Source organism: Lichenostomus cassidix, chromosome 9 (genome assembly GCF_008360975.1).
Source record: "Lichenostomus cassidix isolate B80296 chromosome 9, HeHo_3.0, whole genome shotgun sequence".
Taxonomy (NCBI): Eukaryota; Metazoa; Chordata; class Aves; order Passeriformes; family Meliphagidae; genus Lichenostomus; species Lichenostomus cassidix.
Window position 1 is genome coordinate 22,646,757 of NC_139490.1, and position 112,292 is coordinate 22,759,048.

At 52.7% G+C, this 112,292-nt stretch overlaps 5 protein-coding genes across 5 annotated transcripts; 3 read left to right on the top strand and 2 right to left on the bottom strand.

Annotated features, from left to right (window-relative positions):
- The first annotated feature begins 614 nt into the window (after positions 1-614).
- LOC146433501 (aquaporin-12-like) lies at positions 615-2,870 on the top strand. Its single transcript, XM_085069912.1, has 3 exons — positions 615-1,240; positions 1,676-1,792; positions 2,689-2,870. The coding sequence occupies exons 1-3, from the start codon at positions 634-636 to the stop codon at positions 2,868-2,870; spliced, it is 906 nt and encodes a 301-aa protein (XP_084926038.1). The 5' UTR covers positions 615-633.
- A 1,956-nt stretch (positions 2,871-4,826) lies between these two features.
- LOC146433502 (galactose-3-O-sulfotransferase 2-like) lies at positions 4,827-12,502 on the bottom strand. Its single transcript, XM_085069914.1, has 4 exons — positions 12,433-12,502; positions 8,295-8,405; positions 6,731-7,646; positions 4,827-6,100 (listed from the first exon to the last, which is right to left on the bottom strand). The coding sequence occupies exons 1-4, from the start codon at positions 12,459-12,461 to the stop codon at positions 5,258-5,260; spliced, it is 1,899 nt and encodes a 632-aa protein (XP_084926040.1). The 5' UTR covers positions 12,462-12,502; the 3' UTR covers positions 4,827-5,257.
- A 22,750-nt stretch (positions 12,503-35,252) lies between these two features.
- On the top strand, positions 35,253-47,560 carry TF (transferrin). Its single transcript, XM_085069915.1, has 17 exons — positions 35,253-35,407; positions 37,444-37,607; positions 37,789-37,897; positions 39,032-39,223; positions 39,418-39,553; positions 39,826-39,881; positions 40,892-41,061; positions 41,182-41,368; positions 42,314-42,468; positions 42,593-42,686; positions 43,410-43,439; positions 44,093-44,251; positions 45,443-45,587; positions 45,680-45,744; positions 45,856-46,040; positions 46,734-46,920; positions 47,321-47,560. Exons 1-17 carry the CDS (start codon positions 35,365-35,367, stop codon positions 47,356-47,358), a joined length of 2,115 nt encoding a protein of 704 aa, XP_084926041.1. The 5' UTR covers positions 35,253-35,364; the 3' UTR covers positions 47,359-47,560.
- A 2,125-nt stretch (positions 47,561-49,685) lies between these two features.
- On the top strand, positions 49,686-55,917 carry SRPRB (SRP receptor subunit beta). Its single transcript, XM_085069917.1, has 7 exons — positions 49,686-49,840; positions 49,954-50,048; positions 50,920-50,997; positions 51,796-51,878; positions 52,400-52,536; positions 53,380-53,434; positions 54,067-55,917. Exons 1-7 carry the CDS (start codon positions 49,735-49,737, stop codon positions 54,281-54,283), a joined length of 771 nt encoding a protein of 256 aa, XP_084926043.1. The 5' UTR covers positions 49,686-49,734; the 3' UTR covers positions 54,284-55,917.
- Positions 55,918-57,885: 1,968 nt separating this feature from the next.
- On the bottom strand, positions 57,886-80,375 carry SLCO2A1 (solute carrier organic anion transporter family member 2A1). The gene is made up of 14 exons (XM_085069916.1): positions 79,872-80,375; positions 70,185-70,322; positions 68,305-68,467; positions 66,152-66,367; positions 64,961-65,065; positions 63,307-63,434; positions 62,197-62,278; positions 61,147-61,311; positions 60,661-60,850; positions 59,544-59,703; positions 59,043-59,206; positions 58,822-58,886; positions 58,610-58,730; positions 57,886-58,496 (listed from the first exon to the last, which is right to left on the bottom strand). The coding sequence occupies exons 1-14, from the start codon at positions 79,959-79,961 to the stop codon at positions 58,376-58,378; spliced, it is 1,908 nt and encodes a 635-aa protein (XP_084926042.1). The 5' UTR covers positions 79,962-80,375; the 3' UTR covers positions 57,886-58,375.
- Positions 80,376-112,292: the final 31,917 nt, after the last annotated feature.

Below are 112,292 nucleotides of genomic sequence, written 5' to 3' on the forward strand. Positions count from 1 at the left end.
ATCTGTTGGCTCTTTGTGTGTGTGAGAGGAGCTGGGTTACCCACGAGCACTGCCTGCCCTGGGCATGCAGGAGAGCCTGGAGGGATGGGAAATGTGGGCTCAGCATGGTGGCACTTCTGCCGCAGAGCAGGGAAATGACCTGGAAATCACATCAGGTGTTGTTTACCACAGAATCCCAGAGTGGTTTGGGTTGGAAGGGGCCAAACACCCATCTTCCCACCTTCCACTGTCCCAGGTTGCTCCCAGCCCTGTCCAACCCAGTCTTGGACACTTCCAGCGATGGGGCAGCCACAGGCATTGGAGCCAAGCAGGAAGAAAATGAAGTTTGTTGTTCCTGCAGGAGGAGCTGTCAGCTGCTGTGGGCTCTCAGGTGTGACTGCTGGGGCTGGGGGCTCAGTGCCTGCCGGGGATAACACCTGGATTTGCTGGCACAAAGCACTTGGTGGCTGCTCCAGCTGCTGAGAGCCTGGCAGCTCCTGGTGACACCAGCATTTCCCACACGTGTGGCCTTTCCCAGGCCTGTTGGGCTGTGCCACGTTTGCTTTCACCTGCCTTTATAAAGAGGAGGTGCAGGAGCTTCCTCTGCTCCTTCCCCGCTCTGGCCCAGACTCTGCCCACAGCACAGCCCTCACTATGGATGGCCTGAACGTCTCCATGGCTTTTTTCCTCCTGGCTGTTGGGCTGTGCCAGGCGCTCAGGTGGTTTTCCAAGAGGCTTCTGTCTCCTGGAACACCTGGCTACCTCGCCAGGGAATTTGCTGGCTCCTTACAGTTGTGCATGAGCTGCCTGGAGCTGAGGATGCTGATGGACCTTGGCCCCTGGGCTGGTGGCTTTGGCCTGGACGTGGTCCTGACGCTGCTCTTCCTCCTCTCCGCTGTCCACAGCGCCTCTTTGGCCGGAGCATCCGCCAACCCCACCGTGTCTCTGCAGGACTTCCTGCTCCTCCAGTCCAGCCTGGCAGTGACAGTGGCCGAGCTGCTGGCCCAGGCTGTGGGCACAGGGACAGGCTGGGCTGTCACCCGGCTCTACTGGTCCTGGGAGCTCTCACAGCTCCACTTCTTCCAGAACCTGATGGCTCCCGAGTGCAGCTCCTCCATCCGCTCCTCCCTGCCCCTCGCTGCCTTTGTGGAAGGTTCCTGCTCCTTCCTCTTCCACCTCATCTTCCTCAAGGTGCGGCAGAGCCACCCCCTGTACAGAGTCCCTGCGCTGGCAGCCACTGTCACCTTCCTGACCTACACAGGTGAGCAGCACTGGCGGTTCTTTCTCTGAGTTATTCAGAAAAGTGCCTCATTCCTGGGGGAGGAAGAGCCCCTTTTCCAGCTTCCAGGGCTGGAGAGGTAGGAATTAATGAGGTAACCATTACTGAGGTGTTTGTTTTCTATTATTTTGGGGAATATTCGTTTTGGGATGAAGGTGGCAGTTTAGGGTGTTTGGGCTGCAGGTGGATGTTGGCTCACAGCCGTAGCTCAAGCTGGGATCACTTCCCTGGAATGTCCCCTAATGTAATCCCTCAGTGCTGCACTGAGCTTTTCTGCTTTCCACCAAGCTCAGGGCAGTGAGGGTGGGATTTCCCCAGTCCAAGGGATGCCCCAGGCAGGCAGGAGGGGTCACAGCCTCTTGTCAGTGTTCCAAAGGATGCAATGGGATTCTCGGGCACATTTCTCTTCCCACACAGCTGGACCGTTCACAGGGGCTTTCTTCAACCCTGCCCTGGCCACAGCCACCACCTTCCACTGCTCGGGGAACAGCTTCTGGGACTACATCCAGGTTTACTGGCTGGGGCCCCTCGCAGGTGAGATCTTCCCAGGGGGCAGGAGCTAGGCTGGGGGGCAAGGCAGAAATGCTGGGTGTAGCACAGGCTGTTCTGGCACAGGGTTGAGCTTGGGGCCTGCCAGTTGCAAGTGTCATTTTTCATCCTGCTTGTTGTCTCTGGAGTCATCTCCTTGCTATCCATTTTTAAAATCCAACTTCTGCACCATACAAGGGCAGAAATCTCCCTGATGCCAAAGTCTGGGGGAGGTGTAGCAAAGGGATTTTAGGGCAATGAACTCGGCTTTGAGGTTCTCCTCAGCTTCAGGATGATCACGGGGAGCTGGATACGTGCTGACAGCAGAGACAATTCCCTGACTGGAGGGTGGAGCCAGGTGGGAGTTGGGCCCTACTCCCAGATAGCAAGTGATGGGACAAGTGGAGATGGCCTCAAGTTGCCCCAGGGGAAGTTTAGGTTGGATACTGGGAAAATTTCTACCCTGAAGGGTGGACAGGCACTGGCAGAGTCTGCCTGAGGCAGTGGTGGAGTCCCCATCCCCATCCCTGATTTAAAAGCCACGTGGATGTGGCACTTGGTGACATGATTAATGGTGACCTTGGCAGCACTGAGGGAATGGTTGGATTTGATGGGCTCAGAAGGCTTTTCCAGCCTTAGTGATTCTGTGCCAGAAAACCCCTGGGGTGGTTTGTGGCCCTTTTGGGTCAGAACAAGCCTTGTTTATTACATTGAGGACACAATGGTTAAATTCTCCTTAAAGCAGTACAGCGAGTACAGTCCCCCTCAGCTCTTGATGGAGACATCAGTGGTGCTGAGCTGCTTTCTGCTCATGGTGAAGATCCCAAAAACTGCTGCTGAGCCGTGGGGAGGGTGGAGATGCTCGACAGAGCACACAGAAAGGCTCTGTGCTCTCATTCCAGGGATGCTCGCTGCCCTCCTGCTGTTCCAGGGCAACATCCCACGTCTCTTCCAGAAAAACCTCCTCTACAGCCAGAAGAGCAAATACAAGGTGCCCAAGGCAAAGGTGACAACACAGGTGGAAGGTGACAAAGCACAGTGGAAGAGGAAAGGAGGGAAGAGCAGCTCAGAGCCCCATGCCTGAGCCGGGGGTGCTGGCAGCTCCTTTCCTGGGAAAAGGTTTCCCGCTGTGGAGGATTTTGCTGCTTGTTCAGTCCTGAAAGCATCACAAAGGAAACCTTGCAGGACACTGAGCCCCTGAGCTCCTTTGGGAATAGCTCTGAAATGTTTCAAGCCCACATTGCTACTTCAGAGAGAAAACAAGGAACACTTTGGCATAAATTGCTGGTTGTCTTGCACTGCCAGGAGTCTTACAGAAAGTTGGGACCATTCCATGGGCAGGCTTGAGCAACTCGGGGTTATTGCATCGTGCAACGCCTGAAATAACCCCACTGGGTCTCTTGCAGCCCCAAAAACAAAGTGTAAACGAGTAACTGCCTTGGAGACTTGGGATGGGGAGGAAACAGGCTTTGATCTTTCGAGTTATTAATGGATACTTGTCAAAAATTGGTGTTTTTTGAGTCCTTGAATTGCACAGACTGACCCTGGCAAGTCTTGGAGAGGAATTTAAAATGCTCCAAGGCAAGAGAGTTCCTTGGCCACGGGAGATCCTGCTCCTCTGGGGATGTGCTTAGCCTGGGTTTTGGTGCTGTGAAGCATCAAGAAATGGTGTACAAAGAATCTGTGGTTAAAAAAAAAGAAAGAGATCTGGGCAGCTGCTGTGGTTGAGCAAGTGCATCCCTGGGCTCTGCTCCACATCTATGTGAAATACCCCTAACTACAAAATTACAGTTTGTGGGGAAAATATTAAAAAATAAATGCTGTGGTTGGCGTTTGGGTGAGTGATGTCATCCCTGTGGGCCCTGCTGGGAGACATTCCTGAAAATGGGGCTCACTGTGATGCCCAAACCACCTGTGCCCTGCCTGCTGCCTGCTCTGGAAAAGGGGGGAATGTGGTGGGAAACACCTGATGGGAAATGGGGATCCCCCTGGCTGGGCTGAGGCCAGGGCACCACACGGGAGCTGCACCCCGAGCTCTCTCCTCAGGGAAGAGCACAGGGAGGTTGTGATGTTCTGGCTGTTCCAGTGTCCCTGCCCTGGGTCACCACGGCAGGAGCTCGAGCAGGAATGAGCTGCTCCTATTTCCTGAGGTGCAAACAGGGAATAAGGAAGTGGCACCCAATTCAAATGAGGAGTGGAGGTGTCAGAGGCAACTTTGGTACTCAGTGTCCAGCCCTGCTCCTCCCTGTGCCCTGCTGTGTCCAGGGGGGACAACCCCAGGGTGCTGCACGGCCTCTGGGCTGCCCATCCCAGTTGATTTCCTCTGGGATTGCCCTCTGGAGGGACCTGCAGGCCCCAGGAACCCCAGACCTCTGAAACCATGAGCTCACCCCATAACCCAACAGGAGAAATCAGGGAAGGGAGCAACACAGCAACACACAGATGTGCCTCAGAGATGAAACTTTATGGAACACACAACACCCCAGAACCATGGAGCAAAATCCCCAAAAGATGGCCCCAAACTTGTGCCTGGCTGGATGCTCAGCACTGCCCCAGGAAGGACTCTTCCTGGTTAAACTGAGCAGGAGACCCTTGGGTGGAAACTGAAACCTTTGAGGCTCTTCATGCTTGCCCCAGGGAGAGCCTGGGATGCTCAGATCCCCCCGGCCAATTTTTTCAGAACCTCTTTTTGTCTGGAAATTGTACTGAAAAAACACAGATGGACCTCTGTTTATCGCAGCTGATTTGCTGGCTCTGCTTTTGATTCAAGGAGAAGTACAGTAAGAAAAAGTAAGGCTGAGTTGCCCTCCACAAGTCATTCCTGTGGGAGTCTTTGCCTGGACAGTGTAAGATATTTCTGCAGCAGCTCGAAGGGGTGGGTTGGGATTTGATAGGCTCGTGAGGTATCTCCTGGTCTCACTGGTGTGGAATTTTTTTTTTCCTTTTCAGGACATTTTCAGATGTTTGGGATGTGATTCTGGGGCTGCTGGGGAGGTCATCTACTGGGCCAGAGGGATGTAATTAAGAGGAATTTAAGGAGTAACAGTGAATGTTGTTATTTTTAATTAAGAGGCTGCTTTTCCAGCACGGCAACGTTAACGGAGCAGAGGAGAGCTGCAGCTGCACAGACAGACAGACTTGTTCCTAAGCTATAAATCAAACTCCCCAGCTCTGATTTACAGCTCTGCTGCAATCTCTGATGAGGATTTGGGCTGCCCTCCCGGCTCTGCCCCTCGCTACCGGAGCCGGTGCTGTGCTGAGGCTCCAGCTGCTGCCTGCGGGGTTTGCCCTCTGGAAAAGTCCTGTCGATGCCCGGGATGTCCCTTGCAGCCTGTCCCGGCAGCCTGTGCTCAGTCCTGCAGGGACAGAGGTGCCCGTGGCTGGCGTGGGCAGCTCCCCCGGCCCGGGAGGGCTGTGCCTCGCTGCGCTCAGCAAGGGCGGATGGAGAAGGAAGGATGCCCGCAGGGATGCTCAGTTTCGGGTGGCCTCCAGAGCATCCTGCCGGGAGGGAGCGGGCCGGGCGGTCTCGGGGGGCTGCGGGGGGAACTGCTTCTTGTAGAGCATGCTGCTGTACTGCAGCTCCGGCGTCACCAGCCGCCGGCAGGTTTGCTCCAGCTCCCGAGCCAAGCCCTGCTTCAGGTTGTAGCCCAGGATCCTGGCCCCGCCGTGCTGCAGCGGCCGCAGCGAGGAGTCCTTGATGTCCTTGGGGGCCACACTGCCCGTGCCCTGCAGGCAGGTCCTGGCCAGCTCGGCCCGCCGCTCCCGCAGCGCCCGCACCTCCTGCCGCAGGCGCTCCCGCCCGACGGCGCGCTCGATCCTTTCCCAGAAGGTCCTGTTAAAGTAGGTATAGATCTCCCAGTCCAGCCTGTTCCACTCCTTCAGCTTCTCCACGACGCTGTCGGGCAGCGGGGACTTGGTGCTGCTGTCCCTGGTGTTGAGCGGGAAGGACACGACGCTGTCCAGGTCCCAGCACAGCATCTCCTTCAGCAGCACCATGGACTCGTCGAAGTACTCGGAGATGAGCAGGAAGTCGAAGGACGCCTCGATGGCCTTCAGCATGAGCTGCACCCGCTCAGGGGACACGTCCCCGTCGGGGTTGAAGCCGAAATCGAAGGTGATGAGGTTCCTGGCGTAGTGGCGGTCGCCGCTGGCGGGGTTGTAGTAGCGCTGGGGGTGGCGCAGGAACTCCTCCAGGCTGCGGACCCGCGAGAAGGCTGAGGCGCCCTTGTAGTACACGAAGGAGGATTCCATCAGCTGCACGGGGTTCCTCAGGATGGAGAAGTACACGGCAGAGCTGGGCACCACCTTCTGCACCTGCAGTGGGGAAAAGGAGGGTGTAAAGGTGGGTGGGGAAAGGGACCCTGTCACCCACCATGCTGATGAGCAGAGCACTCGCTGGGGCTGGAGATGGGGGTGCTGGGGAGGGTTTCGGGGTGCTGCTCATCAAAGGAGCTGTGGGGAGCCCCAGAAGAGTCACTGCAGAACTCCTCACAGTGAGCTGCCACAGCTGCATGGCCTGGCTGGGATGGAGACAGTGCCACCTCCTTCCCTTTCCCCACGCCTGCCTGTCCCCAAGTGGTATCCAGAGGGGTGGGTGCTGGGCACAGCTGACCTGAGATGATGCACTTTGGATGTTCCCCTCGTGCAGCTGGTCCCTTCTGGGCCTGTCCAGGGAGCAGGACATGTCCCAGGGCCCACCAGGCAAGAGCAAGATGAGAGTTGCTGACTGCTACAGACGCTCTCTCCCATCTTGCCATGGCTCACAGCACAGGGATTCATCAAACCAGCTCACAGGGGCTCTCAGGAGATACCAACAACATGCCAGGTACCTGTGGGCAATCCTGGCTCTCTTTAGCTCATCCCCAAAGAGTTTATGTGCTCAAAATGTGCCCCATGAGCCCCTCTGCCCTGCCCTGCTCATCGCTCAGAAGGCTCTGCCCGTACCTCAGGCTGCAGGAACCGCATGTGATGACACAGGATGTTGAAGCGCTGGGGGCTCTGCCGGGAGAAGCCCTGCACAAACCTGGCCAAGAAGTGGTGTGGGTAGTAGAGCTGGTAGCCCCCGCCCAGGGGGAAGGCAAAGGTCAGGTTGTGCATCTCCCCAAAGCGGAACAGGATGTTCATGACGGTGCTGCTGGCGCTCTTGTGGACTTTCAGGAAAACAATGTCAGTCTTGGGCTTGCACGTCTTCCCTGGAGAGGTGACCCCTCCAGCCTGCTGACCTCCAGCTGTCACCTCCTGGACCTTAAAGGCTTCTGTCCAGCTTGGGGAAAATCCTGTCTGCAGGTCTGTTTTGTAAGAATCCTCTGCCTGCAGAGGCTGAGCTGAGTTTGGCACGAGCTTTGTAAATGAGGTGCCCCACTGAGGGTGGGGAGAACCCACAGCTCGAGGCTGAGTCTGGCTCTGTGCCTCCACCTGCACCCTTCCAGGAGGGGACATTCCCCTCTGCTCCTCCGTGCTCAGCCTGTTTGCCATGATGATGAACTTGCTGGTGACAGCTTCTGCCAAATCTGCAGTGATCCTCCCAGGAAGGCTTGGAGAAGGAATATCTCTGTCTGCTTTTCCCAGGTCAAGAAATCGAGGTTTCAGTCCAGTGGGTGACAGATGGGCTTTCGCCTTCTCGCTACTCTCCTCAGGCTGCTGCACCCACTGCTCCTCCTGGCTGCTTTCCAGAGGGGTGTACTGCCTGGAGTACAGGTGCATCCTGAAAACATCCTCAGTCAGAGCAGGCTCTGGCACGGCTTGCCTCTGCCACTGCGGGGAGTCATCCTGCCACAGCAGGTCAGGGCTGTGCAGGGCAGAGCCCAGCCCGTGGCCCATGGTCTGCTGCAGGCCACGCTCCAGCTCACACTGGCAGCTCCTGTGACAGGGAGGACACAATGCTCAGCTGCAGGAGATGGAAGGACGGTGCAGACGTGGCTCCTCTGCAGCCCAATGAACCCCCCTGGCCCCCCAAGGTCACCCCTAAACACATTTCCCCCTTTTCTTGGGGTGGGTGGCACTGGTGATGGGTGTAGGGGCTTCACTGCTGCCCTGGAGGGTGGGGTGGGTGCAAGAACTGGGGCTGGATCATCCTGGGGGTCTTTTACAACCTTAATGATTCTAGGAAGAGAAGGACAGGTCAGCAGTGGTGTGCCAATGCCTCTGTCTTGCTGGAACACAGTGGGCTGGTGGAAGGGGCAGAGAAGAGCAGGTGGCCTGGAGAAGCTGCAGGAATGATTGCAGATAACCTCAGACTGGGAGGATTGGCCTCAAGGGCTGTAGGGTTTTGTGGTGAGCCAGGACAAAGCCAGAGCAGCCTTGTCTGACCCCAGAGCAGGCTCAGCTCTGGCCAGGGCATAGGGGTGGGATGTGGGACCCCCAGAGACTCCTCTCCCACCTGGATTTTCCTCCCTGTGTGAGGAAGAGCCTGCTGGGTGGTTTCAGGAGGGCAGTTCTGAGCCCACCTCAGCAGCCAGTGAAAGGCTGGAGGATGAGGTGCAGGTTTGTAATTCTGCTCAGCACCTACCCAGGAGGCTGCAGCTTCTCCACAACCTGAAGTGTGACCAGGAGGAGGATGAGGAGGCTGAAGGAGATCCAGAGCCGACCTGGCTGGCACCTGTAGATTGCACTCAGCTTCCTGCAAGGAAACAGACATTTGGGATCATTGGTGAGGAGAAAAAGCCAACACCATTGGTGTGTGTGAGGCAGGCGGGAAAGGCGCCTTGAGGCTTTTGTATTTTTTAATCTTTATTTAAGGTAAGGTCACGTTTCCATGGGTGGAAATGATGCAGAGGTGGTGATAACCAAGGAACCTCCGAGGCTGTGCCCCAGCAGTGCAGCCTCGTGGAAATTTCCAGATGGGCCACAGATATTGTGCTGAAAAGCAAACAGTGATAACCACCCAGTCCCTTGGCTGCTCAGGGACGCCTTCCCGGAGCAGCCTGAGCTCCCCTTGGCAGCAGAACAGAGCACTGCCTGTGTGCTCCCTGCCCTGCCTGGCCGAGAAGGATCAGGATCCTGTCTTTATCAACACGGACAATAAATCTCTTTTTTTCCTCTGCTCTCCCCACTCCCTGCTATTGGGTTGCCATCTGCACAGGCTCCAGCTGTGACTGCAGATGTGATGCCACCATAGGGGCCCCAGCAGTGCCTGGATTTTAGTTTGATTTTAGCCATGTCTGCAACAGCAGTGTGATTTCTTCACACTTCACACTTCATCAGAATTGTGCTATCTGGGTTTAGGTTGTGTGTGGTGACATTCAGGCTGTGGAAATCCTGCCACAGGGCTCCTACTCTTTGTAGGGCTTGCTGCAAACCCTGGTGGAGGTTGATTGTGGCTTTAATCTTCAGCAGAACTGTCGAGGGACTGGAAAAAAGGATTTGTTTGTATTTTATTTTTTCACAGAAAGGTTGTCCAGTCCTGGCAGATGTGGCACTTGGAACCATGGGTTAGTGGTGGCCTTGGCAGTGCTGAGGGAAAGATTGGACTCAATGATCTCAGAGGGCTTTTCCAACCTGAATGACTCCATTATGCTGCTGGTTTCTCCCCAGGGAGCTCAGTGTTGCATTAACAGGAGATGGTTTATACTGGAGATCTGATTAAATCCCCTGGGATTGGGCTCTGCTGAGGGGGAAACCCAGCCTGCCAGGGCTGCTCTCCCCTCTCAGAGGAGCAAGGATCTCAATGGGAGGAATTAATGAGAGCAGAAATTTGGGCAGAGCCTGCTTGGAAGCCACGTTTCAACAGCCACCCTGGCACTGCTGGCATCCTGCAGTGGTCAGCTTTGGACCAAGACAGTGGCACTGGGACTGCAAAGACCTGCTTCTCCCAGAGCTTCCTCGTCTCCCTGGTGCTTTATCTCCTGCCCTGGGCAGTCCTGTGGCATGTGGGAGCAGAACTCAGTGACACAAACGTGGGCTGTCCAAAGGGGTCACGTGCATCCTACAGGTACAGGTCAGGAATTTGGGTTTGCCTTTGAGAAACTGGATTTGTTCCAGGAAATCATTGCCTGTCATGACTAAGTAGGGGTTTGACAATGACAGCACTGCTCGTGGTACTTTGGACATTCATGGATATAGCTCTGCCCTGCTCCCAGTAATGTTCCTTATTGAGATAAAACTCTCAGCTCCTCCCAGGGGGATTTTAGTGTCTAAAATACTGTGGACTGGAAAGGCTGGGAGGTCTTAGCCGTGGCAGTGCTACTGAGGATTCAAAAGGTGTCATAGCAGCCCATAATTAGTGCCCATAATTCCTGCCCATCAGCAGCACAGCATCCCCAATCTCAATGACACCTTGGCAGTGTCTGTGCTCTTTGCCACTTGGGGAGCAAACTGCCCAGCCCAGGTGAGACAGGAGGTGGCAAATGCATGTCTGGGTCACTGCCTGCCTGTGTCAGCAGCACGAGGAGAGCCTCGTGAGGCCTGAGATAAACAGATGTGACAAAGAGCAGAAAAATGCCAAATGCTTCAGCAGAGCCAGGAGGGAAGGTTGAAGCAGAGACATGAGGCTGCCCAGAGCTGGTGTGGGGAAAGGCTGGTTGAAATAACTCCATGTGGAAGACAGAGAGACCACAGAGGGAGAAGGCAGTGAGGGAGGAGCTGCCCCAGAATGAAGTGATTCCTCTGGATCTGGTTGGAGACTCAATCCAACTCTCCCATCACTCAAGGCAAAGCTGATGGCAATTTTGTCTGGCTGACAATGCTAAGAAGGGAATGAAGAGCTGCAGCACTGTGATATTCAGTGATACACACAAACTCTTGGGGGGATCTGCAGGAGCACACAGTGACAAAGGCAGAGTGATGGAACACTTCCTCCAGGCAGTGCTGGGGTGCAGCACCCTCTGCCACTCCCGTGTCTGTATCTGGTGCAGCTATAATTCTGGCCATGCTTCCACAGAGGTTCTAAGCTTTCAGCATGGGAGAATCTGTGAAAGATCTCCTTCAGCCCTTCTGAGGTGCCTGTTGTGTTGGTGGAACACCCAGCTGAGATCACCCAGCACGTGTTTGGCTGCCTGGGGCTGACCAGGCTGGCACAAAGCCGGAGCTGCCCTTCCCTCCTCCAGGCTGCCTCTGCTGGAGTACATGGACATCAAGGAGGGTGTGCTGGGAAAGTGGCAGTGCTGACATTTGCCCTGAAGATGCCAAGAAGTTGCATTGGAGGCAGCAAAACATCGATTAAATGATGTTGGAGCAGGTGGATGAGATGTGGCAGAACAACAAACCTTCAAAAGGCTCAGCTGCCTTTGAGGGTGACCCCTGAGGTGACAGCCTCCTCTCCCTTTAACACACCGGGGTGGATCAGGGCTGTGTGTCTCGGGGCAAAGTTAAACCTGAGAGCAGAGCACCAGGAATGTGTCCAAGGGCACTCAGAGCCCTGCAGGGTGGCTTGGGTCCTGCAGAGTCTTCAGAGATGCCTCCATCTGCAGGCAGGCTACAGCTGAAGAGCCCCCTCAGACCAGAGCCTGTGTGCTGTCACCTCCAGAGGTGACAAACAGGGTGCAGAGCAGGATGCAGCACCCCAAAAATACTTTTGGCTACAAGTGCTCAGTGGCAGAGCCAGAGCAGCTGGATCCTCCTGTGCTGGCTCAAGGGATTTAATCCAAACCTGAACTGATGGTCAAATCTTTGCAAGGGGTGGTGCCCCAGCTGTGTCTCAGTGCCACTCAGCAGGGGACAGGGTGCCTGGGGTGCTGCTTGGCAGCAGCTGCCGCTTGTTCTCAGCAGGACTGCACATTTCCCCTCTGTTTTTCCTCTGTGCTCCAAGCAGAGCTTCCCTCTGACCTTCCTTGTGCCCCTTCCTTGTGCCCCTTCCCTGTCCAGCACAGAAACAAATCCCCCAGGCAGGATGGCTCTGCAGCTGGAAGTCCCCAGGCCCTTGGGGTCCCAGCTGGCTGTGGGTGCTGCAGGAGGTGCTGAGGCTGAGCTCACCAGATAAGAGAGTGGCAGAAAAAGATGTGGCTTTGCTGTGCCCAGAGATTCTCCAGGCACTGAGTGAAGTTGCACAAGGAATTAAGGCACACAAGATGTGCACCAGGCACAGCCTGCTCCCTCTGACCACTCACTGGAGCCATTTTTTGGGCAATAAATGAGAAAATGGGCAAAATGGTTGGAGGGATGCTCAGGTAGCACAGCAAGGGCACAGTGGCACTGCCTTCCTTGACAGCTGAGTTGGGAATAACCCTGAGCTCCCTCACACTGCAGCTCTCCCCTCTCTCCAGCAAAGGACTCTGCTGCAAAGTCAAGCCTTGCCCTCCCCTCATCCCTTCTGTCCAAACCAGAGGCTGTGGAAGAGGACACCTCACCCTGGGTGCACTCATTGGGGCAGCCATGTGAAAAACCTGCACAGAGAAACATTTCTGCTCCACACCTACCCCACTGGTGATGCCTCACCTGGGACACTGCAGGAGGGACAGCATCCTATTGCCCTGCCAAGGTCTGTGCCATTCTCCTTCCTTTATGGCAACAGCCTTACAAAAGATACTGTTTTGAGCTTCACCAGAAGGGAAAAGAACAAAAGCTCTCCCTGCTCATTCCCATCACCAGTTCAACTTTTCCCCATCACAGAGGGATCTACAAGGACATAACCTCTGGGTAGGATGAAAAGTAAATTTTACTTAGGGAAATAGAACTTTACTTGAATAAATACATAAAAATATTCTACTTACGTGACCAAATACCTTCTGAACTTCAGCATGGTGAGCTGGAGCCTTGGCTGGGGAGCAGGTGGTTTATCATCCGCCCCAGAGACTGGAAAGCAAACACCCAGAGCCTGGGCTGTGCTGCAGCCAGAGGCCCCTCCCCAGAGGGGCACTGGGATCCCGGCAGACCTTCCCACCTGTGCCCTGTGCCTGCCCAGGGAGTGCCCAGCCTCTGGGAGGGTGAGTGGCACCTTCACCCCTGCCAGGCACTGCCACGTCAGGCAGAGTGGTGGGCAGGCTGTCCACCCGTGCCAGTGTCCCTGCCTCACTCCTTGGCTTCACCCACGGCTGTTGGTGTTCCACTGTGACCCCTTCTTTTCCTTTCCCATGTCCTGATTGTGGTTCTTGACAAAGCTGAGGGCAGAGCTGGTTGTGAGTGTTGAGATTTTGACACTCCTGGTGTCTCCAGGTCAGTGCTGCTGAGACTCTGGGATGGCTGCTTCACCCCAGCATGGCAGGGTGCTGGTCCTGCCCAGCTGGGGCTGGGGTCATGGCAGTCCCTGGTTTGGGGCATGTCCCTCCAGCTTGGGGGGACAACAGGGGCCAGGCTGAGGGTGGCACATGCAAGACATCCATGTGTTAAGTGGTGCCTGGAGCGGCGAGTGTGATGAGGGGAAGCAAAGTCCTCAATGCCCATGCTGGGACTGAGCTGTGCCACGGTGACCACGACAGCCCTGCTAGGAAGCCACCAGTGGGAAAGTGGTCAGTGGCTCTGCTTCCTGCTGGCTGGTGGGCAATGTAAGACAGCTCAAAGGAGGACTGGGAGGCTGCCCTCCACCATGGAGGTCCTTTGGCCACATCCTTCCCCTTGGAGGCTCATCCCAGCATCCCTCACAGCATCAGCCATGCCCTTGTGTGACCAGGGAGCTTGGCAGGGACTGTGTGCTCCTCCTGTTTGGGCACAGACTGCCAGGGCAGTGAGGAGGGGGAGGGTGGCTGGGACATGGGACACGAGTGGCTCAAGCTGTGCAGCACCCAGACTGCAGGGCCAGGTGGCTCCTGTGCCTGCTGGCCCCAGAAGACAGGACCTGGCTGTGTGTGCTTTCCCTTGCCCTGTGCCCATGGGGCTCAGGAAGTGCAGAAAGGGTGGATAAGTCACTTCCAGCCTGCACCTCAGCTCTCTGGAGGGACAGAAGGGCCCAGCTCCCTCCTTCCCCGCTGCCAGCAGGGAGGCAGCCGTTCCCCTCACCCTGGCACAGGCAGGCGCTGCCTCTCCCCATCCACCTCATCAAAACCACAAGTTTGCTGTGGGGCTCTCGTGTTCTCCACCCATCCTGGGCTCTGGCTCTCTGCTGGGGCTGGCAGCTCCCCTGGGAGTCTGGGGCTGCCTGAGAGCCACAGGGATCAAGTGCTCTCTGATGCAGGGACTGAGGGTCAGGACTTCTCCCCCTGCTTCCCTCTGCACAGCCATGCTCTGTGCAATCCCAGCTGGATAATCCTGCTTGGGGTAGAAGGCTGTGAGCATCCCCCATGCAGGATCTCCAGGGAATATCCCATTGCTGCAGGGCCTGGGGCACCTTTGCTTGGGAGCATCCAGAGGCTCATCAATGTGAGGGTGTCCAGCCAGGCTTCATCGTGCTTCTCTTTGGTTGTTTCCTCTTGCTTGATGGTCGCTGGTGGGATTCTCCACTGCTCATCACTTGTTTCCTTAAGGACAAGCCTATTTGTCTGTGGTGGCCTCATGGAGGTCCAGTTTCCATATGTAATCACACTCAGAATCTCCTCTATTCCTGTTTGCAACCTCTTTCTTGGGGCATTACTGGATGCATCTGTGGAGGAAAAACTCAAGAGGTGAAGCTGACTGCTCCTGCAGAATGTGGTGATGGGAAGCACAGCTATGCTCTCTGCTGCCTGTGTGCTTCCTGTGCCAGAGCTGCAGCTCAGGGACCTCAGCAGCTCTCTTGGGATCCTGCTGCCACCTCACACCTGCATCCTACAGAGGATGCTGGACTGGGAGCTGGGCAGGAGCAGTGGGGATGGCATTGCTCTGAGACTCTGGTCTCTTCCCTGCCCCAGGTGCTGCAGGGGGATCAGATATGGGCAGGTAAATGCACCTTCTGCAGCTGTGTGTCTTGAGAAGCAAAGGTGCCCTCCTGGCAGGCATTGGGCACTCCTTGGGTGGCTGCATGTGCACTGCTGACCTCAGCAAAAGGCAGCTGAGGAGACCTAGAAGCTCCAGTCCCCTCCTGTCCCATGTCCCTGTGCAAGATGATGAGCAAGGAGATGTCCTCAAGGCCCTCAGGACCTTGCCACTCTCATGCAATGGCTTTCCTGCTTGGCCCAGAGGAGCTGCTGGTGGGTTTTTCCCAGGATTGCTGGACAAGCTGCACCCAGAGAACATCCATCTGTGGTGCATTTGTACCCAGAGTTGAGGGGAAGAAGAACACAGGGGAAGTGTCTCTCTGGTGAACAGGAAAGGAGGCCTGGGAAGGTGATTGTCCCTCTGGTGAGGAGGAGAGCAGAGCTGTGACCTGGATTCCCAACCAATTGCCACAACAATGGATTCTACAAGGGAGAGCCTGGGGTTTGCAAGAGCTTGAGCCTCGCTGTCACCTCAGCCAGCCATCTGCCTCCCTTCCTCCTCACCTTGTTCCTTTTCCTGCTGGGTGGGGAGCACTCCAGCACAAAAACAACCCAGCAGAGAGCTGTGTGTGGGCTGTTGTTTGGGCTTGCTGAGGGCAGATTGTGTTTGCCATCAACAACACTCCCTGCTGAGCCCCGAGGTGTGAACAGCAGCCTGCAGGTGGGTGGCACAATGGGGCTCCTGGCAAAGGTGACAGCCAGCAAGGACATGCCTGGTGGGAACAGGGGGACTTTGCTCTCTTGAGAGAGCTTCTTTGTTCTCCTGAGAGAGCCTGGATGGTGCTGCAGAAGCGAGGAGCAGGAGAAAAGCCCCTGCTGCTCCCTGGGACAGTTCCTTGGCTAAGGAGGAGACCCATGGCTGGCAAGAGGGAAGCAGCTGCAGCCTGGAGGGCACAGGCAGACAGGGAGGTGTCTTGGTTAGGAACAGAGTCTGGGGTCTTGGGAAGATGAAACTGCTGCCAACTGGGGAAATTCATGGGGATTTCCTGGGTCTGGGGTGGCTTGCAGAGGTTTTCTGAGTGAGAAAGTGGTTTTCTGAGTGAGTGGAGAGTGAGGGAGCTGGAAATGGCTCCCTGCTTTTGAAGTCAAAGCAGAACATCTGCAAAATAAACAAAAACCTCAGAAAGGAGGAGTCAATACTGCTTAAGTGAACCCAGCCTGGAAGAATTTGTTGCCACTAGGATAAGTCAGGGAAGGAATGCCTGATGTGGGACTGAGTTCCATTCTTCCATTGGGATGACCACAAGGTCCCTGCTCACATTGCTAAGATATGTTTTTTCCCCATATTTAATTCTTGAATTTTGATATTTCTGTTGTGTTTGTGTGTTTGCACGTGCACTTTGCTTGAACAAGGATTTATCTCCATTGTTTTCTGCCAGCACATGGTCACTTTGGCTGTGCCATTTGTACCCTGGCAGCCTGGAGCTTGCTGGATCTCAAAGAGGGATGTAAAACATGAGGACTGTGTGTGCCTTCCCAGCAAGAGTCAGCTGGCAGTCCTAGATGCAGGGACAGACTGGGGGAGCCACATTTTGGGTCACTCTGATTTCCTAGGTCTGTAATTTTTCTCATAAAAGTCCTGATGGAGATGCACTTGAGAGGGGGACAAGCTGTCCCCTCACTGCCAGCAAACCCTCTGTGCAGCTTTTCTGTTTGCTTTTCAGACCAATTTCCATACAGACCTGTTCACAGACTGACCCATGATATTTTCTGGATGACTCTCTCCGGGGTATCCAGCTCTCTGCCTTATCAGAAATGTGCAAGTTTGCTTTCCCAGTCGTTCTCCAATCTATCACCCCGTGGGCCTCCCCTTCCGCTGGGCAGCTGTACTCCATTAGCACCCACCTAAATTGATATTTAGTTAATTTTACACTCAGCAGAGAGAGAGAGAGACATGCCCATTTCCCCATGAACGCTGAAGTGAGCCTGCCCTGCAGTGCCCATCGATACCAGCTCTCTGAAAGGATGCTCAGGGAGCAAATGCATCTGGCTGGGAATTTGGGAGCAAAACGTGGTGGGAGCTGAGTGCAGGGCTGGTGCTGTGGCTGCTGGGATGGGTGGGACCTCCCAGTCCTGGGGATCTTGTCCCACAGGGGATGAGGCAGAGCCTGTGCCAGCACCAGGCAGAGCTCCTGTTGGCTGGGAAGGCTGAGGAGCAGCTGGATGAGCTGGCTTTAGGCAAGGAGTGCGTCATTGCTCTGGCTGTATGGTTTTGGCTGGCGCTGGGACTTTGGCCCTAATCGTACTTTTATTTGTTCTTTAATCTCAGTCACCTTATCAGAAGCCTTTGAACAACCAAACACATCTCTGCTCACCTGGGGAACAGGCTTTGCTGTTTCTTTTTGGCAGGTTTTGTTTGCTTGCCAGAGACCTCCGAGAGATTAAGGTGATCCCTCACAACCCTGGGCTTTGCCTCTGGAGGCTGCAGCACTTGGGTGCTGAAAGACATCTATATTTTAGGGTGACTTTGACATTAGATCAGATCCCACAGGGTCTTGTAGGATCCAGGATCTTCTGAACCATTCCTGAGACTATCCTTGTTGGCTTCTCCAAAGACTTCAGGTTACATGTTACTGGGAGGACTTTCTGGTCTGTGTGCAAAAGAAGAAATGAAATTGGGCATCCCAACCACGGGGTGCCCTGGGCTCTCCTCAGCAGGTGAGATGAGCATCTCCTCATCATCAAATTTTGTCCAGTTTTGGGCTGGTCAGGACGAGAGAGACCTGGAACTCCCAGAGCAGGTCCAGTGGAGGATGGCAAAAATGCTGAAGGGCCTGGGGCATCTCAGTGCCCAGGAAAGGCTGAGGGAGCTGGGCTGTTCAGCCTTCAGAGCAGCCCAGCTGACAGAGGCCCTCAGCCCTGGGTGTCCCTGTGTGCAGGGAGGGTCACAGCAGGGACCACGCTCTGCTCCAGGGAGCTGGCCATGGCACCAGAGGAACGGGCAGAACTGATGCCCAGGAAGTTCCCCCTGGACAGAGGCAGAACTTTCCTGGGCAGTGACTGAGCCTGAACAGAGACCAGAGGCTGTGGAGTCTCCCTCACTGGAGATATTCCAGAGCTGTCCAGACACACTGCTGTGCCATGTGCTCTGGGATGGTCCTGCTGGATCAGGGAGGTGGGACCAGGTGAGCCACTGTGGTCCCTTCCAGCCTCACCCATTCTGGGATTCTGTGGGGCAGCTCCCATGGGTGAATTTCATGCAGTTCATTTGCTCCTATTACCTCCAGTCCTGTCACAGAGCACTGCTGAGGAGAGCCTTGTTTCCTGCCTTCATTCCCTGCCATCAGATGTTTATACACATCTACAAAGTCCCTCCAAGATCACTCTGCTCCAGGATGAGCAGCTCCAGCTCTCTCAGCCGCTCCTCACATGGAGGATGCTTCAGACCTTCACCACCTCCACAGCCTTGCACTGCTCTGGCTGCAGTCACTGAACCTCTCCTGTGCTGGGGAGCCCAGAGCTGGAGCCAGCACGGCAGGCACGGCCTCACCAGCACTGAACAGAGTGGGAAAGAAGGCTGCTGGAGCCTGGGGAGCTGTGCTGGATCCAGGGATGGCCAAGGATGTCTTTAGAACTCTGCATGGCTGGGGGAGCCATGTGCTGGATGTGACCCCGAGGAGTGGGTGAGTGCTGGGTGCAGCCCCAGCTCTCAGCCAGTGCTTGGTGCCCACAGCGAAATTGTAGAAATGGTTTTCAGGTGAAGCCTGGACAGAAAAGCTGTATTGATCGAGGGAAACTAGGTGGAGCAGGTGTTGACAGAGCAAATGCCTTTTGAAACATATCAGCAGGCAAACAGGGTGGGGAGCTCCTGGGCTGATGCTGCCGCCTATTTATGGAAGTCGTGACAGGATGTCCAGATAAACGTGATGCCTCACCTAGCGGAAAAAAGCAACTAAACAGTGAAATCTAGGAGAGATTTTATGGTTTCTAGGAAAGTTCAGCATGGCCATGTGTGGACTGAACAGTTGCCCCCATCACTACAAGAGTTTGAGGGGCTGGAGTGAGTCCAGAGATGGGAATGTAGCTGCAGAAGGGGCTGGAGCACCAGGAGGAGCTGAGGGAGCTGGGGGAGCTCAGTTTGAAGAAAAAGAGGCTCAGGGGAGACCTCCTTCTCCACAACTGCCTGACAGGAGGGTGCAGGTGGGGGTTGGGTTCTGCTCCCAAGGAAGAAGGGACAGGATGAGAGGAAACAAGTTGTGCCAAGGGAGGTTCAGGTTGGATAGCAGAGAAGATTTCTTCACAGAAAAGATTGTCAAACGTTGGCACAGTTTGCACAGGGCAGTGGTGGAGTTCCCATCCCTGGAGGGATTTAAAAGCTGTGTGAGTGTGTCACCTGGGGACATGGGTTAGTGGTGGCCTTGGCAGTGCTGGGGGAATGAGTGGGCTTAATCCTGGAGGGTTTTTCCAACCTTAATGATTCCTAGACTGCATGTGTGAGTTACCCCAGCCTCAGCTCACACTGAAGGGTGTTTGAGCTCCTCTTCAGTCAGAGGAAGGACACTGGAGCCTCCTCCTCACGCATTGAGAGTCTTAGTCATCTTGTGAGGCTGTGCCAGATTTCCTGGGCATTTGTCCATGGAGTCCCATCAACAAGTGGAATAGTGCTAGTGTCCTTGAAGGGATTGGAGATGGAAGAGCACCCACCAGGGAAAGGGCAAAAGCAGTGCCTGGAAAACAACTGTCCAGAGATCTGGGAATTTTGGGTGGAACAGAGGACCTGTGTATGTCAGAGGGAAGATGGACAACCCAGCAGGGCATCAGCAACCCAAGATGTTCCTGGAAGGTGTTCATGAAATCTGCTTGTCCAAGGAATAGAGGAGCCAACAAGGAGAGATGCTGTGCTGGATCTTGTTCTCACCAGCAAGGAGGGGCTGACTGGCAATGTGAAGCTCCAGGGCAGCCTGGGTGCTGTCATCATGAAAGGGTGGAGTTCAAAATCCCTAGGGCAGCAAGGAGGGTGCAGATCAAGCTCCCTGCCCTGGGCCTCAGGAGAGCAGACTTTGGTCTCTTTAGGGAACTGCTTGTTCAAGAACCATGGAATAAAGCTCTGGAGGGAAGAGGGGCCCAAGGAAGTGGGTTGGTATTCAAGGATCACCTCCTCTGAGCTCAGAAGGGATGAATCCCAACAAAGAGGAATCCCAGAATCCCAAAATCCCAGAGTCCCAGAATGGTTTGGGTGGGAAGGAGCCTTAAAGCTCACCTTGTTTCAGCCCCTGCCATGGACAGAGGACACCTTCCATGAGACCAGGCTGCTCCCAGGCAAAAAACCCAGGAGGTCTCTGTGGATGAACAAGGAGGTGCTGGAGAATTTCAGACACAAAAAGAGGGTGGAAGCAAAGACAAGTAGCTTGGGAGGAAAGCAGAGATTGTCCAAGCAGGCAGAGATCAGCTTAGGAAAGCTAAAGCACTGAGAGAATTAAACCTGGCCAGGGGCATGAAGGGCAACAAGAAAAGCTTCTGTAGGTAAGTTGGAGATAAAAGTAAGATTATAGAAAATGTGGGCTGTCTCTGGAAGGCAATGGGAGAGCTGGCTTCCTAGGACATAGAGGAGGCTGAGGCACTCTGATTTTTCACCTCAGTTTTCACGGACAAGTGTTCCAGCCACAGTGCTGGAGGCAATGGCAAGGCCTGGGAGAATAAATATCCTCCTCCTGTAGGAGAAGGTCAGGTTTGAGGCCATTTTAGGGACCTGGAGGTGCATATGGAGCCCCTGAACACCAACATCCCAGTGAGGATCCATCATGGATTTAGCTTCTTGATCCATCCTGGCTGAGTCCTGGCTCTCACGTGGAATGAGCTGATGCCACCTGGCAACAAAGCCACAGCACCACGGTGTGCTCAAGGCAGGGATACTGCTGAAAGCCCTGCCAGGACTGGATCTGCCTATGGGTAACCGAAACCTCCTATCTCCTGCTCCTCTGGAGAGCCAGGAAGGGCAGAAGGAGCCACCTTGACTCCTGGCATAGCCTGGGGGCTCCAACAGGAGGGTGCTGCTCAGAGGGAGCTGCTGGGAAAGACCAAAGGGTCACCTCCTGCTTGCCAGGGTTTCCCACCTACATCTCCATGAGATTTCCATCCATCTCCAGGGTAGAAGGCACCCTGAGGCCATGGTCACCCTAAGCAACTTCACCCTGTGCTCAGCTGCCCTCCACACAGCCCCCAACACTCCTGACACTGATCTGGGGACTACTCCTGGGAAACAAGGTCTGCCAAGGCAGCAGGGAGGGGTGGGCAGGAGCTCAGCCCCAATGCCAGGAGCTCTGCAGCCACCTGGGTTGTGGAAGGGGATGGAGCAGGGTGGCAGTGAGGACCTGGTACCCTTTGGGACACACAGCCACCTCACAGCTCCTGGGGATGCCTCAGAATGGGGAAAGGTTCTGGGCTTCTTCAGAGGAGACCCCCTAAACAGGTTTTTCCCATCTGGGGCTCTCTTGTCTTGGGGAGCTCAGCACTGGACACAACACTCCAGGAGTGACCTCCCCAGTGCTGATCCTGTCTTGATCTGCTGCCAATCACCTTTGCAGTCCATCAGCCACATGATCCCTGCACACAGCAACCTTCACAGGAGGAATTAGAAACATCAGGAGTAGCTCCATCCCAGGTTATGGGAGACAGCCCCTGATGAGGATGCTGGGACCCAGGATGAGAGCAGAGGACACAGTGCCGCTGCCCAGGGACACTGGGTGCTGCCCTGGCAGCATGGCATGGCCTCTGCTTGTCCCCAGGACATGGCCACATTCCATCCAGGGCACCTGGCTCCCAGCAGGTCTCTCTGCTGCTCTGGCTCAGCAGAGCAGGACAGAGCCAGTCACAGCTGGGGTCTCAGGAAGGGGAACTTGCTTGCAGGGGTCCCTCATCCCGGATGGGTTTGGAGGCACCACCCCTTAGTGCTGGGAGCAGGGCCACTGGAAGTGCTCAGGGAACCCCAAGAGATGATCCCGATCCCAGTGCCAGGGCAGGATGGGGGCTGGTGCAGCCCAGCAGGGGAAGAGCAGCTCAAAAGGCTTTAGCACAGCTGTCCCTGGATGCTGCTGGCTCTCAGACCAAGTCCCCACAGCATCCCCTATAGCTTTGGTTGGCAGGGGTACCAGGGGCCCTTTGGGCCAGCGCATCCAGGAAAGCCCAGGGCACAACCAGGACCCTTCTCAGCACTTTCCCTTCTCTTGCCAGGGCTCCACAGTTCATCTCCCATGCACAAGGACATTCAAACCAAATGGGGATCTCTGTGAACCATGATCTCCAGGCTATGCACTCCCAGGCATGCTGCTGTCAGCACTGCCCTCAGCTCCTACCAGGCAGCACCAGAACACAGCCCCTGCCAGGACAGTCCAACTGCCTTGGACAGAAGCTGGCAGAGCAGCCCCCACGAGAGCTTGGCAGAGTCAGCCCCTTTGCTCCTACCACCCAGAGTTTCTTCTGGCAGCAGCCACAGACAGTCTGGATCAAAAGCCACCTGCAAGTCCTGCCCCTCAGAGCATCCTGGCAGCAGCCAGGGCCTGGCAGCCATCACAGCCCAGGCAGCAGCAGCAGCAGCAGCGAGGGCTCCCGGCTGCTTCAGCTCCTCAAGTTCAGCTGGAGCAGCTTGTGCTGAGCTCCACAAGCCTGGCTATGCAGAGGGGGCATTTTATCCAAGCCCCAGCAGCGCTCCAGCCGCCCAGGGAGTCCCCCTGCCTGGCAGGAGGCCACAGGCAGCTTTTCTGAGCCCAGACTCTCCCAGACTGTGCACAGGCTGCACACAGGGCTGCAGGTGCTGCTTGGCCAGTTCTGGGCAGGCACTGGACCATGCTGGAGCAGTCAGCTCCATCCTCCTTCCCCACCCCAGCTCCCCACACAGCTCGGGCTGCAGTCTGAGCCCCCAGGTCACCCCATGGACACAAAGGTTCTCCTAGAGGTGCCAGGGGACAACAGGCCAAGCTCTTGTCAGAACACCCAGCTCCTTCCTTAGAGCAGCCTGATTTCCATCCCAAGCTCTTCCTAACACCTGAACATCTCTGAGAACAGACTCCTCCTTTCAAGCCCAGCAAAAGCCTGAGGCAGTGGTGACCATACCACACATTTCTAGGTGAGGAAGGAATTCAGACTCGAGACCTTTACTGCTTGTCCCTGCAGGGGTCATCAAAGCAACATAGAAATCCAGGTAGCTGCCCAGGGAACAGGCACAATAAAATATTTCCTGCTCAGAGTTACTTTTTGTAGGAAAAAAAAGCCCTTGAGATTTGCATTTTCTATCCTCAGTTACAATGGAGGAATTCTGACATGTTTTAAGAAAATTAATATTTGGTCCTTGGAAACCTGCAAAGGGGATAAAATTCACAGGGAGTCTCACTTTCCACCTCTGCTTTTCCACCACATGCTGATCTTTTGTGTGGCCTGGCTCCTTCACCACCACCTCTTCACCCTGAGAAGGAAGGAATTTTAAATCAAATCTCAAAGAAAGTCATTCAGGTCTGAATTGTGCTGGTCCACCAGCTCTGTGGTCTGGTCCCTGGAGCTCCCACAAGCCAGTGTGTGACACCTCCAAGTATGAATGGAAAGCTGATGCTCAGTTCCTAAAACTGCTCCATTGCACACACAATGAACCCAAAAGGCAAGGGTGGCCTTTCTCCACTCCTTTCTTCAGCAGGACTGGACTTGAATCCCCCCTACAAGGGGATTTGGTCCTTTGGACACCCAGTGTCTGCTAATGGCTTGATTTATTTGCCTATTTCATTATTTATTATTTTTCGAGGCTTTTGCTTGCACTGGTGCTGCTTTAGGGTGTTCATGGCTCAAGGTGTCAATGTATTTGCTCAAGCAGCAGCTGCAGCTCAGGCTCCTGCTTGGTTCTCCTGGCACTGAGGCTGGTGATAAACCACATTCCCATCCCTTCTTGCCTTCAGGACAGTGCTGACACACAGATGTTGGATGTTGGCCAAGGGACTGTCATGTTCTCCAAGACCAGCTGAGCCCCACTGTACGATATTGTCCATTATTTATGGTAAATGAAACCATTAGCCATATGGTTAATTAATTAACTGTAAAGCACTGTTTATGGTTGGTCACCACATCCTACCCCAGTAATTGAGCTAACTGGGCTGGCAGTGCCCTGTCAGACAGGATGGGTCACTTGAGGAGTGACAAGGTGAGTCTCAGGCGCAAATCTGGCCCCCGTGGCCACAGCAAGTTCCTGCAGGTGCCGAAGCCCTGAAGGTGCACCATGCCCCACTGGGATCCCACCATGGACACAGTGAGGTCGTGGCACTGCTGGGGGAGCTGCAGGGCCAGCTCTGGCCATTGTGTTTGAGCAAGGGCTGTGCAAACAGCACTACGTGCCTGGCCAAGGCTGCCGCTGCCATTTCTTGTTGGCAGCGTGGGGTCGGAGGTTCAGAGGGACAGATTCAGGTCCAGAGTCTATGTGTGAGGAGAGCTGTGACTCGTCAGAGTCGTGAGGCGCTGGGGACTGAGAGCTGTGGCCTCGGGAGCACAGTGGGTGCTGTGGGGCAGGAGGGGAAGGGCAGATGGAGGTGGATGTTGTGAGGAAGAGGAGCACAATCTGCTCTTTTCCTTTCTGTATGTTTGCCCACACACACTCTGCCCCTGCACCACCTCTGTGGCTCCTGCCCTGTCACCTCTGATGTCCCTTCTCATCTTCCTTCTGGGCCTGGAGAGACCTCCCTCTTTCTGTGGGGTCTGAGAGCATGTTTGTCCCACAGGACCTGAACAGAGTCCTACAGAAAGCCAAGGAGCTGAAGCAGGTGACATGCTGTGGATGCAGTGAGGGGGATGGGGTGCACTGGGGCTGTGTGTGAATCCACATCCCCCACCCCTCACCCCACAGTTGCATAAGTGGTCCAAATACCAGTTCTTTGCAGGTGTTAAAACATCCCCTCCTCCAAAAGTGCAGTGGGGCTGGGAGAGGAGTGTTTGCTGAGCAAGCAGCTGCTGATTGCACAGATGGGACTCATTAGGCTCCAGGTGGGTTGAACTTTGTTCCAGGAATCACCTATTACAACTTGCTCTCCCCTCACCTCCACTGCCTTGGCTTTGGATCCTTTTCTCTGCCGTGGGCCAAGGGAATGACCTTCCTCTGGGCCATCTATCATGGAATCCCAGGATGGTTTGGGTAGGAAGAGACCTTAAAGCTCATCCAGGTACAGGCCCTGCCATGGCAGGGACACCTTCCACTATCCCAGGCTGCTCCAAGCCCCATTCAAACTGGCCTTGGACATTTCCAGGGATCCAGGGGCAGCCAATGCTTCTCTGGGATAAGTTTTTTTTCTACCTTTGATGCCTCTTGGTTCTTCCTTACACTTATCCTTTGGCAGAACTCCTCAGAGGGGCTCCTGTCCCACCAGAGCTGGGTAGAATTGATGCATTTTTTGATGCCTGTCCCTGGGGTGCTGTAAGGAGGCAAGAGCTGATATTTAGGAAATTCCCTGCAAAACCAGGCTGGGGGAGTGCAGATGCCACACAGTGTGGATTAAAGCAAGAGCTGTTGTGATGTTACCACTGCTGGCATGACTCAGGAGACATCTTTCCCCTGTCAGATCCACAAGGAAAATATTCACCCAGCAAAGCTCGGCTGGGAAGCAGGGAAGAAGGGAACAGACACTGCTGCAAACAATCAGCTGGGACACCACATCCCAGAAGGAGTTATCTTCTCTTCCCATTGGTTGATCCCATCTTTGTTTCTGAGTAAGGAGAAGGCAGGTCCAGCTTGGGGGAAAGTAAAGACATGAGGAATTGTGCCCCAGGAGAGAGAGACTAGAGCACTCCAAACTGTTTGGCATTGAAAGGGCAAAAGGGGAGGCCACAGACATGGCTTAAAGTGGTTTGGGATGAATGACAGATATGAGGGGAGGTCACAAGGAATGGAAGAGCTCTGCAGGTGTTTGTGTAGCTGCAGTGGTTTCCACCAGCCTGGAAGAGTCTGCAGACCATCTCAGGAGTGCTCTGTGTGCTCCCATGCTTGGTAGCTCCAGGAGGGTTTGGCATGATGCCCCTCCAGAAGAGCCCCTGCATCCCAGGGAATGGATATCACTGTTGTGATATCACCTGTGGACCTCTGTCCTTCTCTTGGTGCAGGAAATGTCTCATTCCAGATGTTCCTCAGCCAGTCTGGGAGCATTCTTTTCCTTTGAACAACCAACACCAGAAGATAGTGCATAAAACTGTTCTCCACCTTTACACTGCTCCTTAACCTTAGCTGATCTTACAGATCACAATCTTCTAGATGTCCCCTGCATTCCCTTTCACCATCAAAGTCTCTGAGCAGGAAGTGCCTGAACACGAGAGTTTGACAGCTGTGAACTGGGTAAGGGCTGAGTTAAAGAAACATATTCAGAAAGAAAAGGGGATAGTCCCTCAAACTGGGAACCCAAGCTGGGAATCTTGCCATTTGTTAGAGCTCAAAGAGCTCTGGTCCAGCTGTGTGTGCTGCCCCTGGAGCAGGGCTGTGTCTTGTGCCCAAGAGCTGGAGTTCCCTTCTTGGCTCAGCCAAGAAGATTGTAGATGCAGGACAGTGACATGAGCAGAGCCAGCACCCCACTGCAGTCCTTCAGGAGACGATGGCATCCAAGGTTTGGGTTGGAACACTGTTCCTGGTTTGGTCCCTCAAGCCAAGACCCTGAGTGCTGCCAGGAGCTGGCCACAGTCCCGAACTCCAGGTGTCCCAGCTGGGGACAATGTCCCTGCCACGGGACTTGGGCCACAGCACATCCTCTGTGTTCCCCCAGCTCCTTTCTGCCTGCACCTCTTTTATTTTTGAGCGGTCACCTGTGACCAGAAGGAACTGCACCGTGGCTGCTGGACAACTGAGCAGCCTGTGCTCTGGATTTGTGAGCACAGCAGACATAACCCTGAACTGCTCCAGGTGCACATGTCTCTCCCTGAAACCAGGACAGCTTGACTTGCAGTTAATCCTTTAATTCAGTTTGGATTAATGAAGGTGGGAATAACCTCTGAGCCACCACCTGTGCCCTTTAACAGGAATATACTCCATGCTACCTCTGCTGTAATTACAATCTGAAGGTTTGTAATTACAAACCTTGTAATCCCATCAACCCTGGGATGAGAGAGGCAACTCAGGTTTAACTTTCAGGGGCTAAACCAGTGCTCCCTTCTTTTGTCTTCTGCAGTTTATTAAGTCTTCTCTCACAGCCAGAGCCTGCAGTGTTTCCATTAGGTGTTGCTAATGGAAATATTATGCTAATGAGAAAAAAGTTGATGACTCTTTTGGTGTAAAGCTCTCCCTTGAGAAGCTGTTTGCTGCTGTGCTCTGAAAATCTGAGCTGACATCTCTCGTGGTAGACAAGGAAGGAGACACAGGTTGGTGGCTCCAACTTCCCCAAACCTGCTGTCATTACACAAGTCTGATGACCTTGACTAAAGGGCTGGTCTTTTCTAGGGGATTTCCCACCTCAGAGAATGTGCAGAAGGAACAAAAATCTTGTTTGTAACAGGATCTCAACAGAGTTTTCCCTGCTGTTTGTTCATGTTATGTCTCCATGGCATGTTTATGAGGATGGTGTTGATGTCAGCGTGGGGCTGTGGGACTCCTGTGAGAACCAGAACTCAGTAGAAACATTTGGTTTGATGGAAAAATCCTACTGGTGCCTACAAAACACCATATTTTCCCTTCCCATTCCAATTCAAAGGGAATTGCAGTGGAATGAAGCCATTTCTCCCCATACCTTGCCTAGAACATAACTGAGCACTGATCAATGATCATTGTACAACAATGATCGTTGTTGCCCAGAGAGGTTCTGGACTCCCCATTCCTGGCAGTGTCCATGGCCAGGTTGGACAGGGCTTGAAGCATGCTGGGACAGTGGCAGTGGTCCCTGTCAGTGGCAGAAGGACTGGATTAGATGAGCTTTAAGTTCCTTTCCAAGCCCAGCCATGCTGGGATTCTATGATTACACCTACCAAGTGCAGCCACGTCCCTCAACCTTATGCAACTTTTAACAAAACATCTGAAACAAGAATTTTTCTGGTTCCTTCCTTATTCTTGCAACAGTTTTCAAGAGCTGCTAGAGCCATGCCACTCTTTAGCTGGGCTTTGCCATCACATTCCCTGGTGACATGAGCAGAGTGTGGGGACAAGGAGCCAGTGGATGATGCTGGGGGCTCTGGGAGGGCACTGCTGCATCCCACTGTCCACACCACTCCAGAGCTCCCTCCCAGCCAGACCTGTGCCCTAAAGCCCCCCCATTCTCTGCCTATGTTTTCTGCCCCTTTATCCCTGCAGCTGGAAATGCAATGAGGATTAAAATGCCGCAGGAGTCGAAAAGCCCTCAGGAGGGGGTTTGAAATCTGCTCAGCTGGGCCTTTTCTCCCCTCTCTCCTCCTGCCAGCGTTCTTAACAGTCCCCAGACTTCCATTATTCCATTGCAAAACAGCAATTACTGGAAAGGACGAGGTGGTTTGAGAGCCAGGGTCTGGTGGTGCCTCAGGGCTGTGCCAGCCCCGGGTGGCCAGGGAGTGAGGATGGGAGGAGCCATTCCCCTCGGGTTTGATCTCGCTGAGAACATCTTGACCAGCACGCAGCAAACAAATTCCTCTGTCACTCAGCAGCGAGAGGAGGCACCAAAAGGTCAAGGCTGCGCTGGGCAGGGCAGGTGTTTCACTGGTGGTGTGGTGGTCACCTCCCTGGCAGGGTGGAGATGCCCTCCCAGGTCCTGGGGCCACTGTTTGCTCACTGGTGTCATACTCAGCTCTTGACCTCCAAAGGGTGAGATGTTTGCACGGCTTGTGACAGATCTGTCTTTGGAAATCTCAAGAGCAGAAGGAAAATTAATTTAACAAGAGTTCAAAGGGTCTCCAATAAAGACTAAGCCTTGCTGTTATTCTAAAGCATTATTTCCATTAATTCCTTTTTAATGCTGCTTTAAAATTACAGAGTGGAAGGGAATGTTGGCCAACAGATTTTTTGGTGGTTTCAAAACAACCACTATTAATCAGCAGGGAATTACATTGGCTGTAAGAGTGTTTAAATGGGAAGGTGGCTTCAACCAGGACACATGTAGCAGTGTGTAGTTGTGGTGACAGATTAAAAATTAGCTATTGTGAAGTTTCCCACAGGGACAGGGGCTTGGAATTAATCATTACCATGAATTAACTAACTGGAAAGGGGTTGAACAGCGAGTGGTAGAGTTCAACCTGACCCACTGGTGAGCTGACCCTTTTCCCGTTCATTTAATGCCCAAATCTCATTTCTGGCCAGAGCAGCTCTCCAGCAGCTCCAACGCTTGGGCACAGTGGTGGGTGGCCATGCCAGCCCAGCTGAGGACTGTGGAGGATGAGAAGTTCAGTCCCTGCTCCCTGGGTCAGAGAGAGACGCTCCAGCAGACACTCAGTGCTCCAGCCCCAGGGTCTGGTGCTGCTGATGCTGCTCTGACAAGCTGGGTCACAAGTTTTCCCTTCTTGATGTCTCCCCTTGCCTTCTCCTCTGTGTCCTTTTGGCTGCTGGCCTCTGCTGCCTGCTCCACCAGCAGCTCTGTGCCCACAGCTCCTGCAAAGTCACCCTTGGTCCAGCAAAATCAACATTTTCACTCTGCATGAGGCTCAGAGCTGCTGCCCCAGCTGCATCTGCCAGGACCTGCTTTGATCATGTCCCCCTGCTCCTTTGGCACTCAGCTGGGTGTCCCCTTTTGGTGCTGGGGTGGCAGTGGCTCAGCTCCAGGTTCACCCTGTGCTTCTCCACTTTTCCTCCCCTCTCACTACAAGGTTTTCTTGGACAGCTCTGCCACAGTTGTCCCTCTGTCCCTCTGTCCCTATCCTGGTGCCCTGCACTCTGAAACTGCAGGGGAACATCCCTGGATGTGTGTGTGACATCTCCTGAGAGCCACAGCTTCCTCCTTCTGGAAATAAACCACTTTTTCTCCTGTTCTCAGCCAGCCATATCTCTGGGATAGTGCAGCATCTCGCTGTGGGGACATGTCCCTGTGGAAACTGTCTGGCATGTCCCAGGGAGCTGGACACAACCATCGTGTGGACAGAAGGGTTGTGCAAGTCCCCAGTGCATGGGACCTGCAGGAGAGGAGCAGAGGCTGCTGTGGCCACACAGGGCAGCTGGCACTCCTGCCATTTCTTTCCCAGATAGCAGTATTTACTGGTTTGTTCCCACAGATCTTTGGAAACTATACAGGAGCCAGGGCTGAGTGTTATCAGGCTGCAGCCTCTCCCTTTGCAAGAGTGTCTTCAGCAGGAATTCAATGCCTGCCCTTCCAAAATCCTTTCAGGAATATCGCAGCTCCTGGTGTTGGTTGCTGGTAATCCTGTTAACCTCTGGGTTAATTAAGCAAACAGGGATCCTTCATTAGAAGGAATGGCACTAATTGCATGTCTGAGAGGGTGAGTTTTGCATGGAGTGCTGGCTGGCAGAGCAGAAGCCACTGCTGACTTCAGCGAGGGGGCTGGGGAGTTAATGGGGGCATGCCTGGCAAAGGAGGTCAAGAAAAACCTGTTTCCTGAGCGATGAGGTGTTTGCTGGAGTGGGGGATGAGCTCGGGGAGGACATGGGACAGTGGCACCACCCTGCAGAGCCACCATGCGAGGCACAGAGGGTCGTGCTGCTGGCACCTGGCTGTTGAGCTGCCGTGAGTTTCCAGCCTAAAAATGCAAATCTGGAATGGTATGACCTGGTAAGCAGCTCTGGACGAGAGGCCCCAGTCTGCAGCTGGGCTTAGCACTCCAAGCCGGGAAGAGCGGCTTAAAATCGACAGAGAGCTCTTTGTTTGCTGTGTGCGGTTTAGAAATTAGGCAATACTTAGAAGCAATACTTAGAAGCAAATATTGGTTCAAACAACATCAGCTCCAACTCTCCAGTGGCCAGTTTGGCTCATCCCAGGTAGAAAACAGCATTTTGCAACACAGTCAAAACCTGACACCGAATATTTCTCCTAACCAGCGGGGGAACGGGTTTGTGGCATTTCCTGAAAAATAAACTGAGCACAGTGACTCTGCAGTTGGAGCACAGCCCCAGAATTGACCCAGAGATCCAAACAGGGCCTGCAAGGCTGTTTCTGGAAAGCCAGCCACAGCTCTCCAGGTATCTGCCAGGCCTTGGGAGCCACAGGGAATGCCAAGCTGGTCCCAGTCCATTGCCAGCCAAGGCCATGCTTGCAGAGCTGGCACTCCCACAGCGGCTTACAGCTGCTGCAAGCCCTGTGCTGACCTGGGCTCCAGGGCATCAGAGACTGCCTCTTCCAGGAGAGGCTTGGCACCAGGCAGGAGTGCTGGGATTTCCCCCAGGTTCCCCCTGATCTCTCCCTGTCCCTCCTGGGTATCTGAACACTGAATCCCAGAATGGTTTGGGTTTGAAATGACCTTTAAAGATCATCCCATTCCACTCCCTGCCATGGCAGGGACACCTTCCACTAGCCCAGGTTGCTCCAAGCCCTGTCCAACCCGGCCTTGGACACTTCCAGGGATCCAGAGGCAGCCACAGCTTCTCTGGGCACCCTGTGCCAGGGCCTCACCACTGTCATAGGGAGGAATTCCTTCCCAATATCCCATCTATCCCTGCCCTCTGGCAGTAGGAAGTTATTCCCCCTTGTCCTGTCACTTCATGCCCTTGTCCAAAGTCCCTCTCCAGCTCTCTTGGAGCCCTTTAAGGCACTGGAAGGGGCTGGAAAGCACTGTAAGAGCCTTCTTTTGTCTAGTCCTGCTGCCCTCACTGCTTTGGATGCAGCCCAGCAGACACTTGGCTGCAATTGCACAGTGCCAGCTCATGTCCATTTGTCACCCACCAGTTCCCCAAGAGGTCCCCCACAGGGATGCTCCCCATCCATTCACCACCCAGAACCACCATCTCCCCTCTCCTGACATGGGCACTGTTGCCACTCCAGTGCCAGTCTCCTCTCATGTCCCACCCCGTGCAGGGAAGATGATCTGGGAAAATGTGTTCTCAACAGGCTGCTCTTCCTGCCTTCACCTGATGTGATGTGACATGTGGGGCCAGGTCAGGACAAGAACCTGAGCATAGCTTTCGTGGTTGACCACGCTGGCATCCTTGTCATGGGCAGGCTGCAGCCTTCTCCAAGCCAAAACCTGGAAATTCCTATTTCTAGAGGGAAACAAGTTGACCCTATAGAGAAGCCCAAACTTCTGATGACCTTGACTAAAGGGTCAGTCTTTTCTATGGGATTTCTCACCTCAGAGAATGTGCAAAAGGAACAAAAATCTTGTTTGTAACAGGATCTCAACAAAGTTTTCCCTGTTGTTTGTTCATGTTATGTCTCCATGGCATATTTATGAGGATGGTGTTGATGTCAGTGTTGAGCCACTTCGAGGCTCAATTGATTCCCCTTTGTTTTTTTCTTCCATTTTCAGGGCATTTTCTCCTTAGTCACTCAGATGAACTGGGTTTTCATCACAGCTGCCAGCCTGGTAACCCCTGGGAACACCAACATCATCTCCAAAGGCTCCCACTGCTGCACAGGAGCACCTCTGTGGAAATAACTGCTCCAAAGAGTTGGGTGAGAAACCTGTGATGGTGTGGTGCCTTGATCACAGCTTTCTGTATTTTCCTCTTTTTTCTGGATGTTTTCCACAGGCACACACAACCAGAGCTCCGTTCAGCTGCGTGGGCTCTGGAATGAGCTGTGCTGTGGTAAAGCCAAGCCTTCTCCCACACAGCCATGCCAGCTCCAAATTTATCCCAGCTACAACAAACGTCCTTTCCTTGGACACAACCAAAACTCCAGTGCTGCACTCATCTCAACCACAAACCGCAGCACTCACACACACACACGGCCTTGCAGTAATGAGGGAGATGAGGAAATAAACAGTATTATTTTACCTTCTATTTCACTTGGCATTGTTCTTTCCCCAGGGTTCAGCTGTGTTTATGCAGCACCACTGGCCCGTGGTAGAGCGGAGGGTGTGTTAATTTGTATTTCTTCATCATTCATGTAATTTTTAGCAGCATCCTCATTTGGAAAACACAACGGCTGGGATGTGCAGTGTTGCAATGCAACGAACTTGGGATGTGTGACAATAATTCAGGTCGTTCCATGGAGATGTGCACTACAGAAGGGTTGATGTTTCTGGATAACAGGGACAAAGTCCGAGGGGCACTGACTTAGCTCTGTCCTGTCTGGTAAAGGTGTTCCTGCTCACATGAGCCAGAGCATGGAAATTGTCTTGAAAGTACCAAGAATCTCCAGCATTACTAAAAATTGGCCTTTGCTGTTTGATCTTAGCAGAGTCAGCCAGACACTGGCATTTGGGAATGGGACCAACCATGTCAGGCAGCAAGGCACAGGTCTGACCTGTGTACTTAGTGAGGGACAGGACCCACCGTGTGACTAAATGTACATTTTCTAACTCAAAATTTGGCAAAGCAGCTGTCTGATGGATGTTCACGGGAGGAATTTCACTGCAAAAAGTTCATCCTTTTTGGACTCCAAGAAGAATGGCATTTTGGAGCTGGAGGAGAGTGGAATCCATCGTAGGGAAAGGTAGGATTTGGTAGAACCAAAAGGAGGTGTAGAAGCAGCTCTGCATGTGGCCGGTGACGTTGCAGATGACTGGCAGCTGGACATCTGGAAATGCAGGAGGCTGCTGGAATGCAACAGGTGTTGCAATCCAAGCATCTTCCTTTGCCCCTGGATTTGCCCTGATGCCATGTGGGAGAGCAAGGGAAAGAGATGTGAAGTGAAAACCACCCATCCCATCAGCACACCACAGCCATCCCCTCGGCAGGTATGGAAGGCATTGGGATGCAGATGTGATGTGAGAGGAGAGAGAGTAGTGGTGGGTGGTCCATGGAAAAAGGTCTGGGAACCATGTGCAGAAGGCAAAGATAGTTTGGGCTCTTCCAGCAACTGCTCTTCTGTTATTTGAGTGGATCCTTTCTGTTTTCCAGGCTTTCTTCTGCATCTTTCCCCTTCATCTGTCATGTGGTAAAAGTGTCTTTATTGGCTCTGCGTAGGGCTGTAACTACTTGTGGGCTCAATATGTCCAAGCATTTTCACCAACATTTATGTGCTCAGGTATCTTTGATGTTTCAGCAGCAACTGCAATGTCTCAGCATGTCTGTTAGAAGAGGCATTTTGGAACAAATCAACAAAAGGCTCTGGAAGAACCATGTGGGACAGTCTCCTGCAAGCCTTTGTACCTCTTCTTCCCATGGGTAGGGATGTTGCTAAGGCTGCCATGAGTGAGGCAGGGATCACTGAGACCCACAGGAAACTGGGGATGGATTTCAGTGGCATCTACCTGTCTCAGTTGAAGAAAACCTTGGAAGGCCACAGCTTGCTGGAATAAATATGAATGGGAGATCTTTTAAAAGGGAAGGCTTGAGGTGGGAGGAAGTCAGTCCCCCTCCAGCTGCAGTGGCTTTGGAGACACTCTGGACACAAGAAATTTTGCTCTTCTGGGAAAGCAGGGGATGAAGGGACAGAAATAGGCATAGCCATGCTGAAGGGAGTGCTGCAGATGCTGCTGAATAACCAGCATGGCCAGGAGTGCCTCTCGCTCAGTCACAGGCAGGACAGGCTCCTGGCACTGTGGTGGAGGTGGTCATTGCCTGAGGGTCTCCACCTTCCCTGGGTCACTCTGTAGAGCCACATATTTGATGTGGCACTGAGCTCCCACCTATACTAAAGCCACTCTGGGCACCATCAGCCACCTGCAGGTCACTTTGCCCTGAGCTTGCTGGGATAAGGGACAAGAGCCAACCCAGGTGCTTCCAGTCAGCCTCCAGCTGTGTAGAGAGTGAAGGCTGTAGGAGAGGAAGGACCTGTGCAGGGAATCCAGGAGATCCTCCCTCCGAGGGAGGCTTGTTCTCTTGAAAGCAAGCCTGGTTGGGCTTCCAACAGCCAACTTGTAGCTTGTGTTGGGTGGACATGGTGGGTGGACTGGCCCTAGCAGTGGTCTAGGGATGCTGTTAGAGCTTGAGGACTGGCTGACGTGGTCCAGGGAATTCTTGATTTGTATGCATGTGCCAAAGGCTGAAGCTGGACCTGTACCTGGCAGCAAAGATGGGCCATGGAGGCTGGGACAGCATCACAAAGGCTGCCCTCAATAAAGCAAGCCATGCACCAATGGCCCTGGCTGCAGGGGGACAGGCCAGGAGTGACACAATGGGATGGAGAAGCTTTGCAGAGGAAGTAGGAGGAGGGTGACTGCTAATCTCAGCATTTGTTCCCAGGTTCATCCCAAAAACTTACCAAAAGTGTAGCGTGATGCTTCGTCCTGTCTGCAGGGCACTTACCGAGCTGTCTGGTCTCTGCTGTTGGCTTTCTTTGGCAGATCATGTGTCAGAATCATTTACTGCCTTTCAACCCCGCTGGCATTGCCAGGAGCTCGCAAGGGAGCGGGCAGGCACTCGGTGCCGTGAGCCAAGGGGCGATGGGCACCTCGGCAGTACTCACTGGCAAACACACAAAACTCAGCGCTGGATCCAGCAGGGACTTTCTGAGATTAGTTCTGGGCAAGGCAGGGGGTGGGCAGCACAAAGGAAAGAGCCCCTCCTGCGGCGATTCAGCCCGCAGGAGAATTCAAATGTCACAACTTGGGAATTTTCCATCTGAAGCCCCTTGTAAAATGCAAGGCGCTTTGCCCTGCTCTGGCTCCTGCCTGCGGAAGGGTTCAGTGCCAAAGTGAAAGGCTTCCTAAAAATGGGCTGATCCAGGGAGGGGGGCGATTTAGGAGCTATTGAGAAACAAGGAAGGACAAACAGCGTTAGGTCATTGCTTCTGCAAACACAGCCAAGGCTGTTCCTCTATAAAAGGGGCAGAAAGCGGTTCCAGAGCCATCACAGACTCGGAGGGGACAGTCTGTGACCAAGGCTGCTGCACCCCTCCTCGGCACCCGACCCCCTGCTCAAGCATGAACCTCGCCCTCTTCACTGTGCTGTCCTTCGGGATAGCGGGTAAGTGTCTGCTGCCTGCAGCCTTTGGGGAAGGAAGTCAAACCCTCCTGGAGCCCGAGCTTCCCCGAGGCAAGGCTGTTCGAGAGCTGCGGCATGTGCCAGAGCCAGGCAGCTGTTAAGGAAAAGCCGGGAATAAAGCGGTGCTTGCTTTGGCAGCCGTGGATCTGTCAAGGAGGATGGTATTTTGGGTGTTCCTGACGGCAGCTTCGGGCAGCCCATGGGGTGGAGGGAGGACTGCAGCTCCCCGCCCTGCCGATGCCCACCCGGCAAGGAGGAGGGATGCTCTGCTCCCACCAGCACGGAGGGGAATGCTTGGGACAGGCTCTGCGCTCCTGCTGTCACGGGAGAAGAGAGAAATCATCCTCCGGCCGACTGCTGTGCTGGGAGAGGAGCACGGGCTCAGCCAGGGGGGAGTAATTAGTGCAACACCTGCCTGCCAAGCGTGTACATGTGTTTGGTTAAACCAGAGGGCAGTGACAGTAAAATAGAGCTTAAATAATGAAAGATCGGTGTGCTTCTCTCTCTGCCCCAGTGCTGCTCTGTGCTGCTGCTGCTGCACTTTGCTCAGGCTCCTGGGTGTTTTATGCCAAATGTGTGCTGCTGCAGGGCTGGCTCTGCTTGGAGGGATTCTTTCTGCTCACAGCTCTGGCAGGCAACAGGCAGGTAGCCATGGCAAGGACTCTGCTGTCTGGACAGGGAAAGAGGGATCCCCTTCCTGGAGTGGGCAGCAGGTCTCCTGATCCCATATAAAGTGTGGTGGTGATTAATGTCATCTGGTAGGAAGTGCACCCTGTGCCTCTGGCATCAGGAAGTCCTTCAGCATCTCTGCTGAATATTAGCATGCCAAGATGTTTTTCTAGTAGTTCTTTCTTCCCAGCAAGGAAAGAGACAAGAGGTCACCCAAAAGCTCTGTGACGGTTGCCAGGCCACTCAGGCTCCCATTACTTTCCCAGTGTCACCAGTGCAGCTGGGCTGACTCCCTCAGGAGGTTCCCATCCAGCCTCTGCCCCAGGGAGGATGGCAAAGGTGACCTTAACCATGGCTTTGTGCAGCCAAGGCTTGAAAAATGTATGATGAACTTGAAAAACGTATTAAAAAAAGGTGATGGTCATAGGAATTGAGGCTAAGGATTCTCTCTGTGTCCAAATTCAGCACCTCCACTGCAGGGTTCAAAAATCAAGTAAGGAGAGGCTATTTCTGAGATGAAAGAGAAAATGGAAATGGCACAGGTTAACCTGGAGGTGTTCAGATGAAATGTGCCATGGAGGGTTTGGAGGGACAGAGTGGTGCAAGTGGCCTCTTGGTCTGCACTACCCTGCCAGGAAGGGGCAGAGTGAAGGTGAAGGGTCAGCACAGGCTGGCCACACCCTTGAACTGCCAGTTTCCAGCATTTCTGGGGTTCAGGTTTCTGGAGGAGGCATGAATCTGCATCCACCTGGGGCCTTTGCTTTGCTCTGGTCACCCAGAGCAGCCATTCAGCTGCCTTTACAGGTTGGGGGACTCATGGAAGGACTGTGCTGGTGCTGTGGCATCTCTCATGGGGTGCAGTGGAGGAAGTGAGATGTGAAGACAGTTCAATATATCAGATTATTCAGCTGCCAAGGTGGCAAGAGTGGCAGTGCACTGAACACAGCCTGGCCAGGTCAGGGCTACTCCCGCTCTGGGGTTATTGGCAAAGGCACTGCTTCAGTGTTCCGGTTCTTCTCTCTGTTTTTGCAAAGGCTTGGGCTTGATTTCTGTTGAAGTGTGTGGATTTGTTCTAATTCTGTGGATGTTGCTCTGAGTCCAGACTGCTTGAATCACAATAGTCCAGGGACAGGAATGATCATTCCAGAAGCTCCTGATGGTGCAAACGTCAGGCAAGAAAGAAAAAAAGGACCTTCCTGCCTGACTTCCTGCCTGACTTGGGAGATCCTGCACATGGCCATCACCAAAGGCCATGACCACAGGGATCCAGTAACCCTGTGCTCACTAAGATGCTGTTTCTCTCCAATCAATGCCTTTCTACCTCTATTTATTTCTGGTTCTTTCTACAGCTCTGTGTTTTGCTGCTCCCCAAAAGCCAAGCATCAGGTGGTGCACAATATCCTCAGCAGAAGAGAAAAAATGCAACAGCCTGAGGGACCACATGCAAGAAGAGAACTTTGCTTTCAGTTGCCTGGAGAAAGCATCATACCTGGACTGCATAAAGGCCATTTCGGTGAGTGGGCAGCAAATTCCTGTACTGGGGTGTCTCAACAGCCTGTTACACCTGGAGATGGAGTTTCCTTTCAGTCACTGGTTGTTAGCTGTGATCTCCTTGTTATCCACAAGGATCCAGGAGACACTGGGAAATGCTTTTCCTGCTCTTCGTTAATTGACGAAATCTCTTTGTTGTTTAGAATAACGAAGCAGATGCCATCAGCTTGGATGGAGGTCAAGTGTTTGAGGCAGGCCTTGCTCCCTACCAGCTGAAGCCCATCGCTGCTGAGGTGTATGAACACAACACAGGTACATTTCCATGCAGTATTTTGAAGCCAAGTGGTGGTACCAAACTGAGAGTGCAAAGGCCAACAAAAGGTTGGGGCAGTTCAGCACAATGTGAATCATCACCCATGGCCACAGGAGCCAGTGCCCCATTTTTGTTGTTTTCTGCAGTGAAATTCTCTGATCCCATGAGGGGATGGAGAGAAATGAGCAGAAATCATTGTCTTCCTGAAGCATGGCATAAAAATTGTGCTGGTCCTAGAGAGCTGCTTTCAGTGGCCTTGAACTTTGTGGGAAAAACACAGAGCTAAGAGGCACAGATAAGTTGTGTGATTTCCTGTGCAGTCATCAAGACAAAAAAAAAAAATATTGGAGAGGCAGCAGCATTATATGTGATTGGGAGGGACACCCAGTTGAGATCACTGAGGCAAGAAATGCAGGCAATCCCCAGGAAAAAAGAAGAGAAGCATAAAAAGGGCTCTGCAACAATCCGTTCTGAACAGAGTTAGATCCATAGCTCCAGCCCTACTTACTCACTGTACTTTTGTCTCTCCCAGCTTTCTTCTGGGAGCCAAAGAGATGCTACTTCCCCACCACATCCAAAGCTCCCAACCCCTTTTGACCTCTTCCCTGGAGTTCAGCCTGTTTATACACAATATTCAGGATCAAAGCAACACGGCAGAGTCATTCCCAATATGGTAGCTCAGAAATAGAGATATTAAAAGGAAGGCTGAGGTGTCCACCACCCCTAAAACTCAGTCATTGTATCCATACCTAGCATGTGACAGACTGGCTAAAATTCTAAAGACTAAATGTGGAGTTTCAGTCTCACAAGGCGTCAGTGGGCAATGGCATTTGAGAAGAGACTTCCCAACAGGGATTTGCCAAAAAGATTTGTTGAAATTCCTTACAAAACTATGGCACCTTGAGTGTGACAGTATTTTCAGATCACTTACTGTAAATTGTAATCTGCAGCATTGCTTCAATATTTGCAGCATAGCTCACACCCAAGAAAATGGGAAAACCACAAGTGTTCAAACTAATTGCTGATTGTTTGGAAGTGCAGCATTGTGTTTCCTGAAACTGGGGGCTTAGCAGGATTTGAGATGTTCCTAAGTCCTATTTTCTCATTCTTTTTTCCTTATTCCTCCACTGCAGGCTCCACTACCAGCTACTACGCCGTGGCTGTGGTGAAGAAAGGAACAGACTTCACAGTAGATGAGCTGAGGGGCAAAACCTCCTGCCACACAGGGCTGGGCAGGTCTGCTGGCTGGGTCATCCCCATTGGAACTCTCATCCACCGTGGGGACATCGAGTGGGACGGCAAAGATTCAGGTTCCATCGAGCAAGGTGAGGTGGGGCACGGTGAGTTTGTGGTGGGAGTTAAGCCAGGGCTGGTGTTATGGTGAAAGGGAGATTTCCCAATCTTCTATGGGGGTGCAGAGGTGGCTCGCAGGGCACTGACATTCCTTGTACATCCTCTCCCTTCCCAGTCCTCCTAAAAGTGAATTTTGGACTAACTGTTGCTTCCTTCTCATCCACAGCCGTGGCCAATTTCTTCTCTGCCAGCTGTGTTCCTGGTGCCACCACTGAACCCAAACTGTACCGTCAGTGCAAAGGGGATGCCAAGACCAAAATGTCCCGCACAGGACCTTATTCTGGATATTCTGGAGCTTTCCAGTGAGTGAGAGTTATTTTTCCTTTGGGGAAGCATTCTAGCCCTGACACCTGCAAATTTTTGTTACACCAGGGAGGGCTGTGTTGGAATCAGGGGTCCTGAGGAGACTGAATTACTTCTCTGCCGTTACAATTTCTTGCCTTGCAGCACAGCTTTTTTGGGAAGACCATTGCTCCATGGCTGCAATTTAGGCTGAAAATAATTTGCTGAAACAGGAGATAGGGAGTCACAATGTCTGTTTTTCTAACTTCACTTCTGCTCCTCCCACCTGCAGCTGTCTGAAAGAAGGGAAAGGAGACGTGGCTTTTGTGAAACACACAACTGTTCAAGGTACGCTAGCAAGATCCCTCATTCCTCCTCTTTCTAGTCCCACCTCTTGCTGCCACTCCATCCTGCAATTCGTTTACACTGTGCAGCTTTCATTCCTCTCCAGGTTGGCCCAAACCCTTCTTTCTCCTCTTGAAAAAAGTTTTGCATGTTGTGAACTCCTCCTCATTGTGGAGAAACAGGATTATTGTGGGTCCACTTTATTTTCTCTGTGGTTCTTGGCTCAGTTGGAAAACCTGCTTGGTGCCATATCTCAGAGCCAGCTGTAATGTGAGCAATTGAGCAGCTCACCCATCCCTCTGGGAGGGATTTTGGAGGGAATCCAGCAAGAGTTCACCAACTCTGTGGAGACCACAGATGGCCTGGCATGCCCAGGACCTGCAGTGAGCTCAGTGGCATGTCACCAAGGCAGGCATGGGGCTGGGACAGCTTTCCTGCAAGGAGGTGCTCGGTGGGGTGGGCTTGATCAGCTTGATCAGCCAAGGGAATTTTTTGTCCCCTTGAGGACAGTGAAGTACTGGGACAGGTTGCCCAGGACAGCTGTGCATTCTCCATCCTTGAAGGGTTTCAACATCTACCTGGAACATCCTGGTCTGTCCCTACCTTGACCAGCGGGCTTCAAAGGTCCCTTCCCACTTGAATTCTCCTGTAACCTTGTGATCTGAGTCCTGGGCTTTGTCTTCAGCCTTGACATCAGTCACCTACTAGCCTTCATAGACTTTGTGCAGCTCCTGAGCTGCTCAATCCATTTGTATGGTGTTTGTAAACCTATTTGTGCATAAATCCTGGTACTGTGGGGTATTTATGGCCGAGGCAGAGGTCATCTCTCTTCCAAAAGTATTGCCTTTGTAAGTCCACAATGACCCCATTGCAAGGGGGGTTCCTGCAACCTGTCTTCTGCAAAGAATTCCCCCTGGAGCTTCAGCAGAAATAAATTAATCACAAAGCTTCCCAGACTGGCCTTTCTCTCTATTTTCATGGTGATGCATCTCGTGGTTCTTCTGTTCCTCTAGAAAATGCCCCAGCTGAGAAGGATGAGTACGAGCTCCTGTGTCTGGATGGCACCCGCCAGCCCGTGGACAGCTACAAGTCCTGTTACTGGGCCAGGGTTCCTGCCCACGCCGTTGTGGCACGAGATGACAGCAAGGTCAATGACATCTGGAACTTCCTCTCCAAAGCACAGGTATCACCAAGCTCTCCTTTCCTTCCTCTAATATCCTCTGTCCTCCAGCTTTGGTTGCTCTCTCCAGCTTTCCAAGGGTTTTCGTGTGGTCATTTGCTGATTGTTTTTCCCTTGTGGCAGGAGAAGTTTGGTGTGGGCACAAGCAGCACCTTCCACCTCTTTGGGCCACCTGGCAAGAAGGATCCAGGCCTCAAAGACTTGCTTTTCAAAGACTCTGCAGTACAGCTGAAGCAAATCCCCTCACTGATGGATTCCCAGCTCTACCTGGGCTTTGACTATTACAGTGCTGTCCAGAGCCTCCAGGAAGGTAGGCAGAACATCAAATATTAATGTCATGTCAGTGTGAGCTGTGTGGAAGACTTGGCATTGGCAAATACAGCCAGGCAGAAGGAATGTGATCTTTTCAGACACAGACTGTATGGTCTGCAAAGTATTTCCTGTGAAATGACAGAGCCTTCACAAACTTCACTTATATCAACAAAGGAATTTGTTGTATCCAACCCAAAATAACGTCATCACCACACTGACAGACGTGGAAAATCTACACAGACTCCACACCAGTTATTCAGGTGGTGGTAGAGATTGGGCATGGTCAAAACTGCTGCTTAGAAAAGCCATTTCTGGGTTGTAAAAAGAAGGAACATCCCAGGACTCCACATTCAAGCACTTGAGGGAAGCAATGTCCTTTATTTCCATCTAGACTCATCAAGCATTTGCTGAGAGTCAAACATCCCCCAAATGATCTCTGAAACCCATTTAGAATTCATAATACAATTTAAAGTACTTCACTCCTGGGAAGTGGCATTTATGGAAAGGGGTGAATGGACTTCTCACAGCACGAAACCAGATTAATCAAGTGCTTTTTTACTGAAACATAACTAGGTTGTAATTTTCTAACTCAGTCTGGTCTTAGTCTCATGCCTGTCTGGGCTGTGATGAGTGCAGAAATGTGAGATATATTACAGAAAGCAATTTCAAGTACTGTTAACACAGGGGTGTTTAGTGGTTGGCCTGTTTCAGCTGACAGAAATCTTCCTGAAAGGCTTGTGTTATGCAGAAATTCACCTTTCTGACCTATTAGTTGATTTTTGAGCCTCAAGAATCACCTTTTCTATTCTTGCCAGCTAAACAGGAGCACCTTGCCCTGAGCAGCAGCAGTGTCCAGGTGGTTTTGTGGCCGAGTCCCTGGCACCCAGGACGTGCCCTGTTTGCTCTGCAGGGCTCATGCTGGTTTTCCATGCTGCCTTTGCAGATCGCCTGAGCCCCAGCCGCAGGGGCAGCAAGATACAGTGGTGTGCCATCGGCAGGGATGAGAAGAAGAAGTGTGACGTCTGGAGCGTGATGAGCAACGGGGAGGTGGAGTGTGTTGTGGCAGAGGACACCAAGGAGTGCATCACCAAGATCATGGTATGGCTTTTTTCCCCATTTCTTCTCGCTGTGAACTTCTGAAGTGCTTCCTTTACCATCTGAGCCCTGGATAGTGCTGGCCTGGGGATGTTCAGCGTTTCATTTCTGTGTCTTCCCCTTGCAGAAAGGTGAAGCAGATGCCATCAGCTTGGACGGGGGCTTTGTCTACACTGCTGGTGTGTGTGGCTTGGTGCCAGTGGTGGCAGAGAGCTATGAGGGTAAGCACAGCTCTGTCTCAGGGCCCAGGTGGTGGGGAATGGGCTGGTGCCAAAGTGCTGGTTGTAACCTGGAACCTTACAAAGCAGCCACAGCGCTGCATCCCGCAGAAATCACAGAAATCACAGAATATCCTGGGTTGGAAGGGACCCACCAGGATTGAGTCCAACTGCTGGCCCTGCACAGACACCCCAACAATCCCACCCTGTGCCTGAGAGTGTTGTCCAAACTACTCCTGGAGCTCTGGCAGCCTCAGGCTGTGCCCATTCCCTGGGGAGCCTGGGCAGTGCCCAGCACCCTCTGGGGGAAGAACCTTTCCCTGGTATCCAACCTAACAGTGCTCTGAGGCAACTCTGCTCACCACTGCATGCCTTGTCTTTCCATGAAAGCAGAACAGCCCTGGGGGAGCAGGATGGATGCTCCTCTGCACGGATAGGCAGGAACTCTTCTTTGTTTTAATCAGGATGCCCCTGTCCTTTAGAACCATCCTTGATAAAACTGCTTATTTTAGCTCAGATGAGCAGCTGGAGGCTGTGCTTTGTTCTGCTGATGCACAAGGTGTTACTTGAAATGGTCACTTCCACAACAGAGTCTTTCCAGAAATTAGTGAGCTCAATCTTTTGGATTTGAGATTTCCTTATTGATTTAATATTCTTTAATATATTTAAAGATATTTAAATATTTAAGATATTTATTTACTGTCTTCTTCTTTTCCCCTCCCACAGATAACCACTGCGAATCAGAAGAAGAACCAGGTAATTACTGCCAACAGTGGGACAGAAAACAGTCCTGAGGGATATAAGTAGAAAAACAGATATGAGTCATGAGTGGAGAATAAATGGCCAGTCTCCACCCAAAGACTGTCCAATGCAGATATTAGAATTTTGGGAGATAGGTTTAGCAGTCAGAGGGAAAGTTAGGGGCTGCAATAAGATCAAGGTGAGGCATATGGTAGTGCCACAGATTGCTGTGGTCACACCATAGCAGCATTGGGGCTGTAAACAAGGAAAGAAGATCTGCAGCATTAGGAAACTGTTTTTCTAGAATTGGGAAGGGGGAGAGGAGGGAAGGGTTTTGTCCTTTGGTAAGGAGAGAATAAGAAATCAGGAGGGGATAAGGAATCCTCACATGTATCTTGCTATAGCCTTCTCATATACCCAGGTGTCAGTTTTGGAGGGCTGGGAAATGTCAGGGATAATGATTTCCCAGGAGCATGCTGAAAGTGGATGCATCAGATCTACAAACTCTTCCATCGTTGCTGCCTGGCAAAGTATTTATAAGCACAAAGTAATTCTGCTGTGCTGTTCATAGGTGCTCTTTCCCAAGAGAAGCCAATGCTCTCCCCTAAGGGATCACAGTGGGATCTTTGGGTCAGGCTGTAATCCTTCTCTATTTTATCTTCTGAAAGCAACCTACTTTGCTGTGGCTGTTGTGAAGAAAGATGACAAGGACATCACCTGGAACAACCTGCAGGGGAAGAAGTCGTGCCACACTGCCGTGGGGAGAACTGCTGGCTGGAACATCCCCATGGGTCTGATCCACAACAGGACAGGCAACTGCAACTTCGGTGAGTCCACTTTGGCATTCATTTATTTGAGCAGAAGAAGCTCAAAGCTTTTTCCCAGCTTTTTTTGTGAGCTGGGAATCTGCTCACAAAAGAATGTTTTACCATCCTTCATCTGGTCTTCAAAGTTTTTTCTGCCTCAAAGATTGCCAGCTGGAGGGGGGAAATGGAAAAACTCTGTTATTTAAGGTTTCACTGAGCAAAATGTTAGGCTTTTGGTGGCTGCTTCAGAGTAAGATGTGGCACATCAGTTGCTTTGGGGTTCCTTGCTTTCTTTTCATATCTCTCCCTTTCCATTTGCAGCAGCCCAAGAGGTGTTCCCAAAAAGGGAATATGGGCTGCTTGTGCAGGGTGGGGAGTGGGGGTAAAGGATGAAACTCAAAACAGAGGGGAAGGGCTGAGAACAGGGGACAGAGGCTGATCTTTGTTCAAGAAACTTAAAGGGACTGATCTAACTGCCTGAGAATTCATTGAGAATTACAGTCCGACAAAAATAATTTGGAAAAGTTATTGACCAAAACAAAGTAAGCACATAATTATCGAAACGAAATTTCTAACCACATGAAGATATTAGTGTTAGTAAGTTTTATTCTTGGCTTCTCTATCCTCTTGCCTTCCTTTCCCACTGTCCCTTCTCCCCCAAGAGCTCTGGCATTGCTGCAAAATGCAACTCTGCTGACCCATGCAGGCCATGGAGGCTTGGTCTGGCCCTGTGTGAGCTGGGAAAGGTTGGCAGGGAAAACATTCCTCTTTTTATGCCAAGATAGTGCCTATTGCACTTGAGCCTTGGACCCTACTTCATTATAGAATCACAGAATCACAGAATGGTTTGGGTTTTAAATGACATTTAAAGCTCATCCCATTCTATCCCCTGCCATGGGCAGGAACACCTTCCACTATCCCAGGTTTTTCCAAGACCCATCCAACCTGGCCTTGGACACTTGCAGGGATTCAGGGGCAGCCACAGCTTCTCTGGGCAACAATAACAGTAATTATAAATAATAACAGGCCCCAAGTTCCATGGTGCAAGCTGGATGCATGTGATTTGCTGCCCATTGAGTCATGTTCCTTCTCCCAGCCCATTTCCAGCTCCCCAGTGAGCGCTAACTCAAACTCAGGGCAAAAACGTATTATTAAAATAAAACCTAACTTCTCAGGGCAGGAAAAGTGAATTTCTCCTATTCTTGCCTCCAGATGAATACTTCAGCCAGGGCTGTGCTCCTGGCTCTCCTCCCAACTCCCGTCTCTGCCAGCTCTGCAAGGGCTCAGGGGGTGTCCCTCCGGAGAAGTGTGTCGCCAGCAGCCACGAGCAGTACTATGGATACACCGGAGCTTTCCGGTAGGTGTTGGGGACACCCAGGCTGCCTCAAGTACCCTGGGGCTGATCACAGATGGTCACCCATATCACTGTCCTCTCTTTCTCCTTCCCAGGTGTCTGGTTGAGCAGGGGGATGTGGCCTTTATCAAGCATTCCATCGTTGAGGAGAACACTGATGGTAGGTGGTCAGGGCTGCCTTCCTACATTATTCCTACATTATTGCTTCATTGGTGTTGATGTTCTCCTGATAGACAAGGTCTTTTAATCTCCAAACCCATCCTCTTTAAAGGCAAAAATACAGAAAGCTGGGCCAAAGATCTGAAAATGGAACAATTCGAGTTGCTCTGCACGGACGGGCAGCGGGCGAATGTCATGGATTACAGGAGATGCAACCTGGCCAAAGTCCCAACCCACGCTGTGGTGACACGTCCTGAGAAAGCACAGAAAGTCCGTGAGATGCTGGAGAAGCAAGAGGTTTGTAGTGCTGAGAGTGGAAGAAATATTGTGGGGTTGCTCTGATTTTCCCCAAGTCAGTGTAAGGTGGAAGATTTTACCTCACTGCTGTGGGTGACAGCCTTGTCCCTTGGCCTCCCCCTTCCTCCATCCCTTCTGAAGTGCTCTTTCTCCTCTGCCACCTTAACAAACACACCTTTAGGTTGCAGTGGGATCCCAGTGGTTGCTGCTGTCACAGTATACTTGTGTGACATGAGTTTATCTCCTCCTTTCTGGGCTCTGCTCTTGCTGGATTGTTTCAGAAACTCCTTTGGGGTGATCACAGCTGGGTCAGGCTCAGCCCTGACAGCAACCTCCCTGCACACACACAGTCCTACAGCTGCTGGGCTCACTATAAGCAGGATAAACCATCTCTGTTTCTCCTTGCAAACATTAATGTTGGCTCCACCATCAGGGTCTGGTGAGGTCCTTTTGCTTCTCCTCATGGTTAAGGCCGAGGACCTGCTGGCAGCATCTCTGCACATAGTGACATATAAAAATGGGGCAAAAAAAGTGTGCCTGGCAATGAGAGATCCCTCCTCTAAGCAGACAGACAGAAGGTTCAATCCTAAATTTCTGGAGCCTGGCTTGGGGCTCCCCAGGCTGGTGGTGAAGAACCAGGAGCAAGAGCTGGGCCAGCTTCCTACTTCTCTCCTCTTTGTGCCTTTATTTCAGAGACTGTTTGGAGCAAAAGGCATCAAGAATAAAGATTTCAACATGTTTGCATACGAAACCAAGGATCTTCTGTTTAAAGACCGGACAAAGTGCCTGGTCAAGCTCCATGATGGAACATCATACAAGGAATTCCTCGGAGATAAATACTATGCTTCACTTGCCAGCCTCAACACCTGCAATCCATCAGGTAACTGGAACACCCCCAGAGGAGGTCCTGAATTGCAGTTCTTACCTTGCAGGCATGGGCAGTTCCTTCTGGAATTGTCCCTTCAATGGCTTTTAAGCAAGAGGATGCCAATATTCTTTTCTCAAAGCTCCTTGGGTGAACTGAGAATAGACTGAAAGTCTGTTGTTCTGGCAGCAATGTGAATAAAAAACATTTCCTCACTTTTAGAAAATATGGACTTTGAGAAATGGCACAGAGAAGCCCGCAGACCTATCAGTGTGGATTCAGTGGGATTTGTGGTTAAAGCTCTTTTTTGTGGCACACTGTGGATCTTCCACGTGGTGATATTGTTGGCATGGCTGGGCGTGTGCTGGTGGGATAAAAGCAGGATCTGAACTTCTCCCTGTCCTTTCCTTTCCAGATCTTCTCCAGGTGTGCACCTTCCTTGAGGACAAGTAGTGAGATGGGAAGGATCCTCAAAGTGGGGGAGAAAACATCAAACCATGACTCCTCTCGTGCCCTCAGCACCGAACACTGACCCCCGGAGGGCCCTCTGCCTTCACTGCTTTCTCTGCCCTCCCTCAGCACTCTAAAAGTGGCTCTTTGACACTTTACAATTCTCTGCTGCCAGCACAGCAAAAAATAAAATCTCAAATCTTAATGGGAGTCCTGAATTTTTTCAAAATGGTCCTTAAGCCTATTCCTTCCTCAGGGCCTCTCACCATAGGACAGTGACAGATACCAGCATGGCTGTTGTCACTTATTGCTGTCCCTTAGGGAAATTTCTTGCACCATTTGCCAAAGCAAAATGGATTCAATATAGCCCAGAGCCTAATTAACAGATGCTTTGGACTCTCTGTGCTTTTGCTTTGCCCAGATTATCCCATGTTCTCCCCGGCAGGTGACGGTTCCCCAGTGTGGCTGGGACATGGGAAGAGGGAGATTGTTTATGTCAGGGAAGCTGAAGGCTGGAGAAGGAAAAAACCCACCCCAAACGAAAATAATACAGTGGGTGTAAGATGGGAGGTGTGAACAGAAACTGCTGTGCCTCAGATCTCAGCTGGCTGGGTCTGAGCCCCTTCCACCAGGCAGGACTCATTGAGCACATACATGTATTGATGGGGAGAGTCCAGGCTTGGGCCTCCTTGCTTGGAAAAAATCTTAGGATTTGCTCAGAAACGTGTGTGTTTTGGTAGTCTGTCTGATGTGCTGCTGACCTGAAAACAAACATGGAGTTTGTTTTGCCTGATTCTGATCCACAGTGGAAATAAAAGCACCTGCTGAGGCTCTCTGCTCCAGAGGAACAGCCTGGGGTCATCCTGGGTGTCCCAGTCCTGCTCTCAAGGCAGGTATGGAAAAGCTGCTGAGAGCACAAAGCTCCTAGCTTTGAGGGAATGAATACTTTAATGATTTTTGGATGCATATAGTAAGTGTGGTGAGAAGTCCACCAGCCTGACTGAAAATCTCCCTGGATGGCAGGATTGCGGAGTGTGACAGGAAAGGATGAAATATAATCCCTCAGTTTATGTAGGATGAACACAATGGACAGGTGGTTATTTAACTCATTCTTCAAAACTCACAACCAAAGAGAATCAGTGCCTCTCACTGGCTGTTTCTACAACTCACTAAGGCTACAGTTAGAAATCTTTCGCCCAAAAAAGATTCAGCATGTGCATTTCATGTAAGGTACAAGCCCTTGTCCCCTAAGTAGGAGGCATGGATCAAAGGAACCTCAGTAGAGGATCACTCAGGTTGGAAGGGATCTCTGGGGATTTCCAGTCCAATCTCCTGCTCAAGGAAAGGGATCAAACAGGGTGCTCAGGGCTTGATCCCCAAGGGTGGCGACTCCACAACCTCCCTGGGTAGCCTGTCCTGTTGTCTGGCAGCACCCAAAGGAGGAAATCCCTCTCAGACTCTGAACCTGTCTCGTTTCAATGTATTCCCATTGCTCTTCATCCTGCACCACTGTGGGAAGCCTGGCTCTGCTCCCCACTGCCTGGTACAAATGGCCATATCTTCCTGGGGGAAAACAGCCCCACAGAATGCTCAGGGTTTGGGACAGAGTGTCTGGAAAGCTGGAAAAGGCCCTGGAGGTGCTGGTGACAGTGGCTGGACATGAGGCCAGGTGTGCCCAGGTGGGCAAGAGGCCAATGGCCCCTGGGCTGTCCCAGCCATGGTGTGACAGCAGGACCAGGGCAGTGACTGTCCCTCTGTGCTGGCACTGTGAGGCACCTCCAGCCCTGGGGACAGTTCTGGGCCCTCATGACAAGAGAGACATTGAGGAGCTGGAGAGTGTCCAGGGAAGGGAATGGAGCGGGGAAGGGGTTGGAGCACCAGGAGAGGCTGAGGGAGCTGGGAAAGGAGGTCAGGCTGGAGAAAAGGAGCCTCAGGGGGACCTTGTGGCCCTGCACAACTCCTGACAGGAGGGGACAGCCGGGGGGGGTCAGGCTGTACTCCAGGGAACAGGGACAGGACAAGAGGAAACGGCCACAAGCTGTGCCACGGGAGGGTCAGGTTGGACATCGGGACAATTTCTTCCCAGAGAGAGCTGTCCAGCCCTGGCACAGCTGCGTGCGATTTCAAAGCCCTGTGGATGTGGCACGTGGGGACATAGTTAGTGGTGACCTTGGCAGCGCTGGGGAATGGCTGCACTCAATGGTCTCGGAGAACTTTTCCAGCCTAAACCATTCCGTGTTTCTGCGATCTCGCCCAGCGAGTCTCCTCCCTCACAGCCTCTCACGGAGGAACTACAGCTCCCATCAGCCCCCGCGCCCTGTCCTTCCCGGCGGGCGGCGGGCCGGAAGCGGAAGTGCGGCGCGGCCACGAGTGCGGAGCATGGCGGGCGGGCTGGAGCCGCACCTGGCGGCGCTGCGGCGGGAGCTGCCCGGCCCCGCCGTGCTCTCCGTGCTCATCGCGCTCATCGCCGTCGCCGTCACCTTCTGTGAGTAGCAGAACCTCCCTTTCCCCCCGCCCCGCGCCCTGCCGGCGGCCAGCTCTCGCTGAGGGGCGCCGGTGCCCTCAGCCGCGGCTCAGTGTGCAATTCTCCTCCCGCAGTGATCTGGCGCTTCGTGCAGAGCAGGAGGAGCAGCCGCAAGGCCGTGCTGCTGCTGGGGCTCTGCGACGCGGGGAAGACGCTGCTGTTCGCGCGGGTGAGCGGGGAGCGGGGCTCGGACCTGCGGCCTCGTACGGACGGGAGGGTGTTCCTTTAGTTAGGCTTTTAGTCTTGGAATGAAACTGTTAAAAATCGGGGTTTATAGCTGTTAGGGGGGATAGAGACCGAGGTTTGTCTACCACGGAGTGTCAGAAGAAATGGTGTTTTGGTTTGAATTTGACATTGTAAAAAGCTTAGGGATACTTGATCTCATCGCAGTCTGCAGCTCCTCCCGAGGGGCAGCGGAGGGGCTGGAAAATATCTCTGTGCTCTCGGACCAGGGACAGCACCCAAGGGAACAGCTGGAGCTGTGCCAGGGGAGGGTTAGGATGGACATCAGGGGAAAGTTCTTCCCTCAGAGGCTGTTGGGGCACTGAACAGCCTCCCTAGGGAATGGGCACTGCCTGAGGCTGCCAGAGCTCCAGGGGCGTTTGAGCAGTGCTCTCAGGGTGGGATTGTTGGGGTGTCTGCAGGGCTAGGAGTTGGACTGATGATGCCTGTGGGTCCCCCTTCCAACTCTGGATATTCTGTTACTGTTAAATCTGAAAATGAAAGGAGCACAGCAATGGTTACCGTGGTCCCAGCTGGAACACTCCAAAAGATTTGCAGGCACACTCTCCTCCTTCTTGTTTTAGTGGAGATTAACAATACAAATAGATAATTATTTTCCTAATGACCATTTTTTAATGAATTGGGAAAAGTAACCCCAGCAATAGTTTCCTGCAGGAAATTGAGATCTGATGCCCATTATCCCTGTCAGACCATTTCAGTTTGTGAACAGAGTAAAGGTGATGCTGGTGCTGAAAAGCCTGGTTTAAGGGTTTGGAGCCTCTCAGGCTGTTTTTTCTGAGTGCTGCCTGTTCCCCCAGCTGCTGTCAGGGAGGTACAGAGACACGCAGACCTCGATCACCGACAGCTCCGCCGTCTACAGGGTCAGCCGCGACAAGGTGAGTCCTAACCAAAAACACCTTTATCAGCTTCAAGCAGAGGTTCCAGCTGTACTGTTTGTGCTCTCAGAAAGGATTTTGTTATTTTTAGGTCCTGGGCTGCCACAGACCTGGTTGTTTTTGGCAGTTCTTTCATTTTGGCAGTCTCTTTCTCGTGCTGGATGCACACGTGGCAGGGAGAGCAGTGTGCTGGCAGCACCTGAACTGCTGGTGAATTGTGAAAGTGGAGGGTGGTTTTGTGGCTTCACCTTCTCAGTCATTATTAACAACAGTGATAATGAGTTAAAAAACTTGGTGAAAGGATGTGCAGGGTTTTAAATTTTTTTTCCCATTTTTGTGTCTCTTTAATTGAGCAGACACGTGTTTGGAGGGGGTGAGGCAGTGGAATGCTGCAAGGCAGATTGCTGCTTTTTTCATCCCCTTTTAAAATCATGGACAAGGTTTCCATTAAAATCCAGGAGCAGTGTGCAGGAAGGGGCTCCTGCAGCCTTATCTTGAGAGCAGTGACGTGGCCCTGCCTGGCTGTTTGTTCTTTCCCACCTCCTGGCTTTGGCTGTTTCCTTTCCTAGGAAGGGATACATTTGCAGCCTTAGTTAAAAAAGGCTCTTGAAAAGGCATTTTTGTGTTATTGCCAGCAAAGTTTGTGTATTCAGGGAGACTTGGTATGTGTGATTAGGTAAGTTGGTTCAGAGACTGTAGGTTTATATTGTGCCTATTGTGTCAGACTGGTTTTCCCCAGTGTGTGATCACAGGAACCTCTGATCAGGTGGTGTTAATTCCATCTTGCTTGTGTTCCAGAGCACTAATGTGACCCTGATCGACCTTCCAGGCCATGAGAGTTTGAGGCTGCAGTTCTTGGAGAGGTTCAAGGCTGCAGCCAGGTAATGTGGAGGGGATTGGCAGGGGAGGAGGGTGTGTGGGATCTTTTGCAAAGGGATAAATCAAGTAATGGTGCTGGGAATGCTGTCAGATGGGCTGGTGGTGCCCTGAGAGTCAGAGCTGTGCTGTGGGGTAGTGCTGGTTGATTTTTGCTTTGCCTTCATAGAATATCTTGAGTGGGAAGGGATCCACAAGGATCAAGTCCAACTCCTGACCCTGCATGGGACAGTCCCAAAAATCACCCCTGAATTTCCTGAATTTCCCACTTACCTGTGCTTGTAGTGCACCAGGAGGCAAAGCAACTGCAGTAGGGAGATCTAGGGGATGTGGGATATTCCTGAGGCAGACAGGGGAAGAATTCCTGCTGAAGCTAGCCATGGGGTGTATTTCAGCCAGCACCTGCTACAAACCTGTGCTTGGGCTGGGTGAGATCAGCTGTGGAAATCTCAGCCCAGGCTGGAATACCTGCAGGGGAAGGTGACTGCAGAACTTCATGTCCACCTGTCCTTCTCCCTTGCCCCAGAGCCATTGTGTTCGTGGTGGACAGCGTGGCCTTCCAGAAGGAGGTGAAGGATGTGGCAGAATTCCTGTACCAGGTCCTGGTGGACAGCACTGTGCTCAGGAATGCACCAGCACTGCTCATCGCCTGCAACAAGCAAGGTACCCTGGGGCTGGGGCTGGCAAGTCCTGCACGCCAGGGCTTTGTGCCATGGCTGCTGAACTTGGGAGCTGGGATTTCAGCAAAAGAAAGGATGGAATTTAGGTTTCAATTTGGGCTACTCAGCAGGAGTGCTTGTAGGACCGTTTGGGAGAGCTGCACCTCTTTGGGTGGGTGTAAGGAAGGCAGGTGGTTTTTGTGGGGCTTTTTGTTTCTGCCTGCTTTGTGCACAGCTGCTCCTCAGTCTCCAGGCAGCAGGAAATAGGATCAACTGGAGCATGAAGAACTATTCCTACACACTTGGCAGCTTCAAAGTCAAAATGAGTAGTTCAGCTGCCAAGGTTCCATGTTTCCTCTGGAGTAGCAGGAGCATCCAGCTACTGGAAAAGACTCAATTTTCAGATCCCTACAAGTTCTACAGTGAAAGCTTGGATCCCTCTGTAACGGATGTTTTGGGACAGTATCAGATCTGTTTTGTGTAGTTATTTCCTGCACTAATTCAGGAGCTGCCTGGGGCTTTCATGGCCCTGTGTGCCCTGGGTGGAAAGTGCTGTGTGGAGCCAGGAGAGGAGGGAGTGCTGGGGCATCAAACCCTGTCCTCTGAAGGAGCTTCCTGCCCAGCAAGAAGGAATGAATTCCCTGCATTGTATCACGGTTAGGTTGTTCCCATTCATGCCTGCAATCCCAAAGCTCCAGCATGCCTTACCCTGCTGCAGGCACAGCTGTCCTTGTCCTGGTGACTACAGTGACTGCTCAGTATAAACTTACTTACTTCAGGAGGAGGAGGCAGGTTCTGAATTCTGACAGACAGCCAAAGAGCTGATTTCTTGTTCTTTTCTCTCTAGATGTCACAATGGCAAAATCAGCAAAACTCATCCAGCAGCAGCTGGAGAAAGAGCTGTAAGTATGGAATGGGATCTCAATCCCTCTGAGCTTTGCCTCGTCTCCTTTCTCTCTTACCTCAGTGCTCAGTGAGCTCCCTTGAGAAGTGTCTAAATTCCCTGTGCAACTGGGAACAGTCTGGACTGGGGGTGGCAGTGCTGGGTTTACAGTTGGACCTCATGGTCTTAGAGGGCTTTTCCATCCTCACTGATTCCCTGAATCTATAATCCCTTTGGCCAGCAGACGGCAGCAGGGGTATTTGTGCTGTGTCTCTTGCAGGCTGAATACACGACCTTCTGGTTTTTATCAGAGGAGTTAATTGCCACATATTCACATTCTCCAGGAAAATAAGGATTGCTTGTTCTGATGTTGAGCATTTGCCAACTACCTGTGTGTAGGTGTTGGATTTCTGGGTAGTTACTGTGTTTGCCATGGGCAGATTGGGATAAGGACATCATCACCAGACTTTGCTGTCATTTATTACCAACTCCAACCTGTTTGAACACCTCTCCTTGAGTGCCCTCCTGCTCCCTTGAGCCTCTGCCCTTGTGTCCTGCTGGCAGAGCTGCATCCCAGCCATCCCAGAGCCGTGGTGCAGGTGATGTTCCCGTTTCCCAGCTTGACCAAAGCTTTCCCTTCTCTCCCTGCAGCAATACCCTGCGGGTGACCTGCTCTGCAGCTCCCACCAGCCTGGATGGCTCAGCCACAGGGGGCCCTGCCCAGCTGGGGAAGAAGGGCAAGGACTTCGACTTCTCCCAGCTGCCCATGAAGGTGGAATTTGTGGAGTGCAGTGCTCGGGGCAGCAAGGGAGAAGAGGGAGAGGCTGACTTGCAGGACCTCGAGAAGTGGCTGGTGAAGGTGGCCTGAACAGAGAGGGACAGGGCTGGGGGGCTGAATGGAAAATTGAGTAGTCTGGATCACTCAAATCTCATCTTGATGTAAAAAGAAGAAACTTCAGGTGGAAGTCAGCACTGTGGTGTCTTCCTCTGCTGCTCGTGGGCTTGGGAGCGATGTGACAACTGCTGGTGTGATTCCCTCTGACTGTCCTTTCATGCTGCAATGTTTTTATCCTCTCCCCTCTTCCCCTCCCCTCCTCTGGGCTGCTGACCCTTTGGGATTTTCTTTTTCCTTAGTCTTTAAGCTTTTCATTTGGTAGTTGCCAAGCAAATTAGGAAGGAGTGCAGTGCCAGGTGAGTTTTAGAGACTGGAATGTGCCTGATGTTTCCTGCCATGGTTTTAGATCCCTGTTGCCTCTCAGAGCCATTGACCATCTCGTGAGTGGGGCTGCTGGGGAGCACTGCACAGGCTCCCTAAGTTGGGCAGAGTATAAAAAGCTGCTTTCCTTTTGTCTCTACCTTCCCATTGTTCCAAACTGGTGCAGCTTCATTTCTGTGGGGCTGGAGGAGTGTGAAATGCCCAAACCAGGCTGCCTGCCCTGCTTTATTCCCTGGACCCAGCGTGTGTTTGGTGATTTCCTCTCTTGATGAGCTCATGGGAGTTTTTCTTCAGCTGAGGGCTGTGAAATGAAAACTTGGTTCACTGTGCTGCTCCTTTCAGCCTCTCCTCCCACAGCCATGAACAAACACTCTTTAAAGAGTGGCAGAGCTACAGGGGGTCATGGCATGAAGCTACGAGATGAGCACAATTTTAGATCCATCCCTGCACCCAGAGAGAGACCTGGCATGCCAGGCATTTGCTGTGCAGTTCTCCTGCTGCACCAAGGTCTTCCTTTGTGTGGAATTAGTCAGCACTTGTGGCAAAGTGAGAGGGAAAGTCCAGGAGCTGCCAGCACGTGGGTGTGCTTCCTCCTCCTGAGGGACATGCTCGAGGAAGAGGGGAAGGAAATGGGAGATTTTCCCAGATTGTGTTTCACTGCACTTCGCAGAGTCCTACTGCAGTGACATTTTCCCTTTGTGGCTTCCCCTGTTGTTTTAGGGTTGAGGGGGTGGCTGGCTCCTGGCAGACCCATTTTATAGTTTGCAGCCCTCTCTCCCCCATGCTTTAATGCCTCCCTCATCTCTGAACTCATCTGTTGTGTTGTGTTCCTTCTCTGGGGCTTTTCCTGCCTCCCTGCAGCATTGCCAGGTGTTGGGAAGAGCAGGAACTGCCTTCAGCAAAGCCCTGCTCCTGTAGTGAAGCTGGTCCTTGCATTTCCAGTCCTGGGAGCCATCCATGCAGGAGGTGGGGAGGATTATATTTACCAAACATGTTACATTCTTCTGTTTCCTGCAGGCAGAGTCCTGCTGCAACATGTTTGTCATGCTTTGAACTCCTTTAGCTGGAGGTCTTGGGCTGCCTGCTTCAAATCCTTAATGCTGAAGTGATTTTGGGCAAAAAATTGCTGTTTCTTTGGATGGTTGTTCTTGCAAAGACATGTCTCCTTGAAAAGCAGAGGCCAAGCAGCAGCCTCAGCTTAAGGGGGCAAGGTACCATGAGGCCAGGGTGGGTTTTAAGTTATTCTTTTTAAAAGTATTCCTTAAGTAAATTCTTTTTTGCTTAAATGTTTGTTCTCAAGTCTTGCTTCAGTCTGTTAGCCTTCGTTCTTCCCAGCAGTGTCAGATCCACATGGATGGGGCTCAGCTAAAGGTTGGGAATCAGCCTTTCTGCTCTGTGGCCACGTCTGTGTTGTCAAAAAACATTGTTTTCTGCACACACAGGGCTCTAGGGTTGGTTTATTTTTGGTTTTGTATTTACTCCTTGGTCTGACTGATGGATAAACTGATAATCACCTAGCAAAAAACGCCCACGAAACAACGAAAAGGCACTTTGGTGATGTGCACAGGAAAGCTCCAGCCAGCTGCGGTGGCTGTGGTGACAGAGCAGCGCTGCTGTGCCCTGGAGGTGGCTGTGGCACCCTGTGGCTTTGCTGGATGGAGATGAGATGCCTCAGCTTTCCCAGGCTGAGGAGTGGCTGCACAGCCAGGGCCAAGCTCAGGCTGAGCCCAGAGCGGCTCATGCCGGAGCACAGAGCAGAACTCCAGTTTTTGGGCCTCACTCCGTGACTTGTTAAATATTCAGGGCTTTTTTTTTTCCCCAGTGGCTGAGAGAAAAGATCAGAACTGGAAACTCTGAGTGGTGTTTTCTTGTTTTTCTTTATTCCCCAGTCAGCTCTGTGCTTTGTTCTTTGCTCTTCTGACCTTGTTCCCAGCCTGTGGCTCTGCTGGCTGGGAGTGCTGCTCCTGAGGCTGCAGCTCGGCAGGGCTGTGTTGGGGTGGCTTTGGCAGGACAGTGGGATGTGATAAACTCAGCCTCTTCTGCTCCAGCTGCCTGACCCTGAGTCAGGAGCCCGCTGTGTTCACGCATCCCCAGGGACTGAGGCTCTCACTGTGCTAAAGCTCTTTTGGTCAGTGGTTTTTGCTATGGGTTGTACTCCAAACTGTTTCCCTGCAAAAGGCAGATGTTTTTGGAGGAGAATGACCAGCACAGTCATAACCTGGATAGCAGAAACTTCAAAGAGGAGAAGAGATTGCTCAAAGGCAAAGAAAAGCAAAAATAATGATGCCTGGACATCAGCATTGCAGTGGGGTGGTTTCCAAGGGTCTAGGTGTTCCAGCTGTGACCTTCCTGTGCACAGAGCCACCAGCCCAGCACCTTTGGGGTGCAGAGCTTCTGTTGGCCCCCTTTGGGCCACCCTGTGCAGTTTGTGACCACTTGTCCTGCTGGATGTTACCCCTGATATGGATGTGGAGAAAGGTAGGGGAGGTCAGGTAGGTGTTCAGGGAAAATCTGCCAGGTGGAGGGGGAAACAGGAATAGGAATAACACGGAGAGGTCTTTTTCATGAAGGCTTGCTGATGCAGAGCAAATCCAAGACAGGTTCCCTCCTGTCCTCTCCCTTTACTCCCTTCATGAGCATGGATACATCAGGGCCAAGAGCACAGGGAAGAGTCAAGGGGTAAGGACAGCAGGGCCTGAGTGTATTCACCCCACAAAACCCCTGGAAGAAAGCTCCAAACCCACTGTACCCTGCCCAGAGCCCTCTGCATTGAAAAAGTACAGGATTTTTGAGTAGCTTGGTGCTTGCCATAAGTAGCTGGAATTGTTGGGCATGGGACTGGATGTGAAACCTATGGCTATGATGTGTCAGGCAGAGAAGGATCAGAGGAAAACCTGGAGCTGACAGTCTGATCATTAATAATAGTAAATATCATTAATAATAGAATAGACAAAGCTGCAGCTAAAATGTTAAAAATGCTGGAACAGATCATGGTCTGTGAGCTGTAACAACCCCATCACTAACACAACTCAGCAAACCCTCAACCAAACAAGCAAAGCAGTGAAAGGGTGAGAAGGACCCCAGACCCTGATACAGCTCTTGCTCAGGACTGGTGTGAGGGAGGGGGAATGAAACTTCCTAATTGCCAGGCATTTGTTCATGGTCCTTCCTCTGAGGCAGCAGCTTGAGCAGCCAGAACTGATCTGTGCCAATACACCTACTGGAGATGAGGGGGAGACCAAGAAAGCACCGCATTTGGAAAAAGTGACCTTTATTTAAAAAATAAAAAGAGCAACAAACCCCAACTGTTCGGCAATAAACCCCTTGTGCTGACTTGTCCCAACACGTGTGCAGGGTGTCCCTGCTGCCCTCTGTGGGGGCTGTGGGTGGGGGGACACCGGGCTGGCAGCCACCTCCCCTGCTCCTGTCCCAGCCGGGAAGGCACATCCTCGGCCGGGAATGTCACACCGGAGCGGGACCATCGCCCCCGGCAGGCACTTCTCCGGGTCCGTGTGTCGCAGCCCCCTCTGCCTCCTGCTCCAGCTGACCGGGGCTGTCCCCTCCCCAGGGTGAGGGCAGGCGCTGCTGGAGAGCCTGGGAGAAGCCATTCGCAGGATGGAGCATCCCTCGCCGGGAGGAGCCCGGAGCTGCAGAGGCCGAGTGGCTCCCGCGGGAGGTAAAACAAACCCGAACGGGACAAAGTAGTGGCGGTGGGTGACGGGGATGCGAGTCAGTCCTGGGGGGCTACACCAGCCCCGCCGCCTTCTCCTGCACGTTGTACTCCTTGCTCCTCTTCACCTTCCAGCCGATGAGGGCGAGCAGCACGGTGCCCACCACCTTGTAGCCCACCTGCAGCCCCAGGTATCTGCCGGCAGAAGAGCGGGGAGATGCCACATCCCCAGGTGGCACTGCCAGCCGGCCCCAGTCTGGGCCGGGACCCCTGCCCTCCTGCCCGTCCCTGCCCGGGGCACAGGGTACCTGTTGCGGAGGAAGTCGTTGTTGTAGTAGGCGCAGAAGCGGCGCTGGCTGCACTGCTGCTGCCAGTAGATGCAGGAGGAGTCGATGAGCGCTCCGAACATGGCCGGGGCTGGCAGCCAGGCTGGAGGGAAGAGAGGATGGAGTCAGGATGTTCCCGAGGAGGTTCGGTGCCTCCAGCAAACCCCCAGCCTCATTCAGGGATGAACACTCACCCAGCAGCCGCATTAGTAAGAACTGCACTCCGATGGCGAATGACTTCTCATCCTGGTTCACCACCCTGCAGGGGAGAAGCCACAGGAGGTCAGAGCTGCTGGCGCTGGATTTGGCCAAGACTTGGGCTGGTTACACGTTTCTGACATCCCATTGATCCCAACGTGGGGAACCATCACATGGGCCCCCTCCTGGGACTCAGGACCCCCTCCCCACTGCTCACCGTAACACCATCATGTACAGAGGGTTGTGGGACAGGCAGGCGACCAGGGCAGCAAAGGAGATGAGGAATATGGCAGGAAGGAGCATGTGGGAGCAGCTGACGGGACAAGAGCCCGTGTAGGTGGAGAACAGCTTCTTCCCAGTCAGGGAACAGTTGTGGTAGATCTGTTGGAAACGTTTGGAACAAAACAGACGTCAGACTCCCAGCGCCAGGAGCAGGTTTCTCGTGACGCATTGTCTCACATCCCCTTGCAGGACACTGACAAGAGCACCAGCTCTACTTTTAAGGCACAGCCATGGCATCCTGTGATGGGATTTGCCACCATCCCTGTCCCTTCAAGCAGATTCCCAGGGCATTATGGCAGTTCTCCATGGCACCTTCTCAGGACTCAGCACATCCATGTGGAAAAGGTTCCACCACCTTATTGTATCTGTTGGGTTCCTGCAGCATCACTCTACCATTCCCAGCAAGGCTGCTTTGCAAACCACTTCCTTTACTAACCATTTGTTTGGGATTGGAGGAATTGGTGGCCCTGGTGGAGCAGCCGGCGAAGCAGGGGGAGATGTATTCCGTGGTGTTTTCCCGGCACACGGGGTGGAAGATCTGCTTGGAGCATTGGCACCCAATCCGTGCCTTAACCTGCTGCTGGGAATTCGGTGTACTGCCAGAAAGGAGGGGGGAAAATTGGGAAAAAATTAAGAAGTAGGACAGGAGGGATTAAAAAAAAAATCCCTCTTACTAGTTGACCAGTTTCCCTGTTCCTGTTTGGGCTGGGACAGTGCCAGCAGCAGCCTGGCCTTCTGCCAGCCCCTGATCCCTGCAGGTACCTCTGGAAGTGTGCAGTGAATGTCACAGGAATTATGTTATGTCTACAAACAAGTACTCACACGCCTCTTTTCTTTTTTATTTTTTGCCTCTCCAGCTGAAAATTAATCGGCCAAAAGCCTGGAGAAATGGGTCTGGGCTCCATCCAGAGCCGCACAAACAGATGTGCGAACAGCTGGAAACGCCACACGGACACAAACTGAAAGTGGGCATGTTCCCAAACAAGCCTGATGACTGGAAATGAAGAGGACAAACCCAGTGACCTGTCCTGTCTTCCCTCCCTCCCTCCCTCAAGGAGTGCATCTGCTGGAGTCACATAGCCTGAATCCCTGTGGGAATGTGGCACTAGAAAGCTGCCCTTGGGCAGGTTGGTATGGGGCAGCTCCTCCTCCTGTGGGAAGATGGCATCTGAAATCTCTTCCTTGCTGGCATTGCACTGGGAAATGAGCTCAATGCACTTCATATCAAGCCTTGGTAGTATCTAAATGTCATTTTTATCTTAAAAAGTCATGCTAAGAGCCAAGAATATCCACTGAGGTGAGGAGAAAGATGATGTCCAGCTGGAACACTGGGAGATTGTGAAGTGATGTGGACTCAATATTACCAATTTTCCCAAAAAAATCCAGAGTGAAAAGCTACACCCTGCTTGTTTGGCACAGAAAATCACGCATAAACACCCTCCCGAGCTCTCTCTGCTGTGCAGCACCTGGATCTCCTCCTCTCCACCAGCATGGATCCCTCCCCATGGATAAGAGCTGGAGAAACGAGGAGCTGGGAGCAGCACCTGCATTACCTGGGGTTGTAGATGCCCTCGATGTGCCCCGTGGAGCAGCCCATGAAGAAAATGGGCAGGCAGATGAGGATGGAGAAGACGAGCACCACCACAGCAAAGCGCGGGATGGCGCGCAGGGAGAAGGAGAAGCGCTTCATGATGATCCCTCCCAGGAGCATCCCGAGTGCTGCTGCTGGCAGGTTCACAGCTCCTGCAGGGGAATGGAGCCATCAGAGGGTCCTGCCTGCCCACAACCCCTCCATGGGCAGGGCATGACTCTCTGGACCTCACAGGAGTTGGGAGAACCCAACTGTTGTCCAAGACAGCTCAAATCCAAATCAGCTGGGAAACCTCAGGTCAGGAAAGTCACCAACCACCCCAAGGTGAACCCCAGGTCTCATCCAAAGATGAGTTTTCAGTGGCTTCCTCTCCAGGATTTCAAAAGCCTGGGGAATGCGGGCAGTTGGCTCCCTGCTGATGGATCTTTTTGCCTCCATCTGTGCTCACCTATGAGGAAGTTGGCGTAGGAAGGGGAGGCACCATACTGCTTCTCCAGGAATTTGTTGAGAAAGGTGGCCAGGCCCGCAATGACGGAGGAGAAGCTGCACTGAGCCAGCACCAGGAGGATGAAGAGGGGGTTGAGCAGCAGCCTGAGGAAGATCTTTGGGAATCCTACAGGGAAACCGCAAGAAAAATGTCTTTTAGCTGTGTGATCCTCATGCCAGTAATTTGTACTGGGAAAAACCCCACCCATAGCCCATTCCCAGTAAGGATGTCTGTGGGATGATGAGGATCTATGGGGGATGTCTGTGGCCATGGGAAAGTGGGAGTAGAAACACCCTAATATGTCCCAGCAGCTGGCAGGACCATGGATGTGTTTTCCTGGTGGGACATTGTGTCCCCCAGCCCTGTCAGCAGAGGCAGATGGACTCTGGGAGCAGCTCTGTTTATTTGGTCTCTTTTGAGTTTTCTAATTAGTGAGAGGGTGGTGTAGAGGCAACATCCATTAAAGCCCAAAGAGAGGGGGAGAGTGAACTGACAGCTCCAGGATATGACTGCACTGGAGGAAGAGGCAAGGAGGGAGGGGTTTTAGCTGGGAAGAAATCATCCTGGAGCTAAAAGAGTCATTAATCTGGTCCCTCAGCAGTGACATCCCTCTCAGGGCTGTTTTGGCTCCACATAAACAGTGTCAGCTGCAGTGGCTGACCTCGTTGAGGAGCTGGTGGCGCCGGCAGCCCTGTGCCCACTCCTGGAGCTGGGGTGAAACCTCCCAGCCACCCTTTACCAGCACACTCACACCACTCTAAGATCTTCAGCACAACATTTAGAAACAATCCAGGCCCCACAGAAGGGGCCTCTGTGCCAAAGGGAGGCTGTGCCCACGTTCCTGTGGTCCTGAGGCCCTCGTGGTACCAGAGCTGGTCTGCACACAGTGCTGGACTCCCAAGGACACCCAACAAGCCCCCTTGATTTGAAACTGCTGCTGGGGTTGTCCCCACCCACCCAGCACAGTCCAGCATCCCCATCCACCCTCGCCTGGGCCCGACAGCACTTTACTTTTTATAAACTCCAGCAGGGAGGTCTCTTCAGCCATCCCCGACTCCATCTTCCTGAGCATGCCAGCCTCTCCGTTCTGCTCCTGCCAGGGGAGAGAGGAGCAGCCTTGGTGACAGGGGCTGGCACTGTCCTGGCACAGGGAGGCTCGGCAGGGGCAAGGTCCGTCCCAGGGGCCCTTGACCCCCAGCCAAGCCTGACAATGACAGCAAAGCCCCATCCTGTGTGCCCTGAGCACTTCTCCAGGCTGGGAGAGCTGGCAGTGTTCACCTGGAGAAGAGAAGGCACTCTAGAGACCTCAGAGCCTTTTCCACAGCCTAAAGGGGCTCCAGGAGAGCTGGAGAGGGACTGGGGACAAGGGATGGAGGGACAAGGCAAGGAGGAATGGCTTCCCACTGCCATTAGGGTTAGATGGGATCATGGGGGGAAATTATCGGGGTGGGGAGGCCCTGGCACAGGGTGCCCAGAGAAGCTGTGGCTGCCCCTGGATCCCTGGAAGTGTCCAAGGCCAGGTTGGACAGGGCTTGGAGCACCCTGGGCTAGTGGAAGGTGTCCCTGCCATGGCACGAGTTTGAATAGGATCAGCTTTAAGGTCCCTTCCAACCCAAACCCTTCTGGGATTCTGTGATTAAAGGGTGAATTATCTCAAGCATCACTACAGCCCCTGAGCAGAGCAGCAAGACAACAGCTTGTTGTCGAGAGGTTTTAAGAGCTTGGAAATCTTTCGTCTCCGGAACCCTGAAAAGAGACCTCACTTTTAAATCTGCAAAAAGTCTGAAAATGAAAGTTGGAGACAGCTCAGCTCAAGTCTGGAGAGTCCTTTAGCCATAACTCTGAAATGTTTGGGGTTTGATTTTACCTTTAAACAATCAATGGTTAAACAATTTCAAAATGGAACTAAAATACTTTTGTAAAAAAACCAGTGGGGCTTGGCTATGAAAACACCGAAACGATGCACATTAATGATTTTCCATCTTTTAAAATTTGTTTTAATGGGAAAGGGTTGCTGGGCTCCCTTCCTCCCCCCCAGCCCTCTCCTCTGGGGACAGGTATTCCCTCCCCGAGCTCATCCCTGGCTCCAGGACGTTCCAGCCTCTGGAGATGAAGTCTCACCTCTCCTTTCAGCATGTAGCGAGGGAAGAAGAAGTAAGGGATGGAGGTGAGCACCAAGCAGCCCGAGGAGATGAGCAGCCCCAGCCACCAGGCTCCGATCCACCGCTGGTCACTCGGCGTCAGCTCCACTGCCATTGTGGGACACAAGGACACACCGTCAGAGCTCCAGTGGTGAGAGGGACAAAGCTCCATGAAAATATGGACTGGTGGAGAATGAAGAGTCCCTGTGGGCATAGCCCAAGGGTTTCTCTGCTGGCGTGGAAGAGTAAATGGATCGAGGTGGGAACTCCCACCAAGCCCTGGTTGTGTTTGACCTCCTTCCCCTGCACCGCCACTCATCCCGGCTGCACCGAGCCTCCCAGGTGACTGCAGGATGGATTTGGTCAGCATGGAAACATGCTGCTGGCACAGGTTCTGCTCTACCCCCCAAGCCAGCCAGTGAGGCAGCAATTATGGGGGCCTGGCTCCATCCTGTGCCTGGAGAACACGCTGGATTTGGACCATGCTGCCTGTCAGGGGTGCTGAGCCAAGACAGGCACCGGGAAAGGGCACGCTGCTTTCCTGGAAAAAGCTGCTCTCCCATTGTTCCACCTTGGTCACTCTTTGCCTGCAGGGACCCAGGGCAGGCCCTGTGCTGGCAGAAGCTCCTGGTTTCCGAGTGCACCAAACTCCGGGCGCCTTCTCCGGAAAAAGGAGGAGAAGGTGAGAGTCACTCAGTCTCCAGCACAGCCATCCTTTGGCTGGGCCAAGGGATGCTCACGGGACAACTGACAGATTGCTTGGCTCAGCGTGGGAATGTGGCTGCTGGGAAGGAACCACCGTGCCAGGGTGTGACAGGAGAGGAGCCCACACCCCACTGGAACAATCATCCCACTTCCCCAAACAGGAGCACTCCACTCTGGAGCTTGGACGTCATCATGGAGCGACCGGGCAGAGGCTGCTAAATCCGTCTGCCGCCGCGGGGAGTGGGCCAAGGCTCTTTGGCGCTTCCTGCCCACGTTCATTTATTATTCTTATCAGGCACCAGACAAAAATGTCAGGCAGGCTCTGATCTCTCTAAGGAAACACAGGAAAAGCCACGTTAATGATGGAGCTGGGGAGAATTCTTTAGTGATGAAGTTACCAGAAATAATAAGCACACGCCGTGGATAAAGCAAATTATCCCTGCGGTGGCGCCAGCTCAGCCCCTCTCTCTGCAGGTGCTGGTGAGGAGGGTGAGTAGACTCAAGTTTCCTGTGTATCCACAGGGCAATTGTTGCCCTGTGGTTGTCTCCTCCATCCCTGGATTCCTCAGATTTCCCTACTCCTCTCTAGCACCATGATGGTTGTGTGATACCTCCTCAGTGTGGTGGCAGTGGGCAGACCCTGTGACCTCCTCCCAACCATGACCTCCAGTGCAGCACCACTGAGTTGGGCACTGGAATGTCCCTATCCCAGGGCTCTGCCTCAGTGAGGATGTCAGGACTACCTGTATCCATCCTCATGGTGTGCTGGAGTGGAGGAGTACACTGGGGGTGCTTTTCCAGGTCAGGTCTTTCCAGGGCCGTGGGTTTCATGGGTCACAGGACTGGTGGCTTCTGTCATCTTTCATCTCAGAGTGACCTTCTGACCAGCAGAGGGCCTTTAGGACCACTGCTACCTGAGCAATACTCACCAGTGCTGAGTGGAACCCTTCCGATATCCACAAAGAGCCGCAGCACCATGGATCCCAGCAAGTATCCAAAGGCAGGGCCAAACACAGAGATGGCAAAGAGGATGGCTGGGAAAAGGGAGCAGAGAGAGCCTGTGTGAGCAGGGAATGGGAGTTTCCATGCAGATATGGCTTCTGTCTTCCCAGGAGAGGCTGGAATGGTGGCACCACACACACAGAGGGGAGAAACTGCCCTTCAGCACGCTGCAGATGGTGAGAAGGTCCCACTGCCCCACACTGGTGGGGATACCAGGTGGTGTTTATCTGGCAGCAACAGGAGGGGGAAGGCAGCTGCCTGCAGAGAAAGTCTCTCTGCTCTGCTGCCATCAAGGCGTTGCTGACACAACGAAAGTTGTCAGCAGCACCGTGAATATCCATGATATTCACGAACCCCAGGGAGCAGCAGGACAGAGGCATCCTGGGCTCACACAGGTGATTGAGACCTTCATTTCCTCTAGGATGCCAAGGAAACAAACCCATCCTAATCCTCAGATCCAAGGAAAAACATTCAGTGCAAACTTCAGGGGAGGTGAAATATTCTGGGGGCAAAAAGGCCACCAGACCACCCTGAGTGGAGCTGAACCCTCCCATCACAAAATAGATAACCAGAAGGTCAGAACATTTTCTTTTGACTTGTTTGCCATGGCAGGATCCAAGTTCCCTCCTTGAATGCAACTCTTTGCACAACCTTCTCAAGATGTTCAAAAGGAGACAGTGAGCTTGAAGTGCATCAGCCAGGATTGAACCAGGATTTGGGGTGATGGAATTTCTGCTGTACTGAGGCAACCCAGCCCCCCAGGGCCATTCACCCTGACAGGCATTCCCACAGCCCTAAAGGGACCACCTGTATTATAAACAACACACCAGTCCCACTTCCCTGTCTCTTCAGAACCTTTCAGTTTCCTGCAGTCCTCTCTCCTTCATTTTCCATGCAGATCTGGGAATTCTAAGGGATCAGTGGGACAATTCATTGGAACAGGGATCTCTCAGTGCAGAGGGAAGACAAGGATGCTGAAGCTTGGAGCACCCTGGGATAGTGGAAGGTGTCCCTGCCCATGGCAGGGGGGGAACTGGATAAGCTTTAAGGTCTCTTGCCACCCAAGCCATCCTGGGATTCTATGAAACAAAATAACACACAGGAACAGCCCCACTTACCGACATACAGCGGGGAGTTGTTGGCATCTGCAAAGTCATCGATGTAGGAGATCCCAAAGGGCTGGATGGGCACAGTCCCAATCCCAGCCAGCAGCTGGGCAATGACCATCATGGCCCACATGCTGCTGGCCTCCTTCTGGGGGTCCTGGGTGGTGTTTGGGCACACAAACCTGTTCTCTGCATAGCAGAGCTCAACCTGCCCCTGGCTTTTGTTACCTGGCAGGGAGAAAAATGAGCATCACAGCACTGGCTATGTCCCCTGCCTTGTCCCACACTAAATCCCAAAGTATCAGGAATCTCCCAAACTTACTGAATAGGCACAAATTGCTGGATTTTGGATGTGTTGGTCATTTTATTCAGCAGGTCTCATCACCCTGCCCTTCCTTTGGAGTATAATACTGAGGTTAGGGGAGCAAACAACCCGGCTGGGACTTTAATCAAACTTTTAAAGAGTTCATGCCATGGAGTGAGGGTGCTCTGGGTTTTAAGAGGGCAGACCTAAGCCATGGCTGGTTTTGCTGTCTGTGGTCTCTGCTCCCCTGTGGTAGCTGGGCAGGAGCAGGGTGATGCCGTCTGGGGCCACCTGGCAGCCCTAAGCAGGACATCCTGCCCTGAATCTCTGCTGCCCCCATGGCTCAGGAGCAGCCCAGCTCCTTCCAAAACATGGGTTTTGCTCCTTCATACAGCCCAGACAGGGGGGTCTTCACCCTGCTCCAGGCTGCCATGGAAACTCCAGCCAGGACTGAAGCATCTTCAGGGGCTGTTCACAGACTGAATTTGTTCTTCTCCAGTCTCAGGCAATCCTCATAATGCCAATAGTTTTGCCCTGTCCATCTGTTTTTGCAGTCCATCCTCTAATCCTGTCCAATTTAGCAAAGGTGTTCTGCAAGACTTGTGCCCTGTACAGAACTTTTGGTTCAAGCACAGTTCTCGGTACTTTCCTTCCACCTTTTCAGTGATTTCTGGTTACACTTCCATGGTTGTACACAAGTCTAACACTAATCAGTTGGGGCATTGGCATTACTTGACCAGTGCATAATTCCTGTCCATTTTCCTTTTCACCCACACAGGGAGCATGGCTCTGGGCAGGGAGCAGGGGGATCCCTGCCCCTCCTCCTAGTGAGAGCAGCCCCTGTCCCAAATCCTGACCTGTCCACAGCCTGATGCATGAATTTAAGATGTCGAAAAGCTTGGCATCTGAAGCCTGATTTACTCTCCAAACTCAAAAATCATGGGATGGGGACCAGAAGAGAGCTGGGTTTCGGAGGTGGCAATTCCCACAGAGCCTGAGGCTCGTCAGCATTCAGAGGATTTAGGGACCAAACCACTTTGGAAAGACCAAAGCCAGCCCTGTAGCAGGTGATGCAGGTTCTTCTGCTTATTCCATTCTGCATGGAAAATAGAGCTGTCATCACACACATGAGCTTGTTCTCAAAGCCTTCCCAATGAAAGAGCAGCACCTTCCTTAGTGTGGATCCCAAGGATACTGGCTAGAGCAGAACAGGCCCTGGGATAGGAGTATCACAGAATCCCAGACTGGTTTGGGTGGGAAAGGACCCTAAGGACCATCCAATTCCACAGGCAGGAAGAGGTGCTCCTTGGTGCCCACTATCCCAGGGTGCTCCAAGTCTGTCCTTGAACACTTCAGGGATCCAGGGGCAGCCACAGCTTCTCTGCACAACCTGCACCAGGGCCTCAAGACCCTCACAGGGAACGACTTCCCCCCAGTCTCTAACCTAAAACTACTGTCTTTCAGAGAAGCTGTGGCTGCTCCATCCCTGGAAGTGTCCAAGGCCAGGGCTTGGAGCACACTGGTGTAGTGGAAGGTGTCCCTGCCCATGGCAGGGGGTGGAATGAGATGAGCTTTAATGTCCCTTCCAACCCAAACCATTCTGTGATTCTGTAACCACAGCAGGAATAACATGTGCAGAAGAGGCAGAAGCAATCCCATATGTAATTATTGCATTCAGAAGGGGTGTCAAAGCTCTAAAAAAATGAGGTTTAATTAAAAACTGCCCACCTTAATTCTCTTCCTCCAAACACATTTCAATCCTGTGTACCCTGCAAACACCCTGTTTTTTGGGGCAGACACAAGTAAGCCATCCTGGATGGGATGTGGAGGCACAGCTGGTGGCCCAGCTGGTGACACTCACCAGTGCTGAGCGCAGTGTACTCGTAGGGCCCTGACAGGAAGTGGGGCAGGGTGACCAGGAAAGCCCCCAGGGCCAGCAGCAGCCCCCCGACACCGATCACCCGCGGGCGGTGCACCCTGCTGCCAAAGTAGCTGACAAAGATGATGAGCACCACATTGCCGATCTGGAAAAGGCACAGAGAAACAGGAGCAACGTGAGGAGGACAGCATGGAGGACAGCCAGACCCTGTGGCTGTGTCTGGGTGGGTGGAGAGGTCTCATCAGGAGGTGTTTCACTCTCATCTCCTTGCCCTGCATGCTCACAGCACTGACTGCTCCCTTCTCCTCTTTGGCCAGAGGGTCACTCTTTGGCCTTGGCCACCCCTGTGCATCCTCTGTTGGCACAAATGGCATCACAGCCTCCCTGAGTTCTGCCTGGGGCTTTTTTCAGCACCCACGAGTCCCCCACCCCACAGGAATCACAGAATCCTTTAGGTTGGAAGATCAGTCTTAGACTGTGGAGTCCAACTGTTCCCTCAGCACTGCCAAGGCTGCTCCTAACCCATGTCCCCAGGTGCCACATCCACACATCTTTTCAACCCCTCCAGGGATGGGAGCTCCACCACTACCCTGAGCAGCTGTGCCAGGGCTGGACAACCCTTTCAGTGAAGAAATTTTCTGTCATATACAAACTAAACCTCCCCTGGCACAACTTGAGGCCATTTCCTCTTGTCCTGTCCCTTGTTCCCTGGGAGATCAACTAATGTGGCATAAACTGACAATTCCCCCCAAACCAGTGAGGAATGAAATGTGTTACCTCCATTCCTGTGACTCAAACAGACCTGAGCCCTGCTACAAAGTCCAGCCCACTGCAAATATTGGTGACTCTGGATGTTGTCAGCTGAAGATACAACCAGCTAAAGAGCCATGAAACCACCCAGCTCACTCAGGAGAGTGGGTGAACACCACAAAATTGCCATCACATGGGCTCTGTCAGCTCGGGAAAAGCTAAACATCACTTGAACTTTGGCATGTTGAAGCTGTCCCTACTCAAAGGTCCCTTCCTTTAAAGGTCCCTTCCAACCCAAACCACTCTGTGATTCTATGTATGGCTAAGAAAACTTTGTATTTATGTTTGTGTGGGCTCCCTTGCTTGTCTCTGTGGTTTTGTTCTTGGAATTGCTGCAGGCACCAACGCAATAAGATTGTTGTCCTGGCCAGGCAGGGCAGCTAACATAGCCACAGGCAGCAGGAAGTCTCAGTGGGCCCTGAGACACCTTTTTCATCCCAAATGCTCATGCTGATTGAGGTAAGACCTGGACATCCACTTCCCCAAAGGTCCAGGAAGATTCCCAGTGTCCAGCTTCTTGATGGAGCATCCCATGCACTCACCAGGGAGCTCACAAACAAGTGCAGAGCCACTTGGTGCCAGCAAAAAATCTCTGCCAGCAAGTCTTTTCCTGGCCTTTTCCAGCCCTTGAAGAGCTGCTAGAAGGGACAGAAATCCTGAAAATGTGAACCAGAAAACTTATTCCAGGGGAGTTCTTGATTAGAAAGTGTTTGTGAGAAAATCCTCAGCCAGCTCAGCAATGTGCTGAGGACAGGGTTAGATGGGATACTGGATAGAAATACTTCCTTGTGAGGCTGGTGAGGGTCTGACACAGATTGTCCCAAGGAGCTGTGGCTGCCCCTGGATCCCTGGGAGTGTCCAAGGCCACGTTGGATGGGGTTTGAGCACCCTGAGATAGTGGAAGGTGTGAAAGGTGCTCCTCCAGGCACACAGAGGCCAAGGAAGCCCTGGGTGTGAACATCCCTGAGACCCTGTTTTGGGAAGGTGACCCAGTTTTGGGAAGGTGACCCCCATGTTCCCAGCCACCCCTTGGGTGTTCCTCTCACAGTTACCTCGTGCAAGCTGGAGATGAAGCCCGAGGAGAGGCTGGAGAGCCCGAAGCGCTTCTCGATGGTGGTGAGGCTGCTCTTGAAGTTGGCGCTGTAGAGGAGCTGGGAGAGCTGCAGGAGCCCATGGCACAGCACAAACACCTGTGGGCAAACAGAAAGTGCCAACCCTGTGAGGATCCTGTTGGAGTCACAGACTCATTCAGGATGGAAAAGACCCCCAAGGGCATCAGGTCCAACCTCTGACCAAGTACCACCATGCCCACAAAAGCATATTGAGAAGTGCCACATCTGATTGCTGTTTGATTCCAGGGACAGTGACTCCACAACTTCCTGAGGCAGCCTGTTCCAATGAATAACCACTCTTCCAGTGAAGAATTTTCCCTGAAATCCGATGTGAAGCTCTCCGTGCACCCCTTGTGGCCATGTGAGACCTCAGTGCCCTGCTGCTGGGTAACTGCTGGACAACCACATCCTGGTGAGTGTATTCCAGCTGGCTTTGGCCAGCAGCTGCATCTCTGACACGGAGCATCCTGGGATTCACTCAGCTGCAAAGTCAATTAACAGAACCTGCTCCAAGGGGTGTTGCTAGAAAAAGTGGAAAAAGGGCGTTAAAAGCCCCAGAGGGAGAGGATGAAATATGCACAGCCTGGTCTCACTGCTAGGAGACTCCAAAATAGTATTCCAAATGCAGCATTTTCCCTTGAGCCGGGCAGTGAGCTGAGCCAGGAGCCAAGCTGAGGGCAGGCAAAGGAGGGAATAGGAGAATTTAGGGAGAAGCCTGGTTAAAAGAGCCTGGGTGGGCTGTGAGAGGAGAGCACTCTCAGCCAGGGATGCAAGAGGCAGCTCACAAGTGTCTTTTGATCTATATTTAGTCAGAACAGTTTTCCTTTATTTTTCTTGGAATGGAATGCATCCACACGGTGCCAAAAGTATTTTAAAATCAATTAAAAAAAAAAAAAAAAAGGGGAAAGGTCTTTCTATTTAGATGCACAGGAAATCAAATATTTGCTGAAGACCGGAAGAGTGTCCCGCAAAGATAACGGTGGGAAGTGTGGGATGATGGATTGGGGATCAAAGGTACTGCAAGGCTGACAAGTTCCTGATGTCCTTGGCCAGGAGAGCAGCAATAGTCCTGATGAGCATATCTTTGGAAGTGCCCAGGAGCCCTGACCCACTAAATGATTTAAAAAAAAAAAAAGAAAAAAAATCAAAAAAGACCAAAATTGTCCATTCTGCTCAGAGGATGCAAATTCCATAAGTGGGTGGAGTTGTGTTTTGGGAGCAGAGGAGGATGCAAGGCCAGGCCCAGCAACTGTAGCAGAATTTGGGGAGAAGATGGTCAAGAAAATGGTTTCTTGGGAATCTTTTCCTGCGAGGGAAGAGAGATCCAGCCAGAAGACCTGGCTGGGAATATGAAAGCATAAGGGATGGGAAAGATGCTGAGAGACAGCAGGAGAGAAGAGGATGGAGATGAAGGAGAAAATGGAGCCCTGGCAGTGTGAGGGCAGCTTGGGAAAAACCTGGAGACCACAGGGAAGACGAAGGAGAAAGGCAAACACCCAAAAAAAGAGGGAAGGATCACAGGCACAAGCCACCATCATAGAGTCCCCAGCCACATCTCAGAGGGGTGAGAGCTGCCAGGCTGGCATCAGGCTGCCACTGAGATAACCAGGAGAGGACAAATTCCCAAGCTGGGACTTTGCCCCAACAGAAAGCCACAGAGCAGGAATTTGGGGTGGAACGTGGGAAATCCTCCCGGACAGGGACAAAGTGGAAGTGAAATATCTGCCAGTAGACTCTTGAAGCCGAATGACCTCTCCACCCTCCCGCTATCAGCTCCCACACTTGAAATCCCATCCCAGCAAAAAATCCTGCTGGTGGAAGCTGGATTGACCACCTTCTCCTTCCCCTGCCCTGACCTGGGATCACCATGGGCTGATCTAGAGCTGAGGGGTGATTCCTGTGATGATGGGAACTGGAGAAGGGATTTGTTGCCAAGAAAATCACTTTTTGTTCCTGCAGCTCTGGCCAGACCCTACCGAAGCCACTGGAGCAAGGAAGCTCCAGCTGAACAGCAGCACTCCGGGACTGCCCGAGAGCAGAGCAGCTGGAAGCAGAGCTCTCCCGGAGCCAGGCGCCAGCCGGAGAAGCAAAGCTGTTTACCAACGGGGAGGGAAGAGGGTGGATCACCGAGGCTGAATTTAGCGCAGCAAATGTCAGCCCGATCCCGGGGCAGATGGGGAGACGGAGTGTCGGGGACAGAGAGGATGCTGGCAGGGAGGGGAGATGAGGAGGAGAGGCAGCCTGGCTCCCCGGAATGCTGGGGCTGGCAGGAGATGGGGTGGAGGCATGGAAGGACTATGGGAACCACAGGAGAGAAGAGGAGAGGGGAGGGGAGGGGAGAGGAACAAGCCGAGGATAAGGAGCACAGGGAAGAAAAGTCAAACTGGCAGGAGCTGTCCCAAGACGGGTTTATGCCTTGGGGATAACACGGGATGGCCAAAACGGAGCCCTGGATCTCGAGATGCCTGGGAGCAAGCTGGAGCTGCCTGCCAGGAGGGAAGGCAAGGTGGGAGAGGAAACCCTTGGGGTGGAACTGCTTCCCCCTGCCCATGGGTCCTTCCAATCCAGCTCTTGTCTGCAGGATGAGCCGGAAAGGCAAAGCCGGAGGGAAGCTCCAGGGTGATCACACCCTGAGACCACACAGCAGCCTCAGCCCTCGGATGTGCAGAGCCCAGGGAACGGGAGGGGAAGGGCAAGGGTGATTTTTTTCCTTGAGAAGAAGCTGCCACCCAAAACAGCCGGAGAAAGGCAGAACAACCTTTGCTCCAGGACTTGTGCAGCTGGAACATGACTTTTCCAGACGCACTCCGACTGTCTGGAGGTGACATGAAGCCTGATTTAAGACTTCCCCCGCGTTCAGCAGACGTGGTTTTAATTAAAACACGGACATCCCAAACCTTGAAGAGGGATGTACTCTTATAACTGGGAGAGGGCCTTACTTGGAGGGCTTCCAAACGGAGCCTGTGCACCCCAAGGCTGGTGGACGTGAGGAACACCACTCTCCATGTCCCCTCATGGATCTCTCCCATCCCTGTCCCTCTTCCCACACGTTCCCATCCCCATGTGCTCATGCTGACCACACACAACCTGCTGGCCCATGGAAACCTGGCCCTCCCAGCTGTGCCAGATGTGCTGTGCTCAGCCGCCGAGCAGCCCCAGGAGGGGAGGGAGCTCCATCATCCATCTTCCCTCATAACAAGAAGGGGTTCTTGGGAAGAGCCAAGCTCGTTTGCAGGGAGGTTTCACTGACGCAATGCTGGACGAAGGCGAGGGCATGGTGGGAGGTTGAGGAGCCAGGGGCTCTCCCAAGCACTGACCTTCCAGAGCAGAGGCTCCCACGGGAGCCTGGCGGAGTTTTGGAGCTGCAGACAGGCAGAGAGCAGCACGGGGAGGCCAAAGGCATGAACCCACATGCACCACCCCAAAATCCCCTCCTAATCATCCCCACGCTCCCTTCGGAGCAATCCTGACTCCAGGCTGTTTACACAAGGCACTTGACTCCTTTCCAAGAGGAGCTTCATTTAGAAGGGAAGCAAACTCCTCGTGGGGATCAGCACCTCCCAGGGCAGTGCTTTTTCCAAAGGAAGAGAAACCCACCCCATTGCAGGGAAGGGAGAGGACTGGTCCTTCCATGCTCTGGACAATGGGAGCTGGCAAGGATTCCGTCAATCCCAGCCTAAACCTCCTTCTGAGATGTGCCAAACAAATACTCAGGTTTCATTTCAAAGGAAAGCCTCCAGGGATCTCCAGGAGTCAGGATAAGACTCCTCCAGGTGGGAGCCTGACTGCTCTGCAGGGACCACGAGTTTGGGAGGATCCTGCTATATGTGGCATGGTCATTGCTCCACCTGGAGAAGTGAGTTAAGGGTTAATTCTCTGCTCTGCTTCCACAGCTCATGTCCAAAGTCATTCCTCACCTCATTTTTCAGTGTCTTCCCCTTGGCAGCCCTGGCTGGAGAGAAGGAGGGTGGAAATGTTAACAACACTCGTGCTAATCTCTGTGCCCAGCATCCTTCCCACGGCAGTGGGGATGGAAAGAGCCAGGGCTTTGTTCATTAGATGGACTCAGGAACTGCCTGGAGAGCTGGACACCCTCACAGAACCTACCCAAGTGTTCCCAGGTGGCTGAAGACACCGAGGTAGGATGTGGCCAAAAGCAAAATTAATCTGGCTGGAGAAAACCTTTGGAAAGGACTAGGGGTAAGGATGCTCCATTAGCTCTTTCCCTACACAGAGCACTTCTGGAGTTGTGTCTTGGGCTCCAGAGAACCAAAGCAAAATTGTTTGACCTTAGTGAAAAGTCAGAAGATTTTCCTCCCAAAATCAGGAAACATTCCTCCCAAAGCAGGAGATTTCAACCTGTCTACTGCTGGAGACTCCCTCCTCTTTAATATCCTGAGCTTCCAAGGGGAAAAAAGGAAAAGGAGGGGAGAACTCTAGAAATTAATATGAATATCCCAAAAATTTTAATAGGGAGAAGACAGGGTGTTTATTTTAGAGTTTGCATGTGATCAACTCTTCCTACACCAGGAGATCCTCCTGCAGCAGGATGGCTGAGGTCACTCAGTCCAAAAGAAATTTTTCAGTTGGAAATGGGAAATGTAGTGTGGGGAAATACATCTCTCCTTGGCATCACTTGCCTGGATTTGTAGATCCAAAAGCACCATGAAAGATGTAAAGAAACCCAGCAATTCCACAGAAGGAACCAAACACCCTGCACAGCACTCACCCTTTAGCAGTGCCTCTGAGCCTAGCCCGATGGCAGCATTTGGCTCCTAAGTGGGATTTCTATCCCAAATAATAAAAGAATATAGAAATGAAGTTGCTCAGGGATTGCCTGAAGCACGCTGGGATGATGACTGTCTGCTGCCAAGCGATGCACGTTTCACACCCCCAACTGTCACGTGCAAAGAAAATATTTGCTCTTTTTGCAACAATCACAGATGTGGGATTTCCTGGCACTGCATCCCGGTGACTTTGGGCCCATGTGAGCCCAGCTTTGCCCAGGATGGAGGTTTCTGGCTGCAGAGGGTTGCTGAGACAGACCCTCAGCTGTGATGCTTCCCAAGAAAACCCTGCCTGCACAATGGGATGCATCCAGCAGCTTTCCCTCCCTCCGGCAGGTTGGGTAGTTGGGGCTTTGCTCCCTCACTCTTTCCCAAAGGGCTCTTTCCATTCCAGGCCATCAGGATCCAGCCAGGGTTTCCCTGAGGGCAGGTCCAGGCTGGCTCTGGCTGACCCACAAGTGTGTGCAAACACTCCTCCCGCCCGGCTGGCCGTGCCTCGTGCTCCCTATCAGCGTCACTGCTCTCCCGTCCTGCTCCCCATAATCTTATCTACACTGACCACTCCTTGCTTGTGTTTGGGCACCCAACCACCTCACCCCTCATAAAATTACCTTGTCTCAGGTCTCCTAGACCTTGATCCCACTAAACTTTCCAACACATTTTAACGCTGGCTCTTCCCAGTCTTTTTCCTTATCCCACTGCTGGATATCCCACTGCAGGTGGTTCTTCCCTCCCTGAGCCTGATCCCACCAAAAGCAGACATGAACCCAGTGCTGGACCAGGTGCTGCCTGGTGCCAGCACCATCACCATGAATGCTGGAAGAGCCCTGTCACTGCTGGTTCTTCTCCCCATGTCACTAAAAACCTTCCAATTTCTTTGCCACAAACCCTCATCCACCCTGCCGTTCCTCCCTGTGCAGTGCCCAGGATTGGAATATGACTTCAATTTTCTTGCTAAAATCAATGGCTCTAATCAGCAATGACTTTCTCCTCTCGGTGTTTCCAACTCCAAACCTGCAGCCATGCTGCCTCCAGACCCAGGGCTTGATGAATCCCCTGTTCTGGCTAAACGAAGCAATTCTTAATCTTTTTCAACAGGATATGAGAGCACAACTGGGTCATCTCCAGGCTTCTGGAATACACTCCTCAGCAAATTCCTTTAGTCCTTTCGAAGGAAGGGACAAAAAACTGTCCCTGCTGCTGCTGGGACTTCAGACCCCGAGGCCAGGCTCCTGTTTCTTCTGCAGGAGGTATCCAGCCGTCCCAGGGAGGGGAAAACCCCCTGCTGCTGTCCAAGGCTCCCTGCATGCTCCCAACACCTTCACCCCAGGATGCTCCCAAGCCTTATCACACCCTGAGAGCCCACAGCCTCCTCCTGACCTTGCTGTCCCCTCTCCTACCCTCCCTCATTCCCTCCCTCTCCCTGCCCCAGTACAACACCCAATTTAAACTTCTCCTAAGGCTTTTAAATCTCTCCCTGGATCACCTCCGGCTGACATAAGTGAGAATAACTCTCTGTTGTCCTCCTGTTTCCTTCTCCATGCCAGGCGGTCTGCAGGCATGGAAAAAAAGCTTCCCCCTGCCTGCACTCCCAACACTTTCACACTGCTCCTCTGTGCTCTCCAGCTTCCAGCTGAAACCAGTCCAGCTCCCCTAAATCAAAAGATATTTATAAAGTTCTCCTCCTTGTCATCTTTCTGGGGATCCCAAAATCAATTAAAATAGTTCAAAACCACAAATGAGACAGTAAAGGCGAAGAAGCCAAATATCTGAGGCTCTGTAAACAGAGAATTCCTGTGAAATAATCCTTTTCCAGTGGTTGTCTGGGAGCGGAAGATGGACATAGAATCACTAAGGCTGGAAAAGACCTCCAAGATCATCAGGACAAACATGAGCCTAAACAACATGGTTGGGACTCTGGGCTGGGGGACATTGATGGGGTCCCTGGCCAGGTGTGGTATCAAAAGAACCAACCATCTCCTCCACCTCTAAACCTGTTTTAATCCTTTAGGCTGTGAGGTTCTCAGTGTCCCCAGTGCCACCAAGTGCTGGCATCCACCTGGAGCTTGTATCCATCCTGCATTCGCCAAGCAGCTCAAGTGAAGCCCCTCAAATCCCAGTGCCAGCCCATTCCTAGCACCATTGCATTCCCACACCTCCAAACATCAGCAGTAACTGATGGAAAGTGATGGAAATGCTGGAAAATACCCCGAGAGTGATAGGATCCATTGTAGGGGGTGGTGGTCCCTGTCACAGGGAACATGGAGGGGCAAGATGGTTTACATGGAAAAATAATTTGTTATTTTGGCCCAAGCCCTGCAAAAGACACTCTAAATGTGATCCCAGCACGTGGGCTTTGGGGATTAAATATGAGCTTCATGATTAAGGCTTCCAAGTCTTAATCATGTCCTTCCAAGACTGTTGAAAGTAGGGAATTGTGTTGTGTTGGAAATACTGTCCCCATCAGAAACTGCCATTGCCTGTACAAAGACATTGTGTCTGACTGACTTAAACCCCTTTATAGCACCTGGCTCTGGGGGTGGGGGTGATGCCTGCAGCTTCCCACACAATTTGGGATTGGATGAGGCTTTTCTATAATCCATCATTCACAGCACCAGTGGCTTCTTGTACAAACAAGAGCTACAAACCCTTCAAATCCAGATGTTGACCACGCCACACCTGCTGATGGCCATTCACTCCAAAACTCCCCACACCTGGAAATTCCACTGTGACACTTTGGCATCCTACTCATTTCTGGGGGCTGAGGGGATTGCCACTGCACACTGGCTAATGCTTTCTGATCCTGAAGCAGTTCTTTTGTTAATGTATAGATCTTCAATGCAAATGTCACAGGACAGGAAGAGCAGATGGGTCAGGAAAGGGTGGGGGATCTTGTTGCCTGTTAATTAATACATTTGCTCTTAAAAGCAGGAATATTTCTCTGAGGGATTGGTGTCCCAGATGGGGCACATCATCCCTCTGATGCCAACGAGCACCTTTGCATAGAGCTCAAACTGTTCCTTCACCACACCGCTGCTGGGCTGTTGACTTATTAAACCAGGAAGAATTTTAAACCAGAAGTTTTAAAAGAAAAAGTTTAAAAAGAAGTTTTAAAGCTTTTCTTCAGACAATGGTTTTCCTGCCACCAGCAAAGTGACACCCCAGAGTCATCTGCCCTCGGCCAGATGCTCCCAAAAGGTCCCATCCATGTGCCCTGGGGTGTGTGGGGTGCTGAGCACCCAGTCTGACTCTGGGACACCCACATCCCACACCCTGCTGCTGCCTATGGGGTCCACAAATGGAATAGCACTTATCTGTTGGGGCTTTTGATTTTTGATCTGAAAATCCGACACTCAGCAAAAGGATTTGGCAATGTTTTTTCACTCCAGGCTATCTCTGCGTGCTGCCAGCTGAAGGGAGCTGCGCCAGTTTCCAGGGAAGAGCATGGACTGCAAGAAGGGCTCTGGTTTTGGGTGATTTTACTCACCCTGAGTTGTGGTCATTACTACAGCAGCCCAGAGAGGGCCAGGGGCACATTTTGCAACTCCAGCAGAGGAGAGGACAGGTCAGCAATCCCCTCCAGAGGAACATCAGTGCAGCCCAGAGGGAGCCCCAAATCAGCCAGGGTAATCTCAAACTCTTTCTCCTTGAGTCCTCAGCCAAAACTGCCATCAAGTCTCCTCCTGGAATAGCCCAGTCAGGGCAGCAGGGACCTTCAGGGGTGCAGGATTGGGAGACATCATCTGGGATGATGTCTCCAGCCCTGGGAGCTCCTAGGAGGAGGAGCAGCCCCGAGGTACCCTACAGCATTCCCACGGAACTCCAGCACAGCCCAGGGAGGAGCGGGCAGCACTGTCCTTCATGCAGGGCGAGGGAAGCTCACTGGCAAACAATCCCCAAACACATCCCGACCATGACACCTTATCCACAGTCACACATCCCGAAAATCCCGGGCTTTGACACTGACAAACCACAGCAGGCACAGCTGGATCCAGGAGCAGCGGTGGGAAATCACCTGGGCTGGCCCTGAGCACCACCAGCACCATGGGCACGAGGTGTCCCTGCCTGCCCCTGGCTGCACATCCCCCGAGCTGCTCTGCTCCCAAAACCTGCACCTGGCTGCTCCAGGTGCCGATGGGTGGAAATGCTGCCAAGCAAGGCATGGAAATCCCCCCTGCCAGCGACATCCCGGCGATGTCCCGAGGACGGGAACCAGCACGTGCACATCCAAAACCGGGCCGAAGAGAGGAGGGGAAGGACAGGGTGAGGGGCGCTGTGAAGCCAGGATGGCTGCAGGGTGTGAAAGGTGACACACGGCCGGGGTGAGCGCTGTGTTCGCACACAGGCAGGGAGCTCAGGAGCTCGGGCAGGAGCCTCTCAGCCTGCGGCAGGTGAGGAACGGGGCAGCCAACATCGCAAAACCCACCGAGCCTTCGCTTCTGCCGCTCACAAAGCTCTGCTCACCCAAGTTTTTAAAGTAAGCCCGTGTCATTCTAGGCAGTGTTTTATTTCACACCAGGATGTGGTTAATCATTCCCCAAGCAGCAGCACACCGTGTACCAGACGCCGTGGGGAAGCTCACGAAGAGCTCTCCGTGGGGTGAAACAGCCACGGGCTGTGCGGGACATCACTGCGACCCCACCGAGCACCGAGCGGGGCGGCATGACCCGGGACTGCCCCAGGGCTGGTGTTCAAATTCTGCAGCACCAAACACCCTTCGTCTCACCCGCGGTGAGTGCGAGGGACACGGGGATGTGTGGGATGGGCTGGGGTCCCTCTCCAGGCAGGAATCCCCCTCCCTCCCTCCCCGCGGGCATCCCTGCCCGGCTCCCATCCTTACTTTGATGTTGCAGAAGATACTCCGGGAGCAGGTGCTGGAGCTCTTGGGGATGTCCGCTGGGGATTTGCCAACTTCGGCGTGGACTCCCATGGCGAGGGCTTCCCGGGGAGCTCGGGATAGCTGGGCTGTGCTCGGGCTGCTGCCGCTCTCCGGCCCGTCCCGCCGCACGGACTGTGCCGAAATCCCTCCAAGGCTGCGAGTGAGCCAGGCAGCGGGAGCGTCAAGTTTTTATAAGTCGCCTCCGCCGGGCGATGATGAAACGCTTTCTCCTCCCTCTTTTCCTTCGCGCACCGAGGGAACTTTAAAGCCGCAGGAAGCAAAGGCAGCGCGCTGGGAGCAGGTGGGAAGCAGGGCTCGGCCAGCCCGGGACACCTCGGGAGAGAGGGCTGTGGCGGTGTGACAGTGCTCTGCCCACCCGTGGGGACACCCAGCGCCCCGACCCGCCTCGGTGCTCGTGTGCCAGGCTGCGGGACGTGGCTGGACAAGGAGACAGCGCTGGCAGCGCAGCCTTCCCGCAGGGAAAACCACTGGGATTTCAATTCAAAGGCCCCCTGAAGGGGCGAGAGGAAGGGGAGGCACCTTTCAGCAGCTGGGATTTGGCTCCCAGGTGGTGCGAGGGGGAAACTGGGTGGGCCAGATGGAGAAATCCTTCCCTGGGTTAAGGGGTTTGGGAGGGGGGAAAGCTTCTGTGTTTCTTTGGTGGAAAAAGCTGCGTTTGTGAAGCTCCCGAGCACTGCTTTCTTTCACCAATACCTCTCGGGGCTTTGTTTATGCAAAGCGCTGATTTATTTTGCAAGCTCCTCTCAGGGGGAAACGCGTCAGAAGGAGCAGGGCAGGTTGATCCAGCCGGAGGAGAAACCAGCTTCAAGTGTTTTGTCCACATTATCGCTTTCCCTGCGTCGAGCAGGTGCGGAGCGCTGGGGAAAGAGCGGAGCCCACCCTGGGCTGTGCTGGGGCTGGAGAAACAAGTCCCAGCTCCGGGGATGGTTTCCCGGGGAGGACTGGCGGCTGCCCGTGGGTGATGCCGAGGAGCAGAGCCCCTCTCGGTGGCACCCCTGTCCCCCGTGCCGTGGGCGCTCACCACGAGAGGGTGCCTTGAACCCGTGGGAAGCTGCTTCCCGGGAGCTGCCATCCTCCCGCCTCACCCGAACCCTCCCGGCCGCTCGATCCCCGGCTCAGGACCCTCGGGAACTGACCCTGCCTAGGGCGCTGTGAAAATAAGGTCAAAAGAGCTGATTTTCGCGGTCAGCTTCCCAATTTCCGAACCCTGTCCCAGGACAGGTGGGTATCGCTGGCTTTGGGGTGCCAAAAGAAGCATCCTTGTTTTCCAGCTCTCTTTTTTCCACTCCCATCCGCAAATTTGCTGGATCTGGGGCCAGGGCATGGCATGAAGAGACCCTTTATTCCCCGTCAGAGTTAGCCAAGCCCTTTTACCCAACATTTTATGTCAAGGGATGGAGAGTTTCAGCCTTACTACCAAGAGAAAAGCTCAAGCAAACCAACATCTCTGCTCCTCTCCCATCCTCCCCAGGAGCTGGACGTGCCACTGACCTAATTTCTGAGGCAGAGCCTGACCTGCTCCCTGCCGGCCCCGTGTCTCCGTTTATCCTGCAGCAGCCGTGACGCTCACTCTGTCATAACAACCCAATCCACGGAGCAGCTGCTCTGGCCACTGACTCCAGCTTTTCCCTGCCAGTTTGTCTCCATACAGCAAAAGGTAGCAGGGAAGGTACCTGACAAGCCTGTGCCCAGCCTGGCAGCAGGAAAACACCCCTGCCCTGATGCCCCATGCCATGGATGGGGTTGGACACCCCATGAAGGTGGGGCTGGTGACCCCCACAAGGGGAGGTGAAAGGCTCTGGTGGGTCAAAAGGGAATTGGGACTCTGATCTGCCTCTGGTGAGCTCCTCAGGGGTCTGGATGTCACTGCCCCATGGGAATTGTTTTGATTGGAAAAGCCCTCTAAGACTATGGAGTCCAGCTGTTCCCCCAGCGCTGCCAAGGCCACCACTGACCCATGTCCCCAAGTGCCACATCCACACCTCTGTTACATCCCTGCAGGAATGGGGACTCCACCACTGTCCTGGGCAGCTGTGCCAGTGCCTGACCACCCCTTCTGGGATGGAATTTCCCCAATATCCAATGTAAACCTCCTCTGGTGCAGCTTGAGGCCGTTTCCCTCATCCTGTCCCTTGTTCCCTGGGAGCAGAGGCTGACCCCCCTGGCTGCCCCTTCCTGTGCAGAGCCAGAAGGTCCCACTGAGCCTCCTTTTCTCCAGTCTGAGCCCCACCAACTCCCTCAGCTGCTCCTGGTGCTCCAGGCCCTCCATGGATGCAGTCCTTGGTGGGAACTGACCACACATCCCAGACAGTGGCTGGAGGAGCCTCAGACATGCTTAGAAGCACAGGACCTGTCCCTCCAGGCACCACTGTGCCCCCCAGGTCTGGCCACCCTCAGCAAGCCCCTGCTGCATCTCAGACATGGAGAGATGCCCCAGTGGGGCTGATTTGCTGGAGGGCAGGGAGAAAGGATGCCGGCAAACCATGCAGCTGTTGTATTTCTCAACGTGCAGCTCTTGCAATAGGTAAGGCAAGCAAACAGCTGGTTCATGCCCAGCCATGAGCCATGTCCCGTGCTGGGACCTCCCCAGGGGCTGCATGCCCTGCTGGCCCAGCCCTGCTCATGCCACATCCTGGTCTGTGCTCCAGGAAAAGCTCCCAGTGAGCGTTTTTCCCAAGCAGGGAGCACTGCCCAGGCCTTGGCAGCTTAAATAGCCATGGTAAGTAACACAATAATAGCTGGCTATCTGAATTCAAAGTCCAGTCATCTCTGACCATCGGAGAGCACTGCTGACATCTCCCAAGGTTTTATCCCACTGGAAAAGAAACTCCAGTCCTTGGTTCATCTCCAGCTTTCTTACAGCAACACTGCTTTTAAATCAGGGACTTCAAGCTGTGCAACAGAAGTAACAAAATTATCTGCATGTGAGAAAATGGGGGCCTCTTGCCCCTTTTTGCTGCATTTTCCTTCCTTGGGAAGGAATGGCTCATGCTGCAGATGAGTGCAGGGGTGGGAAGTGACTGATGGTGGTGCTGCCAAGGGAAGGAGAGTTGGGTTTCACATTCTTCTCATCATGCTTGGTCAGGGCAGTAGGGCTGATGTTAAAGTGCCTGGCAGGAGGGTTTGGTTCATTTTGCAGAGCTCCTGGGGCTCTGCTTCATCCTCAGCCCTTGAAATGAGCTCCTCCTGGCCAAGGAACTGGCTGGAAAGAGAACCCCTTGTGCTGCTGGCTGAGAGGGAATCACTGACTTCAGTCAGCAAGGCTGAATCAGCCATGGCTCTCCATGTCCCCAGCAGCTCAGCCCCTAGCCCAGCCTTTTCCCTCACCTGAAACATCCACCAGTGCAAGGGCTTGTCTCCATGTGGAACATGCCCGCCAGGCTCGTTCCCAACAGCCAGGCCAAGCTTTCAGCAGGGCAGGGAGTAGGACAGACCCTCTTTGGGGTGCTCACCTCATTCACACAACATCAGAACCCTCTGAAGCCACTTGCCTTCTGCTGGGGAGGAGATTAGGTCAAACTCCTTCAACATGACCACGAGTAAAGAGAAAACTCTTTCCCCTCATCCTCCTCCTCAGTTCTTCCCACCAAGTGGTGGGCTGATGCTTTCCTGGGCTGAGAACAAGACCTGCTCTGCTTCACCACCCAGCTTCAATCTGGAAGGGACTGAGCACCTCACTTTTCCTCCACAGTATTGCCACCCAGTCCTGCTCAATTCTTAGTTGCCAACTGAGCTTCAAAATCATAGAAATCATGGAAAGCGTTGGGTTGGAAGGAACTTAAAACCCATCCAGTTCCACAGGGACACCTTCCACTAGCCCAGGCTGCTCCAAGTTCTGTCCAAACTGGCCTGTGACACTTCCAGGCATGGAGCAGCCCCATCTTCCCTGAACCTTAAACTTGGAAATTATTTTCTTTAGCTGTTCTGCCACCTCTAGAAGACCTCAGAGTGCTCTGACAGCCACGACTGAATGGAAATTCATTTGCTGGGGAAGCAAACATGAAGCCCCTGAGCTCTCAGGAGGTTTCAGGATTGCAAGCACAAACATTACTCTCGGAATGTGGATTAAGAACCCACTCCATGTTACCAGAGCCCATCTGGGGGTGCAGGGGGTGCAGCCCCCAGTTATTCCCTGGGACTGGTGGTGTGGCATGGGGGACAACAAGGACCAGAGTGGCATCAGTGGTTCCTGCCAGTGCCTGTGGCTGGGAATTACAGAGCTGGGTTTGATCTGCCAGCATGGCGTGTTTGGAGCAGGAATACTGGTCAGGGAAGAGCACAGCTGCACCTGAAGAACAGGCTTGGCTGCCTCACAGCTGGTCCTGGGCATGGGCAGTGAGGGGCAGGTGATTCACCAGCACCCCCAGGGGTGTCCAGCCCCCGGGGAGGGGACACTGCTGTCCCCACGGTGGAGAGGCCCATGGGGGATTTGCTTCTGGGGCAAGGGACAGCCGAGCCCCAGAGTGGGAGGTGACACTGCCTGTCCTCCACCTGAGGCCACCAGCAGCCCTGCAGGGCAGCCAGAGCTACGCCCAGGATCAGGAGTGAGGTCATGGTGGCAGGGAAGTCCTCTGGGAGGTGACAGCAGAGCTGCATGTGAGTGTTGAACCTTCCCTGCCATGATGCTGACTAATAAATACATCAAGTAACTCCATCTCACATCCAAACCCAGGCCACCAAACCTCTTGCAGAGCAGCAGCAGGAGCAAGGTGCATTCTGGAGGAATAGATGGGAAGGCAGGTTTTGCCAGGCTGTGGCTGCAGGGTGGCTGTGGAGCCTGGAAACTGGGAGGCTGGGATTTTGCCAGGCTGAGTCTTAAGGAAGGGCAGAGAGGAAAGCAGAAGCTCCTCTACTTTTAAGAACTAGGGGGAATGGAGGAAATGCTTTTAAAGGAACCCTGGTGGTGCTTTGTGTCTCATAAACAGCCACTTTCTTTTCCTCTGCCTTTGCTGTTTTGAGTAAATCTCGTTTATTCTGAGGCCACTTGAGTTTCACCATCAGTTGAGTCAACACCATGGTACACCAAGGGCTTTGCAGTTCGACTGGAGATGGCCTGAGGGTGGATTTTGTTGGTGGGAGAGCCAACTCTCCATTCTCCATAACACCTTTCCCACCTCTCCTTTCTCCCCAGGAGCTTCCAGAGATGGCAGCCCCAAGGTGTCACGTGTGGGGCCTTTAGCTCAGCACATTCCAGAGGAGAAACTCTTCTGGCTTGCTAAAGGAGGAGGTGGGAGATGGGAATTAAGATTATTTACTCCACACCCTGCCCATCTGCGTCGTGCCATGCTCGAGCAGTTGGCAGGAGGGACGATGACGTGTGCAGTGTGGGTGCTCTGAATGTTGGGGGTCACCCAGTGCCCAAAGGGCCCCCCAGCCCTCCCACCCTCCTGGCACTCTCCAAGCACAGTGTTTCAAACAGCCAGATATTTGTAGCCAAGCCAGAGCCCCAGCCTTCACTGCAGGATGTGTTCTGCACACCAGAACAAAGAGACAGTCTTTGCCTCGGAGGATCTGCAATCTAAAGCATCAGTATCCTGTAGGAAAAGCAATTAAAGGAGGCAGACAAGGATCTGACAGAGCCATTCAAAGCAGGATTGCATTTCCTTGAAATTGCTTCAAGTGATCACGATGAGACAATCTAAATTAACTCTGCCCACTGCCAATAAACTGCACAGTTGGTAAATATTGCAGGAACAGTGCCCCTGAGCGAGGCTTCTGCTGCCTGGAAAGGTAGAGTCAAATATTTATGTAAAATTCCCTAACCTCCACACCTCCATGGACCCACACAGCCCGGAGAGACATTTTCCAGGCTCTCCTCTGCCTCAAAACGGGTTGCAAGGCAAAGCTGGTGCATCCAGTGTCTGAAATCCCTGCAGAGCTGTGGGGGGGAGGTGTGGGACTGGATCAGACCCTGAGCAGCTCAAGGAGGGTCTTATCCAGAGGGACACCCCATGCCCTGGCAAGGGGCACATGCCAGCCCTGGGAAGAAGGTGGTGCCATCTCAGCATCACCTGTCCCAGCAGCTGCTCCCAGCCAGGTGTGATCCAGCTGCAGCCATCCCAGGAAGGGACAGAGAGCTCTGGTGTCATCCTCCTGCTTGCCTTGGGAAGGTCAGGCAGGTGACGTGTGAGATGTGTCACCATGTGAGATGTGTCACCGTGTGACACCCTCTAATCACTGTGGGTGAGGAGTCTCTGCTCTCTGGCAGGCAAGGGACTGACGTGAGCACTGAGTCCCCACAGACACCCCAGGAAGGGCCAGAGGGCTTGGGATGATCTCTGTGGTTTTGGACATTTGGAGACCCAAATGGCCACATTGGTCACATCCCACTGGAAACCTTCACTTCCTCTGAGATCCCTGTCAGATATGGAATCACTGGATGGTTTGGGTTGGATGGGACCTTAAAGCTCATCCAGTGCCACCCCTGCCATGGGCAGGGACACCTTCACTGTCCCAGGTTGCTCCAAGCCCTGTCCAACCTGGCCTTGGACACTTCCAGGGATCCAGGGGCAGCCACAGCTTCTATGACTCTTAAACTTGGAAATTCTTTTCTTTAGCTGTTCTGCCACCTCTAAAAGACCTCAGAGTGCTCTGGCAGCCACCACTGAATGGAAATTAAACTAAAAGTGAAATACCCAAAAGCTTTAATGGCTCTTAGTCCATTGCATGGCAGGAGCTGGTCCAAGTGCTGTGCAGAGATCTAAGCTCTGATCTGATCCCTCCTGAAGTCAGGCTAAGGACAGTAAAACCACAAACTTTAGATGCTTGTATGCTTCCCTCTGGAAAAAAAAGGTTAAATTCAATAAAAAGAGGATAAACGAGAGTGAGTTCATCACATCTCATTCCTAATATCTCTGGCTCTGACTGTGCTCACACTGCTGCAAGTCCTGAAGCTCTGGGCATTGTTAAATATGGAATGAGAGTTATGTGTTTGCAAGGAAAATGCTTCAGTCTCCACTAATAGGCAGCAAAATATTTTTATTATACTATATATTGACTTATTTAACGATGATGGCAACATGAGTGCCAACAAAGTTGTGTAATCATCTCTTTTTTTTTTTTCTTTTCCATTTTGTTTTTCAACTGCTCAGAAGTTTCATGGAAACTCCTTGTTTGGTTCGGAATCTTGCACTTCTCCCGATGCTGTGGGGTGTCACCCATGGGTTGGCTGTCACCAAGGAAGGGTCACCCCCCTCCATAACCCAGCCTGGATTTTGGGCAGCAAACTCAGCAGCAAACCCCAAACAAAGCCGATAAATGCTCTGCTCCAGCCAGATGCGAGGCAGCGGCTCTGAGTGAGGCGCCGAGGTTTGGCAGCCACCAGGCCCTGCTGACACGAGTTTTGTAGGTCCCCAGCTGGGGATCAGGTTTGACAGAGCCATTTCTGAGTGCTCCAAGCAGTTGGATCTCTTCATTCCTCCTCCTCCTCCTCCTCCTCCTCCTCCAAGGTTTTCCGAGGAGACACTGCTGCTGTGAGCTCTTTACATCCCACACAAAACACCTCTGGAGGTTGTCTCCTCCCACGGGGTTCCCTCCAGCAGGGAGATTTAGCAGCTCAAAGCCCAAAATTGAGGCAAAGGCTTGGCCATGCCTTGGTCCCAGCAGCTCTGGCTCCATCATGCCGGGAGGTGGAACTTGGGCATCGCCCAGGGCAGGATGGAAAACTGCAATGTCCATCAAACAAAAAGTGCTGGAAACTTTGTTTGGAGAAGCTGGAATCAAAACAGCAAGAAGGTTCTGGATCACAAGAGCCTCTCCAAACTCTGAGTGTGGGCAGGGAAGGGCTGATTTTGAGCTGCTATCGGCATTAGCCATTGCAAGTGAAATTTGTTTTCCTTGGAACAGGCAGGTCCAACTGGAACAATGGCTGGAACCAACATTTTGCAAGGAAAGGTTTTGTTCCATCTTGAAGGGCTGCAACACCTTGAAATATTTTCCAATGGAAATGAATTTTTTTTTCTGCTCATACACATTGGAGTCGTCCCATCCCAGTTTCCATCCTCCTCTGGGCCTTCCCACTCCAGCAGGAGGGATCCATGGAGATACCTGCAAGAGCAGTGGAGAGACATCCAACCATCAAATCCAGGGGCATGGAGAGCCAGCCAAGGAGCCACCATGGGCACAGCTCATGGAAACACCAACATTAATGTGCAAAATTGAGGAGAAGACATCCAATGGGATTTATTTTGGACTTAGGAGCCATAAGCCCTTGGTGGAAGGCAAACAAATTAGGAGAAAAACAATACTAAAATGTGATATATCCCAAAATGGGTCAACAGGAGAGCTGGGGATGGTTTTTAAAGCTCTTAGTTTCTACCTGACAGGAGGAGGAGGAGGTCTCTTTGCTCCCTCCATGGGCTGGGTGAGAGCAAGTCCCTGTGGACCCACATCCAGGGCACTAGAGGAGCACTGGAGAGAAGCAAAACCCCTGTCAGTTTTCAATAGAGAAGTGGAAGGAAAACAGTAAAAGATAACAACTGAGAAATCTGAGTCTGTTTTTTTTTAGCCTCAGGTTTCTCGTAACTGGAGAACTCAAGAAACCTCCAACCTCTCCCATCTCCAATCCGGACAAAAATTCTGTTCTTGAAAAGCTTCATCAGCAGAGGAAAGTTGCAACCTCAGGTTGGCTGCAGCATTACCCTTTCACAAATTCAAAACATTTCCTTTAGATTCTGGCTTTCTTAGCACTGTGTGATTAGCTCACATTCCTAAACAATCATTTCAGAGCAAAATAATCTGCTGCTGTTTCCTTTCAAAAATGGGGTGAAGACTCTGAAACATCTTTGCCCCCTCATCCCCCCCCACATCCTAAATGATTGTGAAAAGTTTTGGGTTTGAAACAAAATGTGCCCTTTTTCCTTCCTTTTTTTTTAAATTTATTTTTAACACAAAAGGAAAAAAGATCACAGTATCACAGTTGAACGTGTTGGAAAGAGGATTCTTTTTTTCCTCTTTTCCTTTAGGAGGTAGGACAAGGGGGAACAGCCTGGAACTGAGAGAAGGCAGGGTTAGATGGGATATTGGGGAGAAATCCTTCCCTGTGAGGGTGGGGAGGCCCTGGCAGAGAGTGCCCAGAGAAGCTGTGGCTGGAAGTGTCCCAGGGCAGGTTGGACAGGGCTTGGAGCAAACTGGGACAGTGGAAGGTGTCCCTGCCATGGCAGGGGGTGGAATGGGATGAGCTTTAAGCTCTCATCCAACCCAAACCATTCTGTGATTCCATGATCCTTCAAGGACATCCTGATGGAGATGATGCTTCCACTCCCAGACCACCTCACACCTCACATCCCCTGACTGTGCTGGGCAGGGAGCAACTCAGCACCACATCCTTGGGCCAAACCCAGCCCACACAGCCCCTGCTTTGGGGCATCAGCCCTGCAATGCCAGCAGGGGAACCTGCCTGTTCCCAGCTGCTCTGAGGACAGCAGTGACCCCTGAGTGATGCACAAGAGGAGCAGAGCTGGGAGCAAGGAGCAGGTGTGGTGAGGAGTGACAGCTCCTGTGACACACACTGTGCCTTCACACTCCAGCAGAGCCACTTCAGAGCCACCTGCCAGGTGACTGAGACAGTGAGTGACTGACTGCTCAGCCTCTGCCACGGCTGCTCAGCCTCACCCTGGAAAATGAGCCAGACATTTATTTTTGCAGGGAAACCAGTAAATTGTTCTGACAGCCATGATGGAGCACTCCCACCCGGAAGAACACCTTTGGGAAACCATCTTCCTGATGGGCTTGACTTTACTTACCTTAGAAATTATGTGTTTTGAATCAGGAACGTTGTGTTCCCCCTCTGTGTCTGACAGGTGACAGTCAGATGAAGGAGCTGTCATCAGGTTTGAATTCCAGAGAAAAGGCATGGCTGAGATGCCACCAGCTGGATGCATACTGGCTGGCTGCACAGAGACCTCACTCCAGCTCTCTGCCATCCCAGCACAGAGCTGTAAGGGGAGGTACATTCCAGTGTAAAAACCATGTGGTCAGTGGTGATCCTCTGAAACTCTCCCAGAATCAATCATTTCAAGGGTGAGCTGCCAGCTCAGGAAGCAAGCTGCCTGCTTTCCCTTGGAAGTGGCATTTTAAAGTTTCCCCACCTGCTGAGCAAAAGGAGAGGGGCAGGAGATGCTGTTCTTTAGAGAAGAAACTCCTGAGCTACTCACTTGAAGGGAGCACCATGCACTGCTGCTGTAGAGTGGGATGGCAGAAGCCATGGAGGGTTTGGTCAGCATTTGAAATTGCACAGTTCTCCTTCAGCTCCCTCCCTTCCCCAGATCTCCTCATGGGCTGGAATTAAAGCAGGATTGGCTCCATCTGGCAGGGGTGGGCAGTGTCTGGCCAGAACAATGGGAAGCTGCATGGACACCACCATGCTTTTTGGGGCCAGCTGAGTTCTTGGCCAGCAGCCTGTGGGGTGATGTCAGTGGGGGCTGCCCAGCCACCCCTTCCCAAGTCCTGCCCTTCTCTCAGTTAGGAGCCACCAAAGTCCTCATCCCATTCAGCCCAGACTCCTCCATCCATGACACCCCAGGGACACCAGGAACCCCAAACCCCAGTGCTCCCCTCAGAACCATGAGGGGAAGAGCTCTGACTCACACCCAGAGACATGTTATCCACATGGGTTCAAAAATTTCTGCCAGGGGTCATTTCCTCAATGCCTGTTCCTGTGTTTGACCCCTGGCTTCGCTTTTCCTTCTTTTGCAATGTCACCCATCAGCCCAGGTCACAGCAGGGAGAAATGTCAGCTCACTTCTGGGAACAGAAACGCAGCCACCTCTGTTATCTCTGGGTCAACACGCTGCTGAAGGAGCCTTCTGACTGGAAACACTCAACTGGGAAGAGAAATGGGACATCCCATCCTGCTCCTGCCTCCTTCCTGCTCCTTTGGGGAGCAGCTCTGGGAAACACAGCTCTGTCCCTTGCAGTCAGGATGCTCAGCTGTGGGATTGGTCTGTCCTGGCCTGAGATCTTCATCACCAAGGCACCAAACATCAGACAACAGCTTTCCTCATGTGACTTTTTTATTCCAAATTTAAAACACAATGAGCCTGGAAAGACAAAAATAGTGGTTTAAATTTAGGTAGAGCAGACCGAGAGGCACCGTCAGCACTTCCCCTTCCAGCGATGGCGCTCCGCGGCCAGGAGGAAGGAAACAAAACAGGAGGAGAAGCTGCCAGGCCAGCTGTAGGATGCAGTTGTTGAGGAGATAGCCAAGGAAAGATGATAGCATGATGTTTGTCCCGTGGAGACTCTCTGGACAATGCCTGACTCATGGTTTGTTGCCTGCTCCCCTGCTCGAGTGAGCAGGGCAGGGGATGGAACATAACTGGAATAGGTGGAGCACAGCAACAGTTCCTCTCTTGCATGACTCAGGCTGTGCCTCCTCCCATTACCCAGAGGTCCTGGCATTTGGGGTCTTCCAGGGATCCAAGCTGTCCTCTCAGAGGGCTCCTGATGCCAACAGAAGGCCAAAGGCACCTGGGGACTCATCTCCTTTTCCAGTCCCACCAGGAGGTTTGCTCTCAGATGAGCCATGTCAGCTCAAACCCAGTCTGGGCACAAGCAGAGCTGCAGCAGAGGGATGGGAAGATGCCACGAGGAATAAAGACTCAGCCAGTTCCCCTCTGCTTCCACAACCAGCAGTGCAGATCCTGCCTGGTCCAGCCATGCATCAGGAAGCAGATTCCTAGCTGACCCAAATCAAGGAAAATTAACTCCTGCAGAGGTTGCTGGTGCTGGCACTGGCAGCAGCTGCTGCCCCTCCAAGAGGTAGGAAAAGACCCAAGGACAGGCACACCAACCTGTCCTGTCAGCCAGGAAAACTCCCTGAGGAGACTGCAAGGATGTGATGCAAACCTGGGGATAAGTGGCAGCTAGAGGGGAAAGATCACAACCCAGCAAACAAGGGGTACAGGCAGCAGGTCCCTGCACTTGGACAGCTGGTGCCATCCAGATGGACAAAGGCTCTGGGTTTTCATGGAGCAGTGCTGTGCCATGGCCCAGAGACAGATCCTTGGGAAAATAGCTAGGGATGTAAGACACTGGGCACCCTCCTCACAGGCCATAGGCACAGAGGGGTTGAAAGGGAAGGATTCAGGGCTGTCTTTGCTCTCCAGACAACCAGCCTTTCCTGCATCCTCTGCCTGTGTGCCCAGAGCCAGCCCTGACCCTGCCTCAGGCTCAGTGCAGGACGTTTCACAAGAGAGCACAGCAGCACTGACCTGGGAGGAATTGCTCTGTGAACAGCCTGGCCAGAGCTGCTTCATGCCCAGCTGGACACCAGCCCAGCACTCCTTGCTCTGCAGCACAGCCCTCCAGTGCCAGAGAGATGAGACAGAGTCACTTGTGGAGCACTGAGTGACAGCCAACATCCCTCCTGGAGGGACCAGCCTTGGAGCATCACCTTCAGCACCCAAATCCCCCAGGAGGGCAGTGGGCTGAGCCCCTCACTGTGAGGAGGGCAGCAGGGCCAGAGATGGGGCTGTGCCTCTCCCACCAGCACCCACAGCGGTGATTCTCCTCCCAGAGGCCATGGACACATCCCAGGGCACTCCAGGGCGCAGCAGTGCTCTCCCACAGGGAAGGAAGAGCTTTGTTGGGGAAATAGTACTGTGCTGGGGCTGCTCTGGAGCATGGGGTGTTCCAGCTACCTTTGGGACAGTCCAAAGTTGCTCCAAATGGAGAGTCTGGGGCAGCTGCTGCTCCCTGGGGCTGCTGCAGGCAGGTCATAGAATCACTGAATCCCAGGATGGTTTGGGTTGGAAGGGACCTTAAAGACCATTTCAGTCCAGCCCCTGGCATGGACAAGGACACTTTCCACTACCCCAGGGTGCTCCAAGCCCTGTCCATGTGAAGGAGTGTGCAGGATGTTGTGCATTGGCTGCCATTCCTTGGAATGCCTGGAAGCATTCCCAGGACTCACACAGGGACAGTGAGGACACAAGAGCCAGAGTGTGATGTGGGGTTTGATTTAACACACTCAGTACTGAGGTCCTTCAAGAAGCATTTTTTGCACAACAGTACCTGGGGAGATCCAGCTCCTCTCCTGCTCCTGCCATCCTGTCCAGGAGCATGAGGTATCTCTGGTGGACTTCCAGGCCAACATTGCTCTCTACAGCACTTTCCTCTCACTGGACAGCACCACAGTTCACAGAAGCAGAATCATGGCCCAGAGCAAACCCCAGATATACAGGGTGCAAGGAGGGAAAGAGGACCCACAGCTCATTAGGGCAGAGCCATCCTCACCACACATTGCCAAGTCTCAGATGTTTCTTAACCTCTTTCGTAATCCCGGTCCCAGGAATTCTCACCTGGGCTGCTGGCACCTCTTCAACTCAGAAAAGTGCCAGGATAGGGGCTTTTTCAAGCCTTCATGGATAATTCCCTTTTTCTTTTGCCAGGTGATGCCAGGACATTCTCCTGCAGCGTCCAAGAAGAAAGGTAAACAGGACACTCGATGGACTCGAGCAGAGGGTGTGTGCTCTTCCTCAGCAAGTATTTAGAAAAGGCTGACTGGAATGCTGGCATGGCTTCCTCCAGACTGGGAATTTCCTCTGCCACTGCTGGGGCTTGGATTGGGACCAGATGAAGGGGCTGCTGTGTTGGTAACACAGCTGGAGGTGTGGAGGCATCTGGGTAGTGGGTTTTGTTTTCTCCCACCATTACACATGGACAAGAAACTCTTGAGGGAAGGGTTCTCCTCAGAAGGGAATCAGCACATGGGGTGAAAATCAATGACTGCAGCAGGGAAAAGCCCAAAGCAAGTGTGCACCCAGGTAAAGGCAGGTCCAAAGAGGTTTTGCCCTCAAATTCAATTCCTTAATTAAACAGGAATGTGTTACACTCCAGCTCAAAGGAAAACAGCAGACATAAGACCAATAAAAGGCAGAACTTGAGGAAAGCAGCTTTGGATCAAACACCATAGATTCAAGCAGAGGGATGGGTTTCTAAGGAAGCTGTGGCTGCCCCTAGATCCCTGGAAATGTCCAAGGCCAGGCTGGATTGGGTTTGGAGCAGCCTGGGATAGAGGAATGTTTCCCTGCCCATGGCAGGGGTGGAACTGAATGGACAGGTCCCTTCCAACCCAAACCATTCTAGTATTCTAGGATTTTATGTTCCAGAGGGAATGATGATTCCATGAAATGGAAACCATTGACTCAGTTGAAGGCCAAGCAAGGATCAAAGGCCACAGCTGGGTTGGTGCCAGCTTGGCTGTGCAGACAATGTGACACAGGTGGTGCCAGAGGGGAAACCCCCATGTCCCCCAGCAGGACATTCCATGGCTTCCCACAACTGGGGAGGGATGGATATCTAATGTGGAATCTGTTGGTCCCTTTCCCCAAGGAGTTTGGGAATGTGATGCTCCTTTTCTTTTCCATGGTGGATGGAAATGAGTGAGGTACAAACACAATATTTTCCCTGCTTCATTGTTTTCAAGCCCTTTCAGAAGCTGAGTTTCCAAAGAGAAGGGTGGATTGGCATCATCACCTTAATGAAAACTAATTAAACATAATTATTTAGCCCTTGGAAAATATTTGGGCTCCACCAGGAACACCCTGCAGCTGGCTTTTAAAAGGCAGGAAGAAGGCACTTTTTCCAGAAGCAGGTTTTCATGTCGGCTGTTGTAGTGGGGAGAGCTTCTCTTTGAGGTCTTTCATGCTCACAAAAACCAGGTTGGCCAGGAGTCTTGCACAACCAACTTGAGCCTTGAATTTTTGAGGGTAAGGAATGGCCTCCCCCACTCAGTTTTACGGATTTAGGAAATCTGCAGGGAGCTGGGTAGAACTATGGGAGAAGCTTCACCCACACCTCCAATGCTTTCTTGGAAAGCTGCTGGTTTTAGGGGTGAAGAGGATGTTTTATAGAGTAAGACAATTCTTCCCAAAACATTGTCTGCTGAAAAAACCTCCCAAACCACACAACCAGCCGCAGATCTGTATGTTCTGTCTGATGACCTCAGTGAACAGGAAAGGCCATTTCTCAGAAGTGAATGGCCACGGCATCGGCAGCCCCTGCTTTGGAGAAACGCATGAGCCCCAAGCAATGTTTGAGTTATTAGAAAGACAAAGAAGCCTGAGTTCCAAGAGTCTGGTGTTTTGTACGTTACTTTTGTCCTCTACTATCCCCCAGCTCTGCCTCTGTTTCCCTGTGACCCCCATCTCAGCACCAAGGACATGCAACACTCAGTGCTCCAGGCAGAAAGCGATGGGAAGATCCTTCTGACCTCTCCCTCCTTGGGATGCTTCTTCATCTCTTCCCTCTGTTTCTTGGGAATCGAATTATCCCAGAGCCCTTTGCAGGTCATTCAAGGGGATCTCTCCATAAACATATTCCAGGGTGCCCAGAGAAGCTGTGGCTGCCCCTGGATCCCTGGAAGTGTCCAAGGCCAGGCTAGATGAGGCTTGGAGCAACCTGGGCTAGTGGAAGATGTCCCTGAACATGGCAGGGGGTGGAACAAGATAAACTTTAGGGTTCTGTCGAGCCTAAACCAGTCTGGGATTCCATGTTCCACATCTGGGATTCTGTGTTCCACATCTGGAACTTTACCCTCACAAGGGCAAGTGTGGCAGGGTGGGATTGGTGCTGGCAGTGCTGGCAGCCCAGGCACAGGAGGGGACACTGCTCCAGAGCTGCCCAGAATGGAGGAAGTCCTGAGCAGAAAGGCTGGGCTGTTCTCAGCACCAGCTGTGCTCTTCCCAGAGCTGAAAGTACGAGAAAAAGGAATTGTGTGTTGCAAAACCACTGGAGTGCACAGGGTCATGGTGGAGACTGACCCAGCCTGGCCAGGCTTTGCCCAGAGACAGCCCTGTGACCAAGGTGGGAAGCAGCAGAGCCGAAACCCCTGGATTCTCAGATGTCAGCTTTTCACAATCTTTCTTCCCTGGAAAACATGTGAATGTTAATAGAAAGGAGCCTGAAGGAAGCAGCTCTCAGGCAGGCAGTCCCTGACTCCTGGGGCTGGAGAAGCAATGGGAGCTCTTCAGCAAGCAGAGCTGAGCTCATGCTGATGTTTTTGGGCTGCCAGTGTTTCAGAGGGCTTTGGGACCCTGGTCCTTGGCCACCAGGGTGGTGGCATCTGCCACAGTGGCTCAGAGAGAAAGCCAGACCCTGATGAGACGCTGCTGTTCAGTGGGGAAGTGATTGACTCCCTCCTGTGTGCTGATCCAGCAGAGGCTGGCAGCCCCCTGGGGAAGGGATGGGCTCAGCCCAAACCCACGCTGGGATGTTTGGGGAGGGAACAGCCAGGATCCCCTCAGCCTTTGCAATCCCAGCTGCACCAGCAGCAGCTTGAACCCCACACCACTCAGGGGGGTCACAAAGGTGAGCCCAAAAGAAAACCTGAAGCACAGATCCCACTTTTTAACAGTCAGGGAAGCTCAGGGATTCCAGAGAAGACCATGCCCTGTTCTGACCCCTCAGCCTTGTGCCACCAGGCTGCATCTTTTCCATGGCATCTCTCAGTTCCCTTTCTCAGCTTCCCTGACGCTTCAGATGAGCACAAATTTTGTAAGCCATGGCTAAAATCACAGCAAGATCACAGCAAGTGGCAACATTGGGGTCATTGGAGCAGTAGATCAGGTCTGTAGGAGAAAGCAACCCTTTTTATTAATATTTCTAACCAAAACATCGTGTTTCCTCTCCTCTTCAGCTTCATTTTGCTAAAAGTGTGCACAGAACTGCTCCTAAGACTTCTCAGCTGAGTTTCTAGGGAAGCTTCTGGCACGCTTATGGTGATTTCCTCAGATTTGCTCATTATTTTGATATTCAAACTGCCTTTGGGATGGTCAGAACTGATTATGGGTCTCCACAGCCTGGGCTGGGCTGCAGAGCATGTCCTACACCCCCAGCTACAGAAACATGCACAAGTGAAGCCTTGGCTGGAATATTAGACAGAAAATACTGTTGGAATATCAGCTAGAAAATAGTGAGTTTTGCCACTGCACCCTGGGGTGAGGTGGACAAGAAGATGGAGTGATACACAGAGGATGCTCATTTAAGAAAAGTGATCAAAGGAGGCTTTTGGGGTGATCAAGTGCAATTTTTATCTCTACAAAGGAAAACATGAGTTATATAGCCCACATGTACCCTCTGGAGAGGAATTTTAAGGAAGAGAAACTCCCTGCATACCTCTGGATGCCTCATTTACCGAGGCAGAGCTGAATCACAGCATTTGACTAATCCTAGCAAGGAATCCAGCTTTCTCCAGAAAAACTCACCATGGCACAGCTTGTGCTATTTCCCCTCCTCTGGACCAAGCCATAATCAGTGTTTCCCTGGAGATCTGAGAACTCAGACACTTTGCTAAAACCCTTGCCTGGTGGATATCATCCAACTTCCAGTTTCCAAGGCCTCCAAAACATGTGCTCAGGAAGCAACACAGCCCCATGCCAGTGGTGCAAACATAACCAAAGGCAACCTAAGGCAAGAGGTGGAGTAATTTACTCCAGGGTTACTCCTGTTCTTTTGTGCTGTGCAGCAGTGAGGGGCAAAAGAAAACAACTTACATTTGAGAAGTGGACAATTTACAGGGTTCTTTGACCCTCCTGGCTTTCAGCTCAGCATCTGCAATGGCTTTCAGGGTTTTCCACTTCCCAGGTATGACCCAGGCTGAGCATCAGCACAGCTGCCACCAAGTTGCCTTCTAAGCCAGGGGAAAAAAATCCCTTGGAAGCTCCTTGTGGTAACTCCTGACTTCCTCTTCTTTTGTCTCCTCACTCCAGGGGTTGCTGCTTTTATCTGATATTTTGTGATGAAAGATTTCTAAGGATGTTAAGGAGGAGCAGCCTGTGCCAGAGGTGGCTGCCCTGTGCCACGGGACAAGAGTGATTTCCCTGCAGGAAGGGTTGACTGCCTTGGCCAAAGAGCTGGAGCTGCCTGGGGAGCACAAGTCCTGTAGCAGAGCAGACAGGATTTCCAGCTCGGAGAACAATTGCCATCAGGATGTGTCGCTAAGCTCACAAGTGGAAGCAGCCATGATTTCCATGCCAAGACACTCCAGAGAGCTTTATCCAGGCTCCAAAGATAAGTGAGGCTTTGCAAGACACACACAAGGAAGCTGGACCTGGATTGTTCCTGCAAGGAGAAACAATGGATGCTCAACATTCCCCAGAGCAGTGAGTACCACATGGATCGCCCTGGATGCCTGTGGATTCATTCAGGAAGGATCAGTCCACAGGAGACACAGGGGATTGTTGCCATAAACTACTCATGGGACTTATTTCCTTCATGAGGAAAACAGCAGAGCTGAGTTGACCAAAGCCAAAAGTGACGTGGGCATGGTTTCCAAGGAGCATCCTGAAATGTTCCCTTGAGGCAGGACAGGGATGGCCAAAGCTGGTGCAACCCAGACAGGGATGAGCAGCTTCTTTAATGACATGGAGTAAAGGAAGGGACAGATCCACACCTCTTCCCTCGGCCTTGTGACAAGGATGAGAGATGACAAGGATGAGAGCCATCCCCCAGCAGTACAGACAACATCCAGCTGGCCCAGCTGGCCCTGTGGGATCAGGAGGGCAGGCAGGACAGCCCAGGGCACAAAGAGACCCTCAGCACGGGCAGGGGAAGGGAATCCAGCAGCATTCCCAGCAAGCTGGACACACAGGGTGGCATTTTCCTGCAGCAGGGATGGTGCAGCAGGCAGAGCTGGCTGTGAGTCAGCAGGAGTGGTGTCCCTTGGCACTGCACTCCTCATCCTCTCTGCGGCTCCTCCTGCTCCTCTCCCCGCTCTCCCGCTGTGGTTTCAGCTCGATGTTTTCCTGCCGAGCCCACGTGTGCAAAGACTTGCCCATTCCTCCCCAAAAGCCCCCTGAGCCATGGCATTGACGTCAGCAGCGCCCCAGCTGTCAAACAAGGGAGATTAAGGCTTGGCAGGTGGTGCCAAGCCGTGGAGCAGGTGAGCAACATTCCCTGCCGAGCAGGAACAGGCGCATTGCATCAACAGGCGGCTGCACCTGGACACCAGAGCCGGCCCGATGCCAGCCCCATGCCGGGTCAGGTCATGCCCTGCACCCGGGCTCGGCTGTCCCTGTGCTCCCCGGCAGCACCAGGGCACGGGGCTGGAGGAGGCACAGCCTGGCACTGCTGCTCGCGGCTCCAGCCCACGGGAGGCTTTTCCTGCGTGCCAAGGGATGTGCAGTGCCGGGAACAGGCCCGGGGCTCGTCCCTCCCTGTTCTGCCCAGCGCAGGGACAGAGCCCACGGCGTGCTGCCTCTTGCAGGGAGCAGCGCAGCCAAGCATCGCTTCAGCCCTGGGCTTGTTCCTGGAGCAGACAAACATCTCCAGGACGCTCAGTCCCGACCCACAGCAACAGGGGATGTCTGGGATGTGGCCAGGCTGGCATCAGCTTGAGGGAGCAGCTGGAGACACTCCTGGAAAACAGGAAGGGAGCTGCTTCTACTCATGACGCTTGACCATCCTGTTGTCCTGGCTTTGCATGCCAACCTTCCCATTCCCGCTGCAGGCACCAGCAGGGCTGCCAGGACCTGTCTTCTGCCAAAATAAAGGTGGTAGATCTGCAAACACCAAGGTCACCCAGCACGGCCAGTGTAACTTGGCTCTCAAGCTGGGCTCAACAAGGACCTGGGAGCCCTCAGGGCCAGAGGAGAGACAGAAACATCCTTGTGAGCAGAGCAGAACCCGAGCCACCAGCAGGGCACCAAACTGCCTCCTGAACTTCACTCCTCACCAAACAAGCAGAGCCAGGAGGGCACCTGAGGTTAGAGAAACATGATCTACAGCACCCAGAGACAGGAACCCACAGGGATGTGACAGCTCCAAAGCTACAAACCCTGCAGGGCTCGTGCTCTGCTTTCTGGGAACATCTCCCAGCTTGGTGTGCCTCCTGCTCCAACTGCAGGATCCTGCTGGCAGCCTGTGTCTGCCAGGAGCAGGAGGGAAGCACGAGGCTCACCTAGGTGGGACGGACAGCTCTGCCCAGGGACAGGGGCACAACACACCCATGGACATGGTCAGTGTCCAGGTCCTGCTCTCACCCTCCACACCAGCCTGGGGAAGCCAGACTTTGGGCAGCAGAGCCAGGCCCTGGCATCTCCTGGTGCCAGTGCTCCTGTAACTTATCCTGCCCATGGCAACACCTGTTGGTGAGGTCCTGCCACCAACCACGACATCAGGAGATGCTCACCTCTCCCAGGCTTCACTTCCCCAGCTCTGAGGAGCAGGTCAGGCCCAGTCCCAGCTGGCTGTGTTGGTTGGAGTCCCTGCCCTGCAGCCCAGCCGGGGTTCAGAGGTGCCCAGGGCATGAGCTGCTGCAGGGCCAGCAGGCTGGCAGGGACAGCACTTCCCATGGGCCCTATTGACTTCTCCACCTGAGTGGTCCCTGGCATGGTGGCATTCAAAGGGCCCTGTGTGCTGCCTCCTCTCACACCCTTCACACCAACCCTCCTGGCAAACCCCACCTTTCACCCACCCTTACCAAGAGCCTGGCCCAGTGTGACCGGATGGGAGGGGAGCAGATGGCCTCTTTGAGTCCTTCCCATTTGTTCTCCCTCAAGGCACCCTCAAAGGAAAACCCTGCAGGCCATTGTTCTATTTTGGTCCAGCGAGGGCATCCAGCACAGCTCATGGTAGGAGGGGCTGTGCTGGAGAAAACAGCTCCAGGAGAAAGGTCCAGCCAGAGAGAACATCCAGCACAAAGTCCAGACAGCCACGACCACACTGTGCCCTGTGACCTTCCTGGAGCACCTGCCCAGGGATGAGGAGACTCTTTAAACACTTCACATCATCCCCTCAAAGAAGGTTCCCTGCAGGAGCTGGGATGGCAGCAGGGATGGACAATGCCATGACTCAACGTGAGTCAACACAAGCCAGACCTTCTCCTCTCTGCAGGAGCATCACCAATGCCTGCAGAGGACAAGAACAAGGACCAGAGCACTGGGAAGAGCAGCAGCTGCCACCAGCAGGCTGAGAGAGCTGGGGCTGTTCACCTGGAGAGGAAAAGGTTTGGGGAGACCTTACTGCAGCCTTACAGGGGTTTATAAAAGAGAGAGAACGAATTTTTACACCAGCAAATACTGATAGAACAAGGGGAAAGGGTTTTAAACTAAAAGAGGAGAGATTTAAATTGGATATCAGGAAGAAATTGTTCCCTGAGAGGGTGGGGAGGCCCTGGCACAGGGTGCCCAGAGAAGCTGTGGGTGTCCCTGGATCCCTGGAAGTGTCCAAGGCCAGGACAGGGCTTGGAGCAGCCTGGGATAGTGGAAGTTGTTCCTGCCCATGGCAGGGGGTGGAACAACATGGTCTTTAAGGTCCCTTCCAAAGCAAATTGTGATTCTACAAAAAGCCCAGGGTGAGATTTTTCACAGAAAGCTGCACTGAACACCCCACCCCACCCCACCAAAGCACCCTGCAAGTAACACCCACTGTGCCCACAAAGCCACTGTGTGACACCCAGCTCTGCCCTCCTGGCCAGGCCCTGGGGCACTGCAAGGTCCTCACAGCCCAGGAGACCATTCTCCAGCACCACCTCTGCTGCTGAGGCCCTTTTCCTGCCCCCATGGCTCCCTGGATGGAAATCCCTCACTGTAAGGACACTTTCCAGGGTGGGGCACTCTGACCCATCCTGACACAGCAGCTCAGCAAACACCAGGCTCCATCCCTGGGTGTGGTGGGGACAGGTGACAGGCAGCCACCCCACCCTGGCACCGTGTCACTCTGCTCTGACATTTGCAGCTCCTCAGCTCTCCCTGCATATCCTCAGTGGTATCTGAACTTCCCCCAGGTCCAACTGCCTGCTCATGCCAGGAAGGTTGGTCTGGATGTCCTTTAAATGTCCTTTATGACCCAAACCAGTCTGTGATTCTTTTGTGTGTTCCCCACTGGGTTCACTGTCTTCAAAATATATAAGTGTATTGAGCTTATCCAAGTTTTCCTCCATCTTCCAGGCTGAAGTTTTCCTGCTGGCCCCAGGAGATAGCCCTATTCAGCCCTCGTCAGTGCATCCCACCACTACCTCCCCTAAACACCTGCACAGAACCCAAACCTTCTGCAGGCACTTCTCCTCTTCCACAGCAGAGCTTTCCAGGAAAAAGCTTAACCGAAAATCTGCGGCAACACGGACTTTGGCCAGAAGGAAAAGCAACAAACAAACAAACGTGAAAATACCAACCAGGCCCATCAGCATTTCCACTAAATGCCAGGGGTGAAGGAAAGGGGAAGGAGCAGGGTTTGTTTTCATTTCCACGGGTTGTGCAAGAGCCACAGCCCCACGTGCAGCCAAACCCACGCCACCTTTATCTCCGTCAGCAAACAAACCAAGCCACTCCACGGGGAGGATGTTCTGAGCTCAGCCTTATCCCGGAGCACATGGAGTCACCCTGCTGCCAGGAGCCCAGCCTGGAGCCAGGGATGCCAGCAGGGCACAGCCTCTCGAGGTTCTGTGGCACCAGGGAGGTCACCAGGGACAGCCCAGCCGTGCAGGTGACACTGCCTGCTCTTCCCAGCCCAGTGTGACTGTCCTTGCTGCTGCTAGACTGGGGCATGCCTGTGCCAGAGGGAAGCTGACGAGCTCTGTGTGGGCAGGGAGCATCCTTACTGCTCTGCTCCTGATGGTCACAGAATCCTCAGGGTTGGGAAAATCCTTTGAGAGAACCAAGTCTAACCATCGACCAGCACCAGTGAGTTCACTGCTAACCCATGGCATCGAGTGCCACAGCCACGTGTTTTTGGAACACTTCCAGGGATGGTGACTCCACCACTTCCCTGAGCAGCCCCTTCCAACGCCTGACAGCCCTTTCTGTGAAGAGATTTTCCCCAATGTCTGCTCTACTATCTCCTTATGGAGCAGCCCTGGGCGCAGCAGCAGGGACAGGTGACCCAGTGCTGGGCTGGAATCCTGGGGGACATCAAGGAAGCAAAGCCAGCTCGTTCCTGGGGATCTCACACCTTGCTGGGGCCAGAGGGCAACACAGACAAGTTTTGCTCCAGGTTCTGACATTCCTGGGAACTTAGAAAAGCTGCCTTCAAGCTGCCAGCCCTCTTGACCCCTCGCTGCCTCCTGAGTGTTGGCTCAGCTGCTGCCCTGCAGGTGCGGCTTTGTTTGCCCAGGGCACGTGGAGGAGCTGTCCCGTGGGTCACTGGAGCTGTGCCGGCTGCTCCTACCTCTCTGCAGGCCCTGCCCAGCTCTCAGCCCGGCCAAGAACTCTTCTATAATAACTCTAATAACTCTGGAGGCCTCCCTGCAAAGGGTACTGCTCCCATCTATTTGTTTCCTTCAGGCTGAGCTCAGAGCGTCGCTCCTGCTTCCCTCGCTGAGCACATCAGCCACCTGCCAAGGAATGAGGCTCTCAGGGCTGGAGCATGCCAGGCTGGAATGTGCCACCCACAGGGACAGCTTGGCACAAACTGCAGCAGGGAAGCACATTTGGAACACATCAGGTGAGTTCATGAGCCTCTGGTGGCATCAAACCCTCTGCAGTGGGACCAGGATGCAGCTCAGCAGGACATAAGTCCAGAAGGACATGAACATTCCCTTCCCAAAGTGTGGCCAAAGGGCTTGGGAAATTGTGGATCTCTTTGGAGCAGGGGTCCCACACACAGGAATTGGGTTTACAACTCATTTGACAGCTTTGCGTGACTCATTTATGGAGGAATTTACCCTAAATAACCCTGGTGAAGCAAATCTCAGGGTGGGTGGGATGACCACAGCCACATTTCCAGAGGATTCCCAGGGGCAGGCAGAAGAGAGCTTTGCACCACATCCCATCAGGATTCACCTGTGGGAGCTGCACATTACAGGTCCTCCTGTGCCCAGTGCTGGGAAAAAGGGGTCTCTGTGCAGCCTTTTTCCCTTTATTTTACCTTTAGGGTCCACCTGGGCAGCCCCTGCCAGCAGTCCCATAAACTGGGCTTTGCTCTCCAAGAGCATCCCTTTCCCATGGCATGTGCTCAGCTCACTGCTGCTAGAGGCAGAACAAGCCTGGAGCATCCTGAGGGTGGAATTGGCACAAGAGGAACTCAGAGTAGCCCCAAATATGTCCTGACAGCAGAACTCCCTGAAGGGAGAGCCCCACGACAAGCCAGCCCCTCCCAGGACACAATCCCCTTATCCTTACAAATACCACCTGCTGCAGGCAAGGAGGCTTATGGAAGCTTCTCCTGTGATTTCTGAGTTGCCCTTTGCAGCTCCTGGAAAGGCTGTGGAGTTCTGCAACCACAGACACACCAGGTGAGCAAAGTGAGAGCCTTGTCTTCATGGAATCATGGAATGGTTTGGATTGGAAGGGACATTAAAGCTCATCCAGTGCCATCCCTGGCAAGGGCAGAGACACCTTCCACTATCCCAGGTTGCTCCAAGCCCTGTCCAGCCTGGCCTTGGACACTGCCAGGGATCCAGGGGCAGCCACAGCTTCTCAGCCACAGCCAGGGCCTTACACCCTCACAGGGAACAATTTCTTTCTAATATTTAATCTAAACCCAGTCTCAGTCTGAAGTCTCAGTTTGAAGCCATTCCCCTTTGTGCTGTCTCTCCAGGCCCTTGTCCAAAGTCCTTCAGTGGCTTTTAGATACTGAAAGACCTCAATCAGCTTCTCCTCTCCAGGCTGAACATTCCCAGCTCTCCCAGCCTTCCCTCCCAGCAGAGCTGCTCCATCCCTCTGCTCATCCTGGAGCCTCCTCTGGACTCTCTCCAGCAGCTCCAGCTCCTTGCTGTGCTGGGACAGGGCTGGGGCAGCTCTGCAGGTCTCACCTGAGCAGGGCAGAGGGGCAGAATCCCCCCTTTCCTGCTGCCCACGCTGGGATCAGCCCAGCACAGGGAGTTCAGGGCTGCACAGGGAAAGAATGAAAACTTGAGATTGGAAAATTAAAACAAACTGAGCAATTAATTGACACTTAGAGCTGCTTCCTCCACCAAATGGCCTCCCAGATTACTGTGTTTTTGCAGTCAAACACAAACAATTTCCTTCTTTCCTGTGCTGGGGCTGTTCAAGCACCGGGCGATGCTCAAGGATTGATGGGTTACTGGCATCTGGGAACGTGGGAAGGGAAAGTTTTCCTCCAACATGGAAAACTTCCTAAAACTAATTAAAGCTTTTTTATAAAATGACATTCATGAAGATATTTTCCCTATTAGAGCCCATTTGTTTTCCAGGTTTTGGTTCTTCAGGGCTGGGAAATTGCTGCAGCTCCTCGATCAGATGTTCACATAAGGACAGGACTCCAGATCCTGGGATTTTTAAGGGAGCAAATTAAAGCAGTGCTAAAAAAGCCCCATTTGGCAGTTTTCTATTTTCTGTGCCTTTCACATCCAATCTGTGATGTGAGACCAGCTCACCAGCTCACCAAACCTGGGCTCTGGCCCTGCAGCCACCTCACCCCACATAGATGGGAAAACCAGGAAACCCTCAGGTTTTGGAACCCCAGGGACCTGCCCAGCACCAGTGTCAGGTGAAAGAATCCCAAACGAACTTTGGAAGTGGTCCAAGATGTTGCTCCTGGCTGAGGAATGTCCATGGGGGTTCAACCACCAAGGCCCTTGTAGCAGTGACTTCGCCACAGGCAGAGAAGGGGAGGGAGAGTTTCTGCTCCAGGGAGCTGGAGGAAAACACAAACCTGTCACCAATTGCTGTCAGATGAACTCTGCCAGGACTCAGGAAGGAGATAAAAAGAAGTGGCAGCACTCAAGCTTCCTGCAAATCTAGAGCATCTCATCAACGACTCGCTAGGAGGAAATATATTCGTGGGAGTGCCGCCTGCTTAATGTGCTCTCCCACCCACCTCTCCTTCCTATGGCTTCCAATTTCCCCTCTGGGATTCGGCGTCTATTGAGCAGACACGTTGAGAAATAGGATATGAATTCCCTAAACACCGGAGTTTCAAACTGCTCTGGTCCAAATTAAGCAGATTTTGGGAGGGGATAATGGTAAGAGATTCCTGTGTTTCAGTGATCATGGATCCAGGCAGTCTGGTCCCACACTCAGAAGCACCGCCTGACAATACATGTGAAAACTGCTTTAATTAACTTAATTTTTTCCTTAAAGCTCATAGATTTCAAGATTAGAGACACACACACCCAGCATGGCTCGGGCTACCCAAAGGAACAAAGGAGCTTTGAGAGAATTATGTGTTTCTATAGACTCGGAGACAATATCCACAAGTCCCTTCTTGCAGCAAAACCCTGTGTGTACAACCAAGGGCATTAAGCTTTTCATTATTAAAGTCTCTTTTTTCCTTGTTTGGGAGTCATGCTGAAGCTTTCCAGTATGGATAATTGTCCACAGTGTGGGGCACTCCTCATTACACCAGTGTTACCCAAGGGAAAATGACAATCCTAACACCTGCCTCTGGAGCTACGTTAGAAACATAATTTAATTTATCCCTAAAGACTTACTGGAATTCCAATGCTCCCTGACAACGTCACTCGTTTCTCGGCAAGAAAATGAGTGAGTGGTGTTGTGTGGAAAGGATCAGAGAGGGAAAAGGGGAGAAATTTCATTGCAGTGATAGGTAAATCCAGCGTTTACCCACACCAGGAATTATTTGGGTGTTTATGCCCTTGTAAAAGGCAGAAATTTCTGTGCAGAAATTTTTTTCCTAATATCCAACCTTGACATCCCCCAGCGCAACCTGAGGCCATTTCTATTTGTTTCCTGGGAGCAGAGCCTGACCTCCCCCAGCTCCACCCTGCTGTCAGGGAGTTGGACAGAGTGAGAAAGTCCCTCCTGAGCCTCCTGTTCTCCAAGCCAATCCCCCCCACCAGCTGCTCCTCATCACACTTTTGCTTCAAAAATTACTTGAACACTGATTTTTAACCTACAAAGGAATGGGGCTGTGTCTGGTAAGTAAAGCAGGTAAGGAGCAGAACAGCAGAACCACACTGGGGGTCCACAGGCATAGCTGGAAGGAGGAGAAGCCACCCCAGAGGTGACCCCAGCCTGGGTGACCACACATCTTCAGACCTGCGTGGCCTTCAGACCCTGCAGCAGCAACACAAGGGCGGGTGGTTCTCTCCCAGGAAGTCCTCCTGTTTCTTGGAAGCAGCGTTCCTGCTGCTGGCAGGCACAGCTTTCTGGCTGAGAGTGTTTGGAGGACACATGCCCAAAGCCAAGAGTCTGAGCTGGCTGGCAGCACAGCGGGGTTGGGGAGCAGCCAGCACCATCCCGGGGCACCCAGGATCCGCCAGGGATCCCCCAGGGCACAACAACTCCCTCAGACACCCTAACCCAGCTCTGACGTGCGATCCTGTTTGCCCAAAAGCTGAGCAGGGCTGGAACTCACAGCTCTTCCCAGAACCCACGTTCTTTGTTCTATCCCAGCGGTGCCAAAACAAAGCTAGGAACAGCCTCTGCAGAGAGGAGCAAGATATCCTGAGGAAACGTGACATTGGAGAAGGAAGGAGGGCTGACATGGAGGTCACCTGGAGCTTCACTTGTCCTCTAAGAGCAACAGCTGGGATTTCTGCTGGACACTGGCACTGAAAACACCTTTTTTATGGAGATGGCCCTGATTCCCACCCCAGTTGCTGCCATCACCCAGGCTACAAAGGGCATTTGTAGACCAGCTGGGCCTACAACTCACCTGCCAGCACCATCCTGCTGGAGAGAGGAGCAAACCAGCAAACTTCTCAGTGGGTTTTCACCATCCCTCTGTGGGTTTATGAGAGTTCAAGACCAGTTGTCTCTACAGTCCCCCAGTAAACCAATCCTTGGTCTTGGAAGCAAAATTTGGTAGTTAATCTATGACGGAATGCTATTATTCACTCCAGCATTTCCTAGAGAGCTGTTCCCAACCTCTGTCCCATTTCCATCACCAAGGACAGGCAATGCATTTCTTCTTCCTTGCAGAGCATGAGTCACCCCTAGTATGGCACTTTCCCTGCATGGAATCCCAGAGTGGCAGGGGCTGGATGGGACCTTAAAGCTCATCCCATTCCACCCCCTGCCATGGGTAGGGACACCTTCCATACACTAGGTTGCTCCAAGCCCTAGCCTTGGACACTTGCAGGGATCCAGGGGCAGCCACAGCTTCCCTGGGCACCCTGTGCCAGGGCCTCACCACCCTCACAGGGAGGAATTTCTTCCCAATATCCCATCTAAACTTACTCTCAGTTTGAACCAATTCCCTCTTGTCCCGTCACTCCAGTTCCTGATGAAGAGTCCCTCTCTGGCTTCCCTGCAGTCCCCACAGATCCTGGAAGACTGTTCTAAGATATCTACACAACTTTCTTTTGTCCAGGCTGAAGCCCCAGCTTTCTCAGCCTGGCTCCACAGGGGAGGTTTCCACAGAGGTGTATCCACCCTGGAGTTTCTTGTGGCTCAGAGACAAGGCTTGGAGAGCAGATTTATTTGGAATTCCCACCAGCTCTCCTCCATTTGGAAAGGAAGGATTGAGAACAGCTGGATCCTCTGTGGGCAAGGGGCTTCAAGAACAAAGAAGTGCTCACAGCAGCGCTGAGCCAAGGCTGCCTGGAATGAGGTGGGACATGGAGGGCCTGGGCTGAGCAGTCTCAGGACCAGGTAAAGTTGAAAATAGTTTTTATATGTTGGCTGCAGTACTTGATTTGCATCCTGAGCAGTCTATCACATCTCAGGCATGTCCAGAGGAGATTCCGACTGGCTTTCATCCAAGTTTTGTAGCAGAAATGCACTCAGCACTCAGAGCTTCAGCTTCCAGCCTTCTCCAAGTCTATTCCAGAGGCTGAAGCATCACAGATATATTGGAGCCACCTCCTCTAACTCCCACTCTTAGAGCAATTGGCTTTCATAGGGCAGACAAGCCTGGCACCTGCACAGAAGTGGGATTTCAAACCCATTCCAACAGAGAAAATGCTTATTTTGAAGGTGTTGGACAGCTCCAAGAGTGAGCCTCGAGTGCCAGCCTCTGCTCTGGGTCTCTCCCACATCAGGAGAGGTTCCAGACATCTTGTCATCTCCAGGGTGACCTGAGCAGAACCCCACAGATCCTTCTCTTACCAGCTGGTTCCAGTGAGATCAATCTCATCTCACCCACGAGACAAATTCCTCAGGCTGGGGGACTCCTTGCAGCCCAGCCAGTGCCAGGGTTTCTGGTTGCTTGCTCTGTTTTGGCTCCACATGGATGCAAGGCAATAGTCCTTGGATCCTGGAGGGTTTCTCCCAGAGATAATGCAGCTCACCAGGTCCAAAGCTATGGGATTGTAACACAGCAGAAGAGTCTGAGCTAAAACTCCCCAAGCAAAAAAAGAGCTGGAATAAACTAAGTCATCCTGTTTAAAAAACCCAGGTAAAGCTGAAGAGTATGGATGAGCTGGAGCTGCAGAAGGGGCTGGGGGCAGGAAGGAGGGAGAGGAGGAGACAGGTTGATGATCCAGCCTCTCCCACCCTAGGAATGCACAGAAGCTGGCAGATGAATCAAAAACACACTTGGGGATGTTATTTTGTTTGTCTTTGTCTAATTCTTGGATTTCTTCGTGGAAGATTGTTTTCATTGGAAGCTTCTGCAAAGCCACCATGTCTGGCAGCAGGACACCAACATCAGCCATGTGAGGACATGCCAAACTCTGCTGAGTCCTGAGCCAACACTCTTCTCCAAATCAGGCCAAAAACTGACCCAAAAGACCTCACCAAATCTTCCAGCCAAACCTTGCCTCCTGCTCAGAGCTGCTGCACAGCACCTTCTCAGCAGCACTTCAGTGTTGCTCCCAGCCTGAGGTCAGGACAGGCACAGCACACTCCCCACAGGAACGGGGTGAGCCAGCAGGAATAAAGCACATTCCCTCCACCCCAAAACACTCCCTTCCTGCAATGCCATTTCCATCTGATATTTGCAAGGCACTCCCAGAGCAAAGATAGGTTTTCCACATCCTCACCCGGGAGGAAGCAGCAATTACCAGGAGCATCACTGCATGGAGCCCACGGATGGCTGCAGGAATGTGTCCTTATCTGGGTGGGAGAACCTGGATGTGCCAGGGCTAAGTGCCTCACTCCCCCAGCAGCAGCTCTGCAGATTCCAGCTGCCAGGTTGGCTCCTTATCGGGCACTCCGTGGCCCCAGTGGAGCTACTTGGATCCCCCATGAGTTCTCAGAGCCCTTTTACTTATTATAAACACATTTCTTTAATTTCTTCCAGTGGCTCCTCACTGAGATCAAGCAGCATCCTGTGATAATCTGCTGGCACCAGCACAGATTCACCTAACAGACACGGATTTCTCAAGATGAGTTACCACAGCCTTGAACACTCAAAATCTCTGGGTCCTTTGCTCTACAAGCTACGTGTTTTGCTGAAAAAATACACCTGGAGCAAGGTACAAAACACTCCAAGGGCGCTGCTTCCCAACAGGATTGCATGGGCCAGGTCAGAGGTTTAACACTGGCACTTGGACTGGTGACTTTTTCTCCTTACTGTTTTTAATCTTCCTTTTTTTCAAAATGATTCTCATCCATCAGCTACCACAAAAATGTTTAAACTCAATGCCCTGACAGGAATTCCATTTTGCCAGTATTGCCACTTGCCTCTGACAAGCACCAGCTGACCTTTCCATGCTGTAGCTCAGAGCACACCACACACCTGTCTTTCCAGAAAAAACTCTGTGAAGCCACCTCAGATCCCAGCACAAAAGCTGTGGAACACTCTGGGATGAGATGCTGATTCCAAGTGCCAAACTCCACAGAAAAAAAGTAATTAAATAAAACAAGGTCACATCTTCATTCCCACCTTCTCTTGTCAGTCTCAGCCCTGCTGCAAATCTGGACACAGCTGCAGTGGGAAACAAAAGGACTTGATGCTGTACAAGGGAAGTGTTCTGATCCTCCAAGGTGTCTTGAGTTACATGGAAAAACCACGGAGCAGCCATTCTCCAAGTGCTGTTTGTGCCCTTTGTCTCCCTGACCACCTCCACAGCTCTCAACCCAACACTGATGAAGCCCTGCCTGCTCTCAGCCTTCCCCTCTCTCCAGGGTTCAATCCCTCTCTTCAGTCCAGAGTGATCACTCCTCCATCTGAGTCTGTCCAAGAACTCTGTCCTCAGAGGGAATCCCATCCCACCCTGTCTTTGAGCCTTCTTGTCCTTTTACTCATTCTTGCCTCGTTTTTACTTCTGACATCATCCTCCCAAGGAAAAAAAACAAACCTGCAAGCCACAATCTTCCTAATTTCTTCTTTCCTGTAACCACTGCTTTCTTTTCTTCTCCTTGCCTCACCTCCCAGCCATGCTCCATCCAGCTCTCCCCAGGGTCACACTGACACTTTTCCATGTGCTTTAAGACTAGAAGTTACCAACAATGTTCTCCTTCCAGGACGTCTGTCTTTCCAGTCTCCTACCCAAGCGACCTGCTTCTCAAGAGCTTCCCTAAAAGCCCATGGGGCTAAGATACAGCACATGTAGCAAAATCCCAGCAGGGAAGCTATTTGCAGTCTCAGGTACAACAAATTTCTGCAAGGAATCTACTCAAAGTAGCTCTGCTAGCAGCAGAATGCCTATTGTAGAATCATGGAATCATTAGGGTTGGAAAAGACCTCCAAGATCATTATGTCCAACCTTTGACCACATCCCACCATGCCCAACAAGTGTATCATGAAATGCCATGTCTACCCGATTTCTGAACACTTCCAGGGAGGGGACTCCACCACTGCCCTGGGTGGAGCAGGTGGCAGCCTCATCCCTGTAGATGAACCCTGATTAAACGAAAGCAAATTTCCAAAATTGAGAGTTGTATCCATACCTTAACCTACACTGAACCACTTCCCAGCCTCTGTGGATAGAAGCAGGGGAGAAGCAGCCCAGGGAAGGGAAAGCTGACGCACTTCCTGCTCCCACAGCTCTGAGTGCAGCAGGTTCAGGTGCATCACATCCCTGAGACACAGCCAGCAGTGGTCAGATGTCACTGTGAAACCCCTGGGGTGTGAGCACATTGCACAATTCACATCCTGTGCACACGTGACTCTGCCCTGGGCACATGCAACAGGTAGATCATTTTCACCCTGGGCTGCTCTCCAACCTCACTCTTAGAGCTGTGATGTCCGCAGATCCCATTGGAACACTGACCTGGATGTCAGGAACTGCCACTGGTGACTTCAACAGCCACGTCACCAGCAAGTCCTACCACTGGCACCAGTTCCCCAGGTCACAACGGAGAGACCACACACCCAAAGCCCTGCTGCTGTCCCCAGACTCAGCCACTCCAAACTCAACCAAACAAAACCAGTTCCAATTCTGTCAGGCAAGCACAGCCCATCACAACGTGCCCAAACTTGAGCCAGCAGAATTTCCTTCCAGGATAAAGCAAGGCTTAGTTCACTGGCCACAGGTAACAAACCCTGGAGTACAGACAGGAAAGCTCTGACGTTCTGAGGGACACAGACCACACAAGGCTCTGCCTCACATGGCCCTGATCAGAGAGGATTCATTTTCTTCAGCAAGGTTCACAACTCTGGAAAGAACAG

What these genes read in the sequence shown, in the direction of transcription:
- LOC146433501 (XM_085069912.1), top strand. Translation starts at nt 634, where the DNA reads ATGGATGGCCTGAACGTCTCCATGGCTTTTTTCCTCCTGGCTGTTGGG. An exon ending in CACCTTCCTGACCTACACAG is followed by an intron (nt 1,241 to 1,675) that starts GTGAGCAGCACT and finishes CTTCCCACACAG; the next exon opens with CTGGACCGTTCACAGGGGCT. An exon ending in CTGGCTGGGGCCCCTCGCAG is followed by an intron (nt 1,793 to 2,688) that starts GTGAGATCTTCC and finishes CTCTCATTCCAG; the next exon opens with GGATGCTCGCTGCCCTCCTG.
- LOC146433502 (XM_085069914.1), bottom strand. Translation starts at nt 12,461, where the DNA reads ATGCTGAAGTTCAGAAGGTATTTGGTCAC. An exon ending in TTCAGAAGGTATTTGGTCAC is followed by an intron (nt 8,406 to 12,432) that starts GTAAGTAGAATA and finishes GTTTCCTTGCAG; the next exon opens with GAAGCTGAGTGCAATCTACA. An exon ending in GAGAAGCTGCAGCCTCCTGG is followed by an intron (nt 7,647 to 8,294) that starts GTAGGTGCTGAG and finishes TCCCTGTCACAG; the next exon opens with GAGCTGCCAGTGTGAGCTGG.
- TF (XM_085069915.1), top strand. Translation starts at nt 35,365, where the DNA reads ATGAACCTCGCCCTCTTCACTGTGCTGTCCTTCGGGATAGCGG. An exon ending in GGTGTATGAACACAACACAG is followed by an intron (nt 37,898 to 39,031) that starts GTACATTTCCAT and finishes CCTCCACTGCAG; the next exon opens with GCTCCACTACCAGCTACTAC. An exon ending in TTCAGGTTCCATCGAGCAAG is followed by an intron (nt 39,224 to 39,417) that starts GTGAGGTGGGGC and finishes TCTCATCCACAG; the next exon opens with CCGTGGCCAATTTCTTCTCT.
- SRPRB (XM_085069917.1), top strand. Translation starts at nt 49,735, where the DNA reads ATGGCGGGCGGGCTGGAGCCGCACCTGGCGGCGCTGCGGCGGGAGCTG. An exon ending in AGACGCTGCTGTTCGCGCGG is followed by an intron (nt 50,049 to 50,919) that starts GTGAGCGGGGAG and finishes CTGTTCCCCCAG; the next exon opens with CTGCTGTCAGGGAGGTACAG. An exon ending in CAGCAGCTGGAGAAAGAGCT is followed by an intron (nt 53,435 to 54,066) that starts GTAAGTATGGAA and finishes CTCTCCCTGCAG; the next exon opens with CAATACCCTGCGGGTGACCT.
- SLCO2A1 (XM_085069916.1), bottom strand. Translation starts at nt 79,961, where the DNA reads ATGGGAGTCCACGCCGAAGTTGGCAAATCCCCAGCGGACATCCCCAAG. An exon ending in GTACACTGCGCTCAGCACTG is followed by an intron (nt 66,368 to 68,304) that starts GTGAGTGTCACC and finishes TCTCCCTGCCAG; the next exon opens with GTAACAAAAGCCAGGGGCAG. An exon ending in CCTCCAATCCCAAACAAATG is followed by an intron (nt 59,207 to 59,543) that starts GTTAGTAAAGGA and finishes CGTTTCCAACAG; the next exon opens with ATCTACCACAACTGTTCCCT.